Here is a 119,437-nt window from a genome sequence, read left to right as displayed (position 1 = left end):
TCTCCTCTCCTCTCCTCTCCTCTCCTCTCCTCTCCTCTCCTCTCCACTCCTCTCCTCTTTTTATTTTTTTCTTTTATTTTTGATCATATTTCTATTTCTTTTACTTTTTTTCTTTTTTTTCCCCCTCTAAGATTTCTGTTCTGTTGAAAACTTTTCAGATTTAACCCTTGGGAAGGCTATGGTTTGAAGGGTAGTTGTGAGAGAGTTGAGGTCTACAAGGATGTAATGCATTTGGCATGATTTCTGCTGAGAAATATCTGTGAGAGTAGAAAATAGGAGCTGTGTACAATACACCAGGGAAGGAGCTGAGTCTCGCAGACAGGGCTGCAGGCTCCAGCTCTAACTCCAGCTTGACAATTGATAGAGAAAAATCTTGTGCCTGCCATATTACAGCAGTAACGAGGAACGCGCGTTCTCTTCTGATCAAAAGTCTAAAACACAACGTGCTCTCCACTGCCCAGCCTCTGATCTGCAAATACATCACTGGCTTTTATCACTCATTTATTCTTTATCTGAGTGGAGCTGGTCTCAAGCGCTACAACCTGATTATCTCTGAGGAGGTTGCCAAAAGCATGTCAGGGATCGTTAAACGTATTAATAAAGGAAGCAGGAGGAATCAAGTGGCTGGAGTAGGAAATCAGAGGGAATTCCTGGCGGTGGTTGCTTCATGTGAAAGAGGAGGCCGTGGCTCATGTTTCCTAAGCCTCCTCAGGTTAGTGGCATAGTAAGTGAAAATATCAGCCTGTGTTCTCTCCTTCCCATAACAACGTATTTGCATACATGCATATCAGCTAGAGGAATAAATAGCATTGGAAGTAGATTTCAAATCCCTACTTGGCCACCCCAAGAGCTTATATCAGCTCTTACTGTTTAGCTATGGCTTTGGGTTTGTTGGTGCTTCAGTGCAGAGCTAAGGGAAGAGCTGGTGTCTGTTTGGTTGGCAGAAAAATGACTGATGGCAGAGCTCTGTTTTGGGTTGACTTAGAAAATAAGCAACAATATTTTTTCATCCAAGAATCTTCTACTCAATTTGAAATGCATTTCAGTTTGCATTCAATAAATACTGGGAATCATTTTTCAGAGAAAATGGGAAGACATTTTTAATTAGGACTGGACTATAACTAAAGGCTGTCCTTTAAAATAGCAAAACAAATTATTTTGGTCTTCGCCGTTGTTGAGCTTACCAAATTATTTGTGTTTAAAAAAGTGTACAACAGAATGGTTTGCTCTGACTGAATTTCCTCTTATTCTGCTTCCAAACATGACTGGCCAAAAAATGTCATTCAGCCCTAATCAAGATCAGATTAACCAAACCTACATAGCTACTGGCTTGTAGCTAGCATGCTAGCAAAGGAGACCTTCTCCAGATAAAAAAATGGGGCTGTGATGTGAATTCCAGGTTTTCAGTAGTCATGTAACATCTTTCACAGGAATAGAATAAAACCACGATAAACATAAAGGCAAGAAATGCTTCTCAAACAAAGTCATTCTGAAGTAGTTGCAGTTTCTCAAAGATTGTGAGATGCACTGTCTCATTAAAGTGGACCCTTGTGCCTCTTTAGATCTAGATGGAAATCCCACTTGTCGTTCTTCAATGTGTCTCTTAGTTTTAATGGTGGTGTTTGCATTTCCCAGCAGTCCCGGTGCACGTCTCAGCTGTGGCAGAAGGGCTACGAAGCGCCTGCTCCAGAAGTCTCTGTTTTATGAAGGGCTTTTCATGGTGTTTTTTTAAGGTCGAAGTTGATCCGCGAGGAGTAGGGCTTATGGAGCTTGGTTTCCTGTGTCTCAGTGTCTCGCGGTTGGATTATCACATGCCTAATAAGGTGTGAGCTCTGATTGAAACATTTCCTGAGGTTGGAGCCTTTCAAGTATTTCTTCTCTCCCATGTGCCCTTTCCAGCATCTAACAGCGCTGCTGAGCTCTGGCTGTGGCCCCTCTTCCAGCGAGGGCAGAAAGGTAGAATTTTATCCAGCTGCCTACAGACATCAAAACTAGCAAACTCCAAATGCTTTGGGGGCTTTTTCCATCCAAGTTGTTTGAAACAGAACTGTGAATTTCTGAAATTATTACTGGGGGGAGCTGAGTGACGCACAGGGTCGGTACAATTCCTTATGAATCACTGAAAAATTCAGTTTGGGGCTAAGATCAAACCTGGTCTGCTTCATCCCAGGGGGATGGAGCAGGAAGCTGGACAGGGGGATGGAGCAAGAAGCTGGACAGCTTCTTTGTGGAGGAAAAACAGTGAAGGAGTTTCAGTTCTAATGGGGTTTAACCCAACTTATGGTAAACTTGGACTACTGGGACCAGACGGGAGAGATGGAGCCCCACAAAGGCATCAGACCTACTTTGGGCCAAGAGTTACAAGCAGCACAGCTGCAGGCACTGCTCTGTTGGATGCCTGTTCCAGAGCCTGGAGGGATGGAGAAGGTCTGAGCAATGGAACATGAGATTCTCACTGTGTATTTGTCCCACTGTAGCCTCATAAAACCACAGGCTTGGACAGGTGACATTCACCTCCCAATGTGTTTAACAGCATGGAAATGAATGTTGGCTTATTGATTACCTGGGTTCCAGCATGGGAACATGCTGGCCAACATATCCCAGTTCTGGTGTGGCCATGTCTTTATTGAAATAATGAATAATTTTCATGTTATGGGTTTTTTGGGGGTCTGCCAGTAGTGCATCATGTGGGGTTCAGTGCTTACCTCCAATTCTCTGCATTTTTTCCCCTGAAACAAAAAACAAAAACATTCCTGCTACCATTTGGAAATCTTACTGCTTGCAAATAGGTTGCAGAAGTGTGGAGGGCTTGTTTTGCTTCTCACCTGGAGCAGCTGAGAGTGCTGGGCTGCTCCAGGGATCCCTGGTTCCTTGTCCCCAGGCCCAGCGGTGCAGGCAGGGAACCTGGCAGGCACGCCAGACCGCTGTCAGCAGCTGCCAGCATTCTTGCGGGGACTGTGGCACCTTGTGTGTTTTGACAGGGGACAGGCTGTTCTCCCTCTAATAGGCTGTTGAACACAGTGTTTGGGAGGAGAGGGTGGGAGGTTACAGACTCCAGGCACAACTAAAGGTTAGGGATTCGGTGCTGGCACTGCTCTGTGCCTGCATCCTAGAGACCTGGGGTGGAGAGATGCTGCTGGGCTGGCAGCAGGGAAGGAGAGGGCTGGCTTTTTGGGCTGCATGCCGTTGTACAGCTGTAGTTCAGGGACTCTATCCAAACCAGGAATGCTCACCTTGGCTGCTTGTTCAGGGTTTTCTCCAGGAGCAAGAGATCGCTTCCAGATTTTTGGTGAAAGATTATGCCCTAAATTTGTCTTTCCTGATGAGGAAAGGTAGGTGAGGAAGGAGGCCAGGCTGTTTGCTTATTTATGCACTGCTTCTACAGACCCTTCACTTCTGTGGCTCATGAGACAAACCAGAGAGGAAAAAATATTCGCACTTGCAGGCTTAACTGCCCTGAAAATCCCAGACAAGTTGTCTGTGTGGCCTTTCCTGCACACAGAATGGGAGACACAGGATTTATTTGGGTGATCCAACAGCAGTGATGGGAGCAAGGAAATGCACCCCAAGCACTTCATCCTGCCCCTACTGAGGAAGGCACAGCTAGCCCAGGCTGCACACCACCCTGCAGGGAACCCCAGACCAAGGGATGCAGAACCAGCCCCATTAAGAAACTCAGCAGAAGGTGTTGTAGTTGTGTTGCCAAGCCAGTAAGGCCATTAAAATCCTTCTTAGGGGAGAGGCATTAGCAAGAATTGCCTTCAGGCTAAGGTAAATAATAACAATGAGGACAATTACTGATTCTGAAAATGTTATTAGCATAATTGATGCTGCTAATTCGTGTCTCCAGGTATCAGAGACAAGTGGTGAATTTTCTGAATGATACACGCAAGGGGGATGGCAGTGGGGAGTGTGAAATGAAATGTACTTGCTAAAGAAAGCAAATGGAGCTGGCACAGGCATCAAGTGGAGCAAGGTAGGTGGCATAAATAATGCCCTTGTATCTCTTGTTCTCCTTATAGAGGGATTGCTCACTCTGCAATTAGTCTAGGTTGTTAGTGCTTTTGGTTGCTATATGAGCAGACAGACATAGAACTCAGTTGAGCAGAAAATAATAGTACCACTCCCTCCTATTGGGGGTAAAGAAGGAAATGAGGGAAGAAGTTAGTTTATTCTAAGTAAGGAACAACTGCATGAGTTACATGAGTTAGAGAGCACGCTTCATGGGGTCCCAATGAAATCATCCAGCTCCTGGCTGGAGACTGCTCTTCAGGCTTGCAGCAGCTCTGCTGGGACAACTCTTCCCATGTGCAGGGACCACTGGAGCCACCAAGATCCCTGGGGTCCTCTGATGCCTTTGTTTTCATCATGCCTGGGCTGAGCGGTGCTGGTGCCAGCCTTTGCAAACAGGTCTAGCATGAGTGTGCAAACTGAATGTGCAAAGGACACTGGGAATTTCTGGGTTGATTCTGCATTGGTGTGTTCATAGAATTATAGCCATTGATTACCGCAGACCTAAAAGATGTTAAGATTTCACTGGGCAGAACCAGTAATGACATGGTTATACCAGAGGAGCGAGGCTGTCGCCCTGCTTGCTGGACTGTCAAGGAAAAAGGAATCATCTATTTGACATGGTGCCACTGCTTGCTCCTGGGAGCAGTGGCAGCTTAAACACATCTGAAAATAATGTGATTTTTGCTGTTGTTTTGATCTTGTTTTATTGTGAACTTCATCTGGCCAAAACCCCATTATGGAAACAACAGGTTGGATCAATGCAGAAGTATCTCCCAAACTCCCTCTGCTGGGAGTAAGGGCAGGCAGAAATCAATGAGGAGCTCACTGACCCTTGCAGCTGCCTGGCTGGAAGTAATCCCTGTAATGAGCTGCTCCACATCTCCTCTAGACGCATTACAGCACGGCCTGGGAGCTGGGTGCCCACAGAGGGCTCCGCTGCTGCAGATGCTCTAACAGCGTGTGGCTGGGCTAAGGACACACTCAAGCTGCCTTACTTTGGAAAAGTGGTTTGTCTAAAATGCATTGGGACCAGGGATATCTGCAGGACAAAGCAGAACAGGAGGGCCAGGAAGGCAGTGGGCTGGAAGGACATTAGGTGCAAGAAAAACAGCAAGCCAGGCTTGAAACTGCTGAAATATTGATTGCAATCTTCAAGCAAAGTATAACATACTCCTGCCCCCACTGTGCTGCATGTGTTTAATGTCTTGATCCTCCCTGTAACATCTGCTCTGTGCTCCCAGCTAACACGTGGGGAAACTGAGGCACATTGTGGTTCCTGAAAACCATGTGGAGCCTGATGCAAAGTGGCAAATGTAGCTAACGATCCCGCATCAAGGCCAACAATCAGACTGCTGATAAATCTGGTGCGGCCCCACATGGAAAAGGCAGAGTCTTCCTATTCCCAGTGTACCTCATGCACCTAAGGAATGTGTTGTATGAGGATCTTTACTGCTGTAGCACCTGCTACAGCCCACAGAGAGATACAAACTCCACTTGAGAGTGCCTAAAGGCTTGTATAGGCTCAAGGCCCTCTCTTTCTCGCCATCACAAGGGGATCACAAAGCTTTGGAGTCCTACAAGCACCAGGAAGGATAGCTCTGTTTTCATCCCTTTAAAAAAGGAACAATTCAGCATTTTGAAGTTTTTGCACAGGAAAAAAAAAGAAAGAAGAAGGGGATTGCTACTTTCCTGCAAGGCTCAGGGCCTACTGGTTCCGTGCTTTCCCAGCAGAGGATGCTAATGGAGCTGAGAGACACATGATACCTACCCTGATCCTGCAAGGTCTCCTGCATCATCACCATCCTGCTGTGATGGGACTAGGGCACACCAGGCCCTGGCCCCATCACAGCAGCAGGCTGTGGGGCTCCCATCACAGTTGTGCTGGGGTGGTCAGTAGGTCTGCAGCCACGTGAGCAGCTCAGAAAACTCCCCACCAAGCTGGAGCATTCTGCTGGTGTCTCTCACCCACCCAGGAGTCCAAAACAACGCCATGACTCACTCCTTTTCCACAGGCAGTGTTGCCAGCTCTTGAAATACTCAATGTTTTTCTTAGAGCCCTGGCTCCTGAAGCCTTGTAATTACTTGAGCTTCCATTTACTTTAAATAAAGCTTGCTTCTAACACTCATATTTTCAGAGAATAGCCAGAAAATGTGACCTCTTATGAGCTCAGAAGCCACATAAAGAAAACCTTACCTTTAGATTTTGTATTTCAATTTTTCTCTTCCCTTCAAGTCGTGGCTTTTGCAATCTGCTCTTGCACATCAGGGTTATTGGAACTCTACTCCTTGAGTCTTGCAGTGTTGCAAATGATCTTGAATTTGTACCTTGAGTGTGTTGACATCTCAAGTTCACCAACTTCAAGAACTTACTATGGATACTTTCTGTTTGCTGACACATAGTTTTGGGCAGATAGCAGCGAATGTAAATAGAAAGGTTGCCATTCCCAGCTTGCACAGCAGCCTTTGGGACTGGACTTCTCTCTCCACGAGCATGTCTCAGATCCAACCTCTGCTTTGAATTCTGGAAGTTTAACCCCAAGTTTTTGCTGGTCAGGTTTAATTGTCTCCCAGAAGAGCCCAGCTTCTTTCCAAGCTCCGTTCTGCTGAATGATGCTGCATTGCCTATACTCAGGGAAACCACAATCCCGCAACAAATTCTGTGTTCCCAGATTCAAAACCCCTTGCTGCACCATTTCAGCATTTTTCCCCACTCTTCAGTTCCACATAGCACGGCTGAAGGTGCTGCTTCTTCCTTCCCACCCAGAGGTGCAATGACTTCTCTGTTGACCATTAGGTGTGACAATCATTTGATACTGCTGTGACAGGACATGCCACGGAGAAGCAGTGATACCTGGTGATGAGTGAGGAACTCTGGTGGTCCCACCCATGTTAAAGCATTGAGAACTGTGCAGGATGAAGATGCAATAAAATGATCCAATCCTGGGCAGAGCTCCAGCTGAAGCTGCTGCTTTATGGGACAGCAGATGTTGCAGCCATGATACAAAGGCGCAGCAAAGGCTGCAGCAGCTAAGGAACACCTTCGTGTTTTCCTTGCACTGTTCACAAGCATGGAAAATTTGCCTTCTGTCCTCAGACTCCCAAATGGCAGCCAGAGTGTGTGGTAATCCCAGGGAATTACCTTTTGAAGTAATCCTCTTACTTTAACAACAAGCACTGGTGATCTCCAGCAAGGAGCACATGATTGGAAGTACGTGTAATGCAGAGACATTCCAAAACACATACTTTCTGGAGGGTGGGTTGCTAGCATTTTTAGCAACATCAATCAATGCAGTAGCCAAAATCACACGTTCACATCAAGACCTACAAAATATGGAAAAGTTTAAATAATCCTTGGAAGCCATCCAGCAGTTGGTCACTCAGCTTGCATGAATAGCACGGTAACAGCTCCATAATAGAAGCAGTGAGATCTGGCCAGTTGGTTTTCCAGTCTGATTTTCCCATTCCAAATGGAGGGGAAGTGGCATAACTGCTTTGTCTCCTGGCTGGAGAAGCTTGGCTGTGAGGACCTCAGCTTTCAGGAACAGGCAGTAATGTGAGTTTTCTCCACCTGGGGTTCCTCTTGGCTTCAATCTTCTTTATATTCCCCACTACATACACCTCTATTACATAACCAAGGAGCTGCTTGCTTTCTGCTGCGGGGGATTCTCCCCTGCTTCTTATGGAGCAGATCGTCTTGAGGGAGATCATGCAGCATGTGCAGGGTGACCGGGGGATCAGGCCTAGCCAGCATGGGTTCATGAAGGGCAGGTCCTGCTTGACCAACCTGATCTCCTTCTATGATCTAGTGACCCATCTGGTGGATGAGGGAAAGGCTGTTGATGTGGTCTACCTAGACTTCAGCAAAGCCTTTGACACTGTCTCCCACAGCATTCTCCTGCAGAAGCTGGCAGCCAGAGGCTTGGATGGATACACTCTTGGCTGGGTAAGGAGTTGGTTGGAGGGCCGGGCACAGAGAGTGGTGGTAAATGGAGTCAAATCCAGCTGGCGACCAGTTGTGAGTGGTGTTCCCCAGGGGTCGGTGCTGGGGCCTGTCCTCTTCAATATCTTTATTGATGACCTCGATGAGGGCATCGAGTGCACCCTCAGTAAGTTTGCAGATGACACCAAATTGGCTGGAAGTGTGGATCTGCCTGGGGGTAGCGAGGCCCTACAGAGGGATCTGGACAGGCTGGAGAGCTGGGCTGAAGCCAATGGGATGAGTTTCAACAAGGCCAAATGCCGGGTCCTGCACTTCGGCCACAACAACCCCAGGCGACGCTACAGGCTTGGGGCGGTGTGGCTGGAGGACTGCGTAGAGGAAATGGACCTGGGGGTATTGATTGATGCTCGGCTGAATATGAGCCGACAGTGTGCCCAGGTGGCCAAGAAGGCCAATGGCATCCTGGCTTGCATCAGAAACAGTGTTGCAAGCAGGAGCAGAGAGGTGATTGTTCCCCTGTATTCAGCACTGGTGAGGCCGCACCTCGAGTACTGTGTCCAGTTTTGGGCCCCTCACTGCAAGAAAGATATTGAGGCCCTGGAACGTGTTCAAAGGAGGGCAACAAAGCTGGTGAGGGGTCTGGAACACAGGCCATATGAGGAGAGGCTGAAGGAGCTGGGAATGTTCAGCCTGGAGAAGAGGAGGCTCAGGGGAGACCTCATTGCTCTCTATAACTTCCTGAAGGGAGGTTGTAGTGAGCTGGGGGTCGGCCTCTTCTCTCGTGTCATTAGTGATAGGACCAGGGGGAATGGCTTCAAGCTACGGCAGGGGAGATTCAGGCTGGACGTGAGGAAGTATTACTTTTCAGAAAGGGTGGTCAGGCAGTGGAATGGATGCCCAGGGAGGTGGTGGAGTCACCGACCCTAGGGGTGTTCAAGGAAAGACTGGATGTTGTGTTGAGGGACATGGTTTAGTAGGAGCTATTGGGAATAGGTGAACGGTTGGACTGGGTGATCTTTTAGGTCTTTTCCAACCTTGGTGATTCTATGATTCTATGATTCTATGATTCTATGTTGCAGACCTGATTGCTGTGCAGGAGTAACCATGGAGATCCAGAGAACCCACATGTTTCTTTAATCCAGCCCTCTTGCACCCACACTGGCACCTGAAGTTTTCCTTTGTTGAGGCAATAGGGCAGAGGAAGAGCAGCATTGCATTGCTTCACTTTCTGAGTGGGAGCAGCCAGTGGAGAGCAGGACTGAGGGATCACCACAGTAAGCTGATGCTCACATCTCCAGAGGAAAACAGTCAGAGATTTCTTGCTTCTGTTTTCCCCAGCAGCAACCTTGAGCAGAATCCCCTTTGCCACAGCTAAAAGAATGATGAAGAAATAGACTCAGGAGATTGTGTTTCCCAACCAACTTAGGAGTGAAACGTCTCTGGGAAGGAAGGGAAAGGATGGATGGGAGCAGAAATCACAGCCCAAGGGTGGGTTCCTGTGCTACGAAGTGCAGTGGGCAACCTTTGGCACAACAAATCCTTGGCATCCAGACATCTTCAGGCTGACATCTGTGTGTGTCCCACTGATTATACCAAGCACCAAGACACACGCACGCCTTCCACCGATGTGTAATGTTAACATATCTTTTTCCTTGATGCTGGGAAAAAAGTGAAGCAATTCAATACCAATATGCATTCGCTGACCTGCCATTCAACCTGGAGAAGTCAAGCACCTTCCACTTGTCTTTTTTTTTTTTTTAATGTGGTTTTAAATGTTTTTTAGAAGTATCTGTTTATTACAGCTCAATAAAGTTTTATTTTGCGAAAAACCATGATTGGTTTCCTCTGCTTTAAACAACAAACAGCCAGCCTCTCTGGCTAGCACCTCCTCCCTGATTCATAAAAACGTGTTAACAATTCATTTAAAATTCATATACAAGCCAAGCACAGTTTATTCATGAAGTTACACAAATTAATACAAAGCAGCACACTGCCTGGTCCTGGCATGGAGTCAAAGCATGCTCTGACAGCCTCCCTCTGCTGAACAATGTCCGTGTGTGCTCCAGGGCTGCCTTTACCGAACCGCAGTGCTGGGCAGCAGCAGTGCAGACTGGGTTGTGCAAGGCTGGTTGTGCATTCCACTGTTATCCATCTTCTGCCATCAGCTGTTCTCTTCCACGTGTAGCCACAGTGATGCATACGTTTTTCCTCTCTGGAGTGCTGTGAACTGGTGTGTTATGGATGCTTGCATGCACTGTTAGTCTGGTGGAAGGAAAAGAGTGCTCCAAGGGAAGGCCTTCTGCTCACAGGGCTCTTCATCTTCAGGCGCAGACAAAATGTCCCACAGAGTATGAAGGTCTGTTTATAGCTGTAACAAATGTGGCACGTGTATAGTTGTACATTGTGTGGAGCAAGATGGTAATGGCAGAATTGATTTATCTGTCCCTGTGTCTAGAAAAGCAGCCACACCAGATCCTGCTGCCTGCTTCCCACCAGCCTGACTCGCAGAAGCACATCCAGGCCCTCGGTGCCCTGGGGAGCTGTTTCCCCAGGGGACTTTTCAGCTCCATCCAAGGCCCCTTGTCTTTGTCTCCAGTGTCACCCTTCCAGGGTAAGAACTGCAGAAGGAGCAGGTGAAGCTGGTGACCTTGAGCATAATGCTGCTGCTAATGACTCTAAATTTGCCCCATCACCACCTCTTCTCATGGCCTGGGAGCCACCTGTAGGGAGAGCCTTGTGTCTGACTTCCTTCTCTCACTGAGCTGTATTGTGGGTGGGTTTCAGTCCCTGCCTCTGGGATGAATGTTGGACATAAGTTTGTCTCCTGCCCTGCCTTTGGGATGGACTGAGCCTCTGCTTCAGGCAGCCTGACTCCATTGTTATCTTCTAAGTTGCCCTCTTGCAGATACAGATGAGCTGTGTCTCCAGCCCTCTCTCATCTTCCACACTGGATGGCCTCTGGACATGGCTCATCACTTCCTTGTTGGACTCTCCATAGCCTTTCTGTGCTTAGAACCTGCAGGACAGCACACAACTGCTGAGAATGCTTCCTGCACTGGGATACCCCTTAGCCCTTTTAATTCCAGGTTATGCCGTGCTGTAGGCTGGCCAGGTGGGGCAGGGAGTTTTTTGTATTTTGGAGTACACAGTTCTGAAATGTCTTCTTCCAATGGGCAATGTCTCAGATTCACGTGAAGAAAGTCTTTGCAACAGAGGAGAAAAATAAAACTGTGATGTTGCATTATCTCCTCAGGAAGCATTGATTTTGGCTGGTTGGAGCATTCAGGTCAAGCAGGCAAAAAAAAAAAGAAAAAAAAAAAAAAAAAAAAAAGAAGAAAATGGTTCCAGAAGAGCTGAAACTTTTGCAAAATAAATTTTGTGTTTGAGTTGCTGAGATCTGACTGTACAAGACGTTGGCAAACAGATATTTCCAACCAATCAAAAAATTCCTTCTACTGAAGGTGAGCGCAATTACTCATTCTTTAATTTGATTACTTTTCAGCTGGCCAAACTGAATGCTGCCCCTTTCCAAAAGTGCCAGCATAAAACTCAGAGGGCCGTACAGCCTTTCATGCTCAGCACATACAAACTGTGGCTGGGCTCACACTCATCCATCCCTGTGATGTTGCCAAACTTGTGCAGAGAGTTCTCTGTGATCTTAGGTTTGGGTGACACCATCAGCTGAAGCTTTTCTGGAATGATGCAGTGAGAGCACTGCAGCTCCTTGCTGTCAGCTGCCTCTTCACAAGGGCTGGATTCATGCAATTCTAACAGCAATGAAATTAATCTAAAGGTGAATGTTTTCACTGGTGTTAAGGGATAGGTTTTCTTTGGTAACAGCCAGTAAGGCTCTGCAGATCTGCAGTCTTAACTAACTTGTAACAACTGATTTTATGCACTGAGTAAGCATGCATCTTTGCTTAAACACATATTCACCTCCATTCTTTCTTTTTCCTTTCTTCCAAAAAGAAAGAAGTCAAATCAGACAATGGTGACAGGCTGCCAGCAAGGTGCTAGAGGAGCTGTGCCTGGTTTGTCAGGAGGGAGGGCAGAGTGGGGTGACTGTCACACCAGGATGTATTGATTGTTCTCCATAAATGAACCTGGAAGCAGCAGCAAGACAAGTGTGAGGCCAGGTGGGACCTGAGAAAACAGCCCTCACTCCCACCACCCATGCTCCTTGGAGCAGGGAGCACTCAGGTCCACAGAGAAAAGTGCAAGTGTGGCTTGATGTTATCAATAAATCGTCAGCCTGGATTTCCCTGTATCACCAAGGGTCAGTGGCTCCTGTGCAGAGCTGCTTCCCCTGGGGACTGTGGGGCAGCCAGTGAGCAGCATGCTGTACATGCAGTACGGCCCCCGAGCAGCACATCGCCTGTCCTGCCTCTTTCTCAGCGACCTTAGAGGTTTGTGACTGACAACATCAGATGTCCCACACTCTTGCTCCTTGCTTCTCTGCTTGCTTCCTATCTAAACTGCTCTCCTGCCTCCAGCAGCTGAGTTCCATCACACTCGGGAGGTCTGGTGGCCCATAACCTCATAACCCACAGCTCCCAGAGCACATCAGGTGGGTCACAAAATGCTGCAGCAATATTTTAGCCCTAAACTCTGAGACTTCTTCCCCAGCCTCTCTAAATCCCACTGAGATGCTGTTTCACTCTGTGCTTTCTCCAGGGCTACCAACAGGAGCTGACAAACACCTTCCCAAGGTGCCTGCTCTTGCCGGCAGCAAAAAACATGTGGAGTTTGGTCCAAACTTGCTTTGAATCAGCTGCACTCCCACGGGAAATGCTGGGCAGTGGCACCAAGCTCTCTGGTGATTCTGGACATGGCAGGACCTGACATATCTCACCTGCGGGAGAGAAGATGTTTCATCAGCAAAGAGCGGTTGGAGGCTCAGTCCAGCTGTTTGCGGTCTTTTGGGAGCTGCTGACACCTCCCCTTCCCCCCTCCCATGATCCCCTGGGGCTCTGGAGCAGCGTTCTGAGCTCCTGACCGCAGCTGTGCTCTCCCGGGTGTCCCATGGGTCCCCTCATGCCTGTGGTCCATAAGGGTTCCTTAGCTACAGCTTGAGAGCAGTGCAGTGTTGGGTGACACACCGAAGGCTATACCTCTGCTTTGCCATGTTGTTCCCTGGCTGATGACATATATGTGATGCCTTTTTAGCAGCATCTGTAGCCAAAAAAAACCCACACACAACAAAACCAGTAGTTATTTTTGGTATTATATTGATGACAACTCACTTTATGGGTTTATTACAAAATCTGCTTGCAATGTCAATCTCAGTAGCTGGGAGCTGTATTTGCTAAGGTTGGACAAGAATGTGTTTTCTTTCTCTTACAGCAAAGAGACTGAGAAATACTGTGGTGATGGAGCAGAGTCCTAACTGCCAAAGCTGGTACGAGTCCAGAACTGCACTCCAAGGTGAGCAATGATGTGCTGTGTCTCTTAGCTGACTTATGGGCAGCTAAAGTTTGCTGCTTAATTGTGAACCATGTGTTTCTTAGAGCCAATGGAGCGATGCTGTCGCATCTCTCCCCCTGCAGATGCAGATCTTCTGTCTGATGGCAAAAGTTGGCCACACAGCCGGCTGAGATGAGACACTTCTCTGCAGATGGTTAAGCTTAAGCAAAACGCATCCATGCTACACTCTTTGTTGAATTAAATCCCAATCATTTTGGGAAGCTATTGCTTAAAGGAAAAAGTAGATCACATTTCATTAGACGATGCCTGAGATGAGAAACCGGAGCTGGTTTTATAGAAAACAAGGCTAACCTTCTCCCAGCGTGTATTCTTCTCCTGCAGAAGGTGGGAGAGGAATCCTGCAGCTGAGAGCAGTCCCTAATGGAGACAGGGAGGGAGTGTGAAGGCAGAGCACAGCAGGGCAGTCACTCCCATCCCAGCAGCACCGAGAGCTGCTGTTGTTCCTCTGGGGCTGAGAGCCACAGGTGGACCCTATAGGAGAGGCTACGAGCACAGAGATAATGGTGACCTGCAGGGTGAACACTGTGTCTGCCGGGTGCTAGCTGAGCATGCATGGTTGGCTTGTGCTTTTCTTTTTTTTCAGAGGCAGTCTATTGTAGGCTTAGGACTGGGACAGAAACAGAAAAAACATTGAGAGATTAGGTAAGTATCCCTGCAGGGTGAGCAAAGAAAGGAGGACAAATGCAGGTAAGAGTACAGCCGTGGCTGTGCAGAAAATGAGTCTATGACTTGCTAGAAAAAGAGCTGTTTTTTCTCCGATCCCATCCTGACTCAGGAGCAAGCCAGAATCCTACAGCTTCTACACAGTCCATTCCAAAAGGAAAAAGCCTTTTACAGAAGTTGACAAATCCTGCTTTCGTAGAAAAGTTGATTTGTTTTGAATTGAACATAGAAAATGAATGTCAAGGAAAAGTCATTTCGAAGCAAGCAAGTCCATCCTTTTCGTTGGGGAAAATGTCAAAAGGGCACATTGACATTTACATTTTTTTTTCACTCTCCACTTTGTTCCTGAACAAAAATTTGCCAAAGCCAACAGGGTGTCATTTTCTGATGGAAATCTGTTTTGACAAAAATTTTCCAACCAGCTTCATGAGCTATGCACAAACATTTCCGCTCTCGATTTCAGCCTGGATTTGGCAGGAGGGGGAGGGGCTGACGGTTGGAGAGGGGCTCTCTGCTTTTTGGTCCACTGGTGATGTATCACCGTGCCCCAAGACCCACTGCTGTCAGAAACATCGCTGCTTCTGATGCTCTGGGCCCAAGGCTCACCCCGTTTAACTGGCTGGCTAGCCTGGGTGAAATTCCTTTGGGAATTTCACCCCCTTAGTGGGAAATGCTCGCATGTGAGTTGAATTATAGCTTGATAGTTGTTAATTTGAAGTTAGGTTCCATTTAGACTCCAAATGGAATGGAATGGAATGCAAATATGTTTTTCCTGTGCAAACCTATTACTACTACTAGCAATACTGGGTGTCTTGGTGTGTGTGCTGTGCCTGGGATGGGTTCAGAAACACACCTAGGCTTCACACCAGCTGTAGCCCATTGGCATCTCCCACCTGGCAACATGGGCTGGAACACTGCTGGGAACAAAGTCAGCAGAAGTTTTCCTTCAACTGGGTTGACCATTCAGGTCAGCTGCAGGTGGTGTGTGAGGGGCTGTTCTGCCATACTGCAGGGATTTCTTATACTTTGGGTATGTTTTCTTTAGGTTGGAGTTCACGGATTGCAGTAGAGATATGAAACAAGGACATCTTCTGGCTCTGGCTGACGGGATAGTGAGTGTCAGCTACAGCCATTCTTCTTTTGCCATCCTTGGCACAAAACTGGCACCTCTGGAGGTGGCTGAGAAGGGGGCAAGACTCTTCTTGAGGAGACTCCTCACTGCAGGGAGACTAAACGTTATCTTAGATTAGATGTCACTTTCACTTTTCTGAGTTCAGTGGGATTAATTCCACTCCATCTTGTGGAAGCATTACAGAGAATACAGGGTGGCCTGTGGAGTTCTCTCTTCCTTGGTGGAGACACCAAGGCATGCATTGGTGAAGTATTTGGGGAACAGATCCACACAACCCTTCACTTCTGGCTGACATCGTCAACTTGTCTTGGAGGGAATGTCCTGGTTGACTGCAGGCTACAGATCTCAGCCAGGTCCTACCTGCTGACAAGGCGCTGCTGAGATATGCGACAACTGCAGATGGCTATCAGCTCTTAGAGAACGCCTGTCTGTGCTCTCCTGTCCCCTCATTTCACTGAGTGGCACCAGCAGAAAGTGACAGCTGGAGCACCACCTGACCAGACAAGAAAAACACCAGCAAAAATGCAAGGGGAAACTTTAGGAGTTCTTTCTTTGTTTCTTCTATGACCAGCTCACGCATGCATAGCTGTGATGGAGCACCATTCCCACATTGGCTCAGCTGTTCCTTGGCCCAAAACTGGATCTATGAATATCATCTTACAGAGCACAGCTGCTTCGCCCCCATCTATTCACCTTGCTTTAAAGATGTGCCTGAGATCAGCTGAGCCATGGCAATGCTTGCAGCAATCTGCGAGGTCTAGCAGCTCATCTCTCTACGTTACTAGAAACCAGCATTTGTGAAGGAAGAGGTTTGAGTCTCTCCCGCTCCCCTGTAGGATGGTGGAGAGAACCACCAACTTGTGGGCAGACGCAAGGGCCTCAGCCACGCTGGCTGCCCAGCACCTATCCTTGCAGAGAGCCCAGCTTGTGCATCAGCTCAGCACAAAAGGGGCTTAGGACAAAACGTAAGCACAAGGCATTGGATCTTACTGGTGGGGGCGGGTGGGTGGAAAGCCACAGAGGCAATAAAATTAATTTCCTTCTCTAATATATACAAGACTTTCTCCAGGAGAATTATGACCCAAGCTGATCAAAGTCTGTAAGTGGTACTTATGCTATCAGTTTCACCCCCTTAATGCCCTCCTGTCAAAACAAAATCCCTTCGAAAGGCTTTGAGGAAAATCACATGAGCATAATGGCTTTCAAAAAAAGGGCCCTAAGTACTCAGTAACATATACAGAGAAGACTATTAGATCGGCTGGTGTAATTGTACTTATATTCAAACGTAAACATTCTTATATGAGCAAGTTACTGCTTACCCACAGAGCAGAGCGTAAGCTGCAAATGCTTCAGTTATCAGCAGAGAGAGGAGGGGCTGGCAGCAGTGGGAACTTTGCCCTAAGACAGGATGGTGACTTTGGGCAGAATTAGATAAAAGGGGAAGGGAAGGAGTGGGGGAAATGATGGGGCTTATTAAAAACCGTTTGGAGATGTACACAGAGAGTGTATATATACATGTATGTGTGTATATTTCTTTGGAGGGGGGCAGGTGTCATAACTGCAGTGCCATGCTGCTCACAGGTAAGAGTTGGACACATCAGACTATCTGATCCTTTATCTGTATTTGCTCCAATATGTCCTCCGTGGACTTAGTGCTACTCTGACAGCTCTGGGAACCACTGTTCTCCGTGTGTTCCCAGGATGGGGGCACAAGGTGGTGCTGCGAGGTGATGAGGTGCAGCCCAACCAGACCCCCAGCCAGTGGTGCAAGAAGGTTGATGCCTGGGGCACCGACTGCCCACTGGGAGCAGGCTGCAGAGCCATGGGAATGACCAGCCCACCTGTATCTTTGCACAAAATAGACCTGAGGATTTAATGATACACCTGCAGGGATACAGTCTCAGTACCTGCTCTGTGTGCAGCTCCCACTGTATGTTCTGCCTTTTTGCTTTACTGTTTGGGAGTGCTTCAGCTCCTCAGACCCCCTTTGCTAGTATCAGCAATGCTTCAAGGGTGTTCCAGAGCTGGGGAAGTCTGAAGAGCATCAGTGGCTCAGGGTGAGTCTGGAGAGTAGGGACAGTGTTTGAGCAGATGTGATATTAGAGCAGCACAGCTGAGCGCCATTGGTGACGTGGGCACTTCTGGGTGGAACAGCTCCTTCGAGGGGCAGTGCCACGTGCTTCACCCTGCACAAACCGACAGCAGGCACTGAGAGCAGCTCCCATTCCTTCAGTCCCTCTTCTCTCCTCCAGTTTGCAGTTTGCTCCCCCTGACAAGCAGAGCCCAGAAGTTATTTCTTTGGAGTCTCCTTTCTCTTTCCCAGGGTTTCCACCCTCTTTGTGCCCCAAGGACCATTCATTCTCATTGCCATGTTGCTTGCTTTATTTATTTATTTATTTATTTATTTATTTTCATGAAAGCCTGAAATATTTCAAAAGCTTTCTTAGAAAGAAAAAATGATACCAATAAAACCATACGTTTTCTATTACTCTTTTTCTGGTGAGTTGAAAACAAATCTTCCCTGGCCATCCCTCTTGCGCTACAGCAGAGACAAAGTCTGCTGGAGTCAATGAAAAGATGTCCATAGATCAGGCTAGTCCAGATTCCTAACATCTTATGGAGGTATTTCCCTATCTGTCCCTCCTTCCTGGACTTACTGTCTTGCTCTCCCTTTGGAGGAAATTCCTTTTCTGGTGATAACCATGTCTCTAGCTCATATTTCCTCTTTCTTGTTGACAGTTTTAAACCAATAGATTTATGAACTTTGAAGTAATAGAAATATTTAAGACATACCTACTCTCCCTTATCTAGAACAGGCTGGGATTATTATTCTTCTGGACACCGCACTTGTAAAGGGAGACATTTGCCTTTCAACCCATCTTCTGGACAGCCAACCCCACTTTGCTTAATGAGGACTCTGCTAACCTCTGGCTGTAGATGTACAGCACAAAGCATTACCACCAGTCTCATCCCAGTGCTGTTCTACTGAATTTTATCCCAGGCAAGGTGAACCAGCGTTCGGGGTGGCCACAGCAGTGCCCAAGTGATTACAGTGTGCTTAGGGAGTGGGTGAGGGAGATGGGATTGGTGAAGTGCTGAGCTTTGGAGCAATGTGATTCAAAGGTCTTTTCCTTGGGGGTACCCAGATCTCTGCCCCCTCCATGTGGGATGCTCTAGCCTGGGAGAATTAGACTCTTCACAGGTTTTATTTGTTAGTTGAGAAGGTTTCTGTCTCTTCAAACTCCACGGGGCTTTTGTCATACCAAGAAAACAAAGCTTTCAGTTGGGAGATGCCATGCCACCTCCAAACTCCAGCTGTTTTCCAAGCTTCATGCTGAGGCATTACCTACGTTATGATGGGCAGAGAGGGGTTAGTGGTAGGGGAACTGCCCCAGAACAAAACCCCGCAGCCAAAGAGGGGGATCCGGGAGTCCTGGCTGTGACCTCATGGTTGAGCCATTGAGCACAGTACATCAACCCATTGAAAACGTCAGCACAGCAGCTTCAGAAGCAGAAATACTCCCCCTCACAAAGTGATGCTGGCTGCTGGCCGGGTCAGAAGTAGCCACAGCACCGACAGCAGCTTAGAGCTGTCCTTGTCTCTTTTAAATGGGCAAGGAGGATGCTGCAGCTTGTGCCTGTCCTGGGGAACAGCCTTGTCCCCAGCTCCCAGGGATGGGCATACTGCAGTATCACTCTCCTGTCTCTGAGAGCCTGCTGGGTGTCACTTTCTCCCTCAAAGGCTTTGCAGATGGGTACAGAGTATCTCCACCTTTTTCCTTGCTCTCTGCTGGTTCCCTGCTTACTGGATAGAGGCAGAAGGAGTAGTCCTGCCTGACGTAAAAGGGTGGCTGGATACCTTCAGGGCATATTAACTGCTGATTTAATGTTGTCAGTCCCCAAGAAGACAGGGGCTAAAGGTGATTACAGAGTCGGGGCAGCAACCTCCCACCTTAACCTGAGCACTGCAGTCAGGGCTGTGCAAACCACCTGACACTGGTGAGCAAGACTTCCCAGCATCCCCAGAGAGTGGAGCAGGAATTTCACAGCTGAGACAACTTTGTGGTTAACAAGGATTTTCTCATCTCTGATGAGCATCAGCTGACAAATGCCTGCGGCAACATTTCTGTGGCTATGGTGGAGCTGGGGGAGGCAGCACCTGTGCTTCAGCAGTTCTGGTCACTGCTGACCTGGGGGTGCTATGCTGCTGGCCACCTGCTGAGCACCCTCCTTGGGTCAGGAGGTCTTTATCAGCCCCACTCCCAGTCTGTCACTCCGCTCTCTGAAGACAGCTTAGTGGTGGAAATGGAGCAGGGTGGCTGGGTCTGTGCCCAAACAGATCTATGAAATGATGTTTGCCACTGTGACGAGCAACAGATTTGTGGCTGTTTTCATTCATGCATTTATTCCTTCTCTGTAGTGCTGGCATCTCCAAGATGAAGCACTGATCTCAGAGGTAGTGCAGGGAAATCGCACCCTGGCATTTCCCCAGCTTTATCAGCTGCAGGGCTTAAAAAAAAATAATCATTTTCCAAGGCCATAAATCTCAAACCTTTCATCAAATCTTACAGTAAGGCACACGTGCAAAACAACAGCAGGCTGTTTACCCCAAATCACCGCAGTGCTTTTAGTGGAGCTGATGAGTTTGCAGTGATGCATTTCCCCCCCAGCTGTAGGGCTGGAGCTGTGCTCCAGGGGAGAGGAAGATGCTCTCCCAAAGCCCACACTGGGATATTTCAGTGAGGATAATTTTAAGAGCCCCATTTTTAATTTCTTGCTTCATTATATGTTGCTTTTTAGCTGCAATTCTTCCAAGTCAGCTTTCAGAGCTGTAGAGCTCAGTACTGTAAGGGTTAACTGGGTGTGCTGGGAAGCGCCTCTCCTCTTGATCCACAGGTCCTTGCTCTGTTAAACATCTCTCCCTCTCTTTTACATCCAACTCCTTTTTTACAAGGCTGAGTTTGGGAATCAGCCCAGCCAGGAGACGTCTTCCCATCCATTAAGCTGTGTGACAGCAGGTAACCATCACTTCAAAAAAACAAAATCATTCCATTTCTCTCCCTAAATTACACTCCTGAAAAACAACATTCAAGCACAACATAGGAAGCAGCAGCTGTCATTTCCCCTTGTGAGACCTGTTTGCCTCTGCATCCAAATGGGCTGTCTTGAGGGACAGCAGCAGAAATCTGTGGCCACCGGGGGCCTTTGGGGCTACGTGTCAGGGTCTGCAGGGCTCTTTGCCCAGAGAGCTTTGCAGCTCCACTTTTATCCCTCACCCTACGGAGGAGCTGAAATCGCTCTGTTTTATCAGCGTGCTGCTGACCTCTTACCCTGGATCAAGCCAGCAAAGGCTGGATCATGTCTTGGCTAATCACTGCAGCTGCAGATCGTAGCCCTAAAGCTCTGCTTCTTCCACGGGGGTGCACTGAGCTCAATTTCTCAGCCTGCCTGGAGCTTTTTTCCAACTTCTTCCTTCCCTCCACCTTTGTTGGCTCAGTGCAGTGTTTCCCACGTCACTTCTCTGCCTGGCCATGCTGGCTGTACAGCCTGGTGTGTGCAGTGCACCCCCCAGCACACAGGTTGCAGGGCTTCGTGCTGTTCGTGTGTGGTCCTTCACCTGGGAGCAGTGTACAGCTTCGCCTCTTGTGCTCGGGCATTACTTGGGATAGCAATAACAGTTGGAGAAAGATCTCCTGTGAGGAGAGATCAAACGGGAGGGGACTGCTATCCTTTAATAAGAAACGCATAAAGAAGAGGCATTGGGGTCATTTATTTCAGTTTTGAGGTAGAAGCTTAAAAAGAAAAGCCTGAAAAATCAAGGAAGCATGCACTGAGCTGATAGATTGGCTACAATATGTATATATTTTTTTCTTTTTAACACTTATTTCTCCTAACAGTTCAGGTAAGACACATATTCCTAAGAATCTCCCCAGCCCCTCTCACTGCAGAGGCAGAGCCTCAGCCACCACAGCACACCCTCACTGCAAGGGCTGATCCTACCTGATTTGAGAGGCTGCAGCCCTCTGGCACTTTCCCAGAAGCCCAGGTGGGGTAAAGATGTTTCCTGGCACGTGTTACAAGGTGAATGCTGAGCACCAGGGTGGTGGTCCCCAGACCTGTCCGAGTGTCCACCTGCTGCTGACATGTCATATTTACATTGTTTTAAAAAATGGAATGGCTTTGAAGTGAGCCCTTGGGAAATTCTTTCAGTCTCTCCTAGGCTTCCTGATGTCTTCTCTCTTTGCAGAGACAGGCCTACCTAAAGGACACCACTCCCGTATTTACGGGCTCAGCACCAAAAACGCAACCAATCCAATTGATGAGTAGCCTGGAAATGGCTTTTACAGGACCCTTCCAAAGCAGCATTTTCCAGAAACATGATCCCTTGTGCTGCACCACTCATGGCACTGATCACTCCCATCGCAGGATCACAAAGTATTTGTCTGCTATCAGAATTCCTTCTGTTCTAAAGGAAAGGGGACTGTAGACAGCAGGCAGTGAATCCCAGTGCCCATGAGGAGCTGGGCTCCCCAAACAGGCAGCAGGTGCAGCCCCTGTGCAGCTGTGGGCAGTGCACAATAAAGATGAAGGCAGAATATTGCTGATAAAATAAGTGAAAGGATTTAGGGCACTCCTACAACCTCTGATTTATTTCTTTATCCTAACACCTTAAGGATGCAGCAGAAAACGCAAGTGTCCCACGAACACTGATGTACATGAAGTAACCTGTTTTCAACAGCTCCTCACTGTCTCAGTCTCTTCTCTCACCAAAACCAATCCAATATGACATGTCAGCAGCACCTTTCCCAATTACCCCTCCAAAATGTGAATATCAAGTTAAAAAGGGGGTGAAAGCAGAGCTCGGAGCTAGCACTGGAGCTTGCATCTTTAGGGCTGTGGGGGCTGCTGCTGTGCTTCCCTGGGTGGAATGCCAGCAGCTCATCTGCCCTCTCTCCTGGTCTGCCCAGGAGTCAGCTGCCAGGCATTGGCACTTCTTGTCACATAAAGCTGCTGGGAGCCCCGTGAGATGTGAAAGCCATTTTGGCAGCTTCTCCTCCTTTTGTTGGCGCAAGCCATCCTGCAGCACTCACCCCTGCCAGCAGAGCAGGGTGCAGTGCTAGAATGCTGACCCACCAAAGAGCCTCGCTCTCCTGGCTTTTCTCTGTGACGACCCACCTCGACCCTCATGGTCAGAAAAGGGGCTGATAACTGTCCTGAGAGTCATCGTGATCTTGGGTTACAAAGCCTTGAAAAAAAAAACAACAGGAGGCATTTCAGCAGGAAAAGACACAAGGAGAAATGCTCTTTACCTGCACAAAGAGGGAAAAAGGTGATCAGCGTGCATCCCAATGCTCCTGGTCACATCTCCATCTGCTCTGTGCTCTCCTGAAAGAGTTAACTCCCCAGCCAGTGCACTAAGTGGTCAGCAGCCCAATAAATTATGCCCTCGAAAGACAAACCACAATCATCATTAGTCACGGCTCATTGGCCTGTTAAGGCTCCTCAGTGAAGTTTATCTCTTCCCTCCTGTCCACCGGCAGCCATATTTCATGCTCCGAAAACAGATGACCCCCGAGGTCAGCAAAATGAAAGCCCCATTCAACAGGTCTGCGAAGAGCTCACCGCGGAAAAAAACGGCCGGGGTCAAAATAACATTGAGATACGGCCAGACCTTCAGCCGCTGCCCTCCTGGAGCAGACACACACCACACGCTCAAGTGACCAAGACATGTTAATCCGTTTCAGGATCAGGCAGGGTCAGGCTGGGGCTGGGAGGAACAGTGGCATAATTAGGTGAGGGTGACCTCCATAAAACAGTAATGGGCTTCCAGAGGTGCCCCTGTGCCCTATCCACAGTACGGCAGAGGTGGCTGTGGTGGGACACTCCTGTCGCCACTGGATGTCCCTGTCCTCAGATCGTGGCTGGTCTCATGGGCAAGTCCACGGCACCCATGTACCTGGATGGGGAGGACATCACAGCCTTATGTGACCTCCCAGGAAAGTGTTAGTGCGAGGCTTTATGAAGAAGGCAGAGGAGGAATCTCCCCAGCTGGAGCTGGAGGAGGAGGAATGAGGAAGGCTCCCAGGCACCGTATCCTGTGCACAGGTTCCTCACCTCTGGGCACTGACCCTCATTTCATAGGAAACGACAACCAAGTCTGTCCAGCTTCTGCCGTCAGCATCCTCCTTTCTGAACCTTGAGGCCTTGGGGGCAGCTGGGGCAGCACCTTTGCTCCAGGCTTCTTTTTTGTTCTGTTTCTCACTCTAGAAAAATTCTTCTGTGTGATAGAAAGGCAGAATAATAAAGGTGGTAAGGAAAGGACCTTGATTTTTTTTTACATTACGGATTTCTGGTTTTTGGAACAAAATGGCATTCATTTCTTTCCTATAAAAGAAGCATTATGACTGAGTATTAAGTGGGAAGTCGTAGTCTTAATTAAATGAGTCAGACTTCAAGTGTTTGAGCAACAATACTTTTCAGACGTCAAATTACTTTTGTTCCAAATACTTTCCGTAAATTTTTACATGCCCAATATGTGAAATAAAAGATTTAAAACCAAACTGTTACAATCCACTGTGAAGTATCAGTCTAAATCATCACCAGCAGAGCTGTGCATGAGAAAATCCCAGCCAGTGGTCAACCCCGACTCTTCCTTATAGAAAATGAATTGCCACCCCCAGTGCAGCATTTTCAGAAGGGATTTGGGTGAGTTTTTTGAGCCTCTGTTCTATGAGCTCTTTAGTGAGTGACAGCACCGTTGTATGGAAGCTGTAGCTGAGCTGGAATTTGAGGACAGCCCTTGGAAGGACAGCTCAGCTCTTTGAGGACAGGGCTTCCCCAGCAGCACCTCTCTGAATGTTAATGGACCTTAAGACTCTTCAGGGCACATTGTACCCAATGATATCATTTTCATGTCACCGGAGGTCAAATCAGAGGCTGAACCCACCTTGACATTTGTGTAGCTATAAAGGAAGGGCTTTAAAACCAGTTTCCTTAATGAAACCCTCTAATTGGTGTCTTTGAGCACTGTAAATCAGGAGTTTCTGGGTCAGGGCCATACCAGCAAAAGAGAACGGAGCAACAGGGGTAATTCTAGATAACACTCCAGTGAGATAATTCCTTTACAAATAGCTTGCGGGGATCATATTTTAAAACTGCTCTTTATCTGCATGTTTACTGCAGCGTGTGTCACGGGCTGCTGTAATACCAAGCAATGGGGATGATGTGGTTGGGGATATTCAATCTCCCAGATCCCTCCCTCACCATTACAGCTGTGTCCGGGTGCAAGTAACGGCCGGGGTGGCTGGGTCAGGTACAACACATTGCAGATGCCAATGCTGGTGTTGGAGCTGGAGCACTTAGAGGCTTTGAGATTGGATTGCATCAAAGGATCCCTGAAGGAACTGAGTACCTGTCCCCAGGGGCAGAGCTTGCAGGAGTGAAGGGGAAGAGAGGTGCTTTAGAGGTTTGCAGGAACACGGTCTGAGGGTCCCTGCCCTCCCCTAGGGAGATGAGGTGTTGGAGTGCTCTGCTGTAAAGTTCTAGGCGGCAAAAGGAGGTGTTAGGGAGCTGAGAAACTGAGCATTTCTCTCCACCCTCTGGGATCCCAGTTCTTCACTTCTCTGCTGCATAACTCAGGCGATTCAGCTGAACAGTAGCATCCCCTTCCCTTGCACCAACCCACCAAACTTCAGTCACACAAAGAACAAATCTGGTCTAGCCAAAGTGTGGGGATGTTATCCCCAGCTGGGGACAGAGGGTTGTGCTGCAGATGCTATCTCCTTGGAAGGAGGGCTGCAGCAGTGCGGGGCTCTGAGTTGTGACTTCCCCAGCTCCCCCCAGCGAAGCAGCCGCCAACACATGCTGGCCATCTCTGATGACATGGTGCAGTCAGAACAAGGTGTGAACTGATGTGGTATTGATTCATTTCTGGGTGAGGGAGAAGAAAATGGATATCAAAGTGAGAGCATACGTGACACTGAGTGAGCAGCAGGTAAGGCTTTGTTACTTAAATATGCTCTTTACAAGCCTGCTGAAAGCAGGCACAGATGTAAGACTGACAAGTCAGGACGGTGTGTAATACATGTGGCTTTTCATTCCCTAGTAAATAAAAAACCCAATTAGTTATGTTGCAGTAATTAGCATCTTATTGTGGTGTTCCCTGCTGCAGACAAGCCTGGGCTGAGTGCTGCCAAGACGTCCCCGTCGCCTGCACGGAGCAGAGCGCATCTGTGCTCCCTATGGATGTGCCTCCCTTCAGTCACCTGCCCGTTGGATAAGGCAGCCTGAGCATGCTCTATTTCTGTTCCCCTTTTCCTCCAATTAACCTCGACCAGAATGGAAGCCCTGTTGCTCGAGTTCTTTTGCAAAGCCTCAATCAGGGAAGCAAAGTGACTGCAGACGGGTCTCAGGAGGAGGTGCAGCTGAAGGCTTGTGCAGGATGACATTGCGGTGCTGGTAGAAAATTTACAGCCTCAGGGTTGGGCTCTGGGCCCCCATTTTATTGCATTTTACACCAAGCAAGCTAGATTGAGTTACTATTGTGTTTTCATCTGCTCTCAAAACCAGAGAGCACAGAGATGGGAACGGGAAGCCACAGAGATGTCAGTTTGGGCTGTCAGCAAATACATCAGATGTAAAGAAAGAGGAGGTGATATTTCATAAGCTTAGAATGGGATTTAGCTGTCCAGCAGGATCTGGAAGGGAAGGAGCACAGCTAGCACCTCCCCAGGACTGTATCATGAGAAGATTCTCCACTTTGCTGTCATTCCCAGGTGACAGAGGCTCATCTGAGTGTTTGCTGCCCCTCTACCGTTCTGCCTTCGGAGTGTGACCCCACAATGCTGGCAGAGCTAGCAATAGGGAATCATCATAGCTGGATCCCAGGACAAGAATCAGGGCTCTGGAGCTTGAGAAGAGAGAAGATGTGGTCTCAGCACTCCAGGTGGGGATGGGTGAGCCTGTTTCTGTGCAAGTGAAGGTGCAAAGGAATGGGATATGTCCCCAGAGCTGCTTGCCTCCTTCCAGGGCTTTAGGTTCTGTGGCTGTGAATGGTCTCTTTTCACTTCTTCAACACCTTTTAAAGGTGAGCTGACGAATGCTGGTAGATATGGATCAGTCCTCACTGTCTGCGTTCTGGGTGAGCATTGGTCTGCATGCAGAATGTGTCATGAGATACAGCCAGGAAACACTGCCCTGAGGAGACTTTTCTTGAAGACAAATAGCTCATGAATGCAAGTTACATCTTGAGCACCAAATCTCAGAGCATTTGAATTGTGCCTCCTAAATATTTGTAGAACAAGCTAAACTCTGAATCCTGCCCCTTAGCCCTGACTTTGCATTGCTCTTCAGCTAGGGACGGTGGTGAAGGAATAGAACAGGGTAGAAAGTGGGTTTTGTTCCTTGGAGGATAATGAAGAAGCTGAGCCATCCATCCCCATCTGCCTGCTCCCTCCCCAAGGCCTGCGCTTCATCTCTGGCTTTCAGCTGTGAGCAGCAAGACTTGCCTGGGCTGCAAGCCGCCGGCTCTGCCCTCACCAGTATGCTGCACATGGTGGTAGCAGCTGCTCTGGCAGAACGACAGCAGTCTTTTTCAACAGACAGAGCAGAGTCTGGCATCCTGCAGCAGGCCAAGTTTAATACGGCTTCTCCACTTACAATTTGTCACAACCTTATCAGAACATCTGCATCCTGGCCTCTTATTAAGCCCGTAGAAAAATAGATATATCTAATGCCTGAATAGCTTTAAATTTGGAAGCAGAGTGGGAGTAGATGGAAGAAAATAAATTCCTCTTCATGTAATCACCAGAGGAGGACAGTTCTGAACAATGACCAGATCGTCCTTACACTGATGATGACAGCAATTTTGGACTTATCACACCCCAGCACTATATTAAGGCACTGAGATTACATTGTTATTCATTAGCACAACATCTGTGGAAAATCAGCTCAGAGAGGGCTGGTGCAGATGCTACAAAGCTTTGTGATGGGAGCAAAGAAAATGCTCCTGTGAAGGGAGAGCAGTGTCCTTTCCCTGCTGGCACTCCCCTGGCTGAGCCACTCCTTTCCTTCTCATTCATCTCAGGTGATCTCTGGCTATGGTGAACTCTGTTCCTTGCACAGCACATCAAGGCAGAGGTAAGTCCGTGCTGCACTTGTCACTACAAAGGAAGAAGACCCCATTTCCTATATTTTGAAGTTCTAAAGGAGGACCAAACAGCCATTCTCCATGCGTTCATACCAGCGTAATTTCATTCCTCGATTTTCTCTGTGTCCTCTGATATGATAGCCCAGCTTTTGGGCAACTTTAGGAGTGATTTGCTGCCTTGGTTGTTCTCCTGCACTTCAGCAGCCTGGAGCAGTACCTCCTTGCAAGCCTATCTGGATCAGTTGCAGGAGTATTAAGCAATTATTCACACCCAGTACTTTGCTGTTTTAAAGCAATTTCAGTTAGCCAGAGTATGAGGAGTTAGGAAAAGCAGAACTGCAGGGGTAGCCTCTCTGCTAAAAATACAGAAAAGGCTCTTAGCTGAAGATCTCCTGGAACTGCAACAGTGCTGGATTTACTTCTATATATAAGTATGCAGCTCCAAAAGCTCTTCTGCACTTCTAAAGGTGATATCTGAGTCTCTACCAGTCATCACAATCCACGGCAGCACATTATTTGATTTCATATAGCATATGGATGATTCAGGGGATGAGGGGCATTATTATCAGGCTTTGTGTTGATGTGTGGGGCTGCCCAATCGCTCAGAAGTACAGCACAGCCTTCCCAGCAAAGCTGCCCTGCTTCTGCTCAGGAGTCACTGATGCTGGTCTGCAGAACCTCCACTCAAAGAGCTTTCAAAGGACTATTTTAGCAGCTGGTGTGAACCATCCATCAGTGCTCCTGTCTTCGCTCTAGCTTGCACCATTCTGGTTTGCCTTACTTCGGTTATGATGAAATTTAGAGGAACTGCTCCTGACAAATGAGACTCTCTAGTGGGTTGCTTCTTTAAACCATTAACACATGCTTAAACATCAACAGAACTTAGAATGAGAACTTTGAAAAGGAAGATCCTTTATTATCAAAGGCAGCTGGTGGCATGCCTTGGATCAGTACTACGCAGTACTGCATCAGTGCGAGCATGGCCTCATCTGATCAACCCTAGGCACGTCAGGAGAAGAGTGGGACAGACTGATGCTGACCTTTAAAAGTGCCTTCATGTTATAAAAGTGGGGTGAAAGCTGTTCGTTTACAGGTGGAACAGGAAAGAGGTGTAGACACCGGTTGGCAGTGCTGACTTGAGGCTTCTCCATGTTCCACACAGACCTCAAGGAGATTTCAAGGAAATCTTGTACTGAGATCAAAGATTTTTTGCAACTCCTCTTCCAGATCAGGTGCCTGATGACCATCACAATTAAGCATGTCCTCCAAAAGAACAGCTCCTGAGAGGTTCCCCTCTTGCTGCCCTATGCTTTTCCTGTGATGAGTCCCACTGGTGCTGCTGTGACAAGTCTCTCTGAGGGCACCAAGAACTCTGATGGCAAATACTCATTAATTGATTCACTGGGACCAAGAAAGCATCCAGTCCCATTAGAAATAAATAATTTATGCCACTGAATTCTGAGATTGGGACACTATTGATCAAGGGCAAGAGAGAGGACAGCAGCTGTTTCTGTTGTTACGGAACCTCAACTGAGACGATGATGCTTCATCTGGGGGTAGGGGGAGACCACCAGGCTGAAGGTTAACAGCTGAGATCTCCACATGGTGCAGAGGAAACTGTTTCTGAACCTTTAATCCTCCATCTTTGATGATGCCAAGGGCCTTAGAAGCTGTTGAGCTCCTGGGGGCTTTGAAGGACACCTACCCTGGGTAGAGCAGAGGTTTCAGGAGGAAATACCAGTGTTCAGCTTTTCAGAATGGGACCAACTGCCATAGTTTTGAAATTGACACTGGTCATGACACTAAGCCCAGTGCTTTAGAGTGCCCACTCCAAAAGCACCAGGGGGGAACCCAGTCATAGCAGGATGGAGGGGAGAGCATCTCCTTTGAAAGGCTTTTTCAAGGATATTCACATGACAGCAGAACCAGAAAAGGGGAGAGTCATGATGGAAACATAACCCTGTGCTGAGCGCCACCAGAAGGCACTGCCCCTGCTTGGGAGCAGCACTGTGCATCTAGTGCCAGCACCTGCAGAGGCCTTTGGAAGGCAGTATAAAGTGGTGCATTCTAATTCAGTTTTAATTCTCAAATTTTGCTCTATTTGAAGCAGCTGAGGGAGAAGGAGAGTAGTTTGGTTTTGGTATGCAAAAAGAAGAGGAGGAAGAAAGCATAGTTCCCACTGGTGGTATTTTTAAGCCGATCTGGAGAGGATGGAGGGATATTTCAGGGATGAGGCTGAAGAATAGGCAAAGATTTTCTGATGAGGTCCAGAACTGGTTGGACTTTACCCATTCAACCTTCTCAGCAATTGTATTGTCGAGGGACTGTTGAAACCTATGTGAGCCAGCTGGAAGCTTTCCTCTGACTTCAGCTGAGTTTGGATCCAATACGAATGGGTCCTTGCAGAACTCCAGGAGATGAGGGGGAAGCTTTGCGAGGTCCAGCTGATCTGGAGAAACAGGATCACTCAGCTGACATCCCCCTGGAATGAGCACATGGTTATTTCAGGCAAAGGCAATCTGTTATTTCCACTCCTGAACATTTACTTGGGTCTGGGTGGGAAAGTCTGATTGACTTGCCAAAGTCCCTCTGGGGTGGTAACAACCTAAATACCACATATTACTGTGTGTGTATTCTGAAGAGTGGTTAGCAACTGTGTGTTTATTACATTTGGGCTCTCAATGGAAGTTACTCTCTCTGCCCCCTCCTCTAAATTCACGTGTACACTGAATAGGAGTCCCTTAAAACCACTGCAGGGGAAGGAGGCAGAGCAGCTCTGTGCCCAGCCCCTGGCAGGGTTTTCTGTAGCCTGCGGGGCAGTGAGATCCTTCCAAGCCATCGGTCCAGCCTGGTCAAAGCTGGCGCATGGACAAAGGGTGATGTTGTCCCAGCATTAAATCTGTGTTGTCTATGGAGACCCATTCTGTACTTCACTGCCTGAGGGTGCACGTAGGTCTCCATTCTTGGAGCTGTAGCAGGGCAAAGGTTTCACCCTGGCAGTGCAGATTTTGGCTTGTGGTGGAAGGGGTGAAGTGGAGGGCAGAGAGGATGAGTGCTACGAGGGTGCTGTTACTACACTTCACCAATAAAAAGAATTCTTTGCTGATTTCCCAGAATGGATGGCAATGGAGCCCTGGATGAGATGCACAGCCCACCCCAAAACCCAAGTTCCTTTTCCAGAGCATCACTTACAGGCTCAGTTCTCAGCCTGTCCTCACCCTGGCCAGGCAAGAAACAGCACAAGCCTACTCAAGTTTTGGCAGTGCTAGGAATGGATCGGATCCATGTTGCTACAGCCTAAGAATGCATCATCTGCATCCAAGAGCTACAGCTGCCCATTCCAGAGCTGTTTCTGGATGCGTCTTCCTACCAGAGGAAACTTCAGCTATAGAAGACAGACTTTCTAACCTCTGTCTCCAAAAAGATGTGATTGCACCTTGGTTTTGGGTGCTACATCGAACACTATGGCTTTCTAAGTATGATTTAAACTGGCTTTATAATATAAGTGCATTGATACCATGGGAAGAGTTGGGGCATGTTTGCAGGCTAGGCAGCCTCTGAACAGGATGGATAATCCCAAATATCCCTCTCCTGGCTATTTGGAACTGCCAGTAGACTGGTGCCTCTCATTCAAATGGTACTTTCCAGCCCTACAGTCCATTTTGGGCCAGAGTCCCTTACAGGCAGCTTTTTAAACCCCAGGTCTGTCTTATAACCTACACTGGATATGATTAATTTGACTCCATGCCATTCCCTTCTCTCATCTACTCCTTACTGCAGGGAGATTTGGTGCATGTGTCAGCACTGGGATTTGAGCCTCAACGTGGGTTTGAGGCTCCTGCTAGTGGCTTACCTGACTTTGTCTGAACCCCGCTGCCTCTGCAGACTGGGGCTGGCCTTTCTGGGGAAAGAGAAAGCCGATTTTCATACTGTGGTTAAAACCCATCAGCACCTGCACTACAGCAAAACCTAAGAATCCTGGTGGATCAGAACCACAAGTATAAGAACGCAAGCTCCTACTAGAGGAGGACTGTGTCTTTCAAGCTTGCATAGCCTTCTGAATGTATTTCATGATGCAGCCCAAGGCATCAGCCAATTCCCATCCCCACGCAGCCATCTGGGGTGGAAGGAGTGCTGCTGCACCAACCAAGTGTTACACTGCCCCATGCTTGCATCACTGCCCTCAGCTCAGGGCTGCGTGTGAGCCTTCGGTGCTGAAGTGAGAGCCACAGGGGCTCCTCCACCCCCTGCACTGACAATCCTGCATTTAGCTCTCACCCAGCGCACTTTGTGAAGCACTGAACAGCATAAAAGCAGTGGGGAGGCGTATCCCAGCCTGACCTCGGCCTCACAGGGCCCCGTGGACTTGCTCCCTTTTCTTCTGCTATGGAAGCTGGTGTGCATGCTTGCAGATAACAGCTTTCACAAAGAAAACCTGGCATCCTCAGGCACAAAGCACAGGTGATACAGAAAGCAGTTGGCAAAGCCTGCAAACAGGGAGTTCCCTCTCTTGCAGGTGGGAAGTGTATCTTGCAAAGTCTGGATGGGTCTGGCTTGCACTGAGGTGCAGATAGCAGACCCGGTGGTTTGCATTTTGGGGGAATTTCTGCACGTCTCCATACCATCAGCTCCCAGGAGCTGCTTGCTGTTTGCATGCACAGCCAATTTAAAGCTCTCCTCACAGCCTGCTGCTTGCAGGGAGAGGGCCACAAGCACACTGCAGTGGAGGATGCAGCCCATGGGCAGACCCTGTGCCACGCAGACCCCACGCCTGCAGTGAGGACGGTATTACTCCAGTACCAGCAACGCGCTCTTAAAATATATTGAAGGAGAGATTGGGAAAATGAAGTGTGTAAGATTTATCCTGCACCAGAGGATTTCAGCATCCAAGAAAGACAGAGAGTCCAGTCCCTCAGACTTAATAGAAACCTCCTGCTTTATTAATGTTGCTTTGCTTTTTGCTTTTTTTTTTTTCTCCTTGTCCACAGGTCCTGGGCAGAATGTCAAAGCTGTACTTGAGGAGTTTTCCTGGAGGTTTTCATTAATAACAGGGCCAGGGAATCCGCTGCAAATGTAAAAATAATAGATCTGAGAGCCCTAAAAGGATGAAGATTTACTTTCTATGGAAATATGAGGGAGAAGGTGGGAGCGAGAGGTTCCTGTGGCTCAGTGCTGCCTGCCTACAGCCAGGGAGCTGCTGGGCATGGGGCTGTGTTGGTAGAGGTCTGAGCCTGGGTGTTTCCCAGTTACAGAAGAAAGAGAAAGGGGACAGAGAGCTCCCATCAGCAAAATCTGATTGGCTCCAGGTCCAGATGCCTTGCTCATCTCTCCAAAAAACAGAGGTGCAGAATAATGCTGGAGAGTCACACCAGCATGGATGTGGGCTAGGGTGAGGGATGCTGCTTGGTGCCAGTCCACCAGCATTCAGTTCTCGGGGTTTCTTCCTTCCAAGTGCCTCTGGGACAGTGCCACTCCTGTACTCCACAGCTGTCTCATGCTCACATAGTCGCAAAAAAAGGTGGCACCATGTCTGGATCTGTCAATGGAAAAGGCACAACAGGCAGCAGAGAGACCAGGAGGCCACTGCCCACCTTTCCACCCCTACAGAGATGTCAGCCCCAGCATCTCAGGTTTATAACTTGGGACTCCAGCACTATGGGGGCCACAGGCACTGGGCTCTGTGAGTTGAAGGCTCAACTTACCAGCATACAACTGATTACAACATGGTCTGAACAGATGACTGAACAGCTTGCAGCAGCAGGAGGGATCCCCACTGCTGTGTGCACCAGGAGTTTGGGAGTGGGCAGTGCTGTTCCTGTGCTGGGTCGCACTCCCCCATCAGACACCCACCCTGATGTTCCTTTGAGATGTTTATGAGCTGCTTCAGCTCTCTGTGAATGCTGAAATTAGGGCTGGATTTGAAACCTTCAGCAGTGTGCTTTGGGGTGCTGAAGGGAAGGGTTTGTTCAGGTTGAACACTGCTGTGCTCTAATGGCACTGCTGAGGTGCTCCAGCCCAGTCTATCTGCACTGACCAGTCTCACTTTCTAGATCCAGCTCTAGGATCTCTGTCACCATACCTATCTCCAAACCCGAACACAGATTAATTCAGTGCAGGGCTGAGGTGTCACAGAGCCAGGAGGAGCTGCTGCATGGACAGAGCCCATCTCCCTCCATGACAAACTGCTTGCAGCTCCTGCGCTCCCCTCCCCAAATCAAACCCCTGCATGTGGTGTGCGACCTGCTGGAGGTCCCTGTGCTCACACCGGGAGCAGGGAAGCCCTGCAGCCGCACTTCAGCCTCAACACAGCTCCTTCTGCCACGCTTTTCAACAGCTCTGAGCCCCCAAGCCCGGCCGCTGCGCTGGTGGCCGGTGGGCTGGAGGCATTTTCCCAGCGCTGTAATCTAACAGCACCAGTGGGAATGTTTACAGCACACTGCCACTTGAGGGCTTATCAGCTCCTTCCCTATCTCCCACCGCTCCAGCCTGATAAACCGAGGTGCTGGTGGCAGCCAGGGAAGCGCCCACAGCTGGGGATGGAGCTGGAGGCAAAGCCGGAGGTGCTTCAGCACTTCCTTGGTTCATGGAGGGTGCTGGAGGAGGAGCTGAAGCCCCTGGGGCAACTGGGCTGACACCTCCCCAAGGAGTGGCAGATAGCAAATTGTGTTTGGGAGAAACGTGCATCCAGGCTTGGTGCAAAGGGAGCGTGCCACAGGGGACGTGCTGCTTCGTGGGAGGAAGGGAGCACATCCGTGTAAGGATTGCAGGCGTGCTGGACAGGCTGTGATATCCTTAGCAAGGGGGAAAGCTGCTACTGACACCTGCCTATCGCGGGTGGGAAAGGGTTTTCTCTAATTAACCCCATAAGCAGGGGGAAAAAGGCGTCTCACCTCCCTTCTCTGCAGTAGGGGTGGCTCTGAGCCACCTGCAGTGGCACGGCACGGACCTCGCTCCCCTCACCCAGCTGCAGCGCCCGAACCGACCAGAGAAAGTTCGAAAATACCTTCGTGCCTTACGGAAAGAAAAGATGCCCCGAGGTGTCCGTACGGACCGCGCGCATCCCCGCAGCCCGGCCGCGCTCCCGCGTGGGACAAACCGCTACTGCCCCCTAGCGGCGGCGGGCAGGGCCCCGCCCCAGGGTTGGATCGCTTTAATGGTTAATTAGATGGGTTCCTCACAACTTTGCGTGAAGCTCACCTGGACGACAGCCCCCAGCACGAGCAGCCTGCCAGCACCTCTGGCCGGCTCGTTTCCCCGTCTGGTTTTCCCCAAGAAGGGAAACTTAGGTTAGAGATTTCTGAGAACAATTGGAACGGGGAACTTCATAGAATGCTTAATTTTAAATGCATTTTAAGCCATCGTGATGAGAAACGCTGTGTGCTGGGAAAATGCGCAGCCAAGAAGTCTGCTGCTCCTCGTGACGACGTGGCCAATGGAGAGGTAGCAAGGCTGCACGGGAGCTGGGGACTGGGAAAACAAGGCAAGCTCAGGGAATGGATGGATATTTGTAATGGAAAGGATGTAGGATTGATAGAGGGCTGTTCCTCCATGGCAGGGCTTGTGAAATGTAGAGGAAAGAGAAGGGCTGGAAAGTCCCCGTGCTGAGAATGCTGAAAGAACTGTGCAGGACCCACTTTGTCAGCATTCCCCCTGGATCACCCCTTTTATCTTAATACATAAGGACCCTTTGGAAACCAAAAATACCCTGCTCTTCCCGGAGTGTGTTCCCAAAGTGTCCTCCTGCAGCTAATCCATCCGGTAGCAGAACTGTGGTGGGGTGATGCTATTCTGGTCCCTGCAGGAACTGGAACAATTTTGCGTGACTTGTCAGGACCTGCTTTTCATCCCAGACATGAGATCACAGCTTCATTTTTCATTTATAAATAAATACATTCCTCCCAGAGCTAGATGCATGAAGTAAGCATGATCACAGACATCCTGTGCCTGCTGGCAGCCCCAGATGTTACCTCCTGGGTGCAAGCAACCCATCGCAACTGTCCCAAAGGATTTCCCCTTGCTACAGATGCTGCAGGAGAGGATGGAAGTCACTGTCAGACCATTCCTTTGGAGCTATCTGGAAGTGTCTGAGATCTTTGGTGTGAATTCAGTAGCTCCATGGGACTCCTAGAAGTGTTTTATGGCCCAGGGCAGACCCTGGTGCCCACCAATATCCACTGGTGGTGGCCCAGCATCTGACAGAGGTGTCCTTAGCCATGTCTGAGATCTCCAGGCTGCAGAGTGAAGGTGTCAGGGTTGTAGATGCTCTGCGATGCCAGAGTCCATGGTGTCCATGTGACCATTCCCTTTTGGATGATGCTGTCCCCACATGTAAGCTGGCAGATCAGGACCTATCAGCACCCTCTGGACATGATTTAAACTTCTGCTGATGGTCTCTTGGGTGGCCCTGGCTGACTGCAATACAGGGAGCACCCCTAGGGCTGCTTCCGTGGGCAGAGCAGGGGGAGCAGGGAGGTTCTGGTGGCACAGTGAGGAGCTGGGCAGGAACATCTCCAGCACACTCCTGTTCTGTTTCTGAATTTTTACATCCCAGGATGGTGAATCCCATATCTAAAGCTGCAGCATTTGTCATCAAACTGGACAACCTTCAGTGTTTTCCGTTCTTCTAACCAAGACACAGGGAGACCAATCTTCCCCGCCCAGTCAGTCTCCTGTGCCCCCACTGCCCACTTGCATACAGCATCTCCCTGGCATGTCCGCCACCCCAAATACAGGTAGCTGAGCCCCTACGCCATACCGCCATCCCTCTGGGGCTCATTGGGGCACCTAGCTCTGGGCATCCAGCAGCAGCTCCTGCTCAAAGTCCACTTTGACGACCCTCCAGTCCCAAGCAGTGCCGAGGGCACCCACAGCACAAAGAGTGTTGTGTGGCTGCTGTTTGCCCTCCAGGAACTGAAAGGAAACTTGGCACAGAGAAGAACCTTTAGAAGTTACCAGGAAGAACTGACATTTATGCTTCACTGCTCTCGAGTGGAGAATAAAGGGAAACTCGAGTGTGAGCAGGTATAGCAGCAGTGATGTGGGCACTTTATTTGTGAAGCTCCTACCTGAAGAGAGCAGCAAATGAGATTTGTCTCCATATATTCAAGAGGAGCGTTTGATGGTGCATATTTGTATTTTATATCTTAATAAATTGTCTTTGGCATCTGGGGGAGGTTAAATCTGCTCAATTGAGAAAGTGCTTTTAGTTTTCCATGAAGGCTGTCTGGAAAAAAAAAAAGAATCTCAGCCCTGTATTTTTGACCTGGATGTCTTTTGCTTTAGATGATGAAGAACAGCATGAAAGATTAAAACAAATTAAAAAAAAAAAAATTAAAAAATCTCCCTGCAAAAGAGGGCATAGTGCATGCGTCTGCAAGTTGCAGCATCCCGGAGAACAAAAAGGCTGCTGTTGGAAATTTGGACAGAAGTATAGAGAAGTTTAGAGGAACGGCACACAGAGAAGCCACTGCAAGCCCCATTGGCAGCACTCCCCAAGAAAGGACAGCTCTGTCCCTGTGTCACTGCACCAGGCTCAGGCAAGATGAACTCGCCTGCAGCTGAAAAGCTGTGTTGTGGATTGATTTCATGCTGGCGTTGCTGAAGGGCTAGGTCATGGATTCTTCTGAGCACTGTGGTTAAGCGCAGACTTTCTCCAACCCGAGTCCCCAGCCCAGCCCAGCTGTGCATGGAATGAGCCTCCCATGGTGCTGGGCTGGCCAGGCAGACTGCAATGTGAGCTGCTCCAGCAGCACAGAGCTGTCCTTCACAGAAGGGCTGTAGCAGTGATGCCACACTGACCGTGAGGCTGAATCTCTCTCTCACCATGCTCTGCCCAGTGGTCCAGCTCTCAGAGCCCTGCTGTGAGCATCCCCAGCCAGAGAAAGGTCTGCTACAGCATCCTGTGACTGCCTGCAGTGAGATGGACATGGCTATTTCTCCTGCTCTTTTCTGCCATTGCCTAGATCCACTGACATCTCCCACGAGGATCTGAGCCCCCATAACAAAGGACTCTTCTCCCCACAGCCTTCCATAGAGGTCCCCTGCAGCCTGCAGGCTCTGTGAGGTTAGTCAGCTCAACACTTCAGCTCAATGCTGACGTCTACATGGTCAGGAGCCTCTGATCTAAGGACATTGGTGCCTTGGGATTGTACAAGAGCCTCCTTTCTCCCTAGATCAGGCCAGTAGTGCCCATCCGTGCTGCTGGGCTCTGGTCTGTGGGCTCACCCTGCACACTGCGGTCTGTCCATGTGGTCAGAATAAGCACAAAAACAACTTTTAAGAGCTGAGGATGGCTCCAAGCTGAGCTCTCCCAGCTGCAAGCCATTCTCACGAGCTGCTTGCACGAACTAACTTTTGCCACCAAACGTCCATATAATTTTATGGCCCTAGTCTATCCATGGCGCCTAATACATGGATACATAACCCACGTTTCAGTAATGAGATATGACAGCTTGTACATTTCTTTGCGATTATGGCATGTGTCATAAAGCAAAACGCTGAAGGCAATAATCCCCTGGAAACACATTGCCCTGGGGTGTCTTGTTACTATTATGAAATAAAATCACAAATGAAAAAATAATGAAAACATTCAAGAAAGTTGTGCACTCGAGCTGTAGGTGTGGCAGAACTGACAGGCAATCAAACCTCCAGCCCAGACTGCGAGGATTGCTTCTATGCAAGCATCTCCCACGCAGCCTGGCTATGGTGCTGCAGTCACTGCAGTCAGGGGGAAGCAGCTTTTTCTTGCTGGCTCTGGGGTTCACCTGCATGCTCCTTGGCCTGGGTTGATGTTCTACTTCAAAACCCATAGGAACATTAAACTCATTTGATAAAAAGCTTTTTTTTAAAAATTTCTTTTCCTCATTTAAGACACAGTATCTTGTGAATTCTTTGGGCTTATAATCTAAATCCTATTTTAACTAGGCTCAAGGCAGAAGCATTCTTACAGAATGGACTCTCTGTGGAGTTGAGGGATGTGGTATCTAAGGATGGATCAACTGAGAAGCATTCGCCTGGGATAACTTTGATTCCTCCCTGGGGAAGCTCCTCCAAGCCTCTGATCCCACATAGAATCACACAGTCATAGAACCGTTAAGGTTGGGAAAGACGGACATGATCACCTCGTCCAACCACCCGCTTACCTACCACCAGCCCATTTCAGCCATGTCTCCAGGTACCACACCTGCATGTTTCCAACACCTTCCGGGGTGGTGACTTCACCACTCCTTTGGCACCCTGTGCCAGTGCATCACCGCTCTTTTGGAGAAGTTTTTCCTAATACCCAACCTGTACCTCCCCAGGTACAACTTGAGGCATTCCCTCTTGTCCTATTGCTGTTACCCAGAGAAGAGACCAATGCCCACCTCCCCACAGTCTGCTGTCAGGAGTTACAGAGAATTATAGAGAGCAATAAGGTCTTCCCTGAGCCTCCTCTTCTCCAGCTCCCTCAGCTGCTCCCCATAGCACCTGTGCTCCAGACCCCTCACAGCTTTGTTGCCCTTCTCTGGACACACTTCAGGTCCTCAGTGTTTTTCCTGCAGTGAGGGGCTCCAGGCTGAATGTAGCACTCATGGGACTTGGCCTCCTTATGCAATTACTAGTCTGATGTTTTTCAGAGAAGACTGTGAACAACAGCAAGGTAGCTGCCTGAAAGCAGCGGGACATCTCTGTCCTGCCCCTTGTCTCTTTCTTATATTTGTGTATATGTATATATATGTACATGCTCATAGTAGCGTTAGGATGTCCATTTCCAAAGATTCTAGGTGGTCTGTCCTGCAGAACCAGAGATATGTCAAGAAGCAGAAGCATTGTGGTGATGCCGGTGCTTGCTGGGCAAGGGCTGGAGCTCCCACCAGGCATCCAGCCCAGCTGCGAGCAGGAAGCAGAGTCAGGGCCCCAGCTGAGAGTGGGAATTGCTCTTCTGCAGTGCTTCCTCCCAGATCAAACTGCTGCTGTTATGAAGTCAATGGAACATTTTCCAAAGCAGCTTGTCGTGGTTGTGTTGTAAAGCTAACAGCCAATAATGGAGAAAGAGGCTGACTTGCAACTCCATCAGGGAATGCATCGTAGCTCTCCTAGTGGGTGAGTAATGCAGGCACACCAGCCCCTTCCCAATAAAAACCTCACGGTGTGCCCTGAGGAGGCTCATCACGTGAGGTGACTTAATAAATATGTTGGCAGACCAAGGGTGGCTGTGCCGTCAGGTTATGTCCCTTGTTTTGCTTGGTGGCTGATCATCATCTGGGAAAAAAGAGAGGCGCCCAAAGCTGGTTAAAAGCACAATGCTGCTGTGGGACCATCCTCTGTCCCAAGGCAGAGATGCAGGGAATGGTGCTGTGAGGTGCTCAGTGGTCTGCAGCACCAAGGATCTCATTCACACTCGAGAGCACATTTGAAAAAAAAATGAATGAACCAACCAACAAAAAACCCACAAAACCAAACAAAAAATTCACCTATTGATCATGAAGGAAAACTGTGGATATGATCATGTTAGGAAAGGAAGAGGTTTTCTGGGTTAGGATTAGGAGAATGAGAAGCAGTGGGCACAAGTTGAGGTGGGAGGATATGACTGGCTTCACATAAAGCAGCTTTTATTCTGAGGATAACTCTTTGCTGGACCCAAGGAGATGGTGGGATCTCCATCCTTGAAGACATGTGAGGAACCAGCTGAACGAAGAAGATGTGTTTTGTTTTTTTTTATTTCTCATGGATAGCAACAAAAAGCACCAGCTGATAACCTTGCTAACCAAAGACCACGCTGTGCTGACTTCCATCCCAGAAAGCTAAAATGTCTTTGATGTTTGGTATTATCCAGCGTTTAGGGAAGATCCAACTTTGGCCACCCTCTGCAGTATAGGACTGGAAATGTTTGTCCAACCCGAGTCCTTGTATCAAGGGGTACCTGGTGCTCCAGGCGAACACAGGTCCATTGCACTTGCACACTTCTGGCTTTTGTGAGAAAAATAAATGTTTGTCACCGGTTCCATTTTCTCGGGTCATCAGAGACCGAAATCTCTTCTATCAACTGCCCCAGTGTTTTGTGTCATTGGTTACCCAAAAACAGCGATGGAAATGAATGTCTTTCCTTTCTTCTTTTCCTTGGAGGAGAGAAAAAATATTCTGAGAAGTTCCAGTAGCTTGAGAGTTGATTGAGAACTGCAGTTTTTAGCTGAAAACAATTGAAAAGGAAGTTTGCACATTCTGAAAAGCAATTAGAAGTCAGCATTTTTCATGCAGTAAAAATTGGACAAAAGCAAACAAGGTTTTTGGAACTCTTTGGAAGCTTCCCGACACTTTTAAAAGAAGAAAAAGAAAAAAAAAAAAAAAAAAAAAAAAAAAAGAAATGCATTAGTTTATATAAAAATCTGACATTTCAATATAAGAAAATATTTTGCTTGGGCATCTGTACACATATTTTAAATTTAAGATCATAAAATGTTTTTTTGCATTTAACATGCAATAATATGACTTCAAATATTTTAAAATCATTCAAACAAAATGCTCCAATGAAACAATGTCAAAAATGAAAAGAAAAATTCCAGCACTGCCCTTGAAAAATCACAGTGAAAGCTTTGACACTCTGGCTATGAAAATTTAGTAGAAATCAACGACTTTGTGCAGAATGTTCTGACTTTTATCCAAATGTGGTTTTGGAAGGCAGACCTCCATCAGTAATGTTTACCAACCACTTTTGATGTGTGTTCTTCCAGTGCAACAGCTTTGCTGGGCTGTACCCAAATAAACCAGAGTCCATGCAGCTGGCTCCTATTGCACCTTGGCTTGGTATTCCAGTGTGTTGCAATGACCAGTCCCATTTTGCAGTGACATTGATTACCCCAGCAAATTGCTGCACCAGCAACGTTGTGTTGGGTGCTCTCTACAGCGTTGTGTTGGGTGTACTCTGATGCTTGATTTTCCCATTCTGCTCTGTGAAGATGGCAGTGGGGACAGTACCGGCCTGGAGAAGACTCAGGGTTGAGCAAAGGTTGCATCCCGTCTCCTGAGGCTCTACTTGATCTTGATGTCTGGAGAAGCTTGCTCAAAATAACCTGACAATTGTCATTTGTCCCATCACAGCTGAGGTTTGTCCCATCAAGTTACCTTCAATGGATCTGCAGCAGATGGGGTGTTGACAAGATTTCTGAAAGCTGGAGCATGTGTTTCTTTCTTATTTTTACAGTGCCTGGTACTACCTCTGCAGTACTCAGTGCAACTAACCGGAATTCATAGCTTCTATCTCTGTATGCAGAAGATTTAAAACCTGATTGAAGCTAAACGTTAAAAATCTGACTGATTTTTCTTTGAAATTTCTATTGAGGACAAACATAGGCTCACACTGGTGTATTTCCTCACTTGGAAGGACAGAACCTTGATAACCAAACCCTTGCTGAAAGACATTTATGAGCCAGTGTCAGCCTGAAGCCGGTCATGAATGTAACCTTCAGCTCCGAACCCGTCTGCGGTCGCCTCTCAACTGCCGCTCCGTGCAATCAATCACAGCAGTGCCCTTTGGGCTCTGACCTTGGTGCACGAGGTCCTTCGACCTCAGACAAACACCCTGGGTTTAGTTTGGTGAGACGGGCTCTCTGAGGGCACGGTTCTGGGTGTGGCAGCACAATGGGATGTTCTGCCTTCCCAAAGCGCCCATTTTGCTCTTTGGAGGAGCTAACAGGAGCCCAGCGCCCTGCTTGCTTCGTAGGGATTGTGGTCCAGGAATCCATATTTCCTGCTTTTGCTTTTATCTTATTATTTATTTATTATTTATTTATTTTGTAACTGTCCCTTTCTAATCTGCAAAGCACTTGATGCAGGTTTGAGCCATGCAGTCACAGCAGCAATGGGTTGTAGTGTACATGAACTCAGCGCTGCGTTTAGATTCTTCACTTCTGACTCAACGGCTTTTGAGCAGCTTTGTGGGTTTCATGTGACATTAATGATAGCACAGAAACGAAATCAACCTTGCACAGAAACCCCTTATCTGTTCCGACAGGAGGAACATTAATTCCAACTTGTTTCTAAACATACTGACAGTGGGCAATCTGGGAAGCAAGGGAAGCAATATACCTAGAATTTGGCCATAAATGAGGAATTAATTGAACACTTTCTTTTAATTTCCCCCCTTCCCCAAGACTGAGCTGAACTTGCATCCCTTTGGCTGACAGTATGCTTCCTGGTGGAGGAGAGGTGTGTGCTGATTGCTTTTCTCTGTTGCCTGATGTTTCATTTTGATCCCTGCTTGCTTTGCTCCTTTCACAGCAGCTCTTACCTCTTGGTGCTCCCTTCCAGGGATGGTAGAGCTGGGAGGAACATTCGAGTTGCATTTTGTGGGTGCTGTGTGAAGGACAGCAGGGATCTGGCCCTGCTTTTACCCCCACTGCCTCATGTTGCTCATTGCATTGCTTCTGACTTCGTGGAAGTGCATGGAGCCAGCTGTCCTATTTTGCAGCAAAATATGAGTTTACAGGAAGGAAATCTGTCGCTAGGAGACCTGGAGATTCCCTTTCCATTTTTGTCTCTCTCTGGTCCCCAACAAGTCCCTGCCTGGCCCCAATTACAGGGGACGAGGAGCACTTCAAACACAGCGAAGCCCCATCGTGCGCCTTTCCTACAAAGACATCTTCTGGCCTTCTGCCCTAATGAGAGCAAATTTTTTGTCCAAACATTTGAAGCGAGGAGGTGCCTTCTCTTGCCAACCCCTGCTGGGATTAATATTATTATCCCGTTTGCTCCAGTTAGAAATTAAAACAAGGGTATTGGCCTCTTTTAATGAGACGTGACAGTGGCTCCAGCACTTCAGAAGGGAATTAGGCGAGGAGGGCTGGCTGCCGAGCCCGGCTGCGTGCTGCCGCACCCTGCGGCCCCACTGCCCCAGGATCAAAGGGCTCCTCCTGCTGCTGCAGCCTTCCTGGCTCCCCTCCTGCACGGGAGCAATAGCAATTACCCAGTGCACTAATTCCATCTATTGCATCTATTCTATCTATTGCATTATTCCACCTAATGCTTCTATTATACCTATTTTATCTATTCTACCCAGTGCCTCTACTGTATCTATTGCATCTATTGTGTCCATTGCATTTATTCCACCTAATGCATCTGTTCTGTCCAATGCATCTATCATATGAATTGCATTTATTCCATCTAATGCATCTGTTGTATCTATTGCATCTAGTCTATCCAACGCATCTGTTGTATCAGTTGCAACTACTCTATCCAATGCATCTATCATATCTGCTGCATTTATTCCATCTAATGCATCTATTGTACCTATACATTCACCTACTGCATCTATGCTATCAGATTCCTCTACTGTACTATTGCACGTATTCTTTCCAACATCTCTATTCTATCCATTGCATCTATTCTATATATTGCATCCATTCCAAAATCAGAAATACCCACCAAATAGTCCCCAAGACACACCAGTCCTATTAGGGAAAACTAGTGATCCAAACCTGTCCTTGTGTTTGTCTCAGGATAGGTTTGATTAAAAATGTCAAAAAAAATATGGGGCAAAAAGGTGAACTTTTAATCCCATTTTAAAGGGGCTTTAGCCATGCGTGAACTCCTCATTTGAAGTACTGTGTTCAGATCTTCCATGCTCTGCGCCCACAGCCCAAAGGGTCCTGGCAGGAATCTCTGAGCAGCAGCACTGAGCAGAGCAGGACGCCGCAGTGTTGGCTCTGTGAGCTGTGTGCTTGGCTGGCATCTGGGATGTGAATAGAAAGTCAATTTGCAGGCATGGCACGAAATATCTGGTGCTGCAGGGGTGTGAGGGATGGTGAGGAGCCATCCATAGCAGTCTAAAGCCCATAACACAGACCTTGTGGAGTGAAAGCTGTTTGAACAGGCTGCTGGCAGTGACTGCAATGAATTTTGTTGTCTTTTGTGTGTGTGTGCAAGAGTATCTCCTAGCTGCTGTGTGAATGGTGAATAATTTTCTTTGCTCCAGTTCCACCGTGGATGCCTTTCACACAGTTTAACTGCAAGGCTGGTGTCTTATGAGCCAGGATCTTGCTGCCACTGGTACTGAGCTGGCACTGGATAAATTCAGCCCAAACCTCCCCCATCTCATGCAATGATGCTCTTGCAGGGTTGAGCTCCACATGCTGCTGTTGCCAGCGTGAAGCTGCGTTTGAGGGGGGATGCTGAGTGGTGGGTGGAGGCAGTGCTGCTGGGGGCTCAGGAACACAGTTAACACTGTCCCTGTCGTGGTAACAGGACTCAATTGCAGGAAATAATGGTGGTGGCATCAAGGCACCAGGAAAATGGGAGCAGACAAAAATCCCTAACCCCCTATATCCACCACAGAAGAAAATGTCTGTGCTTTGTTTTATTTTTTAAATAAGAAGATGAAAATAAATGCAGTTTTATGCTTTCGAATGAGGCACATTTAGTGGCATTGATAAGGACGTACCCATGCCTCACCCATCCCTGTACGGGGCCAGGACTACTGGCAGCCCGGGGAGCAGCACCACTGCACTCTGCAGCACAGCTCTGCTCAGCACACAGTCAGCCTGTCAGAAGAGAAGGGAGCTATGTGACAGATTGAGCAGAGCTGCATGCATTCAGGAGCCCAGGCGTTGGGAACAAGAAGCTGGTGCTGAAGGAGACCAGCACAGAGACCGGGTCTGGATTTTTGTGGCTGCTGATGTTCTCTCGTTCAACTGTGTGCCTGCGTGCTGAGATCTTTTTTCTTTGGAATTGTGGGGGCTGTTTTAAAAACATAAGTAAATGTTCCCAATTTTCATTCCCAAATGAAAAACTTTCTGTGCAGAAAGCATCTGAATTTTTTGTGGATTGCATTTTAATGTCATGTTTTAAAAAGGTGAAAAACATTCATGTTGAAACGTACGCTCCTAGCTAACCTAACCGTCAGTAAAAAGTGACAATAACAAAGGGAAATGAACCAGCAGTGGCAACGCTCTCTTATGATTCCTCTGGCTGCAGCCAGTGGAGATAACTCTGCATTCAGCCTGGTCATTAAAGCCCAGCTTCCGAAATACTTCAGCTGCTTTTGATTCTGGAGAAATACCTGAGCTCCCAGATGCCAGACTTCGGCTTCTTACCCGGCAGGAACTTGTTAGACTGTCAGCCCCAAATGTTCAAACATCCCAGGTTAACCACCTCCCATCTTCATTTAATTATGTATCCATACCCATACATGCATGTAAACGGTCCTGCAGCTTGTAGGTTGAAACCTATGGCTTTGGAAGGGCGGGGTGTAGGAGCACACTGGTCTTTCCTTTTGTTCTTTGACTACCAGGCAGATGTTAAACTGCGTGCTGATGAGTTTGTGTGTATCAGTGATAGCAGCTTTGCTGCTTGCATGCCTGGTGTGTATGCAGATGTTGAGCTGCTTAAATGTGGGGTTTCTTGCTTTGTATATAGGTTTGACATCGAAAAAGGATGTGTTCTTAATTTCAGTGATGGTTTGGGAAGGCAATAAGAGGGTGCTCTAGTTTGAGAAAGGTACTATTTTCACTTTTTTTGGAATTTGTTGGGAAATCAGGACGAGAGAACTCTGTGGTTTTGTTCAAACCAAAAGCAAATGGGAATATTATCATGGGAAAGCTTCAGGTTGGCTTGGGTGGTGGTGGTTTGTCCACATGTACATCATGCTGCTCAGCTAAGCCTTGCTTCCCCAGTGCTCAGTGTCTGTGTGCAGGAGGGGCTGTCACAGGCAGTGCGCTTTGGGGCATCACTGCGCAGTCCTGCCAAGGCCAGGGGGTGCCCAGGTTTTGGGGAGAACAGGGCAGAGCTTTGGCAGCCGAGCACGTTTCTTTTCCTACCAGCTGCCTGCTTTGCTGGCTGCTCCCTCCCAGCCTACCCTGTCCTGCAGCACGAGCCCAGCGATGTTATTTCAGCAATCAGCTGCAAGACAAAACAGCTGGCCCTGTCAGCCAGCGTGCGGAGGTGTGGAAAGTCCGCCGGGGGATTAAGCTGGTCTTACCATCAGTCCTCACTTGTGAAAATACAACCTACTAAGTTTGCCTAGATGATGCAGTTTTCAATTGCTTTTGTTTGCTTTGCAGACAGGTCCTAAATCACGCTGTCAGTCTGCTCCCCGCCTGCCCCAGCTTCCAGGTGCAGGACCCGCAGTGCCTGTCCTGCTGCCGGCGCTGCCCTGGCCCTGCCGGAGGTGCACCCTGCCCTGCTGCCTTTGTGCCCAATTCAAGGTGCCATCCAAATTTCTGTTTTCACAATTCAGATCTGCAGCAAAGTGCAAAGTGCGTCCTCAGCCCCCAGCCCTCTTTTCACGGGGGATTTCCACAGAGTGTTATCCACAACTCTCATCTTCCTCCCTTGGCTGCTACACCCATCTTCCCGGCTGCAGTAGAGACCTGTGCTGTCCCACGGGCAGAGCAAAGCTGGCTTTGAGATCCCGGCCAGCTTTTTGTATCCTGACTACAGGAGGGTGCCAGCAGGGGCAGTGCTGGTGAAGATGTGGAGGAAGAGTTTTGCAAATTGAGAGGTTGGTGGGAGCCACCAGAGAAATTCTGTCTCAGCGGACACCTTGCTCCATACCTGTAGGTGCCTGAGCACAGTGTTGTCGGTGCCCGCGAGGGGAGGTGGTCCGAGCTGCAAGTGCACAGCCAATGCAGAGCGGTGTAGGGACTGACTGCTTGATGCCAGAATGCAGAACCCTGAGGATGGGTGTTTGGGGCCATGCTGGGTGAGCCCTGCATGTTTCCATGCATCAGCTGGCTACTCACAGCCACAGCAGGCAGCTCCCGGTGGCAGATCTGCAAATACCTCTATAAATCTGGCCTGAATCTTGTAAGCAGTCATGGCAACATCTCTCCCCCCCACCCCGGCCTCACTGCTCCAGGTGTTTTCTTCCGCCTTTGTCTCATAACACAATACACAAAGGACAGAACCCTTCCAGAGCTGGGGATCTGCACGCCAAGTCCGCTCCCAGCAGCCCACTAAATCCTACCCCTCCATGTAATTTAAATCGCAGCCCTTGTGCCTAGAGGAAGGTGGGGGAGGTGGTTGTATGTGGACGTCACCTGATTACTGAACGTGCTGCAATATTGTTTTCCCTCTGCCTACAGCCATGAGGACAAATATCAGGGCATAGAGTAGGATGGGGCTGCTGGGAGGGCTGCTTGCTGCAGCTGAGCTGCTGGCACAGTGCTGAGCGTGCTGCTGGTGTGGTGTGATGCTGAGGCACAGAGAGTGGGACAGCATAATAAATGTTCCCCAAATGATTTTGCTGGAGGAAAGGATGGGTATCTGAGCAGACTGAAGGCGTCTGAGGATGGGGAAAGAGCTTGGTGTCAGCTGGGGATGCGTGGCATGCTGATGAGGGGTGATCTTCTCTATGTGGCCACAGGAAAACAACAGTGCATGTCATGTAGGGACAGGAGGAGGCTGCAGGATGTTCCTCCCACTTGTATGAGAGACGTGCTGGCTCAGATGCTAGAGAACCCTCACAGGTCCCTAGCTAAACCCACAGGAGTTCCTCACTCCCAACCTGACACTGGTGTTACGCCTCGTTTTAGCCAAGCCAGAAGAAAATCTGCGTCTTGGTAAGGCTTTGTTTCTCTTCTCTCTGCATACCCTGCCAAACAACTTGGGGGCAGCTGGAGAAAGCTGCGTCCTCCATTGAGGAGGAGGTGCTGGGACCAGACAGGGCTCTTCCGCCAGGATTTCCATCCTGTTTCTGCAGCCCTGAAGGCCCAGAAGGACCCAAATTCCTGCTTCTTCATTTGCATAGCCAGCAGTAAATCAGACTGTTCTACAGGAAGAAGGAAGAGCTGGATGGGAAGATGGAAGCATCCATGCCGACAAAGTACTCAGCCCCTGGAAGGAGAGGGAGGTGTGTCAGTGCCTGGAGCCATCTGGGTGTCTGCAGTGCATGCTGGTGCTGACCTGGAAGCTCCCTGGTGAAGAGAATGCCTGTTCATTTCTCCTCTGCTTTTCAGGTGGAAATGATATTTGCAACGGGTAGAGATTTGGGACTTGTTCCATCCTTGCCTTTTGCAGCCCAGCAAGCACAATGGCTGATCAGTGTCTGTGCAAAGCAGCTGTGTGGATTACATGCATGATATGTAGCTTTACAAAGGCTGCTCAGGAGTCTTGACGTGTGAGCTGGGCTGCGGTTAGAATTAGAAGCACCTCAGGGAAAAAAAAAAATAAAAAGGAATTCCTCAAGGATTCCTCCAAAATAAGAGCTGTGGGGATACCAAAGGGTTAAGGTTTGAGCTGAACTCCTCCTCCTTCTGAAGTCAGCCTCCCTAGAAAACAGTTTTTCAAACTGATATAGAAAAATAAAGAAAATGGCACACATCTTACATGTGAGGGGGATTAACCTCGATAGGAGCACCCAACATCAGCACCATTCCTCAGAGGGGCTCTGGAGGGGAGAGCTGGAGGGAAACCAGGCTGGGATATGTGCTGCACATGGCATTGCCCTCCTGCCTGCAGGGCTTGCAAGGGGATTTTGGAGTACCTGGGAATTTTGGATAAAACGTGTGGTGGAGTTGTTTTGGTCAGATGAGACTGCTCATAACTGCGTGGTTTGTGCTGAATCTGGGAAGAGCTTCCTCCATCAGAGGAGGAGGAAGCATGCATCCAGGAGAAGCAATGGCTTAGGGCAGCTGTGTTCAGGAGTCAGGCATCATGAGTTGGACCTGCCTACCAATGCACAATCCCTGAGCTGGTGCCACAACCACCACACAGGGGCTGCTGCTGTGCCCTTCCCAGCACTGGATGCCAGAGCTTCATGCCCCACTCGTGGGGTCTTGCTTGAACTGGCAGTGAGCTGCATTTTGCTCACCGCCACCTTGGAGCGTGCTCTTCAGCCTTAGCAAGGGGATGTTCTAAAAATCTCAAAATTCTTCTTCCACAACTCTTTGCTGTGCTATGAGGGAAGTTTTGTAAGGTGGCCTCTTCAGCATGGTGGTCAATAGGAAACCTTGGAAATGTCCCTTTCCATGAGGTCAGTAGCGTTTGCACTGCTCTGGGCACGGTGAGGCCGGCTGGAGAGCCTGTGCTGACGGTGAGCTCCCCTCCAGCTGCTCCTCTGGCATAAATCTGCCCTGCGAGCTTACCCAACTCATTAGACACTGCCTGCTGAAAGGGCAGTAAATCAGTTACAACCTCAGTCAGAACTGGCTTTGGCATGTTTTATGGCAGAATTAGAATAATGAATGTGGAGCTCACTGTTTATGTTAGTTTTGGCTTGTAAGCTGAAGAAAAATCTTGGTGTTGAACATCGTGATAAACTCTCCACACGAGTGGTCTCCAAGATTGGAAACAACCTTTAAAAGCCTCTGAGGGGCTGAGAGGGTGAGAGGCTGGCTCAGCACGAGCCCAGTGAGCATGAGGGTTGAGAAAAGGTGCCTTGGGATCCAAGGTGGGATGAGATCTTCTCCTGGAAGCCTGGGCACCTGCACTCCTCAGCTTCTCAGAGTTAGCTTCCATCTTCTATGAGTGAGAAGTAAAGTGAACTAACCAAACTTGTGAAAGTCTAGTCAGCTCCATGCTCAGCATCTGTCATTTGCACCTCTCATGGATGCTCTGAGATTCCATCATGTCTTGTGGCAAACCAGCAACCATCTGTCTTCATTGGATTTCCTTGCAGCTTAGCTCTAATCTCATAGAATCACAAAATGTGCAGCTGGAAAGAACCTTCAAGACCATCCAATTCCACCCCTGCTGTGTGCTGGTTGTGCCCCAGAAGATCAGGCTGCCCAGGGCGCTGCCCAGCCTGGCCCCAAGCACATCCAGGGATGGGGAACCCACTACTTCCTTGGGCAACATGTTCCGATGTCCTCAGTTAGGTTCTGATGTGTAAAGCAGGCTCTGTGATCCGGATGTGCAGGTGTGCAAGATACAGACTGAACGTGGCTTTCTACAGTACACAACATGGGTCTGGTTGGCTCACAGTGCATCTGGCTCGTTTTCCTCTCATTGAGGAAAAGGTTCCATGGAAAAGTGTGATGAGGGGTCAGTGGAGCACAGTCCAGATGCAGTGCAGTGCATGGAGCACTGCTGAGAGCAGCCAGGGAGGCACTAAAGGGCTTTGTTATAGGGGTAGAAGGAGATATGAGGTGTCTTCTGAGCACTCTGCATGGAGCACCGCTGAGTTTGTGATCTGCATTATAGAAACTGTGTTTGTAGTTATGTCCTCCTCACTGCACATCGCAATCCACATGTGAGCACAGGGCTGCGCTGAGAATTATTTCAATTATATTTTCCTTCTGCTTGGTGAAAATAAACAGGAACCATCTTTCATTTCTGTACTGTTTTTGTCCAACTATGCCACTGGATGACATGAAACCAAAAAAGGGAAAGAAGATAGTGTGTGCTCGCGCCAGGGTGGAGCACCTTGGGCTCTTGCCACCTGCAGGCTGAGGTCACTCAACAGCCAGGTTTGTGGAAAGGTCTTCTCCAGCCAAAATGGCCCAGTCCTTCAGGGACAGCTGGTCCTGAAGGGACCGTGTGTCTGTGACAGTGCAGCAGAATGGCTGTCTCAGCAGAGGAGCTCTAGGAGCAAGGAGTAAGTCCAAGAAAGCAGCTATGGGGGTTTGTTTGCAAAGAAAATAGGAAAAATACCAACTCTTAGGCTCACACAATAACCTGCTCAACTTGTAACTCCAGACCCTCTAGGCTCAGCTTGGACTCCAATGCTTATAATGACTCCAACATCTGTATCCCAACATATCACCAATTGATATCCACCTATTTTCTTCTTGATTTAGCTTTGATAGCCAGTAAATTGAAACTGCAGGTGGAGGTGTGCTGCAGTAACGTTTTGCTTTCATCGCTGCTTGGTTTCTTCCAAAGGGCTGTGACACGTCTGCCCATATGCAGAACCCAGCATTCCCGGGTTTGTCATTGTTCATCCTGGGTTTTTTTTTGTGGGACCTTTGAGCTTTGCATTCTCAAAATGAGCCTTTGTGGAAAGGCATGTTAAGGGATGCACAGAAGTCTTTTCCACAAGGTTGTCCAGAGAAGATGTGAATGCCCCATCCCTGGAAATATTCAAGGCCAGTGTGAATGGTGCCCTGGGCATGATCTGATGGCTGGCAGCCTTGCCCATGGTAGGGGGGCTGGAACAAGGTGATCTTAAGGTCCCCTCCAACCTAAGCCATTCTATACTTCTATGATTACACGTGGACTAAGGAATGCAGCCCGTAGATGCAACACATTCCCGTTCATAGGTGCAACTTTCATAGTGGGGCTGAATGCTTTGCTTAGAGCGAATCTTGAAGCATAAACTTTAATGTATTTCTAACTGAATTCAAATTCCAAAACTAACAAAGACAGGAGATGTGTGTATGGCTTTCCATGTGCTGCATCTTCTGCAGGTAACCCGGTGCAGACACAGGAGCTCAGACCTGCTGAGCAGTAAGCATAAGCTGTAGGGATACAGCCACGATACTGCCATAGGACAGGGCTGTGGGCTTTGTATCACGCTGTGCTCCATGCACAGAGCTGGAGCCCATACTGCTCCAGTTACCCTGCTCCTCCCCTTGGCTGTCATCTCCAGACTGCAAAATGGCCTCAAGGCTTAACCTCCAGCCTGCAATCCATCCCCTCCACTCCCTCCTGCCCATTTTCCTGCTCTCCTGGTGCCTGCAGGGCTTGGCTGGGCTCAGGTAAAGTTTATCCTGGGACAGTTTTCCATGGCACCGTGGCTGCCGCCTGTTGGAGGGGTGTGAGGGCAGCCCTCTCCTCCGACTCTTTGAAGATGAGGGGCTTTAGCACATCTTCAAAGTGGATTTCTCCTCCACACCCCCCATCCGTTTTATTATTATAATTGATGACCAGCAAACTTTTCTTTTCCTTTATCTCTTAAATATGTTTCTTTACCCTTAAAAATGTAATATTTCTTTTAACTCAGAATATGGATGGCTCTGTGCCTAGCAGGGCCGCCTCCGCATCATCTGTCAACGTGATCGTGTGAAGCCTCTGTTTTCAGCTGGCATCCAGTGCAGATTGCAAAGCCGTGACTCACCCGATCCTGTAGAGTTAGGACTGAAAGTAAAGGTGAAAGAAAATAATGAAGGAGAGCCTCTTCAAGCTGTTAATTGGATTTTATTCAGTGAGGTCCATGTGGGTGCTTATCAGGGAGCTGATCGCAGGAAGGATTGAAATCACTGCAGGATTTCAGGAGTGAGGGTGGCAAAATGAATGGGTGCTCCCCGGAAAGTGTCAGTTGGAAGAGTTAAAATGATTGCAACAAAGTTGGGAGGCCAAGATGCAAACTCTTTTATGGAGCATGAGGCAGTAAAGGGGAGGGCGTTTGAACCATTTGTAATGCAGTCAAAACATTGCTCTTACATACAGCGCCTATATGTGCATGTAGCAGACGCTTAAAACCAACCCTTCTTTCTCTCTCGGCACACGTCTGCACAAGTAGCTAAAGCAAGCCCACCTTCAGAATGAAAAATCTGTTGATTTGAAAAACAGAAATCTCATTTTTGCTGAATAGCAAGCACACTTTTCTGCAGACCCAGGCTGGGCTGGGCTGGCAACCCCCACATGGCCTGGATAGAAGCAGGGATCCCAGTGCAGGATGCCAGGCTCAGCCTGTTAAAGAGGGCACCAAAGTAGTGCTGCTGTTTCTGAGGGGCTGCTCCTGTTTGGAGGCAAGAATTTTAAATCAACATTCTCTGGGATGATGCTGTAACAGCTCTATTTAGGCTTTATCTTGTTGGTTTGGAGGTAGAGACAGGTGGTGTTTCTTGTGGGTCCCAGAGGGGAGCCCAGGTGTCTGCACCAGAGGGTGCTCTACTTCCCACCAGCACCAGCTCTGCACTGGGACCCGCCAAGTCAGAGGCATCGTTTAGGTACTGTACTGAGGACATGGTCTAGTGGGAAATGCTGGTGATAAGTGGACGGTTGGACTGGATGACCATAGAGGTCTTTTCCAACCTTGCTGATTCTATGATTCTATGGTCACGCACTGAGCTCATGTATTGGGCAGCACTGGTCAAGTGCACAGACATGGCTCTAGCTCCAGGCCCAGTGCTTTGTTCCATCACTCCCCATCCCAACGCACTTATTTGGTGATTCTGAACAAGCTGGCTTTGATGTCATGCCTGCTCAACACCTTTGCAACACAAGACATTTTTAAAATGAGATTTGCAAACAGCTGCTAATGGGAAGAACTTTATTATGTCATGTACTCGAGAGCTGGGATTTCATGGCTGTAGTCAGGAGAAAGACTGTGGTTCAGGGGGCGATGAGGCAGCAGTGTGAGGTGCGCAGTGCACAGAGCCCAGCCCCCTCGATTTCCCTTCTATCAGTCACTCTCTGTAATTATTCCTTCCATCAGGCACCTAAGGTCCCCGAAGCTCAATGTGTCATTGCACCTCTGGCTTCATCCTGCACCTGTGTGCTGCCAGATGGGCTCTGCCGGGTCTGCAGCACACTATGGCCATGTGAAACAGGCCCCTTCATGGCACCATGTCATCACCGAAGCCTCTTTGCTCAGAAGGCACCTTGCTTGCTGCCAGGTGTTGCCCGAAAGTAGTCACGATGTTTTCCTAGTCAGCAGCTGGCTGCTGGGAAGAAAGCTCCACAGGCACTAAGCAGCATCTGCACACAGTCCTACAGGCAACCCTAATGCTGCTGAGTTCTTGAAATTAGCACCTTGACAAACCTCATCATCCATCACATGGCACTGTTGGGCAACCCAAAAGAAAGTGGAAAGTGCAAGGTGGGGAAGGGAAAGCCGGTGGGAAATGGTGGGAAATGGTGGGAAATGGGCCGGTGCCCACCAAGGCTCGGTAACCACTACTTTACTTTCAGCCCCAGAAAGATGGATTCCTTGCAGAATATCCCAGTGCTGCACTGTTTCACCCACAGGAGCTGGGAATGGGAGTTTTGGAGTGACTCTGAACTCACCAGCAAACCACTGTTCCTGCATGGACAGAGTGGCTCAAAACCCAAGTGTGAGCCAGAGCTGGGTGCAGCCCAAGGTGAGCCCCCTGCCAATGGGCACTAGGGGCTCTGGGGCCACAGCCAGCAGCAGCTGGCCCTCTAGCCCTGTGCCCATGGATGGAAATGAGAAATGGAACTGCGTGTCCCAGAGCCCACCCAGCCTTGCGCCCAGCGGGTGGGTACAGGGCACGCGGGGACCCCATTGAGAGTGGATTTGGTTTGTCTTGTGTGACACACAGAACCTGAGTTATTATTTGATCCTGCTCTGAGTAATAACCAGATAAATGGGCCTGCAGATTTCCAAATAAACATTTTAATAAATGATGGGTGAATTAAAGGAGAGCGGCTCCCCCCCTCCCCTGCTCCCAATATTAATGTTCAAATGCAGGCAGGCAGTGTCTAACAGAGCCCTGGGTACTGTAAATACATTTCTTGCACTGTCACACATAAACACTGCAGAGATGGAGATCAAAAGGTCTCGCTGCGCGGAGCGGGGCGGCGTGATGGAGTGAGCATGGTGCTTTGTGGCGGGCGGGGTGCAGGGACGCTGCAGAGGAACAGACTGCCTGGAGACGTAGGAGCCCAGAAGGCCTGGGGGGCCTCAAAGGGGGAAAAAAAATCCCCGCTAGCAGCAGGAAAAATAAATAATTCCGTTATCTCTGATGAATTTCTGCCTTTGATCTGGTTTTTCCTCTCCCTCGCGCTGCCTTTGCACCCCCTGCCTCCCCCCATCCCTCGAGGTGTGATTTATCTTGCAGCCAGCCGGGCTTGGGGCACCTGATGGGCGCTGATGGATGGGCACTGCCTCAGCCCTGCGCCATGTCGGGCACACGCCCCAGTGCCCCGTGTTCCCCACAACCCTCTGTCCCACAGCACGCATCACAGCTGTGCTGGGCTGCCCTCTGCCAGGGGATGGATGCATGGAGTGCGGCTTTCCTGGCCTGGGGTTACCGGGCTTAAGTCTGACAGCTGCTAAATAATTGGGTGTTTCTTCCACAGCCAGTGCCTCCCTTTGGAGCCAGGGGAGGCCACATGGGTGCCTCTGATATTTCCCTGCAGTGTAGCCAAAAAGGAAAAAAAAAGCTAGAGTTCTGGAAGTGGGCACTAGCAGAGGAACACTGCCAGTCACTGGGAATGACTAGGAAAGGGTTACTGCAGCCTTTGTGATGGACCAAAGCTCCCTCCAGCCAGCAGCTCCTCAAGCAAGATGTGGCCTGTGCCACGAGAAAAACTTCCCTGCTCATGATGTGCTGGGATGAGAGGGAATGGCCTCAAGTCATGCCAGGGGAGGTTCAGGTTGGATATTAGAAAAAGGTTCTCCAAAAGAGCAGTCGGGGACTGGCACAGGATGCGCAGGGAGTTGTGGAGTCACTGTCACTGGAGCTGTTCAAGAGCAGTGAACTTTCGGCACATGGGGTCACGGTCAGTAGGCATGGCAGAGGTAGGATGGGGTTGGGCTTGGGAGTCTGAGAGGTTTTTTTCCAGCCTTCATGATTCTATGATTCTATGGATAAGGAATAAACACCTGTACTACTTTTAGAAATGAATAGATACATTTCTTCATCCACAAATAGGAGATTTCAACATTAATGAAAAGTTCTGTTTTAAGAAGGAATATTTTTACCCCTGAATTTTTCCCTAAAATGATCGTTTTAAGACATCAATCAACAACTGTATGGTAACAAAGGTCCCCACTGTGTTTCTGTAGTGTTACTTTGGTTCTTTGTTCTTCATTGGTCTATGCAAAATAACTGTAAGGTGTACACCATATGCAATAGATACAGCATCATAAAACCAAAGAATGGCTTGGTTCAGAGGAAACACTGATGACCTTCTAGCTCCAACCCAAGCCATTCAGTGATTCTATGATGTTACATCTATTGCATATGACATACACACTGTGGGCAGGTTTGCCAATACTTGATCGTGTGCTAGTACAGATTGGGAAAAAGTTTGGGGAAAAGCTGCAGTTTTCCACAAATAGAAAAAATCATCCAAATGGTGTCAGCATAACAAACTGTTGGTATTGGTCCATAATTGCAAAGCTTATTCAAGAGCAACATGATACTTTACAGATTGTTTGCTTGAAGAAAGCTTGACCAGTTTTGCTGATACGAACCAACGGTGTTACTTATGCTAATGTTATTCAGCGACCTAATAATTGGTGGTTAAAACAGGATGCCAATTAACTCCAAGAAGCACTGCTGAGTGTGTTTTCTGTGAGGTACGTGGAGATTTGATTTTGTTTGGGGAATGGGGTGGGAAAGCACGGTTCTCTTATTTGACTTGTTCTGGGGAGAAAAGGCTTCTGCCCTGAGTGCTGCTGGTGTTCAGTGTGCAGAGGGAGGGCCCTCCTTCATGGATGAAGCTCTGGGCAGCCTGATATGGTGGTCGAGCCCTGCCTGTGGAAGGGAGTTGGAGCTCAGTGATCTGTTAGGTCCCCTCCCACCTAAGCCATTCTACGAGTCTGTGATTTGTGGGACCAAGGTGCAGCAGTCAATCCTTCTCTGTCCTCAAGAGGATTACCCTGAGTCACTCTGTCAGAAGCTGTTTCAAAGCTCTTAAAGAAGAGTGCTCCTGTTCCAGTCGGGACAATCCTGGAGCAGAACCAGGTGGGTAATGTCCAAAGCTCAGGAGAGGGCTTCGCTGTCTCCAGAAGAGAAAGCAAGAAGGAGAATTGGATCTGATCAGGTTTTTGGATCTTTATTTTTCTCCTTTACCTTAAAACAAGACCGACAAGGAGAAAATAATTGGAATAAACAGTTTTCAGGTGGTCCTGCAGTAGAAGTAGTGGGTGAAAGAACTCCTCTAGTGTTCAAGGAGGTGAGCTGGGGGCTGATGTAGAGCTGCTGTGGGCAATGCTCTGCTCCCGCACCTGCTGCACCTGGTGGCACCTGGTAGAGCACTGGCCCCTCTGCCAGCCTCAGGAACAGGGTGGGCTTGGGGGAAAGCTCTGGAATGCCACAGGTGAAGGAGAGCTTGGTGGGTAGAGCTCTTGAGGTTAGGAGCAGCAGTGAGTGCCCTCTAGAAATAAGCTCCACACTGTAGGTGGCTTGTTGGGGGATGGGGTGTACATGAATTGCAATGGGAGGATGACTTGAATGGCTCTGTGCTCCAGCTTTGGGCAGGAGGCTGTGGGTGCAGCATGGCTGCAGGACCGGGTGTGTGCTGTGAGTGATGTGCAGGAACAGCCCAGGCTGTTCCCTCCTGCAGTGCGAGTGCGCCACAGCCTTATCTTGCCCCAGACATCAGAGGAGCAATCTTGCTCCTGAGGCCAGGACCTGACAGCCTTGTACATTAGCACTTTTTAAAAGTGATGTCCACTTTTGAAATAGTACCTGTCCCGAGAGTGGTCACTTCATTTGACAAATGCCAGTGATGACAGCTGGACACCGTGTTACAAACTCCAGCCTTCTGCTCGCCCGGCTCCAGCCATCACAGCGAGTGGAGCACAGGGAGCTGTGTTCTCCTTACTGTCCAGACGTGTCCATTGTGCCTTCCCAAACATGCAGCTATGCTCCGAGGTCTGTTTGGACCTTGGGTTTGGGCTGCTTGCCTGCAGGGCATGTGTGTGGAGCATTACCAAAGAAGGAAGCTCCAGGTAGGTGTGGGTTTTCCTGGGAGAATGGTGGCGTTTTGCCACCCTCTTCCCAGTGTCTTCCCAGTGCAAGGAGGAAAGCAAGCAGAGAAACACTGTCTTCTCATTGTACAAAAAATCTTGCCTGAAAACTTCTGTCTGCAGCTCCTGAACTCATTGGTTGTGCCAGTGGTTGGCGCAGAACCTCTGCAGAGCTGTGCTTTTTGCATGGAGCCTGCAGGGACCTCCCCAGCTGTTTGGGGCTACTCCAGGCTCTGTGCTGAAAATCTGGGCCAGAGGGGAAGGGAGAGACAGGGCAGAGGCTCCCTGTGAGCATGCATCTGAACTGGGGTGGATGGAGTGAGCTCTCTGCCTAAGAGCCCTTGCAGAGCTGCTTGGGGAACCACTGTAAGAGTCACTCCAAAGACCTTCACTGAGATGACATTACTGAAAGAACAAGTTAGGACTGCGCAGAAGCTGGGAAACACTGGAACTGCACTGTTGGAGTGATTTGTGTTCTAGAGAAGTACAGTGAGCTAGCTGTGTTGGTTTTTCTTCCATTTCGTGAACCAAAATGTGTCAAAAGGAAGGCCAGAAAGATGTGAACCTACCTCTGCCACTCTCCATCACTTGGTTCCACCTCACTCTGCTTTGCACAGCCCTCTCTCCCTGTCTTTAATGTAAGTCCTGTCGGAGTCTTGGGGTGACTGGGTTGCTTGGGCACAGGGACAGCTGTCTGCAGGCAGATGGCACAGGGCATGCTCCTGGGGAATGGGGCATCGTGGCCACTTGCTTATAACTTTTTTGGCAATTGTGGGGAGAGAGGGAACAAACAAATCAGATGAATTCTTTTTATTCTTTGAGTGGCCCTTGGGTGCTTTTCTCAGCCGATAACCCTACCCTTTCTGGCTCTGCCTTTGCTGAATGCCTCCTGGTGCCTACCCAGCCCTGAGGAGTGATGAAGAGTTCAGGCAGATGGCACAGCCCAAGCTGAGCCTGCGATTTCCTGCTCTATAAAATAGGAGTTTCCTTCAGGTCTCTGTCAGGTCACTTCCACCCAACTCCTGCACCTCTCTCCATGGTCCCCTTCCTACCCTCAGAATATTTTGTGATAGTAGCTATGAGCTTGGCTTTTATTGCCCCATATGTTGGAGATGCATGGAAAAAACACATAGGAGAAATCCCCATAGTGGGGGAGTGAAAAGCCACCAAGTTTATGGGGTGTTGCAAATAATCTGAGGCAAAACAAATGTTTAAAGCTGACCCCACTGCCAATTGTTTTAAACATGGAAAAATGGGCCAAGGGGCAATGGGTAACGGGCCAGTAATTTTCTTCCTTTCTGGACACCCAAAGCAGCAAATATCAAATATTCTTTGAGAACGGAGGGCGGGGGTTTTATTGCCCGTACCTGGGGGCAGCGCTGGCTCGCCCTATGGAGCAGGGCTTTTATGAGCAATAACCCGTTTGTGGAGCCAGGCTGGGGGATTAGCGTTGGTGCTGACTTTTATAAGACACTGTGGGGGCTCACAACAGACTTGCTTTTTGTAAACCAGTCCATTAAACAACGCAACCTGAGCTAAACAGCGGCAGGGGACCGAGCCCTGGGGACCTTCTGATCCGACCCCTCTGCTTCTGTAATAAACTCAGCAGCATCCCACTTCCAGCAGAGCGCCTGCACAGAGAGCCTAATGTACTGCTGCAGAGGAGGTCAAGGACAAAAAGACCCGGGCTGTTTTTTTCTAGAGTGTTGGTTGTTGCTGCAGTGGACAAAATGCTGCCGGTCTGCACGGTTTTAGTGCTGGGCCTTGTCTCTTACGGATTATGGGATGCCCTTCTGGGAAGGTCGTCCTTCTCCAGGATTTCATGGGATGGTTACAGAGGTTGACAGCCCAGGTTTGACCTTCTGGATAGTTGTCTGCTCCCTGACAGGGATGGGGTGGCAAATGGCCCACTGTAGATGATGCCTAAGGCTTGCTTGTGCTAATGCTGGGGCTCATGCTGCTTACAGTTTTCACCAATGTTTGTAGGTGGAATAAATACAGACATGGCAACAGAGGCATACTGTGGGCATTCCAGACCCTCTTGTACATTGATTTAGAAAAATCAGTTTCTCGATGAGTCAAAACTGCGTGCCTCTCTGTATTCCCAGCCAGTCCTGACATTTATCTGGCTTGGATAAATCTTTTCTTTTAAAACTTTATTTCTTTTATTTCACTTAATCTGAACAAGAACCTCAGAACATCTGTTAGAGCAGAATATCTCAACGGATCCATAGCTTACAGAACTTTCCAATTTACTTACAAAAATAGGATATATTGTCCAAAGTCGGGGTGATACTACTCAGACTTTGTGCTATTTCAGCTGAACATCTCCCTGCACAAACCTGCTATTGTGCCCCTGAGCCTGAGAGCTTATCCTTCCAGCTTTCAGACTGGCTTCTTTCAGCCCTTTGCGGTCAGGGCTGCAGGACTCTGGATGTACGAAGACTTTAAGAACAATCCGCTGACTCCATGAGGGGGAACACAGGGCTGAGACAGAGAGCACCTGCACCAAGCCTGGCCTGGCACTGCTCATCGGGGATGCTGCAGGCAGAGGGTTTCCATGGAGACGAACGGATGCCCAGCTGGAGATGCGGTCTGGTGTCCTTTGATGCTCCGGGAGGATGAGGTGCTGAGGTGCCCCAGAGAGGCTGGGGGCCCAGGACACGTTGCCCTCAGCCCATTTCACGCTCAGCCCTATGGGGCCCCCTGGGGGGCTTCGGGCGAAGGGTGCGGGTGACATCTGGTGGTGGCGGCTCCTCGGCAGGGCTGTGCAGCGATGCTGCTGCAATAGCAGAGGCTGCTCGGCCTTTTCGGCTCCGACCAGAGCCTGCGGAGGAGAGCACCTGGAGACGCAGACAAGCGTGCCGGGGCATCGCTGCCAGGTTTCCCTGCTGGCTGGCGTTCAAACATGTTGTGCACGGTGTAAGGATGAGGTAATGGGAAGAGCTGAAGGAGCTGCTTGGAGCAGGGAGAAACCACAGTATCTGAGGTTTTCCCAGACCCACGATTTGCAGGGTGTGCCTATGTCAGTGATGCTCTTCAGTAAGGCTTTGTCCAACTCAAGTGAAACCACAAGGACCTGTAGTTAAACCCAAGCTCACGGCTGCAGGGTGCAGGGTGCCATGGAAGCTGGATTCAAAACAGGCTGGAAACCTTGAGGAAGAAGGTGGCTCTCTAGCAGACAATGTAAAACACTGCTTTGGAGAGAACTCCGGATGTCCCCAGACTGCTGCCCACCACCAGCAGCTGAGGCAGAACTAACTCCATGCATGCATTCCCTACCCACCTGCCTGGGTGCCGAATGCTTGCTGGTGTAAGGAGGAGGATGCTGAGTGAGCTCAGCATTTGTCTTGAGCTCTTCTTGCTGGTTTTCATAAATTATAGTCATTGGAGACACTCTCCTGCCACCATTCCAGCCCTGCAAATGTAAGAGACCTGCCTCCTCCCAGCTGTGGAGCAGCCCATGGCAACACTCAGCACACCCCTGTGTGGCAGTGCATCCAGCTGCAGAGCAGGTCTCATAGCAGGCGAGGAGTGCTGGGACATCACATCTTTCTGGTGATCCCTAGCTCTGACATCCTTTCATTCAGCTCAGTCTCAAGTCTGCAAATCTTGTGCTGCTGCTTCCCTGCTGATGGTGTTTCAAAACTTTGGCCAATGTGAACTTAGCAATGTGCATTTTTTGAGAGTGGCCCAAAGTCTCTGAGTCCCAACAGCTTTTTTGGAATAAGACCTCCTGAATTCATCTAGCTCTGAGTGCAAACAGGACTTGAGGTGCAGCTAGGATTTTCTGTATGGTGGAGCTGTAAGATACCACAGTACTTTAGTTAAATGGGTTTTGGAGCACTGTAGGGGAGGAGATGAGGGTGAATCCCCATCCTGGGGGTCACAACTCTCCTCTCCTCCCCATGGATCCATGTGAGGTCAGATACAACCCACAGCAAACCCTGAGAGCCCCTCTCTGGGTGGCTGAGCTGCTGGTGGGTTAATGGGTCGAAAAGGCTCCGGCTTCCTCGGTGGGTGGAAAGGTTTGACTCTGCCCTGCCACAGCCACCATTTTTCTGGTCGGGTGGGCAGGAGGCTTAAAATGCCACTTTGGCTGGCAGGAAGATGAGGGCCAAGAGAAGGGCAAAGTAGAAAGCTTTTTACTTCCAAAAATAACTCTGCAACAAAATGAGGAGGTCGGGGGGTGAGAAGAGAAATGGAGAAGCACCTTCCCTGGGGGCCAGCACTGAAGTTTTTACCCTCGGAGTAAACGAAGAAGGAAAGCTTGGCTACATGAAAGTCTTTCCCTTCATGCTATGGCTGTAATGATCTGTAAGGGCTGGCGTGAGAGCAGCTGGGAGACAAAGCATCCCCCTGTCCTTCCTTTCTGTTGGCCATTTGCAACCACCAAACTGCTTCCCCACCTTGTCTAACTGCAGATCTCTCGCTTGCATGGCTGGAGCTGGGACAAGATGAAGTTGGGATGTGTTGTCTCAGCCCCACATCTCAGCTTGCTGTTTTCCTAGGAACTGGCTGATCTCGGGATGGATGCTCTCGTGGTTCTCCACCAGGGCAAGCGTAAAGATAGATAATGGACTGGGGTCTGCTGTGTTCGAGCCCAGGCAGAAGCATGAAGTCATCAGGCCAGGCACGATCCCTTGGCTGGGAACTGACATTATGGACAAGGTTTGGTGCAGAAAGCATCCATGAGGAAAGTCCATCTGCAAAAGCAGCATGCATGGGGCCCTCCTCTCAAGCAGTGGGTTTGCAAAAGAATTCCTCACAGAGGGTGTTTCCCAGAGTGAGTGTTGGGTGGGCATTTTATCGCTGGTGGTGGCCGACGTGCCAGGAAATACTGTTATTTCTTCCCTTCCCGAGCTGGGAGATGATAAACACTGGGCTCTGCCTGCATTCAGCTGTGATCCATCAAGGCAGGGAGGGGGGACTTGGACCAGAGCGTGGGTGAAGGGAGGTCAGTGACTGTGTAAACAGGCACTTCAGGGTTCACCCGAGCTGGTATTACTGTAATTCATTAGAGGTGTCAGCCCTCTTTGTAGTCCTTGCTTGGAGAGCCCCTCGCCTGGCAGCTCCTAACATCCAGCATTGCCAGCAGAAAAATAAACGGCGTGAGGTGTCCTTGTGGGAGAAGAGGGCTTTCCTGCAGCTGTGGTGGGGGTTTGTCTGGGGGGACCCCAGTCTCACTGGTGCTTCCTTGCAGAGACACACCCAGAGCAACATGCTGGGATCGAGCTGCTTGCACCAAACTGGTAATGCTGTTCCACCTGGTGTACATCACAGGATGGTGCAGGGCTCAAGCAGGCTTTGCACTCCTGTGGCTTGATGCAGAGCTCCTTACCTTGTGTTAGCAGCTGGGGATGGAGTGGGGCTCTACACAGTCTGCTGATCCCTAGTGCCAATGAGGGCTGCAACAGCTTTTTCCCATCGCCAAACCACTTGCTATACTGCAAGGAGAACCAACATCCTGCTCCCAGCAGGCAGGAAGGCCGTGCTGTACATAAACCCTGGGGCTGGTGCTGGAACAGTTTGGATGGAGCCTGGGGAAGTGAACTGCAGCACTAGAGGCTGAGCTAGTGCTGCAAGATCCATCCTGTCCTCTCCTTTATGAGTGGGGTGACTGTCTCAGATATTATGCTGCAGCACAGGGATGCGCATGCACACCCTTAGGAATGCAGAGGGATTTTCAGAGCATTGAGATCTAATGCAGTTTAATCTGGTCTTTGCAAACCTAATGGCCAGCACTCAGTTCTTCTCCTGGGCAGGACTGCAGCATCCTGGTCCAGTTCAGCATCATTTCCCAGTGTTCCTCTGTGGTGTGAAAGAAATGGACAAATAAGTGCAGAGAATGCAAAACTGCTCCCAGATGTGGGGGCCTGGGAAAGCCCTCTAAGGAGGACTTGTAGTTGTTCACTGCAAGCTGGTGGAAGGCATGGGAGATGATTTCTGGTTTGCTCTATATCACAGAGTTGAACCAACTTTTTGTTTGCAAGGAGTGGTTGGGATGCACACAATGTGAGTGGTAAGTGTGGCATGAGGAAGAATAAAAGCCATGGCAGAAATGTGAGATTTGACATCTCTGCAAAGCCCAAGAGGGCACAAGCTGTCAGAGAGGGGTTGGGCTGGGGAGGCAAGCATGCAGTGCCCCCTAAATGGTTCTATATTTAGTGTGAAAACCTTCTGTCAGTATTCCTGAGGCTTTTCCTTTCTTTAGCATTTCAGATTTGTGTGTTTTCAGGCCAAGTTCTGCTGCACCAAGACTGGAACTCCTGGTCCTGAAGGAGACCTACCTGCTCCTGTAAAGCACAAAGAGGTGCAGTGCTGATCGAACCACCCTGGCCGAGAATACAGGGCTCACCCACAGCTGAAATTACAAGATTTCCTTGTAAAAATAAGCATGAGAGCACTGGATGCACTTTGGCTTTCATGAGGTTGGCTGACTGCTGCAAGTCTATGGAAATGCTTGCTATTGGTGCACCGACCCAAAGGAGGTGCTGCTAAGGAGGGCTGTGCATTGGCTGAGAGGAAGACCCTGGGATGCAATGGAGCTGCAGTGGAGCAGCTATGGAGATCTCCGTGCTGGAAGGTGAAGTGTTGGCCCTTAGCTCTGTAGCTGCTAATAAACCATCTGGCATTGCTTATTTTAATTGCACTGTGCTCCGGTTTAGGGCAGGTGAGCAGAGAGGGTGCCCTATATTCGTGCAAGGCGGCATTTGGTCGGGTATAATTGTGCTGGGTGAATATAGGATCCGGCACTTGGGCCTTTGACTCCCAGCCAAGGGAGGCAGGTGCTTTCAATATTAGCCCTGTTAAGTGTCTCTGATAGAGAAAGGTGTTTGCGAGATATGTACGGTGGAGGAGAGGCTGAGGAGGGGGTTAAGTCCTAGCAGAGCGGCCCCATCCTTCACTGTGCCCTGCTCTTGCCATGCTGCCTGCCAGTGTGTCAGCAGTGCTGATGTGTCAGTGGTGGCCTGTCACCCAGAGCATCCCAAGCAGTGACAGGCTGTGCCACACACCCCATGCTCTTTTCTCCCTTTCTCCAGCAGTGTGCTGGGCTGTTCCTTCCTCTGCTCTCCCGAATCATTCGTCCCTCTGTGCCCAGAGTCTGGCTATGATTTGCCTGGATGGGATGGAGGAGTTGGGGGGAAAAAGCACTCTGTGGCCTTTGGGCTATTCTGGCAGGTGTTTGGTGGGTAGTCTTTGGGCGACGGGACTTGTACAGGGCTTGGCTCCTGTGTACAACCTCTCCCTGGCTGACTATCCTGCTCTGGGCACAACTCATTTCCCTGCTTGCCATGGCAACCCCATCATGGTGCAGAGCATCACCGCTCCAGAAGCAAGTGGGAAATGTATCCCTTGCACTGCCCATCTATTCACACTGTTCTTCCTCTCCCATGTTCCCTCCCACAGCTTTTCTCTGTTCTGGCCCATTGGCTCCCACACCCCGAGACCTCCATCCTTGCACCAAGGCTTGTCCCTGCTCCACCTCCCCAGTCTGGCAAAAGAGAAGACACCTTTATGTCTTGATGTTCCCAGGGTTTACTGATAAATGCTGTCTCCACAACCACAGCCTTCACTGACTCGTTATCAGGACAAGCACTGCTAGGAAGCGACCCATGACCCTGCCCAGGGAGGTCCCAGGGGAATTGCCCTTATCGGCTCTTTCTAAAAGCTTCCCTTTTCAACATGACAGAGGAGTCTTGTCCAAGAAATGTGCAAATAGAGATGGGGCAGGGAAAGGTGCAGGGTGCTGTGGGCATCAAGGGATTCTTTTGCTGTTTGCTGGGTGGTGCTGAGGCTGGGAGAAGCGTCCTTCCCATTGGAGGGGACAAACACTGTGGGCAGTGGGTCTTCACACTCTGCCTTGCTGGGCCAACCTGCTCCATTCAGAAAGGTTTCCCAGCTTCATGCCTGGGGTTATCAGGGAAACAGACAGCAGATAAGAACATCTGGCGCAGAAGGAGAGGTGGGAATGTCTTGGGGGGGCTGCATGCAGACTCACTCAACTGTGGGGTTTCCTCTCTGAAAGGGAGGCTGGCTGTAACTTCTCCTCCAGTGACCTCCGTTTACCCCTCAAGAAGGATGATCAATTCTTCTCTTCCTCTAGAAGCCACCTTTTAATCCAGCCTCATCTTTATATAGGTGACATGTTGGGGCATTGCTGTCACATTTTCCCTCTGTGTCACCTCTTCATTGGAGCAACCAGCTGTGTGCAGTATTTCTGCTGCCGAAAGGCATGGTTGGGTTCAGGTGCCAACAATGAATTTTGGAGGCCACTCTCCAGCTTGGCCTCCCATCCCTTTTGACACATCAGCTTGTCCATTCTGATGGGCAGGCAGATGGACTGTATGGGTTGCTAGTCCTACCTCCAGCTCCCTGCTGGGGATTAGCAGGGATGGGTTCTTGCAGGGTCCAGGCTGTCACTGACTTCCCACCTTTGATCAGGAGTTGGCATTCCTGAAGTGCTCCATCTCCCACATGTTGCACTGATCAAAGGCAGCTGTTGCCTGGACCCTCCCCTGAGCCCCTTTGTACACAACTGAAAGTACAGAAACACGAAGTAAACCGAAGGAGGTGGAGATGGTGATGGATGGAGGAGAGAGCAGGCAAGGGACAGCAGCAGGCAGAACCCTTCCCCTCATAGAGTGTCCCATATGTACCCACCAGAAGGATGCTGGTAAGCCTTCGTGGGTCAGGAGAGACGCTGATGTCTGGCTTGGGGCATTCCAGGAAGGGGGCTGGACCTTATCTGCCACCTGAAGGAAATGCTGTCATTGCTAGACGGCAGTAGTTGCTTGGATCAGGAGCAGCTGCATGGCCAGCAGGACGCGGCCAACATGTCCCGTGGCTTGGTGGGTTCAGGAGTGCTGCCAAGCGATCTTAGCCTTAAAGCTGATCCCTTAGCCTTAAAGAAGTTTGTTTGCACAATGCCAAGGTCCCCTACAATCTCTCTGGAGGACCGTAAGTTGACCTTTGCTTGGTTGATATGTTGCTGGAGTCCTGTAAGTCTGAATCTCTATGTCCGATTGCCCCTTGGCAATCCTGGTTGGTGCCGGGGCTCCCCTGAGCTCAGTACAAGCTCTCCTGTCCTTATCCATCCTCTCCTGTCTACTTGTTACAATTTAGCTTTCAGACTCTGGAAAGACATATTCTGCTTCAAAGTTGCAGAGAGGAAGTACAGAAACCAGGACCACAGGACACAATTGCAGGCCAGGTGGCAATTTGTCTGGGTGAAAAGTGAATTCTGCCCATGATGATGCTGCACTAATCAGCAAGCAGGAAAACATCCTCTCCATGTAGCAGAGGATTTACCCACTCTAGGTGATGCCCTTCAGCAAGGCAGCATGTTCTGCTCTTCCCACGGGCTCCATCTTCTTGTGCAGCACGAGGGAGATGGATTCATCGGGCACCACACTTCCAAGATCTTGATGTCCTTCCTCTAGGATCAGGTAGGATCAATTTGCTCGTATGAGGTGGTTCCAGCCATCTCTGCTCCGAAAGATCAAAGTCTCCTGCAGTCTGGAGCTGACTGCAGCAAAATCAAACTTAGGGAAGCATTTCCAGCAAAGCTGTTCCTGAAATGTTCTCTGCACGCACAGAGTGTCTTTGCAGCAAAACGAACTGGTGACTGTTGCTTGGTCATGCTCATCTTCGTCCTTGCTAGTACCTGTGGATTAATTAAATTAGGTGAAAAAGGTCCTCAGCCAGCTCATAGCCCACTGTGGGAACACCCTGAGGCTGAATTTTGCTCATTACCCACATCTAGAAGAAAAGGGAGGGAGTGGAATACTGCCAGGGAAGCTGAGCGCCTCCATTACCTGCTGTCCTACAGGGCTGCAGGCATGCTCAGCACCCCTGAACAGGGTCAGGCACCCTAGAATTCCTAACAGCATACTGCTGTTGGTCCATTGAGGGTGACCCCGGCTCCAGCAACTCTCACCTGCCCTGCACTTGCTGCGTACGCAGTGCCCCTGCTCAGACAGGCATGAAGAGCTGCCTTCAGCTGTGCTTGTCCTTCTCAGGCAAGACTGGCAGCAGGCAGGGTGGGCAAGCTGTAGGTGACCTGGGGCAAACCTCTGGTGCCCTTACATGACAAAAAGAAGCATCTCTCCAAAACTGTAGTAGGCTTTGCATCTGACCCCTTCTTGTATCCAGGGATGGACAGGACCTGCAGCAGCTTCTTCCTTTCTCTCCTACAGCCCTGCTTCCCAAAGTTCAGCTTCTTGGCTGCAGGCAGCCCATAGCAGTGTTTTACAGCAAGGTGACCCCTGCTCTTTGGTGCTGTGCAATTCCCTGTCCGTCCTGCTGATGAGCCGTTTGCCAAACACATTGTGACAGCTCGGCTGGAGCTGTGCAGGACCGCATCTTCTGCTGTTGGCGGTGGGCTTGGACAAAGCACTCGTCACCTCCTGCCAGCCACAAGGGGGTCTTGGATAAAGGGGTGAGGGGACAGGCAGTGCCTGCACCCTGCCACTAGCATGACAGCCCTACACAGAGCTATTGGCAGTGACCAGAGAGTAGCCCTGCTCCTCTATCTGTGGACACCCAGGCTGTAGGCTGATGGCACATCACTTTTGCTGGGTGCGTTGCCCACTGGGTAGCCTCTTGAATTTGTCTGAATGCAACCCCCCCAGGCATGAGCATGGGATCATTTGAGAATGAAAAACAGGATGCATTCAGTCTGTTTCTGAGGCTGCTCTGGTGCAGTTTGGGGGTTGAGCTGTTTGTCCTGCACCCAGTGCTATGCAACACCCAGCCTGTTCCCTACCCACACCATGTGTCAGCAGCAAAAGGGCTAAAGATGGCCTTCAGGACAGATGTTCAAGCACTACAAGCAGCTTTACAAAAGCCTCCTTTGAGCCTTCTCAAGCTAGGGCCTCAGGTTCCCTCCCACCTGCCTGGGGCTGCAGCCTCCCTTCAGAAATAAGCCTGCCTTGGGGCTTGCTTGGCCCCTATTTATACCTATTTCTGATGCCCCAGAAGTTCCAGGTTTTGCCAGAGCAAAAAAACCTTCAAAAAAAAAAGTTGTTCTAGTTCTCACACTTGCAAACATAAAAACTGAATCCAAAGGCATTCTTGGGGGTAAAATGAGCAAAGGAAATTAACTACAAAGTCAGTGTTTTTAAATCTTGTGCTTCTGTAGCTAGATCACCTCATTGAAGCTAAAATACGTTATTGCTAAAGGAGGAGGGTTAGCAAAAATGTACATTTCTGTGGTGCTGGCAAAAGCTATGTTTCCCCATGGGTACTGAGGCAGCCCAGAGCTCAGCTATGTGGAGGACATGTCCCTGGTGTCACCTGGAGCTGGCTTTTTGTGACTTGAGCCCCTTTGGAGGGGGCACAGACACAGCAGAAGGATGCTGGGAAAGAGCAACCCCTATCACAGGAGGAGCTGTGGGGAGAAACTGCAGCTCCAGGTAAAGCTGGGGCAGGAGATGTCCTGCATGGCACAGATCAGCTGATCACTGCCTGGTGGCAGCTCTGTCCCAGCAATGCCTGCTTAGGAGGACAAGGACAGAGCTGTCCTGGACACAGTGTGCTGGAGCCGCACCCGCCTGCGGCCACAAGCAGCAGGTGAGAAGAAGATGGGGAGGGATAGAAGGGGACAGACATCCCAGCAAGGACAAGAGCAAGGACAGGAGTGACAAGGGCATGGTCTGGATGTGACAGTGATGGTACGTAGGGCCCTGTCAGTGCCAGCCTGTGTCCCAGTGACAGGCTGACAGCCTGGCAAGGACAGCAGCAGAGGGCAGGAGGAGCAGGCCCTGCGCTGCCATCTTGTGCGACCCCTGCGAGGAGCAGGGCGATAGGAGCAGGCACATCTTCTCCCAGGCTACAGGAGGAAGGCTTCGTGGTGCGTGCTGTCCCATAGAGCAGAGCAGCAGACAGCCATCCTGCTCCAGACATCCATCTCTCTCTCTCCTTTCTCCTGTGTACTAAGCTTGTCCACCCCTCCAGTTCTTCATCCCTGGAAATGCAGGTGTTTCCCTTCATGCTCACCAGGGTTTATGTTGCGCTCTCCAGCTACACGCCTGCTCTCTAGTCCTGGTGGGATGCAACAGGGCCCTTCTGCCATACACTGCCTGGGTTCAGGGGATGGGGAAGCAGAAGAGCACCGGGCCCAGTAGCAAGCCCAGCACCACCACCACCACCACCCGCACTTCTTCCTGCGGGCAGGGCTGGAGTTGCGCAGGAATTGAGCCTCCTCCTGCAGACGAAGCCCTCTGCAAGAGGCAGAGCGGGGCTGCGCGGTTGGAAGCGAGAGGAGCCATTCCCCTGTTCCACCCCGTTGCTAAGGCCCGTTTCTAGGGCCGGTTGCTAAGGCCCGTTGCTAAGGCCCGCCGCCAGGCCCCGCCTCGTCGCGCCTGCGCGCTGCCTCTCCGTGCTCACGTGATGCAGCGGGAAGATGGCGGCGCCCAGGGGCGGCGTGCAGGACTCTGAGGCAGGTTGGGCCTAGTGCCGTGTTCTGTCGGGCTGCTCTCAGAGCCGACATGTCTCGGCTCATCGTGAAGAACCTCCCCAACGGGGTGAGTCTGCCTGCGACCTTTGTGTGACAGCGTTCGGGGCCCAGAAAGAGAGATGAATCTGATAGCTGCTCGGACGAGAAAGGGCCGGGAGAGGAGAGGTGCCTCACGGAGAGGCCTGGGGAAGGGGCGAAGAGCAGGTGGAGGTTCTGGGGGAGCGGGTGTTTTCCGCGAGAGATGGCCGTTGTTGGTTATGAGTTGTGGAGGTGCCCCGGGGCCTTATGGAGGAGAGAGGAGCTGCCCTGGGGGTGGAGGGCTCTGTATGAGAAACGATTCGGGTTCTGTGGGGTCAGAAGGAACCCTGCAGCTGCCTTCCAGCCTATGCCTCTGCACCCAGGGCACATCCAGCAGCTTTCTGAGGTGGAGGAGAGGGGCGGTTTGTGGCTCCCTATCTTTCCCGTGTTCCCAAGGAGGCAGGAGAGGTGTGAATGGTTCTGCTCCCCACTAGGGATACTGAAAGTTATTTGTGGGTGGACTGGATGCTCCACTGAGGGCATCCCAACACCCGGGTGCAGCCTTTAGCTATGGAGGTTTTGTAGGCATAGAAGCATACATGTAAGGAATTTGCGAGGAAGAGGACAAACTTTCATAGCTGACATGCATTTCTTACCAGCTTTGCCACAACATAGTGAGATTTCTTCAGAAGTCCTCTGTGTTAGTAAATGTTTTGCTTTAGACTTAACTGTAAAAGATTGCTATAGTTATGTTGGTGACCTGCCTTCCTTTTCTTCTTCCCTTCTCCAGATGAAGGAAGATCGCTTTCGGAAGCTGTTTGCAGCCTTTGGCACACTGACTGATTGTTGCTTGAAATTCACCAAGGATGGCAAATTCCGGAAATTTGGCTTCATTGGCTACAAGTCTGAAGATGAAGCTCAAGCAGCACTGAGCCATTTCAACAGAAGTTTCATAGACACCTCCAGAGTCACTGTGAGTTGATATATAAAAATACCTTCTTTTGATTCTTAAGAAACTTAGTCACTGGGGGATTTGATGGTCTTACAGATGAACACCTAAGGGCCAGAAAAGTCTGAAGACTGAGTCCTTTGCAGCAAAACTCCATCCCTGGAGGCATCCAAGGCCAGGCTGGATGTGGCTCTGGGCAGCCTGGTCTAGCAGCTGGCAACCCTGCCCACATCAGGGGGGGGGTTGAAACTCGATGATCCTTTTCAACTCAGGCCATCTTATGATAAAGTTCTATGAAAACAGCAAAGCCTGATGCCCAGACTTCTTGCTGCTGTTTCAGGCAGGTACTTGGTACAAATGGGCTGTCTTCTGTGCACTAGCAGTGATTTCAGTATTGGTTGGAGCAAATGTCAGGTTTTGAGCTGTAATAATCTGAACTTTTGAACTTGAGCTTGTTTTTTCTTTCATTTAAAGTGATTCGTCTTAGTGTACTAGACAGGAATTTTCATTCATGATAAGCAGGAGAGCTGATTTAATTCTCTGTAATTGAGCATAACAAACTCCTATTTTGAGTAAGTATGAAGCTGTATACTTCTAGAAAGAACATCCTTAACCTACACCATCCGTTCTGTCTGGATTATAAGATTCTTGCTTAAATGCATCCTGCAGATTCAGAACAAGACTGCTGAAGGTGAATTTGATTAAAAACTTGATTTTTTTTCTTCTCAGGTTGAGTTTTGCAAGTCTTTTGGTGACCCTTCAAAGCCCAAAGCATGGAGTAAGCACTCTCAGAAAGTCCCTGCCTTGGAAAAACAGCCTGAGAAACCTGTGACAATTGCAGCTCCTGCAAGCACAAAGAAAGTAAGTCTTGCTTTTTTCCTTGAAGATCTGACACGTGTCAGTGACTTGGCAGAGAGAAGAGTAGCCTGGCGTGTGGAAAAGGGGACAGCTGATGTTGGAGTCCTGATTCTGGCATTTTCTGCCTTAGGAAATTTACCTATTTAACCTCTATCGTTAGGTTACCTGAGAAGTATCACTGGCTCTGCTTCTAATAAGGCTTTCTAAAAATGGCTTCTCTTCCTAGGATAAAAAGAAGAAAAATCCATCAGAAAACTTTAAGGAGGTGAGTAGAGTTTCAGTTCCAATGCCTACATTGTTGATAACTTGTATTAAGAGATGAATAGCCCTTTTCTGTACTGTTACAAATTTAGCAAGATGTGTGATTTGAAGAACTGCATTGCAGTCCAATTCCACTGTAACAAATCACAGTTTTAACACTGAACACTGAGGACTGATCTGTGTGTGTGTGTGTATGTATATATATTAATTTTTATCTTTTTTTAATCATTAAATACTTCTCCATGAATAAGCACTCTATCCAGGACAGATCTTTCAACAGTTGTATCACATGCAAGTTGTGACATGTTTAGTTTGCACGCTTTTTTCCTTCTTTAATATCTTCTTGTTTTCTTTAAAGTGTTTTCTAAACATTAAGTACAAGAAGGAGTAGGGCTGAGAGACTAAGAAGATGTTAGTGACTAAGTGCTCACCTTGTGAGTGTACAATGGACTGCTCTCTATGAATTGTTCTTTTTTATGGTACTGGAAATGAGTTTATTTGAATTTTAACATGCCACTAGTTCAGTTTTGTTTGTCTTCACATTTTTGTTTTTGTCTTTTGCTTGGTTTGTTTTTCAACAGCTGGAAGAAGATAAAACATTCCAGGAATTCTTGGTGGTCCACCAGAAACGGTCTCAGGTGGCCACTTGGGCTAATGACACTTTGGTGGAGGAGCCCAAGAAGGAAGAATCAAAGCCAGTGGCTGATTATCTGAACTTTGATTCAGATGAGTCTGAGGATCTGAGTGAGGAGGAGAAGGATGGGAGTGAATCCTTTAGAGATGAGGAGGAAACCAGAGGTACTAAAATGGACTATCATCCTTTGATTGGCTTTGTCTTGGTGAATGGGAGAGCAAACATGCTGATGGAATTTGATTCAGTGTCCTGCTTACAAACAGTGAGTGTAATCAGAAGGGTAGTTTCTCCAACACATAACTTGTTGTGTGCACTGTGGAAGTGCAGATGCCTTCCCAAGTACGGAGAAATTTGGGAAACACTCTTTCTGGTATTAAGGGGATGGCATTTGTGCTTTCTCCTGGGTCATTAATTCAAAGCCTAGGAAAACGAGCAGGGCAGCCTTCTCCAATTTGTATTATACGTGAATTGTTGCTTAAAAGAAAGAAAGCAGGAATCCAGGCATGTTAGTGTAGAAGTGCTGGTTTAAAATCGCTCTACTGTTTTCTAGACTTCTTTGTAGGTGGAAAGTGTAGAGTAGAAGGTCACAGTGATTGTGCCTGTTCTCAGCTTTAACTTGGCTGGGGGGAGAGCAGCAGTATCTGTAGATAAAACTTCTTTGGTCTCTCCTTTCTGACAGCAAAGAAACAACAGGAGAAGAAGGCAGCTACAAGAGAAGACCTCTCAGATATGGATTACCTGAAATCTAAAGTAGTGAGGGATTCCTCCTCCTGCTCTTCATCCAGTACAGAGGAAGAAACAGATAGTGAGGAAGAGGAAGAGGAAAGCAAGAACGAGGAGGATTCAGGCATTACAGAAAATATTGGCACCCACACAGATAAAAGGAGGAAGTCAAAACCCCAAGAAGCAGAGCAAGAGACACCAGCAGAGAAGAAGAAAAAAGGATCCACACTAGAGGTAGAAATGAATTACACTTTTGTCACGCTTAAGGCAGGAGCTTCATGGGATAGTATGTGTTTGTTGGTTACTCCAGGGATGTAATTGAAAACTTGAAGTCTGGGAGACCCCTAGGCACCAGCTTTTTTGGCTTACCGGGTTGGACCCATTTAAAAAATGGATTTGTCAGATCTCCTCTCAATGCTAGTTAAATTTCTTTTTCTGGAAAACAGAACTTTCTAAGGGGTAGTATTAGTGCCCCTTTCATAGGCTTTTCTCTCTTCTTACGTATGTCTGCAGGGAATGCTTTGCAGAGCTTGTTTTTAGCATCTGCGTTTGACCATCCCCGTCAGGCTTTGCACCCTTATCGAAGTCCTCCTGCCCAGGCTGATGGAATTGTTTTTCCTCGTCCACTCTTCAGCCTCCTGCTTGCTATTCAAAATCACCTGTTTGTGTCATGACTTCTACTTCTCAGTCAGCTTCTTTTTTTCCAGTCTTCTGTGCAGCAGAAGCACCAAGTCAGTTCAGCAGAAGCAAGCACACCACACACAGTGAAACTACGTGGTGCCCCTTCGAATATCACTGAGGTAAGCTTAGCTCCCGAGCTGAGAATTCCCAGCTTGTAACTCAGCAAGGTCTTTGCAGAGGCCCTGTCTTCACTTGGTTGAACTGTGCTGAGGATTTCATGGGCAGCTGGGGAAGCTTTTTTACTTGTACAGGTACTGCTCCAAAAGTAATGCCTCCTATTGTGGTTTTTTTTGTTTTTTTTTTTTTTAATGTTGGCCCATGACATCAGAAGTGGATGTTGGTATGGCAGTAGGAGTTGGCCTTTCCCACCAATATTCCTTTACATTTTGTTGCTGTGCAACAGATGGTGGCAGAGGAGAACTGACAAAATGGTATCTGACATGGAAGTGCATATGAAGCAAAGATGAGGAATTGAGTTTCTCCTTGTGAAAAAAATTTCACTCGTTTACATCCATCAGTGCTGGCTGAACATTGATGGAGATCAAACAGTGGAGTTGAGCACAGTGAGGGGTGGGTGCTTTGTTTCAGTGTGACAGTGACTCTGGGTTACCTCCTCAGGTGCAGGTTTTTATGAGTGCAGCATCCAGGCCCCTGTTCACTGCTGGTGAAAATACAGAGCTAATGGTAGTGGCTATGTTGAAAAACAGTTTTTTGTGGCTGAGAACTGCCTCTATCAGATAATATTACACTCTTTGTATCTGTTGTAGATTTCATGGAAATAAATACTTTTACTTTTGGAGTGAGCTACCTGTATTACACGTGGTGTTTTTATGGTACTTCTTTCAGAAAAGGTTGTCTGATGACAGCTTTCTGTATCCAACAGCTCATTTAAGCAATTCTTATTCTTCCTGCAGCAAAAGATTCGAGAATTCTTGTCACCTCTGAAGCCAGTGGCAATCAGGATAGGAAAAAATGCCCAGGGGAAAAATACAGGTAATGTGTATTTGTGGAAGAGGGTTGGCTGTGTGAGTCAGATGACCTCTCAGTCACACCTTTGTTCTTTCCATCTGTAGTTCCACATTACTGGCTTGTGTCCCGTTTCTTACTGACCTTTCTGTGACTTTGCAGCTCACCTGCCCTAGTTGCTAGCCATGGGATGCTGTGGACAGAGTAATGTTGGCTGTACTCCCTTAGGGTAATGCAGCAGCATTACAGTAGCGGGAGCCTTTTCTTTGGTTTGTCTTTGAAGTTTTCCTAAACTTCCCCAACGACGCCAAGGAAAGGCCCCTTCCTCTGGGAAAAGCTGCTGCTGCAGATCTGCCTTTAGCCAAGGTGCTCTCCTGACTGGCTGTGACTACTGGAAGTACCCATCAGAAGGTGCAGGTCCTTAGAGCTGGCAGGGAACTTAGTTATATGCTTTCCTTTCATAGCCTAGAAGCAGATGCACCGTTTCTTTGCTCTTGAAGGTGCCTGTGGAAAGCCTACTTCAGCTGTTAAGACAGGCTTGTTCAGTTTATACATAGAGAATGAGCTATTAAGAGGCAGCCTTCCAGTCTGCCACAGCCATTTTCACTCTGGATTGAAAATTTAATGGGAGCTGAATGCCTTATCTGTAGGAATCTATGTTTTAAAAACCTGATTCACCCTTAATTAGCCCATTAGTGACTGTGTTTCCCTGCATGATGCTCAGCTGAACCTTTTCTTCCTCCAAGGTTATATCTTTGTTGATTTGAAGGGTGAGGCAGAAGTGCAAAGGGCCTTGAAGCGGAAAAAAGAATACATAGGTAAGTGCTGTTTGTTCCTTCTTGTTCTGATGTCAGTGACAGAGTGCTCAGGTGTTAAAGTGCTCCCTGTGAAAGAATCTCCCATTGCTTCAGTTTCTTCCATGCAAATGGTGGGGGAGGTTTCCTCTGCACAGCTGTTGTGGGATAACCAGTTGCCATGTAAGTGCCATCAGGAGCAGCTTGGAGTGGCTGACCTATGTGTGTTACTCTTTGGCTCTTGATATTTGTCATGTGCCTGATGTGTATCTTGCTTTTGGTAAAAAAGTGATACTGTAAAAATCAAGTTGGGATAGTGCAGGGATTTGTACAAATGATTCTCCAAGCCTGCATTTGAAACCCATTCTTACTGAAGTCCTTAGTGAAGCTGCTCATACTTGACAAAAATCCCATGTAGGATTGGAACATAGACTTAGAAGCCTGTGGAAGAGGTTGATGGAATCAGAAGGATTGAAGCTGTCTGAAGGGAAAGGAGTCTAAAGATGACTAGCAGATGTTCTGCTAATCTCTTGAAACTGTCTTTCTTTTATTTAATCTGACAGAATTCTACTCAGTTCTTTTGAATTGTGATTGCTTTTGTCACTGTTGTAAGCCTAGATTCTTAACACATTGATATTGATAGCTCATGGCCTCAGGAAGCATCTAATGTGCCTGTGTGTTTGTTGACTAGGTGGGCGATACATTGAGGTGTCCCGATGTGAGAATACCCCGAAAGAAACTGTTACAGCAAAAACTCATGACCAGCCTTGGCAACGAATGAAGAGGGATGATGAGGAAGAGGAAGACTTGTCTGAATCAGGGAGACTCTTTGTCAGAAATCTTCCTTTTACTAGCACTGAGGAGGACTTAGAGAAGATCTTTTCCAAATATGGTACGTACTTGCTGTAGTGCTGGGACTTGCAGTGCTTTGTCTCCTTGCAAGCAGAGATTTGCTGGGTGGGAATGCACGTATGAATCTGCACCTCACACCACTCAGACACAGACAGACTCAAATCATCTTCAGTGCCTGGTGTGACAGCATTGGGCTGCTTGGTATTGAAACTGATGCTGTACCACTTAGCTCAGATGTGCTGTGTGTGCATCTGCCCTCATTCTTCATATCTCCAATCCCACAGTTGAAGCCATGTGTGCTACAGCATATCTGGACTTTGGGTGCTACTGCTGGGCCCTCCTTGTTGGTCTGCAGCTAGTGGCTCCGCACTCAGGCTCATGGCTCATCACACACCTTCCTGCAATGTTCAAACCTGCTCTTCTCTTTCTGGCTCCTTTCCTAGCTGTGACCAGGGGATGTCTGTTCAGAATGCTGCTGGTAAGTGTGGTGGCCGTGTAAGTGATCGCTCACTGAAAGGCTTTTTCTCTTGCAGGGCCTCTCTCAGAGATCCATTTCCCTATCGACAGATTGACAAAGAAACCCAAAGGATTTGCTTTCATTACCTACATGATTCCTGAACACGCAGTGAAGGCCTATGCAGAAATGGATGGGCAGGTGTTCCAGGTACAGTGACTTGAGTCTCACATGCAATCAGCCTACCTGGTAAAGGTGGTTATTAGTGAAGCACACAGGTGTTTGCTCCTAGGTGTTGCTGAGCAGAATTCCCCTAGGTGCTAAGGGCTAAATTCTGCTTTACTGTCTAGGAACACGACTGCCTCTGGCAGAGCAGCCTGGTTTGAACAGTTTCACAGATACTGAGGTCTGAGTCTGTCATGCTTTGTGTGGTTACTCTCACCTGCAGTATGCCTTCTCTAAGAAGGAAGGTTTACTTTCACCTAGTTCACTTGCCTAAGAGAAATGTCTGAAAATTTCTTTCCTCTGCTTAGTTCATGAACTTCTGTGAATTATTTCAGAGCTTCAGATCAATGTTTATAAATATCTGAAGTGCAGGTGTCAGTTGGATGAGGGCAGACTCTTTTCAGTGGTGTGTAGCGATAAGACGTGGAGCAAAGACCAAAAACTGAATCATAGGAATTTTCACACAAAGAAGAACTTCTTTACAGTGAGGATGGCAGTGCATTGGGGCAGGCTGCCCAGAGAGGTTGTGGAGTCTTCCTCTTTGGAGATATTCAAGACCTATCTGGACACTTACCTGTGCGACCTACTATAGGGAACCTGCTTTAACAGAGAGGTTGGGCTCAAAGATCTCTAGAAATCCTTTCCAACCACTGCAGTTCTGTGATTCTGAATCTTGTCTTCTAGGGCAGAATGATGCATCTTTTACCCTCCACAATCAAAAAGGAAAAAATTGAAGATATTGATGCAGAAGAATCTTCCTCCTACAAAAAGCAGAAGCAGGCCAAGGACAAAGCCAGCAGTGCCAGGTACAGAGGTGTCTTGTGGCAGGGTAAGACAACACATCCTGCCAAATTACCAGATGGCCAGAATGCATCTTTGTAGGGTCTGTATAGATTACCAAAGTCAGTAGAGAATTTGTTATGCAGCTTTCTGTTTCCTTTACCTCTTACCTACTTAATTCCTCTTTCCAAGTAGCTCTAGTAGTTCAGCAAGTACTGAACATATATGGAAAGAAATGTGGTTTTCTTTGGCTTTGTGTGTGAATTTCTCTGGTGTCTAATAAAACTGATCTCATGCTGTAACTCTTCAGGGTAGTGGCTACAAATCAGTTACACCTTTCTCATCCACTCGGTCGCCTGTATTCTAAAATGTTCAGGAGTTATCTTTCTAACAGACTGGTTTGAAAGTTGGTAATATTTTCAGACCTTACAGGCAAGGAATGCAACTTTCCTTGCGCAGGATTTTGCTTTTAGGAAACCATATGAAAAAACACATGTTCCTCTGAGCCAGTTTCCAGTTATAACTGCATAGCTGTGGCCACTCACATGCTAGGGAAGAAGAGCTAAGGTGCCAGCATTGCTGCCTTTGTTTGCTCACCAGTCATGTCTCTCTCATCCTGTCCATTTTCTAAGGATGTTCTGCTGTTATTTCCCCCCCATCTTATCCTTGTTACTAGTGGTGGCCTTGAAAGCTCTTCTTTTCCAGGACCATTGAACAGAGAGATGTCAGTGGAAGAAAAAACTGCAAGATTTGAACCTCTTTCTCTTTCCAGCTCTCACAATTGGAATACGTTGTTCGTGGGGACAAATGCTGTGGCTGATGCAATTGCTCAGAAATACAATACTTCCAAAAGCCAAGTGCTGGATCATGTGAGTTGGGGTACTGATCAAATGGGGTGGGAGACCATTTTCTGACCTCTTTGCTCATGGCTAACACCTGCCTGGTCATTTTGCACAGCAAGAGCTGCTGCGCAGTCTTAAGCTCCACACTGACTGAAAGGTCAGTGGTCCTGTAGCCTGTCTGTAGGTGACAGTCTTTGAAACTAGAACTCAAAATGACACTCCTATCTCTGCTCTTTCCCTCCTAGTTAGGCTTTTCTGTGGCTGAGGTTTGTATTTGCATGTGACTAAAAATTGATGGGAATTCACAGACTAAAATTTAGAATCACTTCACTTTCCTTGAGAAGTTCTCTAGCTCTAACAGCAAAACTCCCAGCAGCTTCAGAGGAACTGAACCATTTTGTCTTCAATTTCTCTGCTCTTCTAAGAGCAGCAGGAATAAGTGCTCAGCAAATTCCTGGACCAGGCCCTTTTGCTTCTGTTTTGAACGCTTACTGCGTTGTTGACTGTTATTCTTGCCTGCAGGAGAGTAAAGACAGCGTGGCAGTGAGGGTTGCTCTGGGAGAAACCGAGCTGGTCCAGGAAATCCGACGGTTCCTCATTGAAAACGGTGTTAGCCTGGATTCCTTCAGTCAGGTGAGATGCCTGCTGTGAGGCTGCAGAGTGAGCCTGGTTCTTCTGCCCAGTCCTGACATCCTATGCTCTTTTTAAGATTTTTAATTAAAAATCTTCATCGTGCAGGATTGAACTATTGAAACAGTTCTGAGTTGTTCTGAACTCTTAAAGATAAGTCGTGCTTGGGATAGTTGAAGTACATGCGATAGTGTGACAACATGTTAGTAGCAGAGATGAAGTCCTGTGTCTGTAGCAGGATGCAGCTGGAACTGAAATCTGTGTGTGTGAGAATTTGTATAATGAAGTTTGTGCTGGGGCATGCATCTTCTCAACAGAAAGCCTTTGCTAAGTGGTGGTTGTCACTTTTGGATCCTGGAAAGGCCTGACATGGCATGAGAGAGCACACTGTATTGAAAATGAAATCTTCAGTTAGTAAAAGATGGGTTTTTGCTTTCTGAAGTCCCATGTCCTCCTTCTCCTCTTCTCCCACTGAACATGTCAGGCTGCTGGTGAGCGAAGTAAAACTGTGATCCTGGTGAAGAACCTCCCAGCCACCACAAGCACAGCAGAGCTGGAGGCTGTCTTCGGCAAACATGGCAGCCTGGGCCGGGTGCTGCTCCCAGCTGGAGGCATCACAGCCATTGTGGAGTTCCTGGAGCCAACCGAGGCCAAGCAAGCATTCACTAAGCTGGCCTACTCCAAGGTGAGTGTAGCCAGAGGGTATGCAGCTGCCTGCAGGATGTTGGCTAATTGTGAAGCTCCTGAAAAGAGTGCATGCTAAAATTGAGATAAAGATGGTTTTCAAGGGAAAGTGAGCTAACAGCATTCACAGAATCACAGAATGGCCAGTGTTGGAAGGGACCTCAAGGGTCATGAATTTCCAACCCCCTGCCACATGCAGGGCCACCAACCTGCACATTTAATACCAGCCCAGGCTGCCCAGGGCCCCATCCAACCTGGCCTTGAACACCTCCAGGGATGGACAGGGCATCCACAGCCTCTTTGGGCAGCTGTTCCAGCACCTCACCACTCTCATAGTAAAGAACTTCCCCCAACATCCAATCTCAGTTTTTCCTCCCTCAACTTCAAACCATTTCCATTAAAAGAAAAACATAAAACATCTTAAAACCATAGCATTGCTATGTTATTTCCTCATTCTTAGATTTAGGAAGATGCCCAGTGCATCTATATGCTGCAGTAGCTAAGTAGGACTCTCAACTCACAAAGAAATAAAAATTTAAAACAAACAAACAAACAAACAAAAAAAAAAAAACACTGGAAGAGTGTGCTGTGACAAGTGTCCAAAAACCCTCTGTGGCCTGGGAGAGGGTTTCTGATGCCTTTTGCTATGGTAGAGTTGGTACTGAAGCCTGGAGCTCTCCTTGGGAATCCTTTCCTAGCTGTGGCCTTCCTTGTTCCTTGTCCTCTGGTTTCCAGAGGCTTGCCCTCTATGAGGTTGGATACTGACTCACTTCTCCAGTGAAAGATGGTTGAGCCAAACAAAGATGCTGCATAGCTTTTCTTCTCTTGTCCATAACAGGGTGTTTGAGGGGAAAATGGAGCTGAGAGCAGACTTTTCTTCAGGCTTCAACTTTTGCTCTTCACATTTCTCCTGTGTTCTCTCCACAGTTTCACTCTGTGCCGTTGTATCTGGAATGGGCTCCAATGGGTGTCTTCTCCAGCCCAGCCCTTCAGAAAAAAAACATAGAAGCTGTGGAGAAGGAGGGAAAAGAAAGGCTGGTACCTGGTAAGAGCTTTAACTGTATCAGAGGAATCTGCCTTTGTTTCCATGCTCTTTTCCGTGTAAAGTAGCAATACTGACATTCCTGAACTTTTTGATGCACTGGAACAGGTTGCTCAGGGAAGTTGTGTGTGTACCCTGGAGGCATTCAGGACCAGGCTGGGGCCTTGGACAGCATGGTTTGATGGGTGACAACCAGCCCAAAGAAGGACAGTTGCAACTGGATGAGCTTTAAGGTCCTTTTCAACTGTAATGGCAACAAATGCAAGGTGTTACAAAAAGAAGGGTGCTTACCTGCCTCTGAAGATCTAGGCTTGTAGAAAGGCTCCACAAAGGATCTCTTACTAGAGACCATACCCCAGTGGCAGTCAGCCCTTAAATGAGGTCTACGAGAGGTGCAGCCAGGCTCCCCCCCTTCCAGTCACACAGCTGAATTGCCTTCACCTGTGCTTTCAGGGCTGACCCAGTCTTTTCTCCAGGTGCTCAACCAGTGATTCAAGCTGTTAATCAGCAGCTCCTATACACTAATGTAAGCTATTCTGTAACTGGAACAGAACCAGCCTCATGGCATTCTGTACATGGTTCTTAGGGTTACCTCACTGGGCTGTGTGGTTGCTGATGTTGCCACTCAAGTTCTGGCCTTAGTCCTGTCTCACTCCTTGCCTGTTGGATGAGATGTGAAGAGTGTGGTACTGCCCACTGTACACCAATCCAATTTGGATTGGAGCTGATGCTCTGGGCAAGGGCAGGAAACTTTTGGTCCATTTTGCTCTTGGCAGCAGCCACTGAGAGCCCCAGAGTGCATGTGGTCTCATGCTCTGCAAGGACACCTCCTTGTGCAAGAGCGCCTGAGCAACTGGCTTGCACAGCAATGGAGGATCTGGCAGCTGACTTGCCAGTGGCAGGCTATGAGTCTCTACTCTTCTTTCTCTGTTTCTCTTGCATCAGTTCCTGCTGTGTGCTTTGTCTGGATGATTTTCCACTGCTGCAAGGGCAGAGCCTTCTCTCCACTGGTAAACTCTCATTTTCCCCATCCTGTAAACATTAATTCTCGCCTGTGTATTTAAAACCTTTCAAGACTTAAAAAAAAAAAAAAAAAAAAAAAAAAAAAAAAAAAAGTTTGGTTTTAAATAGGTTTGTCTTGTTGGAAGCTATTTCAGGACTGAGGTTTTGGGAGGGGGGAGAAAGAAAAGCTAATGAAAAGCCTCTTCATGGGCTGCTGTTCTGCACGTGGGTCACAGGGGATGGCCGGAGCCCAAGGGAACTGGGGGAGCTGCTTTATCTCCCTGTAACCGAGACCCTCACCTCAAGATAAAGGGCTTTAAGCACAGGAGCTCCTGGAAGGCTGCTCAGGGCTGATAATGGTCTTTTCTGCCAGCTTCTGGAGCTCTGCATCTAGGAAAGGGGAGAGGAAGGGGATGTGCAATAAACTCATCACCTCGTTTACAAAAGGGCTTTGGGCGGTGGCACGTGGCCTCTTATTGTGCCAGCTACAGATGGAGACACCTTTTTCTCCTACCCTGTCTCACTAAATCTCTTCCCTCCCTTTCTTCATACGACTTACCTTCAAAGGCAATGAGTTTTTTCCATGCTGTGTTGGCAAACATGCTGCGGCTTGGGGCAAGGAGGGTTTGACCACCTGACTGGGAAGGCTTGGGCTGTGTGGTGCCAGCGGTAGGGAAGGCAACTGGATGGAGCCCTGTGGGGAAAGTTGGCTATGGAGTTAGAGCTGGGAAGTGTCTAAGCACCCCTGGCTCCATGCAGGTTCTCTCATACCAAAAAAGTGAGCACTAAGCCTAGAAAAGTCATCGAGGGGATGGTGGTAATGCCAGAGGGAGATGCTTAGCTTGGTCCCCTTGAGCACAGCATCAGCTGTGCTGTTAGGGGCTGAAGCTGGTATGGAAAACAAGTTGTCTAGGAAGGGAAGAAGTTGGAAAGCCAGTGGATGGCAGCTAGTGTGTCTAACAACGGCCTTTGTGTGCTGATGTGGAAGTTGTGGTTTCACAACCTGTAGGTATGTATTATCAAGAGATGAGGTGTTAGATCACTGCAGAATTGTACTTAAGCAAGTCCAGGGCTCCTTGCCTAGTTCAGTAGGTGTCTGGCAAGGATTGATGTGGGGTGTTTAAGGGCCAAGCAGCAGGCTTATGGAGTTTCTGCATTCAAAGGATTTTGTTTCTACAGGGACCTGTTCACATGTGCGTGCTGAGTCAGCCTCAGTCTCTGTTCACCCAGTAGAGGAGTGGTCTGATCTTGCTGAAGCAGTGACTGTCAGCTGGGGAAGGGAGCAAGCTCACCCAGATTTGGCTTTGTTGTGTCTTACAGATTGAGTTTTCTCTTTTTGTATCAGATGGCGACACAACTGTAAAGGGTTCAGGGGAAACATCAGCACAGGATGAGGAAGAAGATGAAGAGGAAGATGAGGAAGAGACCATTCCAGGTTGTACCTTGTTTATCAAGAACCTCAACTTTACCACCACAGAAGACACACTGAAGGAGGTAAGCCATAAGCAAGGGGTGGAGTCTGGGTTTTGCTTAGTATAGGCAGGGCTGCTGTGATGGATAGGAGCAGGTTGAGACCACACTGGGCACCTTGTTGCTGGAAGGCCCCTACTCATTGCATGGGCTTGAAGAAAGGGCTCACCTGTGTTGCAGAGTGCAGGGAGAAAGGTGTCCTCCACCTCTGATGTGCTAACGATGGTGTTGAAAGGAGTTAAATTGTCAGTGGCATGGCCCTAATGGTACATGAGGGAGCACTGGGAGTACTGGGGCAGGAAAACTCCACTCTTGAGTTTTAGGCTTCTATTAGACAAACGTATCTGAAACAGTTTTGATGGATTTGAATTCTACCTTGGGACAGGTGGAAGCAGTAGGAAATCTTTTAAGACTCTGTTTCCCATTCTTCTCTTTGGGATCAGCACTTGTGCAGCTGTAATACTGCACGGCATGCTATGGCCATAAGTGATTATTTCACTGACATGTGCTTGATTTTGTGCCAGTATGGAGCTGTCTGTGCTGCTTTACCTCAGCAAAGCACTTGGGGGAGATTGTAGCGTTTCTAAAACCACATGGAATATTAATAGTGAGGCTGGGAAAAAACAGCTGCAAGTTCTCACCTTTGCCACTTTCTGTAGCCTCGTGACATGCCGTATTTCATGGTCCAAGAATGGTGGTGGGATGTCAGTCCATCCTGGACCTGTGCTGCTCCATTTTGGGATGGAGGTTCTGGTATAGATCTGGTCCTGCTGGCTGTGGGGACAAACGTTAAATACTCAGAGAAGGACCAGGACTTCTTTTTTTTCTTTTTTCTTTCCTACATTCCAGTTGCAGTTGTACAAGGGAATCATACAAATGTTGTGCCACGGTAGAACAGCCCATGCTGCCCTGCAGCACCTCTCTTACAACTCTGGAAGGAGCTGTTTTCTTACGAGGATCACAAGAGTTACCTGCAGTTGGGTCCCTGCCTGGGTGCAGACAGCTTGTAATCTGCTGTGGTCCCCCACAACAACCACAGAGCTCAGCGGTTTCTGAGGAGTGGTGAAGGATTTCTGGGACCATCTGTGTTGATTTATTTACAAGTCTGTGTGTGTATTTGTGCAGAAATAATCTTGTAAGAGAAAAAGCAGCTGCGCTGCCTGCTTGTCAGGTGTGCCTGGCGGGGAGGTAGGCTTGCAAGCGTGTGCCTCTGGCTCTGAAAGAGTGCTACACTGTCACTCAAACTGAGTTATAAGCCTCTGACAAAGGGTGTCTGAATTCCTTGCAGACATTCTCCAAAGTGGGAGCTGTGAAGAGCTGCACAGTATCCAAGAAGAAAGACAAAGCAGGTACTCTAGATGTTACTGTTCAATTCCTTCCCGCAGCTGGTTGCTGAGGGCTCAGGTGTGGCATTGCGTTAGCATTCATCTGGATGAGCATTTGTTATTTTTGCATTGATGAGGTCTTCAGTGTTTCTAGAAGTGTGCCTGTTGAAATGGCTGAAAACAGCAGCCAAAAACACACTGGAGTTCAGTCTAGAAGGTTAAGCTGAATTGTGGAATTTGTGGAGATGTGGCCTTTTCTTGAGATCAGGACAGAGAAGCCAACTCCTTCAGGATCACAGAGCAGGATGCAAGTTGAAAGGGACCAGTGCTCTTAAATGATTGAACACGTGCACAACACTTTATCCACAGCAGCAGCCACAGTCTTCAAGGGTGCCTGGCTGAGTACTGCGCTGAGCAGGCGTTGTTTGCTGCCTGCGCTGATCCCAGCAGGATCTCTGCCTACCTCCCATGGGGTTGGACAGGAAAGGGATTGCATAAGGCAAGCTGAATGGGCTGCATCTTTCCAGATTTTAGGCTAGGGATTGCACAGCTCTGTGGGATTTTGCCTTGGGGAATAACTCCCTAGGCATCCTTTTGCATGGGATGCTTTAAAACTCCGATTCACTGAAAGAAAAAGAATAAAGTCCGTTCTTCAGTGCTGCTGACGTGTGTGGCATGCTCATGACTAGACAGCAGCGTTTGAATCTGGTCTGAGCTCATCCCGCCTACCAGCACTATTGGTTTCTGTTGCTGCAGGGTGACCTCAGGATCCTGCTGCCTCTCAAGTTCGGAAGTTAGAAATTTGGTGATGTGTTTTTGCTTATGGATTTTTCCTTTCCTCTCCTAGCTTTATTTATGGGCCTGGAAATTGCAACTGCCTTTCCAGGTTCACAGAAGCATATTCTGTTTTTTGTCTGCCTCACAGATGTTCTGTCTCTCAAATGTTGGGCTTTTGTTTTATTGTAGTGGGAAATCATCCCATTACTAGCACATGCCTTTAAACAGATCTCAAATGCTTGGTTCCCAGCAGTGGTCATTAAGTGCCTATTTGCTGTCTGTTAACCAAAACCAATTTCTGAATGGGTTGCAGATTAGAAAAGCCTCATCTGGGGACCAGACTGCAACCTGCATATTTCTTTCCCACAGCAAAAGTCACACTTATGTCTGGGCTGTTTACAAATTTCCCCAGTGAAGGTCTTGTTTCGTACATTAGGGAAATGTCCTGTGTATAAGCAGAGGCTTGTGTATCTATAATAGGATCAGTCACCCTGACTACAAACAGCGGTAGTTCTATAGGACATACAGTTATTGTTTTATTTATGGAGGCTGTGCTGAAATCTCACAAAGCTCAAAGTCAGTTTGGCATACAGTGCCATCTCTGATAGCAGCATCAAAACAAGCTCCTCAAACTGAGCATCCATTCTAGAGCAGTATTTCGTTCCATGCAAGCTGGTAAGGAGTGTTAATGAGGAATATGACAGTCAGGACAAGGACAGACTGGCCCCTTCTTCAGTGTATTAGTTTTTGCTCCCCCCCAGTTTTAGCAGTCAGAGATTCAGAGAATTTTTGTGCTCACAATTGTCCCTGGATCCTGCTGGGCACTGCAGTTAATGGTGGAATCCATGTAATGCTGTGGCAGTGTTAGTAGTTAGTATGCAACGGCACTTTGTTTTTGTGTTTACTTTTTAGTATCCTTGTTTCCTGCTATCATAACAATTTTCCTTTATCTTCTTATAGGCACTTTGCTTTCCATGGGCTTCGGATTTGTGGAGTACAAGAAGCCAGAGAGTGCTCAGAAAGCATTGCGACTGCTCCAGGTAAGCTGAGGCCAGGTTTATTTCCAGAGATAGTGAGCAGTGATGTAGATAAACTGCGAGGTTCAAAACCTAGTTGAGGAAGAGGGGTATGTACCCTCTTCCTACCAGTACTTAAAAGGGTATTTCATACCAACACCTGGAGGAAACATGAAAGCAGGAGGGGGACACTTTATCGAGGAATGTCATGATAAGACAAGAGGTAATAACTTTAAAATAAAGAAAAAGGATCTAGATAATATATTAGGAAGAATTCTTTACTCAGAGAGTGCTGAGTCACTGGAACAGATTGCCCAGAGATGCTGTGGATGCCTCATCCCTGGGATGCCCAAGGTCAGGTTGGATAGGGCCTCAGCAGCTGATCTGGTGGGAGGTGTTCCTCACCACGGCAGAGGAGTTGGAACTAGATGCTTAAGCTCCCTCCTCGCTCAAGCCGTTCTGTGCAAGGGGAAATAGCTTGTACATAAGAATGTTTTACTAGCACTGATCCTATGCAGAGATGGCAGAAAATGTGGAATTATTAAAATTCAACAAGTTTATTCTGCAAGGTTTACTTTGCACCAGTGGCAGAGACCTAAGAATAAGAGACCCCCACAGAATAAGTGTAGCTTAGTATTTGGTGTTGCGGGGTTCAGTTTCATCTTCTGTGACTCTACCAGTGCTTCAGGGACTAGGGCTTGGATGCTCTTCAAGGAAATAAGTCATTTCTGGTGCTGCTAGAACAACATGCTAGTGTCTTGGTCCACATTACCTGCTGATGCAGGCTAGACAGCAGGAACACTCCTTTTCTATATAGACCTGGAAGAATTGCTCAAAATGGCTGTTTGCTCCATGACTGCAATCCATGGGTCTCACCTTCAACAGGTGGTGATTTTGCATTGCACAGCTGTGTAGTCCTGAGATAGATGGGCGTTCTGCATTGTTTTGAACATAGAATCCTGGGGTATAAGAGGAAGCAGGACAGTGGAGATTTTGCAGAGGGAGTGGGCGGCAGGGCTCCAGGTTCCTTTGCACGTCCTGTGCTGTTTCTGGACTGATTAGGCAAGAGGCTGCTTGTTTTCTGTGCTTTAATGTATGGGTAGCAGGAGACAGAAGACTTTCCGTCTTGGCTACTGACAGCAAGTGAGTCATCCTTGGCTCATTCCAGAACAAGCTGTGAGGTGCTTCCTGCCTTGAAGAGTTTGCAGTCCAGAAGGAGAAGAACCAGTAGCCCAGGGCAGGGAAGTGACTTGCCTTTGCCAGGTTAGTGCCAGCGCTGAGGCCAATGGGCAGACATGAGGGTGCTGGCTGATTCCTCAGTTAGACAGACTGTCTCCAGCTTCATATCAGAACCTTACTTTGTATGAATAGGGAAGACCTTTAGTGAGGAGAAGGGGAGGAATGTATGGGAAAGAATAAAGATGTGAAATGTGAAGACTGTGCTGGAACAGCTGCCCAGAGAGGCTGTGGATGCCCCGTCCCTGGAGGTGTTCAAGGCCAGGTTGGATGGGGCCCTGGGCAGCCTAATCTAATATTAAATGGGGAGGTTGGTGGCCCTGCATGTGGCAGGGGGTTGGAGATTCATGATCCTTGAAGTGCCTTCCAACCCTGACCACTCTGTGATTCTGTGAAATGCTATGCTTGTATCGTGGAAGCTTGAATGCTGTTGTGACTCATATTTTTTTGTTTTCTTTTTAACTTTTAGGGCTGCACTGTAGATGGCCATAAGCTGGAAGTCAAAATCTCTGAGAGAGCTGTCAGGTAAAGCTGTCTTCCTTCTGTAGCATGGTTACATTTAGTCTGTGATAAATCTTGGTAGGTTCTTCATTTCTAAGCTAGTATCTGTGCTTCATAAGGATTTGTGGCCAGTAGTGCTTTGGCTGTCTGACACATCAGCCTTTGTTGCACGTTGCATGGAGTCACCTTAGTCAGTACTTGGAAAGGAAGAAGGAAAAAAGAGGAGAGAAAAAGAAAGCAGATGTGATGGTGCTTGCTTACTAAGAGACTGACTTCCAAGTGAAACCTTAAGCAGCATACGCTGATGGGGTGCCAAAAGTGGGTCCAAGATGAGAACCAGGCACGCGATACTTGTTTCATGTTTAAGGAAAAGGCTTCTCTGAAAAATGCCTAAGGTTCTTTTGGTGGGGAGCCTAAGAGGCAGACCTTTCTGTGGAGTTACATTTCCTGATGTCACATAAAGAGGTGACTGACTCAGGTTTATAGCTTTACTGTTGAAATCTGTGACTCATATCTACTGGGATTTTGATTATCTGTACCTATGAGGTTAAAAAAAAATACACCAAGTGATTTGAAAGTGATTACTGGCGCCCTAAAAACTGTCTTGTAGACACTTTGGAAATGCTGTGAGAAGAGTGTGTCTCTTACATGGCATAATTCCTTTGCAAATCTGGTACCTGGGGCCCAGAAGGCTGACAGTTCACTATCTGCGCTTTGCATTTTGTGGCTTTTTTTTTAATAAAGCATTCATACCCATTCTGGGTTTTAAAATCCAGTCTGTAATGTAGAATGCTTTACTCTAAGCTGCTGGTTTTGTTTTTTTTTTTATATTAGGTAAATTTTTATCTTATTCAAATGCAACACAACCTGAGCAAAATAATTTACCAATATATTTTAGTTTTGTTTATTGTTCTCTAAGTCAGTAGGAAGAAGAGTGAACAGTCGCTTGCATTAGATTACTTGTTTAAATCCATGCAAATGGTTCATCACTTGGTACTGAATAGACAATGTTTGGAGTCGGAAGAAAAGTTGGTGGCAGATGTGAGTACAAGCCTGCTGCCTGAGCTCCGTTGTGACTGCACTCAGCAAGCCAGAAGCTCTGATTTTGAATTTGGGATTTAAATTACTTGCATTCATTCCTTCTCTGTGCAGCTAATGAAATATCCATTGTCACCAGCGTGAGACCGGCAGGGATGCCGTTGTGAGCTAGCTGGCTACTTCTGATGGCTGGCATTGAAGCAGACAACGTGCCCTGGGCGTGTTGCTCTGCAGTGCCCCTTACCTGCCCTGTCTGTTCACCTGACAGGCCTGCTGCGAAGTCCTCCCGAAAGAAGCAGACGGTCAAGAAGCAGAAGACTTCCAAGATCCTAGTCCGAAACATCCCATTCCAGGCCACCGTCAGGGAGATCAGGGAGCTCTTCAGGTAGGAAAGCATTCTCTGTCAGGTCTGGGCAATGCCCTGCTCAGGAGTCAGCAAGGTTTTAATGCAGGACCTTGCTGATGGATTGTAATGATGAATTTTGACTTCTTTGTGGGAGCAGGTGAACTTGTAAGTAGAACTGATGTAGCAGGTTTTTCTGCTGTGAGATGCTGTCTGCGAGACAGATGACATATGCCAGAGTTTTGACTCAAGTGCTCTGATCTGCTGCAGCTGGGTGGCCCATCACTCTGCAGTAGGCATGCACGGAGGACGGACATCTCCCCATATCCAACAGATGACACAGCCTTGGATATTTTTTTTCCCTCTTGTTTGTAAGGCTTACGGCAGCATTCCTGCTGCTTGGCACACCTGGCTGGGAGGAGCACCAAGAGTCACTGCAAACAGCTGGTGTGAGAGGTATCAGCTCGGGCTGGCTCCTTCCTCCATCTGCCCTGCACACACAATGCTGTAGCTCCTTCCCAGCCTGCAGGGAGCACATAAATCTGGCTCTGCCTTTGCCGCACCTGGGTGTGTACCTCATGTGCTTGCTGCTGTGCATCCCTTGTAGCTGCAGGGATGCGAGGTATGCAGCTTGCCAGAGTCCCTCCAGCGAGAAGTACCTGAGCGATGAGTAGGGGTTTCAGAATCTTAGCCTGCTCTCTTCTCTTCCTATCCTCAGCCCAGTTGTGCATACAAGGATACAATAAGCCTTTAGTGTATCCCAGAAAAGAGTTGCAGCTGTGTGAAGTGCAGCTTATGTCATCTGCTGCTGCCAGGGTAAGAATCCGAGCGGTGGGCCCAGGCCATGCTCCCTGCTGTGCTGCTGGCTTTCTGGAGGAATCTGGGAGAATTGTTGTCCAGCTCCGTCCATCCATTTTGCTGTCAGCAAGACCGAGGGCGACAGCATCCATCTGCAAGATGTGAAGTCCTGAATCAGGAGGAGGCTTTACCGTGGAGCTGGTGTTTGTCTCAGCAGCAGGCAGTGTTCTGCCGGGTCAGGGCTGTGCTGTTCCACTTTAACCCTTTGAAAAAGTTATCAGGCTGTGCACAGAGCCACAAGGCTTTGCTGGGAGCAGGGGAAGCTCCTTTCTCTATATACCCCTCTATGAGCTGTGATGCTCTCCTGCCCTGACAGTGTTAAGAACAGTGGATACGGACAGTAGGTCCATGCTGCTACAGCCTGTGTTCTTGTAGGGTAGAGGAAAGCCACGGTGGTGACAAAAGCTATATGCTGCAATGCTGTTTTGGAGTGGGGTCTTTGGTTTTAAGTGGGTTTTAAGCACACCATGATTCAGCCCAGATGTGTTCAGGAAAAGCATGATATTAGGATTCACGTAGAAGAGCAAAGGGATTTTCGTGCTGTGCAGGTGTAGCCTGGATGCTTTTGTTTCAGCATTGCCCTGGGAGCCCCAGTCGAAACAAAGCCCAAAAAAGTGGGGCTTCAGGGCAGCATGCTGAGGGAGCATGTTAGGCACTGCTCATTCAGAATTCAGCCTCTGTGGTTGCAGCCATAGCACCAGAGCAAACAAAAGCCTGGAACCTATTTGCCTTTTTGGGTGCTGAGCTATGTTCATGGAGTGGGGAGACTTGTGAGTATCAAGAGAACACACGAGTCCAGCAGAGAATGAGGGCTTTGCTTTGTGTTTTATTCTTCTCCTGCCTTGTCTGACACCTGGGACTGGGGAGAGGCTGTGATTCACACGGCAAGGAGCGCACAGCCTCCAGCAGCACACTGCTGCCAGCACTCCAGGATGATGTGCGAACATCCATTTTGTTTACCTGGGCTCTGTGGAGATGGGAGTTTGGTCCTGAAAACAGCAGCGGATGGCTGGGGGGGATCCATAATCCTCCCCATGCCCAGCCAGCCCTCCTGGCCTGCTGAGAGGCTGAAACCGAGCACAGCTGAGCACTGTCAAGTGCTTCGTGCTCTGAGATGGCTCTTTGACATCAGATGCCTGCGCTCTGGAGCTTCTTGCGTTTCTGTATTTAGGAACCCGTCTGATTTTTGTCACTGGCTTGAAATCGCAGACAATGGTTGGACGGCAGAGGCGGCTCGGCCAGCGGGGCTGCAGGGGGCACTCTTAGCCTGCCCAGGAGAGCAGCCGGGGCTGTACGTGGCACCGCCAGCCTGGGGACACAGGGACAGAGCCAGGGCACAGCCCCGGCGCAGAGCCGAGCCGGTGAGCCTGCAGGACTAGCTATTGTTTCACGTGCTCCAAAGCCCTGCAGCTGATGTCTCTCACCCTGCTCCCTTCTGTGCTTTTTTTTTTTTTTTTTTTTTTTTCCCTTTTCTCAATTGCTTTGGCAGGAGAAAATGCATTTGTTTTTACCCCGCAAACAAATATTTACATGTTTTGAGCTTTTTTCAAGAAGCTCTCTTCATTTCTACATCTCTGATGGGCGGGTGTTAATGGCGCTGAAGCAGCAAAGCAAGGGAGCTGGGTGTTTTCAATAGCAATCGCGAAGGCTTCTGTGCACCGCTCGGGATTTCCTGAGCTGGCACTGCTACCCCACTTGTCGTTATGCTTTTTAGTGTCATTGATTAAGGATCTGTGGCTTGAACGCTTAGACCTGCCCAGCGCTGCCACTCTCATTCTTACAGCGGCTGACAATGGATGCGGCTGCTGCCTTCCTCCGGCTGTGGCTGTGAGCAGGGCTGTGCTGCCGCGGGGCTCCGTGCTGCCCATCGTGCTGGGGCGGCGCGGCTGTGCCTCGCAGTGCTGCTGCAGAGCTCTGCCCTCCCATCCCCGGGTGCTGCCCTCTGCCATCCATCAGGGCTGGTTTTGTGAGATCTGATGGATGTTATTTTCTCCAGCAGGAGAAATGCTTTTCAATTATAGGGGCGGCTTTTGGGCTAGGTGTGAAGATCTAGCTTTTGTGGGTGTGTTTTTTCCCCATTTTTGTTCTTTATTATATTCTACTATTATCTTCACTACCTGGAAAAATAACAAAAGACAAATGGTCCTTCGTTCTTCCCCAAGAGCCATAGTTAGGGGAGAGAGACAAAGGCTCCGATACCCATGAAGACTGCTAATTTTTGCTACCAAATTGGGGGGCTTTAATGGTGTGACTTTTTTTTTTTTTTTTCCAAAAGGAACTCAAGATGTGGCAGGCTGAATTGGAGATCTGTAAAAGGCCACATTTTCACAGATTGGAGCTCTGGCAATTTCTGAAAATTAGTCTCCTTTAGAATCTATCACATTAGATCCATACAACCTTCATTGGATGTTTCAATTAACTGTTTGTTTCACTGCGTGCTCTGCCATCCTCCTTCCCCCCATCTGCACCAACTTTCATGGATATCAAAGACATGGATGATTTGCAGCTGGCCCATAACATTTCAAAGAGACACAGGTTTTATTTTTGCCAAAAAGGACGTGGTTAGATTTGGAAAGAGTTGTCATTCAGATCTCTGCCCCATTGAATACTACCCGAGATACAGATGGAGGCAGAGAGCTTGCCTAGAGTTGGACATTCTTGCTGCTTTTGCCACCAAAGGAACTGCATCTTAAGCTGCATGTTTTGAGGCTGGCACTGTTTCCTTTTAATTTCCTTGCAAAGTACACCTGAAAGTATGGAGAAGGATCCTAAAATTGCCATGACCTCTGCTTCCGGCCCTCCTCTGCCAATTGGGCACCCAAAAATCCTGAGCACTGCTCAAGGTGAGGTGTCAGAGCAGTTCTGATTTTCTCCATCCTAACAAATATGTGGCAGTTGATGCATCTGGCAAAACAAGTGCCTGAGCCCTATGAGGAGGAAGCCGATCTCTTCCCCCTGACAGAGGGCAGAAATGAGAGCAGTGGTGGGATGGGGCATCATAGTGAGAGCTCTGCTAGGAGAAGGAACATCTCTGAAGAGAGGTGCAATGGATAAACTGGCAGAGATTTTTGTTTAAAGGCAGTCTTTATGAAGTTAATTTTATAAGATGATGCCTTTCACTTCTTCTGACCTATTATAATAAAGTGTAGTTATCAGAATGGGCTTTTCATTTCCCATTATGAAGGACACGGTGGTATAATGAGTCTGTCTGCCAGACACACTTGCTGTTCACACCTTTTTCCCAGTAATGGAGCCTACATGGCTGCAGACAATTTCTCCTTCCTGGAGTAACGAGTAACATTGCCCTGTTGAAGCTGTGGAAATCTTTGCTACTGAAAGGCAGAGGAGGGAAGAAAAGAAAAATAAGAGTGCCTTCATAAACTTGTGAGTTTGTTAAGCAACTGCTGGGCAGTATTAATTAGGATGCACAGTGGAAATGCCCCTGGGATGCATGGCACTGCAAACATCACTCTCTGAGCTGTCCAGTGTCAGCTCATTCTGTGTGATATTTTGCTTTCAAAGCCCTAGACGTTGTACTAGAAAGGTTTCAAAATCCATTGCTCTTCCTCCTAGTTGCTTCTATTTCCATCTCAGTGATTTGAGGAGCAGAGGTGGGATTGCTAGCTGTGCAGGCGCTGAGTGGGCTGGACCCCACTGCTGGGGCAGGACTAGGGGAATTCATCTCCCATTTGTAAGAAGGGCTCCTGGAAGCTGCTGGGTTGTGCCCTGCTTGCCCGGGCTGTGTATGTGAGCAGACTGAGCTGCATTTCTAGGCCACTGTATCAAGGTGGTCCAACAGTCAGCTTGCAGCTACAGCCAGTCTGAGGGACTTGTGCACTGAGGAGGAGGGGACGGTGTTGGAGTAACAAAGCCAAAGTGAAACTCCTCCTGTCCCATCTGGGGTTGGTTGCTGGTTGGAAGCCAGCAGCTCCTGCTGCCCCTGCAGCAAATGCAGAGCTGTTCCTCAGGCTGCTTCTGTCCAAGTAGAGCCTCGTGGTCCCTGCCATGACCTGGTGGGCAGGGGAGTCCCTTGGTGCCCTCAGACTGACAACCCTTACAGCACTGGGGAAAAAGGCTCATCCTCACTACCTTTGTGTACTGGGCATTAGGTGCATTGTAGAAGCTAACCCTACTACTGAAAAGAGATCAGTGTATGAGATGCTTGAAGGGATGCTGCTGTGGCAAGGCCTGGAGGTGTCTGAGCAGCTGAGCTCCAGCTACTCCACAGTGCCTGTAGTCATGGGGCCAGTGCTGGACACCCCCCTGTCCTGTCTGGCTGCTGGGGGCTGGGACAAGCAGCAGGAAACATGCAAGAGGTGCTCTCAGGTGGGACCAGGCAGGAGCAGCTGAGGAGCAAGAGGTGGGACTTGACTGCAAGCGTGATTGCTGACAGCTGTGGTGAGGCCTGTGCGTTCCTACTGGAGTTCAGTGGAATCGGTGGGTTGTGTCCTCGAGGAAAGAAGTAAGCAGTTTAAATAAGCAGTCAACCCTTGAGGACCGCAGAGCAGTCATAGGTGCATGTGTGTACCCTGGTGCCCCCATAGTACCCTGGATTATGTGCCAACAGAGCTTCTGCCCTATTTTGCTGATCTTATGGGGAAAAAACCCACGTGCTGCTGATTCAATTCCACAGACGGTTTCCTGTAGCCTGGGTGCTGCAGACCTGGGCCTGGAGTGCTGTGGGGCTGTGTGCCCTGGAGAAGCAGGGGCCCCATCCTCAGGGTGTGTAATTGCAGGGGCATCCAGTGATGCTAGCAGATGATGGCACTTCTTTAATACAAGATTGCAGCTCGCTCTTAGGATGTGAGGTGTGCTCATTGCTGACACCGTAGGGTGTCTGTGTAGGGCTACTGGGGCTGTACAAAGCTGCTCTGAGGTCAATGCTTTCAGCCTAGATGCTCCCACTGCAGCTCAGCCCCTCTCAGCCCTTGCCATGCAGGCACCTTCTGCAGGTGAGATTGGACAGCATCTGGAAACGGTGCATCTTTGGTGCAGTTAGGGATTAGCTTGAGTGATGGCTGCCTCCTTCCTGGCTGAGAATCCTGCCCCATGGTGTCCTGCTCCCATGCAGGGCTCTGGGCACAGCCGTGCAGATCTGTGTGCTGAGAGCTGCTGGGATCTGTGGGGCTGCTTTATTTCTGGCGCTATCTCAGACAGCATAAATTAATATATATGTGTATATATTTTTGGTCCTTCTTCTGTGTTGGAAAACCAAACGCAGCAGTACTGGGCTGCTATTCAGAGAGTAGATACGTAACCGGCTGCTTTAATTTGACTATCCAAAACAAGCCATGGGGTGCAGGAGAGTGAAATAGGTTTTCGGTGCTGTTTTTCAGTTTGAATCAAAAAGGTGTTTAACATAGATAAGGAAATGTTTAACTCTGTGTTATCTTGGCAGGGCTGCTTTAAAAGGTGGATCTTCCCAAGAGCAGAAGGAAGATTTTTCAGTATATCCCTTTCCCTGCCTTGAATATTCATTTCAGCACTGGATTTTAATTTTTTTTTTCCCCTCTCCCATGCTTAATGTGCTCCACACCCGCAGGTCCCTGAGCCACAAGGAGCTCTGGCCGCCTGTCCTGCTCAGTCCTGTTGCCCAGTGCCATGCAGGGCAGTGCCGGGCTGCTCCCCTGCAGCAGTGCTTCTCATCGAGCTGCGTTCTTTTTTGCGGTCATCAGCGCAGAGGGGCTGGGGAGGTGAGGAGAGCTGGCAAAGGGGCTGTGTGTCACACGTGTGTCAGATGGACTGTGGTATTCTGCTCTGGGGCTTTTGCAATTTTTCTGTGCCACTGAGGACTGGCACAGGTGCGTGCACACGTGTCGTTTTCTTGCTCAGTAGGAAACGAGCAATGCAGCCCATAGAGGAGATAGCAGCCAGGGTTTCTGAGTAACGCGCTCTTACTGTTAGTATTATAAAGTCTTCTTTTGTCTGAACTACTCAGAAGCTTATATGCATGTTTGTATATAAAGAAGTGAAAACATGTACAACAAAAAAGTAGGACCTCACACTGTAGCTGCGTTGCCCGTTGGTCATCCCTCTGGGGCCGGCAGCGGATTTGCGAGACGCAGGAAGTTGCAGTGATGCTGGCCCAACTTCTGAGCTTGTATCTCAGCTTTTAGGACATGGAGCAATCAAGGTGATTGTTTTCTTGATTTTAAAATTCTGCTCTGTGTCATTTCTTAGCTTGATGTTGACCCAGCCACCTTCCACGTCTTTTGCTAGCATATGTGTGAGTATTTTTCTGTCTCGCTTCACAAGAAGGCCTTGAACGAGCCCCCAGTGAATCACAGTTTCCAGCTCATGATGACACTGTGTCCTTTATTTGCATGTCTGTTTACATTGCTGCCCATTGCGGTGTTTCTTCCTCCCCCTCTCCTGTGGGTTTCCAGCCCTGGAGCTGGGCTCTTACTGCTCTGGGCAGGCCCTGCCCTGCTCTCGCTGTGCCCAAGCACTTCTGTTGGCTTCTGCTGCCCATGGCACTATGAGCATTTGTCTGCACTCCCGCCCGCACGCTGCTTTTCCTGATGAAACCACGCCAAGGCAGAGCCCGCTGCCATCTGCCTTCTCGCCTGCCTTTGCTCCTCCCTCAGCAGTACCTGAACCAGCTGAGCGCTTCCAGGCATGAGGCAGAGAGATCTGAAATGTGACAGCCTGATCCAAGTGAGTGCGGGCAGCTCCTGTGACTCGTCCTCCCGGGAGCAGGGTGCTGGGGACAGACTCCTGTTAGGCATCCGGCAGCTCACGTACTGCCCCTTACTCGGTGCCTGTTTTCATACCAAGGTTTTGTTAGGGGCGTGGGGAGCTGGTCCTAGGAAGATGCTTTGCTTTCTGCATGCTCAGTGGTGGACAGACTGCTGCTCCCTCTGTGCTTCTCTCCAGTTTGGGTCTGACTTCTTGTCCTCTTTCCCTTTCACCACATGGCTGTGCCAGCAGCCAAAGGGTTAAATGAGTTTGGGGGCAAGGGAGGGGGGTACAGAGCTGAGGTATTTCAGATGCTCATTACTCACTGCCAGCTTCCCCCAAAATCATGTTAATTTCACGCTGTCACGCAGGACTGCGCTGTCTTTCCCGTCAGCATCCAGGAAGGGGGGTGTGCTCATCTCCGCCTGCCATGGGGATGCTTGTGAGGAGAGCTGCAGCCCCTGTACCCATGGCTGTGCCCCCTCAGCAGGGCTGGGCTCCCACTGCCTGTGAGGCCCAGGGGCCTGTGGAGCTTCTCTAGCCGCCCGCTCCTGCTGATTTTTTTCCACCCCACTGCTTGTGCAAGAACCCCATGAAATGAGGTGTGCTGCAGCAGGAGGGAGGGGAGCAGCTTCTGCTGTCACTGCACACCACCGCAGCCCAGCCCTCCTGCCCCCCCGGGCGGGGAGGGTTTAGACTAAAAGGATCAGGCTATCTCCTCCCTGCCTCCCATCACCCTCCCATGGCTGTGCTCCTTGTGGCACATGGCCCTCCAGGTCACAGCACCTCAATTCCCCTGTATGCAGCAGGCTCAGAAGGATGGCTCTGCCCACCCTTAGGTGGGAGCTGATGCTGGCTATCCTGCAACCTGCAGGACCTGCTCGCTCTCACGAGCCATTTTCTTGAGGAAACAGGGCTCTCCATCTGCCCGCATCACTTCTTGAGGCTGAAGAGGGTGCAGGGCTGCTGGATTCCTACCAGTAACACAGAGCTATGGTGGTGGATGGAAAATGGTGTGCAGACTGCTGCTGCCAGCATGCAGTGCTGCTCATTGCCAGTTCTCTGATACCATTAACCAGCTGAGTGGCAATGAGTCCGGCGTTATTTCGTGTTTTTTAATCTTCCCTTAAGTATCTCACTCTTGCTTTCCCATCTCCTTTTGAGGTCCCTCTCCCTGTAGATGCCATCCTTTGAGGTATGCCCTGCAGCGCACTACTGGCACACAGCTGTGGCCTTTTGTCAGCCCCAGCCCTGCTGGTGCTCCTGCTCTGCTCTCCCCCCAGCAGCTCATAGGGAGCTCCCAGCTCTCCTCAGCAAAAGCACTGCATGCAGCAGCCAGCAGAGCCAAGGTGTATGGTGCTGTGAGGGGATGCTTCAGCTTCTCCTCCTGTAACAGGGAGCTCCCACTTGCCAGCACTGCTCTGTGCTGCAGATGGAGCAGATAAAGGGAGGAGAGCACACCCTGTATCCCCAGCAGAAGCCCTTTGCATTCAGCCCCTCACCTGCCCCGTGGATTTGACACGTGGGGGCATCACCGTCTGGAAGCAGGAGCACTTTAAGGGTGCCCACTTTGTGCCTGGTGCTGGAGCACAGGTTCAAGGCAGGAGGAAACAGCACTGCTGGGTTGTGCGTGGCACACACGGGCTGCTCCTGAGCCTGCAGCTGTGTCAGCATGGAGTGCTGTCCCAGTGGTGCAGCATTGGGGTGGTTGGTTTCTACCCAGGGCTCTGCTGCTCTCTCTCGGTTGTTGCAAAGCAAGCTGAGGGAGCACGCAGAACATCCAGAAATATTTCTGTGCTTGCAGTGCTTCTGCAGCGCATCCAGCTGCGTGCAACCTGACAACTGGTGGCGATGCTGCTGCTGAGCTGTGCTCGGCTCCACGTCCTTTGTCTCCTCCTGGTCTGAGGAGCTTGGATGCGGCTGTGAGAGCTGTGTGCACTGTGCTGTGCTCAGATCTCGCCATCCTTGCAGTATTGAGGCACCAGAATACAAGTGCTTCACTCAGGCTTCCGCGTTCTGAATGCATTTGCATGCATTTGATCTTCCCTACATGCTTCTCTTTCTTCATGATGAAAATAATTAATCTGGGTGTTTTTCGAAGTTATCCTGCAGCTTTACGGGGACAAGGCTTAAATAAGGATTCTCTTTAAAGAAGAGCTATGTTAAAATAGCTCTCTGCCTATAAATACCTCCTCACATCTATATTTGTTCTCCAGCTCAGTGCAGGAGGTTGTACAGTCGGGTCTGTGCTGGTTTCGGCCTGTAAGTACAAGGTTGCAGCCAGCATCCTGCAGCATTGCTGTTTTCCACGCAGGGTGCCCTGTGTGTCCCTTCTGGGGCTTCAGGGCATGGCTGCATCTCTTCTCATGTTCAGTGCTTTGCCAGTTGCACGAATTCCTCTTCTCTCTTTGAAATCAGCTGACTCATAAGGAGCACAGAGCAAAGGAGATTTGTACCAGGCCCTCCTGCAGGCACTATTTTTAGCATAACTTATTTCTGACCGTAGCCGCGCTATGATAAGGATTTTCAAAAGAACCACAAAGAGATGGATCCCCAATCTTGGTGCTGTTTGGGCTGTGGGTTGCTTTGAAATCCCGACATGTGGGAGGTGGGTGCGGGCACCACCACTCCTCAGCCCATGCAACTGCATGGCTCAGGAGCTCTGCAGAGTGGTGTGGGTGTGAAGTCCATCCGCAGATTCCAGTTCCTTGGGTTTGGGATGTAAGGATGTCAGCCTGGTTCTCTGGTGCCTGCAGTGCTGTTCAGCTGGTGCCGTGCCTAACCCAGCACTGTGCCTTCCCTTTGCCATCCCGAGCACTGGGATGGAGAGGTACAGAAGGACATCCATTCACGCTTTGAGTAATGAATCTTTAAGCATGAAAATAATTGCAGATAGTGCCCAGGTGTCCACTTAGGGGGTGTGAGCATGCTCGGTGAGCCCTGGGCACTTCTCTTTGGTCTCGCCAAAGAGAGGAGGAGAAGTGCCTCCAGCCGTGACGTGAGGCAGAGCCCAGTAAGGAGCCGCATCCCAGCACCGTGCTGAGCCCATGGAGCAGGATTAAACGTGACAGCATTACGACACCAAACCCGGTGCTAGCACCTGTTTAAAAATGACTTAAGTGGAGGGATATTAAAATTTTAAAACCTGCCACTGTGCTGCTGATGGAGGATTTAAAAAATAATAATTACTGGGCTGTTTTTGTCCCTCTTTTTGCTTGGTTTTCAGAATTGGTTTCTTTCTGTTTAGCATGCAGCCTAATTGCGTAATTACACGATAGACTGGAGTAGAATTTAGTGCGTGTAATACCAGTTATAAAGAAGAGCCCTAATTATGTATATCTTCTCAGGTAAATAATACATCAGGGGCACAGAGTGGCCTAATTACTGCTCTGAAAACCTGCCTAATGACTAATTTACTTGGAATTTCAGAAAGCTTTCGATAAGGTCCCTCATAAGCAACGTTAAAGAAAATAAATCGAGAAGGGATAGAATGTTTTGCTACATTTTTAAGCAAGCAGTTGAAGCGAGGAGGAAACAGACCCCGTACTCCTGTTGTGTGTGTCCTGGGAGGAAGGGAAGCCCTGGGGCTGCTGAGAATCTCGGAGCAGAGCCTGAGAGCCCTTAGCAGGAGCCTCAGGGTCCCACGGAGCCTTGGAGGGGTCCCATGTGAGCACTGAGCTGCTTCAGGGAGGAAGGCAGGAGGCAGCAGCCCCGTAATAGGAGTGCAGAGGGGCAGAGGACATTCCTCCCAGGGCGCCACAGCCGCTGGCTTTTGGGCTCCCCGTTCAGCACAGCTCTGCCTTGTGGGCATCGTGTGTATCCTGCAGGGTCAGCCAGGTGACATCAGGCTGTCTGCTGTGCCACCTCTGCACAGCCCTCCACTTTGCTTTTGGGTTTCCTCCGTGTGCTCCCAGCTGCAGGATCCAAAGCAGAAGGAGGGAGTGAGCACGACGGGCTCATGCATGCTGGGCAAAGATGGAGCATGGGGATCGTTGTGCCTGGCCGGCGACGTGCTAATTGGCTTTCTTTCCTAGCAAACTTTGCAAATGATGCTCTTTTAGTTGTCAGCAAGATAAACAGTTGCTGCAGCAGGTGTGCCAAAAGCACCGTCTGGATGTAATTAGGCATGCTCACCAGAGAGCACCCAAGAAATGCAACAGAGCTGCTTGTCCCAGTCTTGTCTGGGGGTAGGAATGGGGTTGGCGGTGCTTTCCTGTGAGCTCAATGATAATAAGGCCTAGGTCAGGGGTGGATGCTGCTGGTGCTGCATAGCACAAACATACGGAACCCCTCTGTGCATCGAGTTTGCATGGCACAGGGAGGGAACAGCCTCCTGCAGGGCCCAGAGCATCCCCTCCTGTGCTACAACAGCATGGTGCTTGTGGACCCTATCCTCTCATATTGGATCTGTGTCCTGGGTATGGGCACGCTGCTCTGCGTGGCCTGGCTGTCAGCACCTCCCCATGCCCCTGTGCTGCCGAGGTGTTCTTGCAGCTGCCTCTGTGCCCTGCATGCTGTGTACAGGGCCTTGGCTCTGTCCCACGTATTGAATGCTCAGGTCGTGTTGCACCGTTTCTTTTCTTAATCCCAACTGCCTCCACTGGCTGACAGGCTTTGTGTGTCTGTGTGCGGCTGGTAAGCAGCAGCCATCAGCTCAAGCAGCGGGCAGGGGTTGGCTTTCCAAGGCAGCCAGGGTGGCCATCTCGACTGCAGAGCCTTTGGAAGTGCTGCTGGTGAGCTTCTTCCATCAGAGTGAGTCAAGTGGTGTTCCCTGCGGAAAGGCTGGCTCCAGCACCTGCCTCCTGGAGAAGCCTGATGTGTCCTTCAACCCCTTCGTTGCCTCACAAGCAGTGTCCCAGAGCTCCCCAGGACTGAGTGTTCAGGCAGCCCAAGGCTGGAGCCATGCAGGCAGCACCACACCGGAGCAGTCTGTGGTGGCATGGGGCATTGCCACGGCCCTGCTGCAGGACCTAGTGTCAGGTACAGCTGCCACTGGCTGCAGGCACGGAGGGCTCCGGCTGTTGGTGGCTGCTGTGCCCTGGAGCTGCTGTGCCCCTCTGCATGTGTCCCCCCTGCCCCATGTGTCCCCCCTCCCCAGCTGCTGGGTTACCGAGGAGACGGCACTGATGGTGCTGGTGATAACGGTAATGGGGGAGATAGGTGGCAGATTAATTCCTGAACTCCCTAACAGGATTTGAGCTAACAAGAGAGGAGGGCTTTTCTCCCTTCCTTCCCCTTCCTGCTTTCAGATATTTCCTGTGCTGAGGATAACAGCACCGAGGAGTGTTAAATTGGCTCTGAATGTCCACCCCTGGCTGTCCGCATTCTTGTAACGATTTCATTAGCTTGAATTATCCACGTTATTTTCTTGTAATGGGATTAGCCCAAGTGGAGTCAGCCCAGTCCTGCAGCGGGGGGCGGGAGGGCCGTCCGTGCGGATCTCATTAACTCCCACATGGGGTGGGCCAGCAGCTCGCCCAGCACAGCCCCTGGCAGGGCCCTGCTTCCAGGGTGGGGGAACAGGAAGGAACATTCTTTTTTTCCTTTTATTCCTTTCTCCCCTGTAATCAGCACATCAGCGCAGAAGCAGAGGAGGGCGTGGACATAATGTACTGGGGGAGGGAAGGTCCTGTTTGAGGGTGAAAGGAGAGGGGGAAAAAAAGCAACAGTGACTGTTGTGCATCGAAGGAATGAGTTTAAGCAGAGGTGCACTGCAGGGACATGGCTCTGCGAGGGGGAAGTTCTCATCTTGCTTGGGCCCTCTGTCCCCTTCCAGAGCCATTGCAGTGAGTGGGAGCTCTACCGAAGCTCCATCCTGGACCTGTGTCATGCATCCCCAACCAGCTTCCCATGCCATCATTGGCATTGGGTTTTTTTCCTGATTTAGGACCATCCCATGCTGTGGGACATGAGTATGTATCTGAGGACATAAGAACAGTTTGTTTTGCACAAGGAGGAAGAAGGTTCCTGCAGAACACCCCCAGCAGCCCCTGAGCCCATCCTCCATGTGTGGCCGTGCCGATGGAGAATGCACAAACACCTGCAGAAAATGAGCACAGCCTAACACGCAGTGTGCTGTCACCAAGTGGGAGTCTGCACCTTCGGTGGTTATCCTACAGCTGGCCACAGCCTCAGCCAGGACTTTGCTCTGTCTGGTGCTCTCATCGGAGAGCTGCAGGTTACCTCCTTGTATGCCATCTGCTTCCTTCCTTCTTGTCACCCAGTGGGGACAAGCCATGTCCCCATCCCCACTGCCAGGACCGCTCCCAGGGGCTTTGTAGATGGCCCAGTGCAAGGAGCCTTGCTCTATAGGAAGCAATCGGTTCCCCTGCCTCTGCTTCTCTCCCCCATCCTCCCCAAATCTGGAGGAAATAATTGGAAAAGAGAGGTGTGAGCCTCTGCCTGGCACTGGAGAGGAAAACATTAAAGGCCTGGGCTCTCCACTTCATTCACAGCTCCTGGGATGGTAATTGCTGTGTTGTGGTTTCTAATTAGCACCACAGCAGGGGAGTGTTTTGCTTCTCAGCCTAGCAGGGCCAGCCCTGTCCCCCACTGCCCTGCTGAGCATTGCAGTGCTGCTCTGGGTGCTGCTGTCCTGGATCAGCTGCCCCACGGCCACCCCACTGCCACCCTGCTCCCACAGACATGCTGCTGCAAGTTTGGACCCCACTGCGGCTTTCTTTGCAGCTAACTTTTTCCCTCTGCTGTTCTACATCCCCACAGCTGCCCTGTGCCCCCCGTAGCCGCCCTGCTGCCATTCATCGTGCAGTTCTCTTGTTCCCTGTGCTGTGCATCAGCTCTCGATGCAGTGACCAAGAGAGGTGCTTGGTGCTTTGGTGCACAGAGCAATGCTGTAGCACTTCAGCCAACATTCTGTTCCCCCATGCCACACATCTCATTTCCCACAGATAATGCATTGGGGCTCCTGTAGTGCATCAGGTAAAGGCTCAGTTCTGGATTCTTTAGGCTGGGAGCCCTCTTGTTGGGCACCCCTGTGCCCCCTCCCCAGGGTACCAAGCACCCACAGAGACATAGAGCTCTGTGCCCCACGCACAGCCCTGCAGCCAAGGCCACGTGTCCCCCAGAGGGGTTTGTTTGTTTGTTTGCGTGGCAGTGGCCCGAAGGGGGCATGAGGGAGGGAGAGCTCAGGCAGCCCCGAGGAGGAAGCGTGCAGATTCATTTTGAGGCTTCATCATGGTGCATTTACACAGCGCGTTGCCTCAGGAAATTGGGCGGATGGATGCCTGGTCATGCTGCCAGAGCGCAGGGTTAACTCCCAGATTTAGCTTATATCATTTCATGAGAGCATTTACGGCCTTTACTGTGTTTATTCCCAGGTGCTCTCTGGCACTGCTGCATCCTGGGCTCCTTTTGTATGTGCGCGCGTGTGTGTAGGTTTTCAAATAAAATAACACATCCAGTCCGACCCGGTCTGCATTAAATATTTATTGGTTGCAGTTTGTGCATATGTGTTTGATAAATGGAAGCGAGGGGAGGGGAAGCAGGAGCTTGGACACAGGCAGAACACGGGCGTTATCCTGGATTCTCAGGGGTGGCACGCAGTGAGCTGTGCTGGAGTCATGCTCCTAGGACTGGGGTGGGGGCTGCAGGGTGCCCATACCTTGGATCTGGGTGCAGGCACAGCCCTGCCCAAGGGCCCTGCTTTCTGCACATCTCCTCAAAGGAGGGGAGGTACAGAAATTACGCTAAGGGAGGTGTTTGCTCTGTGAAGGTGTCAGCAGGACAAATGAGTGGCCTTTGGGATCCAGCAGAGCTTCCAGCTGTTACAAGATGCTTTGGGGGTGCTTTCCTTTGCAGGAAGTGGGTGGCCTCCAAGCATGGATTGCTCAGCCTCAGGGCTGCCTGTAGCTGGAAGTGCCACAGTGTGGGATAAACATGGCCTTCCTATCAGTCTTGGCATCCTCACTTCTCCCCCTCTTGTTCACAGCACCTTTGGGGAGCTGAAGACCGTCCGGCTGCCCAAGAAGATGGCAGGAACGGGCTCACACCGCGGCTTCGGCTTCGTGGATTTCCTCACCAAGCAGGATGCCAAGGTGAGCCTCACTCCCTTCCCAGCCCTTTCTTGGACCAGGGGGACTCGGGAGCTGCTTGCTGGGACTTACCCCAGGTCTGACATGCTGTTGGACTCACCACAGAACTGTGATGGAGCCAAACCCCAAAAGTGGGCAGCCCCCAGATGTGCTTTGTCTCTGTCTGCATTCAGAACACTGGCATACTGTCACCCCCTCTGATGCCAGCACTCTGAGTACCCTACTGAGGTGGCTTCTGAATGGATCTTCTCTGTGGCTGTGGGGAAGGCCAGGAATGGCTGCTGGGACAGCTGTGCCTTGCAGCACCATGCTTCAGACCTGCAAGCCTCTGCCTGCGGGAGGAACGGCTTACAGAGTAGTGCTAACAGCCACTGGACAGTCAGATGTGCGCTGTTATGGAGCTGACACCCAGGGCTCCTGGGGACAGCAGGCTCTGGGACATGGCATGGGCTTCGCCCCCAGAAAACAAATGGTCCCATGTGGTCCTGCTTGAGCTGGCTAACTGGTGATAGGAAGGAAAAGAAATTCCATTGCAGTATCACTCTTTTTAAAGTGCTTCTTGGAGAAACTTGCAGGAGAACGTCCTGGGAACCTGAGCAATGCTGGTTGGGACTGAGTTCTGAGCAAGTACCTGCTCAGAGAGTAGTGTGACAGCAGCCATGTTCCAACCCCTGTCCTCCAGCACTCGTGACAAAGAGAGTCAGCCTTGGGGAGGGTTTGCTCCTACCAGCACCAGTATTTGCAGGAGGCAGGGCAGCACCTGGTGTGCTGGGCAATGCTTCCAGCCAGCAGGTAGCACTACCAGGACTGCAGGCTGTGCTGGGCAGCTTTGTTTTGTGTGGGTGCAGTGGGTGCAAGTTGTTGTGAAGGTGCTGTTTGGGTGTCCCTGCTGCTGGCGAGGTGTGGGATCTGAAGGAGGAGCGGCTGTGGGTGTGGGCCAGGGGTCATCACTGTGGTGTTACTGCCTGAAACCAGTCTCAGTTTTCAAGACCATGAGCAGAGGTGATAGAGGGAGGAGCAGGGAGCAGGCATAGCCTGTGTTTATATTTTTAGACAGGATCCATTGATCCAAGATCACAAGGGACTATTAGATCATCTGTTCCAGCATGACCTCCCCTGTAGCACAGCACATGGGGTTTCTGTGTTAGTCCTGTATTGATCCACATTCAAACCTCCTTTGAATCAGCACCATGCTCCCTTCCAGGCTGCGTTCCTCCAGGGCTGGACTCTGTTTGGTACACCTCTGCTCATACAGGAGCCTCTGTCAGCAGCTCTTTCAGGAGCAGCTGGGTGCAGGAGAGAGGTGCCCTGCTCCAGGTGCTCCTGCTGCCAGCATCTAGCAAGGACCAACACTCCCCTGGTCCCACAACGCAGGGACAGCCTGCCCTGAGCTTGAGCCCTGAGAAAGATCACTCCAAGGGTTCCTTCTCTTTTCCAGCAAAGCAGCTTTTCTTCCTTCCTTCTTTTTTTTTTTTTTTTTTTTTTTTCTCTTTTTTTCAACCTCTTCTCTTTTAGGGATTTAATTGTCTCACAAGTGGCACATCAAGTACACTCCATTGGCCGTCTGGAAAAGGATGTGCTATGTATTGATGAATAGGATCCTGAATATTGTAAACACAGCCATAATTGGCTGAGAGTTTATTGCTAAGTGAAATGAGAGAGGAGGGGAGTGGGCCTGGAGACCTCTGAGCTGAATGGCTGCAGACAATCAATTACTTTTTTTTTTCCCCTAAGAGTGGTAATTTGGAAATCACTTATAAGCGTCCTATAAAACATGATGCTTTTATAATAGAACAGTTACGGTGGCTTTGTTGGGCATTTAAAACCTGTGACCTCCCCGTTTGTCTTTCTCTGAGCCATGACAGAGCACCTGCAGGGGTTCTCCAAAGCTGGGACAGAGGCGTGGGCTCCCACTGCAGTCCTGGGGCTGAGCCCATGAAGTTTGCTTCCTGCCGCTGTCCCTGGGGTTGTGGGGTGGTCCTGGTGTGCACCAGGTGGGCACCATGCATGCAGTGTCAACTCTGGGTACGGAAGCATTAACCATGGGATACGTTTCCTGAAATTCCCCATGCAGAATTGTTGTGGGATTGTTTTTATTTTTAAACTATTAACTGGGAGCCAAGTTTCCACTTTTCTCCCTCGTCAATATAAAAATACATCTGGTCTCCAAATAGAAATTGCCCTTTTGGGAAAGACAGCCAGCCCTTTAGAAATGTGCACACATGGAAGGAAAAATCCTGTGCACAGCTGGCAGTGCCTCAAGCATCATCGGGTGGGAGTGTTTCTTGTGAGGAAGAGAAACGTATCAGTCTCCTAGTGGTGGCGGCCCTCTGTCCCTCCAATGCCGACAGCCTGAGGCTCTTCAGCTTGAGTGTTTTACGGAGCAAGGCAGGGGGCTGCAGACAGAGCAGCCCTGTCCTCAAATTAACAGAGCACACAGGGGTGGCCTCAGCACCCAGCCCAGCTGTCCAGCGCAGCACAGTGCTCAGCCACAGCGGGTGCAGCCCCCAGCAGCATCCCGTGCCCACAGCCCGTCTGCTCGTCTTCCCTTTGCACTTTTCCTGTTCAAATGTATCTTTCTCCTCCCTGTCTTTTTTTCTTTTTCTTTTTTTTTTCGTGCAACAGCAGCAGCGGCACATATACCCTTCTTGCAGGAAGACGTTGGGCCTTTGGATGCATGGGGGAAGCTTTACTGCCCTCCACCCCTTTGTTTCTTGAATCATCAGTGTATCCTCTCTTTTCCCTGAGGTAGTATGGATCCCACTCAAAGCAGCAAATGCAACTTGTTTATTTTCAGTGGTTCCCAAAGGAAATGACATTGGGTGTTTTCCATCTGAAGCACACGGCTCCTCCTCTGCAGCCCCAGCCTGGGGAGCCCCGCAGTACTGGGTGCTTTGCTTCTCCCATGTGCTGGAGCACTGGGGCTGGGCAGGAGCTGTGCACCTCCCGCGTCCCACCAGCAGGTTCCTCCATCACACAGCAGCCCTCTGCATCATGGGTCCAGAGGATGCTTTATGCCCTGTCCTACAGCCTCCTCTGCCTGGTGCTGCAGCTTGTGAGCAATCCAGAAGTCAAAATGAACAAATGAGAACCAATGGTGAGCGCTGCCGTTGTTTGCCAGGCGATGGCAATGGCTCTTTGTGCCAATGCAAACAGCCATCACAGCTCCCCACTGCTGCTCCCCCTGAGTGTTTATTTAAGCCAACACATTGCTCTGCTAATTGGATCCCATTCTGAGTGGAAATGGGCCTTTAAAACAACAGCAGCTGCAAATAAAGGCAGCTGTAGCTGCAGAAGGCTGCAGCCTCATACGGAAGCACAACCGCCCAGAAATGAGGCCTGTGTGGGTCTGTGGGGTGGCAGGGTGGAGAGATGGAGAGCACTGATATGCCAGCAGGGTGCAGGGAATGGGAGATGTGTTCCTCTCTTCTGGATTGAATGGGAGTTGTGGGAGTGATGGAGAGTCAGAACCACTGAATTGTTAAGGTTGGAAAAGACCTCTAAGATGACAAGTCCAACCCCAGCGCATCCCCACCGTGCCCACTATCCATGTCCCTCAGTGCCACATCTCTGCGGAGCTCGAACAGAGGAGTGTGTTTCTGTCTGCTGTGCCTAGAGTGAGTTTACAGACTTTATGAATTTACATAATCCTAATCCTGGCTGAGGGTTTTTAAAGAGTGTGCTGGATTCTTTGCTTTGTCCCATGCCTAGCCATATACTGCACAACTGTGCTGGCCAGCTTGCCAGCTTCAGTGTCAGCAAGAGATGGCTGCTGTATGGCTGATGGTGAAGACAAAGGGAAGTCAGGGAGAAAGCATGGGGAAGGCAAGGGGAAGGCAGACTTCCTGGCACAGGCTGAGACTCATCCCACTGATGGACTCAGAGCAGCCTCTGCTGATGTTGGGTTGTGCTTTGCTGTGCCAGCACGGAATGGGAGGGTTCCCAGGTGCACCAGGCAGTTAGTTGCATCTTCCTTTCCCTTCTCAAGGGCACGTTGCTGCTGCAGTGCCAGCAGGGACCAGGTGTGACCTGACTCCCTGCACCATCCCCCACCTCACCGGGCAGCAGCGCTCCTGGCCCCAGGGCTGCACCCAGAGCTGAGCAGAGGTTCTGACCAGGGCTCCTGCTGCAGCCCACGGGGATAGTGGGTGGTGATTGCTCTTTGCAGATGTGTGGAAGGTAAATGATCAGGCCAGAGGTGCTGGCCTGATGGAGACGAATCCTGCCCCGTCAGAGCAAAGTGCTCAGAGCAGGGTGTTCTCTCCCCTTTAGATTCAGGGCGGAGGGAGGGACATCTTTGTTTTTCCTTACTTCTTATTTTCTCCTTTTTTTTTTTTCACTTTGATCTTCAGAAAGCATTCAATGCCCTGTGCCACAGCACGCACTTGTACGGCCGCAGGCTGGTCCTGGAGTGGGCAGACACAGAGGAGACAGTGGAGGCCCTAAGGAGGAGGACGGCTGACCACTTCCACGGTAAAGCATCCTCCTGGCTGCTGGCACATCCAGCTGGCACCGACCCACTGGCACACAGCCACACTGCACCGGCCCTTCCCCACCCAGGAGAAGGGGGCACGCTGCTGGGAAACTGCTGCGCTCAGGGAGCAGAGCATGCAGCTCCGTGCAGGTCGAGCAGAGGGCAGCAGGCTGGCTGCTTTATCTGACACAGCCAGGCATATGTGCCAGCTACCCACTGCACTGGCAGCACCGGGGCTCTCTGTGCCAGCTGCAGGCTCCGCTGTGCCGGCACCCTGCAGTGCTGCAGAGGTGGGAACAGCAAGGGGTGAGCAGCCCTTTTGACACTGTGCCACACAGAAAACCTCCCAGCAGAGGAGTGTGGGTAGGGATGGGCACTGGGAGGGTGATGGAGGCACAGAGAAGCTCGTTTACAAAGAAGAAATAATGTGACCATCGGGTGGGATCCAGAGAGTGCTGTTTGGATCAGGTGCCTGAGAGTGACAGCTCGGTAGATAGCAGCGCTGCAGGCTGCTATTGACAGCCATTGACAGCACAAACGCTTGGCTTGGCAAATATTTATGTAGGAAGGGCTCCCCTGGGCTGGAGGACTGAGCTGGAGATCGATGCTCTCCTCCTGAATCCCCAGCAGCATCCCTTACCTCTGCCACACACCTGCCTGTCACCAGGGGTGGCACAGCACCGTGGGGGTGGGCAAAGCACTGTTCCCAGTACTGGAGCTGTGGATGAGGGGGAAGAGGTGGGTGGGAGCTAGATGTGCGGTGGGGTGGACATGGGCTGAGCACCAGCATGGCACTGAGAAGACCTAAAGGAGCCCATTGATGTCTGCCATGTATAACAGCTGCAGGCATGCGTGGAAAGCAGGGAGGACAGGCACTGCCTAGAGATGGATGCACCCTCTGGAATGTAGCTCCCAGCAGCGGTGTGGAGCCAGGCTCCAGGCAGCACAGCTCATGGCACAGCTCATGGCAGAGCTCATGGCCAGGCTCTGGGCAGCACTGCTCCATGGCACAGCTCATGGCACAGCCCACAGCCAGGCTCTGGGCAGCACTGCTCCAAGGCACAGCCCGTGGCCAGGCTCCAAGTGGCTCAGCTCCAAGTGGCACAGCTCATGGAAACAGCCCATGGCCAGGCTTCGAGTGGCACAGCTTGTGGCACAGCCCGGGCCAGGCTCTGTGCAGCACAGCTCAGTGGCATAGTTAAGAGCTGCTTGCCCCTTAGCAGCTCTGAGGCAGTGTCAGTTTGGTCTTAGCAAAGAAGCACTTCCCTGAGCCCTGATGCTGCAGGAGATGGAGCATTCCCCGTTCCAGCTCCACCTCCCCTCTGCTGCAGTCATGCACCTTACTTCTGGACACTGCTTACACAAATTTGACTCCTCAGGTCTTGTTTGTTAGGTTGGAGAGCTCTGGACCTCAAGTCTCGTCTCTTGTCATAGGCATTGGTCATAGCAGTCAGGTCATATCTGAGCCATCATTTCCAAAGATCCAACAGACACAGTAGGATGGAGCAGGGCCCCTTCCCTCACTGCACAGCACCTGGTGCTCTGCAGTCCCACTCAGAACTGTGTGTGTGCGTTCGTGAGCATCCCCCTGTTCACGTACTGTCAGTGTCCAATCCCACACATCCGTCCATCCATCCATCCGTCCATCCATCCATCCATCCGTCCATCTCCTTCGGTTTTATCCCTTTCCCTCCATGCCCACCGCAGGCAATGCGGCCGCACCACGTCCCGCTCCCATCCTCCCCACTGCCATCGACCTGTGTTGGAGCACCGTGCCAGCGGGCCGCCGGCCTCCTGCCAGCGCTAACGCAAGCGCCAGCTGCGCCGGGCGCTCGTCCTGCTCCTCGCCATCGATCAGAGAATTAACTGACAGATGGGAAATGCTGCGCCGAGCACAGGAAGGGGAAGGGCTGGCTTCTGCTGGGGGTGAAGCAGTGGGAGCCGTGGGGCTGGGGTCCGGCCCTTGTTTGGGTAGGAGAGGGCAGAGAGAGGAGGGCAGGGGCTGAACCCCGGCTTGTGCCCTCCCCCAAGCTGCAGCCGCAAGCTGGGGGCTGCTGCTTCCCCGTCGGTTCTGGCTCCCTTTGTATTGTCTTTCTTCCTCTTTTCTTCTTTCTTTCTTTTTTTTTCTTTTTTTTCTGAGAGCGCCTCTGTAACTAATGCAAACACATGCCGTAGCCAGAGAGTAAAACCCCGCAGGATTAGCATGGCATCCGCAGCCCCGCCACGGTGTAATCCCACCGTAATCCCTGCCGGCCCGCCCCCAGCTTTGGCTGTTGTTTAAAGGAAGTAAATGGGATCGTTAGTGGAAAACCCTAACCAGCCTGAAGCTGCAGAACGGACATCCGACCGATCCACTTGCACCCTGCTCCTTTTATATTATGTCATTCCTTTATTCCTCTTTCGCCTCCCTGTTAGGTGGCCGTGGGATGCCTGGTGGCACATGGCATGGCGTGGGTGTCCGTGGTGTGGGTGCTTGTGCGTGGGGTGTAGGTGCCTGCACAAGTTGCAGTGTGCCCTGAGGGGCTGCAGGGTCAGGATGTCCCCGTGCCCAAGGTTTGTGTGCAGTGGATGTGTGGCTCTGGGACCACGCTTGGTGCCGCCTCACCTCACCTCTGGGCAGCAGGCAACAGGAGCTGGGTTAGGGCCTTCCTCTGGCCTCAGCCATCCTGTTTTGTGTCCGTAAGAGCCCTGGTGGGGCAGAGCTGTGCGTGGGGCCTGGGGTGGCAGCCGCACCCCTTCCCACAACCCCCAGGAGCAGGCGGGCCCTGGCACTGTGACAAGGAATTAATTGAAAAATAAAATCGTTAGGTGGGAACTCCAGAAATGCAAAACTGTTCCAAGCTGGGGGAGGCAGAGGAGGGGGATGTGAGCTTTTGTCAGGTTAATTTCTTCTGTATTGATGTTTTGTGACATTTACTTGTTGTTTATCTCCCGCAGCAGCTGTAATACTAAAAGAAAACGCACAGCTTGTTCCATTTATTTATTTTACACCTTTTCTTCAGTCCTATGGTATGTTTGTTTGTTTGAGAAACCCGGCGAGGCTTTTGATGTCTGAGGCAGGATTCAAACAGCTGTTCTCCATGTGCTCTGCAGCCGCTGGCAGGGAGTGGGGGGGGCAACTTCTGCGGAGGGCACTCTGCGCCTGGCGGGGGACGTGGCACTGCCGTGCACCCGGCATGGGGCGGGCAGATCCAGCACTACAGGCTTGCAGCATCATCTGAACTCCACTAGGACTGGGGTCCGGCCCCAAGGGACCAGCCTGCTGTCCGGACAGCTGCTACAGCCTCTCTTGGATGTGGGATGGGTGAACTGCATTTAAGGGTTGGCATTGCCGTGTGTTGGCTGGAGGTGGGCACATGGCTTCCAGCAGAGCCTTGGAGTAAAGGTGCTGTGGATGGGGAGACAGCTCCCCAGTTGTGCCCATGGGGTTGGTGGGGCAGGACTGGGCTGCATGTGGTGCACGTACCCCTTTGTGACCCTCACCTTCATTTTTCTCTCACCTGTGCCTCTACAGATTCCCCAAACAAGAAGAAGCGATCAGAGGTGTTGGGTGAGATCCTGGAGCAGCTAGAAGAGGAGGAGAGCAACAAAGATGAGGCCCTCTAACCAGTGTGCAGCATAGTGAGGTAGGTATGGCAGAGGTGGCCCTGCAGGATATGCTGCTGTTGTGGGGGGGACAGCTCCTGGGGACATGTGGCAGGGACATGGGTGGCTCAGAGCCATGCTCAGTGCATGCTTCCTTCCTCTCCCCCGTAAAGACAGGAACAATCCCAGCAGGGTTACATTGCTTCCCACTTCATGCAGCGTGTTGCAGTGTGTGCGTGGCCTTGAGTTAGCGTTTGTTCCCCTGGAGCTGCTCAGCTGAAGGATGCATCCAGTGGTCAGCAGCTCTACAGCACGCAACTGGAGAAGGGATGGAGCTGCAGTGTCCGGAGCCAGGCAGCCCCAGCTGTTTGGACACAGCCCACCCCAGCTCCTGGATGCAGTTGTGCCATTGCCCACAGACAGTGTCTGCAAACCTCCCCAGCTCTGCTCCTAGAGCCGGAACTCCCAGCTCTGCTGCTTCTTCCTGGTGCCACACACTGCACCTCTCTGCCCCCAGGAACCAGCATTGCAGGCACTGGGACTGACCCCCAGACTCATTCACAGGTTGTGGGATACTAATGCCTGCCTTTTGCTGCATCCCCAGCATGGTGCCCAGGCCTCAGCCTTGCCCATACAGGTATTTGTGCCCACTGTACAGGTGGATAAACTGAGGCACGTGATGGAGCAGCACTATCAAAGCGGCTGTCAGCTGAAGCAGGGATGAGGATTCTGGAATCTGGGGGTTTTTTTTGTTGTTTAGGCTTTTTTTGCCCAGCGTTGATGAGTGACAATCCTGGCGGGACTGGGAGGGTGACAGCAGGGGAGCAGGGTGGGCAGCAGAGCCCTGTGTGTCAGGGGGCTGCCATCAGTTCAGCCTGGGGGAAAGAGACATCTCTGGGGAAGTGACAGTGAAAGGTGGGGAGGGATGGGAGGCACGTGGCACTGCAAGAAAAGATGAAAACCATCCCAGATCCGTGGGAAGAGTGCTGCAGGGTAATAATGTATATATGAAGTGCTAGGTAAAACAGAAGGGTTGGACAAGGATGCTCAGCGAGTGGGAGGCACTGGCACCGCAGCGCAGCCAGGACTGAGCAGGGCCCTGCCCACACTGCCCGCAGCACTCACTTTCAGCAGAGCCTCACAGGGCTACAAGTTTGGGTTGGATTTTCCCGTGTTGGTTTTCTTTTTCTTTTTCTTTTTTTGTGTTTTTCCCTCCCTTCATTGTCTTTTGTGGCAGGGCAGGGTTCTTGCTGCGCATCTCTGAGGTCTGCAGCGGCGGCGAAAAGGATTAGCACAAGCTGAGCTTGTAGGCTTTAGAGAACAGAGCAGAGTTTGGTTTCAACATCTAATTCAATTTGTTCTGCCGAGATTGAAATATGAAATGGTTGCCAGTCAAATGTTCAAAGGGGGGAGGAGGGAGGAGAGGAGAGAGGGAGCCTTCCAAATTTAAATTTTAATGAAAATTAATTTAACCCTTTGATATGTTTTAAAACATGTTATTTCCCTGTCTGGATATGGGCTGGAAAACATTCACAAGGGTTTTTTTCCATACCTTCAAACATAATGAAGGTTTTCTTTTTCCCTTAATGATACTTATCTCGTTGAGCAGTTCGACACTGGTTAATTTTTCAGGCAATTTGGTATCGGGCAAATCTGTTTGATGTGTGCGGGTGGGGGGGGCTGTGTATGTACACAGCTCTGCGCCCATACATTAATTATGGAAGTGCTGATCGCAGCTCTGGAGAACAGTTGGAGTTAATTCCCACTCTGCAGGCAAGGACCCGACTTCTCTGTTGCACGCGGAGGATCCCGCGCAACACACCCCGAAATGACAGCAGGTGTAACGGCAGCGTTCGGAGCTGTGGGGGGCTCTGGGTGCTGGCTGCAGCTGTGCTGGGCTGGGGGCACGAGCTCCTCAGCTCTGCATGTACTGCGCACAGCCAGCAGCCCTGCCCGGCTCTGTGCCCCAGAGCACCGCGTGACACGGGCGCGCTGCCTCCTGCTTCCCGAAATGTATGCATCTGAGAGGGGGAGAAATCGCATGGCAGGGCTTGAGATTTCAGACTTATCCATTCATGAATAATAATCAGGCTCAGTAATTCACAGTAAATGGGTATCCAAATTGGCTAATAAGGGAGGCTTTCACCCCAAACTGGAGCTGGGAAGAGAGGCAGAGAGAATATCAACAAATGTTGGCTGAGGCATATGTGCACGATGTGACCTGAATTGGAGAAATATGCAAAGCGGTGGGAGCGGGAGCACGGCTCTGCCAGGGGGTCCGTGGGGCAGAGGGGCAGCAGCAGCACCCTGCACCCTGCCTGGGGCCGGCGCCTTCCCATCACACATTCCACCATTGCAGGGCTGTGGGTTGAGGCTGGATGTCAGGCCTGTGGGACGGGTCATTGCCTGTGACTGCTGCCGCTCACTGCACACTGGGGCTGTCCTGAGGGCTGCAGGACCTGGCAGCAGGCATAGAAGCTTTGCCTTCCGCCTGGCACGGAGCCTGCAGGTGTTCAAGGAGCAGCTCGCGAGCATCCAGGTGCATGCAGGATGCAAGAGGAGGAAAGGGGGAAAACCTGCAAGGGGCTTTGTGGAGTGGAAGGTGCTGAAAATGAAGGAACCCACCAAAAAAAAAAAGGAAAGGAGGAAAGCGGAGAAATTGGTGCATGGGGATGAAGTCAGGATGGATGCTGGAGGCAGTGAGCCAGGGCGGCTCCTCCCGCCTGGAGCTAGGCGCTGGGACACAGGAGTGGGCATGCCCTTCCCAAACACCACACTCAGCACTGGCAGTGCTGTGCCCGGCCCTGCAGGCGGGAGGCAGAGCTGTGGCTTCGTTAGGATGCAGCCCTCAGATCTCTGCTCTCCCTCTGACGGCTGAGTGTGATTGACACTTACAAATTACCCAGCCAAAAGTGTCGAGTCTTTGACCCCTGAGTAACATCTTTGGCAAGCCTGAGATTTGCCAGCATTTTGTCATCTAATTACTACAAATCCCTTGAAAATTCTCTGGCTGGTGAATTTTTAATGCGGGACAATCTCAATGTGATGCATCGCCCAGATGGGCACACACGCACACACACGCTCCTGCCATTCCCCTTCACCCACCCACTCTCATCCTTTCCCTTCCCTCTCCATTACCCCGCTGCCCCACCACTGCCCAGGGCTGCACCTCAGATCCTCCAGCCCCACCACCTCCTGCAAACTGTGCAGCAGTGACTGGTGACTGCTTCATGGCATTGCCTTTATTCTTTTTCCCTAGGGCTGATGGATGAAGAACTGATGGATTCTCAGTGAACACTCACCTGTTGTGTACCCACAGTCCATCCCTGGAGCACAGAGCTGCGCTGCTGCCCCAGGACCCCCCTCTATCCACAGCACCGGGGCAGGAGCGCAGCGCTCAGACTCCAGCACTGAGGTGGGAGTCCTCACCACCCCAAGCAGTCTGGCAGATTGCTCTTCATGTCTGAAGTAAACGGTCATTTGTATACATTAAAAGCCACGCATATATTTTTAATAAGAGCTTTACGAAATCTCAAGGTTTGCTTGGGTGTATTTCTGAATTCATGGGGTTATTCTGTCCTGATGGGTGGATAAGGGTGATAAGGGAGCGGGGTGGGGGCCGTGGTGCTTTCGGCTCTGCCTGTGTCACTTCTGTCCCCTCTCGCAGGCAGCTGCCTCCCTCCCCTGCTTGGCTTTCAAAAGGAAAGAGGCTTTGCTTTGCAGCCAGGCTACCACATTACATATGTACGCAGCTGATAAAGTATTTTCACTTCGCCCCTTTCCCCTCTGGGAATCGCTGTCTTATGGCAAAACTGTTTTGTCTGACAAGGGCTGAACAGATTACACGTGTTGGCTGCAAACACAGGGCCTTTCTCTTTTTTTTCTTTTTGAGAACCTCATACCTTAAAAAAAAAAGATCCCTGCAGGACCTCAGTGCCTGGGGTGGCGTGCACGGTGCCTGTGCGTCTCTTCAGGTCTGTGTCTGCTGTGTGTCTCGCGTAGTCCCATCAGAGCCCCAAGCCACTGAAGTGCTCTCGATGCCATTCAGCACTGCATCAGTCTGGCCAGGAGTTCTGGCTGCAGCGTAGGGTCGGATGTTCCAGCACCCCTCATCTCCACTGACAGCAGTGGCATGGTGCCCTCATGAGGAAAGCATAAATGTTTCTTAGGAATTACTTAGGAAGAATCATGTCAGACGTCAGAATCATCCCACTCCACGGCAGCACTGCAACCCGCTGGGTCCCACGCAGCTGCGTGCGTGGCCAGTAGTCCCTGGTTCAGGGACCCCTGAGTGAAGCACAGCCAGCTCTGCTCCGTGATCACGCACACTCTTTTTTTCCCATTTCACAGTACTGCATGTGAGGTGCCACTGAAGCAACAAGTCAAGGCCCCGTGACTGCTTTCCTTCCCCCAAGTCATTTCTGGAGATAACTGTGCTCCCTCTCTGGAACCCACTGTGGCCGAGCCAAGCGCGGGAAGCCTAGGTTGTGCAGGAAGTCACTGGACTCTGAGGGCTGAAGCCTCCGGGCTGGATAGGCACTGGACTCCTGCTCCTTGCCTCAGTCTTCCCTGCTCTTTGCCTCATTTTCCCCTCCCAGCCGCCTGCAGGGGACTCTCCGTACACAAACACGTGTGGCTGCAGCCCCCTGCGGAGAAGAGTGTTCATGAAAATAATGAACCTGGGGGGCTGCGGTGGTAATGCCTAAAAAGGAAGCAAGAGGAAAAGGGACGACCGTGTGCTCCCCCCCGGGGAGTGTTCTGCTGTAATTCAGGCCTTAAAAATTCAGATGAGAGGAAATGGGATTGAAACAGCACAGCACCTTTGAAATGATTGAGGGCTAGGAAGAAGCAGTGGCTGAGGAGGGCCTGGGCCCCTATAAGCCCCTCCTGATCACTGCCCAACATGCCCTTGTGCCCTGCTGGTCTTGCCCTGTCCTCCATGAAGGCCATTGGGGTAGCCATGATGGGGCTGAGCAGCTCTTCTCCCCATCCACACACCAAAAGGGAAAGGGAGGGAGAGAAAAAACGGGAGGGTAAGGAAATGTCAAATCAATCATATTTAAACAAAAGCCTCTTCGGCCCAAGGGCCCTTTTAAAAGCTGCTTATTTAATTAAAAGTCCCATTTTCCATATTTATGGCTCTTATCCAGTTAAATATTAACCGCCTGGGCCAGGGCTGGTTAATTCTTTGGGAAGAGGCAGCATTGGAGTTCATTAGGAGTTTGTCAGGTGGCCGGCACACTCGGCAGACGGAGAGTGGATAGGGGGACAAACGGATGGATGGATGGATGGATGGATGGATGGATGGATGGATGGATGGATGGATGGATGG

General features: G+C 49.7%; 1 protein-coding gene across 1 annotated transcript; it reads left to right on the top strand.

The window, feature by feature from the left end:
* Nucleotides 1–70,293: 70,293 nt before the first annotated feature.
* On the top strand, nucleotides 70,294–117,641 carry RBM19 (RNA binding motif protein 19). The gene is made up of 25 exons (XM_042829154.1): nucleotides 70,294–70,425; nucleotides 71,167–71,349; nucleotides 72,055–72,186; nucleotides 72,410–72,448; nucleotides 73,026–73,242; nucleotides 73,758–74,035; nucleotides 74,509–74,601; nucleotides 75,397–75,475; nucleotides 76,195–76,266; nucleotides 76,934–77,134; nucleotides 77,628–77,758; nucleotides 78,458–78,579; nucleotides 79,326–79,422; nucleotides 79,918–80,028; nucleotides 80,510–80,710; nucleotides 81,637–81,754; nucleotides 84,099–84,247; nucleotides 85,512–85,572; nucleotides 87,286–87,365; nucleotides 89,047–89,102; nucleotides 90,385–90,501; nucleotides 105,944–106,049; nucleotides 110,399–110,519; nucleotides 114,035–114,146; nucleotides 117,365–117,641. Exons 1-24 carry the CDS (start codon nucleotides 70,390–70,392, stop codon nucleotides 114,124–114,126), a joined length of 2,892 nt encoding a protein of 963 aa, XP_042685088.1. The 5' UTR covers nucleotides 70,294–70,389; the 3' UTR covers nucleotides 114,127–114,146; nucleotides 117,365–117,641.
* Nucleotides 117,642–119,437: the final 1,796 nt, after the last annotated feature.

Source organism: Centrocercus urophasianus, unplaced genomic scaffold (genome assembly GCF_019232065.1).
Source record: "Centrocercus urophasianus isolate 14NV4802_14NV808 unplaced genomic scaffold, USGS_Curo_1.0 seq_30, whole genome shotgun sequence".
NCBI lineage: Eukaryota > Metazoa > Chordata > Aves > Galliformes > Phasianidae > Centrocercus > Centrocercus urophasianus.
This window is presented reverse-complemented; position numbering and strand designations above follow the sequence as displayed.

Bases quoted from the DNA above. Each gene is read 5' to 3' on its own strand.
- RBM19 (XM_042829154.1), top strand. From the start codon at position 70,390: ATGTCTCGGCTCATCGTGAAGAACCTCCCCAACGGG. The intron at 75,476-76,194 runs GTAATGTGTATT...TCTTCCTCCAAG, and splicing joins TGCCCAGGGGAAAAATACAG to GTTATATCTTTGTTGATTTG. The intron at 79,423-79,917 runs GTGAGTTGGGGT...TCTTGCCTGCAG, and splicing joins AAAGCCAAGTGCTGGATCAT to GAGAGTAAAGACAGCGTGGC.